Source organism: Lycium barbarum, chromosome 5, assembly GCF_019175385.1.
Source record: "Lycium barbarum isolate Lr01 chromosome 5, ASM1917538v2, whole genome shotgun sequence".
Classification (NCBI taxonomy): domain Eukaryota; kingdom Viridiplantae; phylum Streptophyta; class Magnoliopsida; order Solanales; family Solanaceae; genus Lycium; species Lycium barbarum.
Genome location: NC_083341.1, coordinates 137985084 through 138129262, shown reverse-complemented (window position 1 = coordinate 138129262; position 144179 = coordinate 137985084). Strand labels below are relative to the sequence as shown.

The 144179-nt window shown below is 34.0% G+C and overlaps 7 protein-coding genes, 3 long non-coding RNA genes and 2 other non-coding genes across 14 annotated transcripts in view; 5 read left to right on the top strand and 7 right to left on the bottom strand.

Annotated features, from left to right (window-relative positions):
• Positions 1–6974: 6974 nt before the first annotated feature.
• On the top strand, positions 6975–10674 carry LOC132641834 (uncharacterized). Its single transcript, XR_009582992.1, has 2 exons — positions 6975–7517; positions 10132–10674. It is a non-coding gene; the product is annotated as an uncharacterized LOC132641834 (long non-coding RNA).
• Positions 10138–10624, bottom strand: LOC132641835 (uncharacterized). Its single transcript, XR_009582993.1, has 3 exons — positions 10537–10624; positions 10367–10443; positions 10138–10270 (listed from the first exon to the last, which is right to left on the bottom strand). It is a non-coding gene; the product is annotated as an uncharacterized LOC132641835 (long non-coding RNA).
• A 7153-nt stretch (positions 10675–17827) lies between the features above and the next one.
• On the top strand, positions 17828–22391 carry LOC132641833 (uncharacterized). Its single transcript, XM_060358926.1, has 7 exons — positions 17828–17921; positions 19463–19525; positions 19633–19712; positions 20765–20873; positions 20995–21154; positions 21350–21513; positions 21610–22391. The coding sequence occupies exons 1-7, from the start codon at positions 17919–17921 to the stop codon at positions 21937–21939; spliced, it is 909 nt and encodes a 302-aa protein (XP_060214909.1). The 5' UTR covers positions 17828–17918; the 3' UTR covers positions 21940–22391.
• Positions 22392–26852: 4461 nt separating this feature from the next.
• Positions 26853–29991, bottom strand: LOC132642808 (uncharacterized). The gene is made up of 3 exons (XR_009583346.1): positions 29464–29991; positions 28468–28518; positions 26853–27126 (listed from the first exon to the last, which is right to left on the bottom strand). It is a non-coding gene; the product is annotated as an uncharacterized LOC132642808 (long non-coding RNA).
• An 11444-nt stretch (positions 29992–41435) lies between these two features.
• On the bottom strand, positions 41436–42959 carry LOC132642807 (transcription factor TCP24-like). Its single transcript, XM_060359838.1, has one exon. It carries the CDS (start codon positions 42711–42713, stop codon positions 41622–41624), a length of 1092 nt encoding a protein of 363 aa, XP_060215821.1. The 5' UTR covers positions 42714–42959; the 3' UTR covers positions 41436–41621.
• A 28593-nt stretch (positions 42960–71552) lies between these two features.
• LOC132641832 (aspartyl protease family protein 2) lies at positions 71553–73665 on the top strand. Its single transcript, XM_060358925.1, has 2 exons — positions 71553–71953; positions 72358–73665. Exons 1-2 carry the CDS (start codon positions 71665–71667, stop codon positions 73437–73439), a joined length of 1371 nt encoding a protein of 456 aa, XP_060214908.1. The 5' UTR covers positions 71553–71664; the 3' UTR covers positions 73440–73665.
• Positions 73666–86372: 12707 nt separating this feature from the next.
• On the bottom strand, positions 86373–86456 carry LOC132643120 (small nucleolar RNA snoR8a). The gene has a single exon (XR_009583564.1). It is a non-coding gene; the product is annotated as a small nucleolar RNA snoR8a (small nucleolar RNA).
• A 14590-nt stretch (positions 86457–101046) lies between these two features.
• On the top strand, positions 101047–105823 carry LOC132641831 (transcription factor bHLH30-like). Of its 2 annotated transcripts, XM_060358924.1 has the most exons (3): positions 101047–101448; positions 102028–102513; positions 104177–105823. In XM_060358924.1, exons 2-3 carry the CDS (start codon positions 102076–102078, stop codon positions 104663–104665), a joined length of 927 nt encoding a protein of 308 aa, XP_060214907.1. In that variant the 5' UTR covers positions 101047–101448; positions 102028–102075; the 3' UTR covers positions 104666–105823. The 2 variants fall into 2 exon arrangements, with proteins under 2 accessions (XP_060214907.1, XP_060214906.1); XM_060358923.1 differs by lacking the exon at positions 101047–101448 and having other exon boundaries at positions 101499–102513.
• Positions 105824–113833: 8010 nt separating this feature from the next.
• On the bottom strand, positions 113834–113907 carry TRNAI-AAU (transfer RNA isoleucine (anticodon AAU)). The gene has a single exon. It is a non-coding gene; the product is annotated as a tRNA-Ile (tRNA).
• A 6535-nt stretch (positions 113908–120442) lies between these two features.
• Positions 120443–131085, top strand: LOC132641830 (uncharacterized). 2 transcript variants are annotated; one of them, XM_060358921.1, is made up of 14 exons: positions 120443–120576; positions 125263–125353; positions 125471–125555; positions 125714–125783; positions 126274–126343; positions 126576–126645; positions 127606–127651; positions 127741–128005; positions 128631–128836; positions 128945–129019; positions 129685–129745; positions 129827–129907; positions 130473–130552; positions 130686–131085. In XM_060358921.1, exons 1-14 carry the CDS (start codon positions 120458–120460, stop codon positions 130762–130764), a joined length of 1398 nt encoding a protein of 465 aa, XP_060214904.1. In that variant the 5' UTR covers positions 120443–120457; the 3' UTR covers positions 130765–131085. The 2 variants fall into 2 exon arrangements, with proteins under 2 accessions (XP_060214904.1, XP_060214905.1); XM_060358922.1 differs by lacking the exons at positions 130473–130552; positions 130686–131085 and adding an exon at positions 130352–130469.
• A 479-nt stretch (positions 131086–131564) lies between these two features.
• LOC132641829 (leucoanthocyanidin reductase-like) lies at positions 131565–134903 on the bottom strand. The gene is made up of 5 exons (XM_060358920.1): positions 134590–134903; positions 134186–134326; positions 133377–133614; positions 132539–132742; positions 131565–131934 (listed from the first exon to the last, which is right to left on the bottom strand). The coding sequence occupies exons 1-5, from the start codon at positions 134803–134805 to the stop codon at positions 131732–131734; spliced, it is 1002 nt and encodes a 333-aa protein (XP_060214903.1). The 5' UTR covers positions 134806–134903; the 3' UTR covers positions 131565–131731.
• A 1223-nt stretch (positions 134904–136126) lies between these two features.
• The window catches only part of LOC132641828 (transcriptional repressor ILP1), an 11692-nt gene continuing 3639 nt past the window's right edge, over positions 136127–144179 (bottom strand). Inside the window, exons 2-6 of the mRNA XM_060358919.1 lie at positions 143570–143737; positions 141005–141684; positions 140248–140533; positions 139313–139602; positions 136127–136581 (exon numbers count right to left, since the gene is read on the bottom strand). Of these exons, the coding sequence (XP_060214902.1) occupies positions 136389–136581; positions 139313–139602; positions 140248–140533; positions 141005–141684; positions 143570–143737 (1617 nt within the window). The 3' untranslated portion in view covers positions 136127–136388. The remainder of the gene's footprint in view (positions 136582–139312; positions 139603–140247; positions 140534–141004; positions 141685–143569; positions 143738–144179) is intronic.

The window sequence follows — 144179 nt, the reverse complement described above, 5'->3', positions numbered from 1 at the left end:
TCGGGGATTGCATCGGCCACGAAATCCGCTAGTATTTGGAATTTGATTGCAGTTCGGGGTTTGTATTCAATATCGTACCCGCTGATCTCCATAGCCCACTTTGCTAGCCGGCCTGAGAGTTTGGGTTTATGCATGACGTTCCTTAGGGGGTACGACGTTACGACGCATATGGGATGACACTGAAAGTAAGGCTTTAATTTTCTAGATGCACTCAATAAAGCCAAAGCAAGTTTTTCCAAGCGTGGGTACCTGGTTTCGGCGTCACCGAGGGTTTTACTTACATAGTAAACTGGGTATTGCGTACCTTTCTCCTCTCGAACCAGGACACCGCTCACGGCTATCTCGGACACGGCCAAGTATAGATATAACTACTCGTTCGCTTTTGGCGTGTGGAGTAGAGGCGGGCTTGACAAGTATCTTTTGAGTTCTGCCAAGGCCGTCTGACACTCGGGGGTCCATGCAAAGTCAGTCTTTTTCTTGAGCAATGAGAAAAAACGGTGACTCTTGTCCGAGGATCTGGAGATGAATCGACTTAGATTAGCTATCCGTCCCGTTAATCTTTGTACCCCTTTAATGTCATTTATCACGGTGATATCTTCGATTACCTTTATCTTATCCGGGTTGATTTTAATTCCCCGATTTGATACCATGAATCAGAGAAACTTGCCCGATCCGACTCCGAAGGCACATTTTTCCGGGTTCAGCTTCATGTTGTACTTTCTTAATATGCTGAATGTTTCATGCAAAAACTTCAAATGGTCCTCTGCTCGCAGGGACTTAACGACCATGTCATCTATATAAACTTCCATGGATTTCTCTATTTGGTGTTCAAACATTCGGTTGACTAAACGCTGATAGGTGGCACCGGCATTTTTTTAAGACGAAAGGCATTACATTATAACAATATGTGCCAAACCTAGTTATAAAGGAGGTTTTTTCTCGATCATCCGGGTCCATTTGTATTTGGTTGTACCCGGAATAGGCATCGAGGAAACTCAGCGTGTCGTGACCTGCGGTAGCATCGATCATGCGATCGATGCTGGGCAAAGAAAATGAATCCTTTGGGCAGGTTTTGTTTAAATCTTTATAATCTACGCACATTCTAAACTTATTCCACCTTTTAGGCACTACTACGATGTTAGCTAACCAATCTGGGTACTTTACCTCTCGAATGGATCCTATATTAAGGAGCTAGGTTACCTCGTCCTTGACGAATGCATGTTTCACCTCGGGTTGTGGCCTTCGCTTTTGTTTGACTGAGGAAAAACTTGGATCCAAGATCAACTTGTGTGTCGTCACGTCCGGTGGAATACCTGTCATGTCTAAATGGGACCAAGGAAAGCAATCTGAGTTAATTTTAAGAAACTCAATAAATTCTTTCATGAGCTCGAGGGTTAACCCCGTGCCCAGGTATACCTTCTTTTCCGGTAGATGGACGAACAATGTGACTTGCTCGAGCTCTTCAACGGTGGACTTAGTGGCATCAGAATCATCGGGCACCACAAAGGTCCTTGGTATTCCGAATTTTAACTCTTCGTCCAGTGTGTCTCCGTTCCGATCTTCCAAAGATTCCGGGATCGGGATCTGTGATTGTTATTTGGCATTCTTCCCTTCGCTCCGATCTGGCGCCTTTATAGTCTTAACAGATTCTTCGACCGCGAACATTTCTTTTGAGGCCTGTTGTTCACCACGAACGATTTTGATACCTTCTGGAGTCGGGAATTTCAATACCTGATGCATAGTCGAGGGAACCGCTCTTACGAGGTGAATCCACGGTCTGCCCAGCAATGCATTGTATCCCATATCTCCCTCTGTCATATAAAATTTTGTCTGCTGCGTAGTTCCTGCCATACTGATCGGTATAATGATCTCACCCTTTGTCGTTTCACATGCCATGTTGAATCCATTGAGGACCCGTATGGCCGGCACGATCTGATCTAGTAGTCCCAACTGTTCGATGACTCTTCATCGGATGATATTAGCCGAGCTACCTGGATCAATTAGCACACGTTTAATTCTAAACTTATTGACAAGGACAGATATTACCAGTGCGTCATTATGCGGCTGGGCGATGCCTTCCATGTCCTCGTCATCGAACGTGATGGGGCCATCGGGGTCATCGTTTCGGATACGCTTTTCCCTCGTTATGGAAATTTTTGTGCGCTTCATAACAGGCCCAATGGGAACGTCAGTTCCTCCCATGATCATGTGTATCACCTGCTGAGGCTCTTCCGGCCTATCTTGGTTGTTGGAATCCTGGTTTTTAAAATGGGTTTTTTCTCGTTCACTTAGGAATTCTCGAAGATATCCCAGATTGAACAGACGAGCGACCTCTTCTCTCAGCTGTCGATAATCCTCGATTCGATGGCCGTGAGTATGATGATACTTACAAATAAGACTTTTATCCCGCTTCTCCGGGTCAGATTGGATTGGCCTCGGATGCCTTGTTTTTTTATATTCGGATAACCTTGGGGTTTTTCTATTTTCCGGAGCTCTATCGACAACATTTCTGTTAACCAAGCCATGACTATTTTGGCCTCAATCATTCCTTCGATCGTTTCTCCTATCATTCTTTCCCAATTCGCTGTTATGCCCGTTCCCTCTTCGATCCGGCGGGTAAGGCTGGTATCTGTCATATGACGATCTGGAATCTCGATCTATCACCCTCCTCGAGCGATCACCTCCTTTACCGGAATTCCATAATACTGAAGCGGTCCTTAGAATCTTATCATCTTCAACCCTGATCTTTGACTGATACCTATTGTGCACATCAGCCTAAGCGATTGCCGGGTATTCTATCAAGTTTTGTTTTAGTTCCATAGATGTGATCGAGCTCCTCGAGTTGAGCCCTTGGGTGAAATCCTGAACGGCCCAATCGTCAGTGACTGGAGGTAAGTCCATGCACTCCATTTGGAATCGAGCCACAAACTCACGAAGGGTCTCGTCATCTCGTTGCTTAACGTTGAATAAGTCCGATTTTCGAGTTTCGACCTTGATGGACCCGTCATGGGCCTTAACGAAAGCATCAACGAGCATGGCAAACGAATCAATCTAGTGCTCGGGCAAGTTATGATACCAAATCATAGCCCCCTTTGACAGAGTTTCTCTAAATTTCTTAAGTAGCACGGATTTCCTTTCGTTATCGGCGAGATCATTGCCCTTAATGGCGCACGTGTACGCAGTCACATGCTCATTTGGGTCCGTTGTCCCATTGTATTTCGGATATCAGGCATGAGAAATCTCTTGGGGATTTTTATCGGTGCTGCGCTCGGCGGAAATGACATTTGAACAAACTTTTTCGAATCCGGTCCCTTCAACACTGGTGGAGCCTTCGGAATCTGTTCGACCCTTGAGTTGTAGTTCTCCACCTTCTTGTCGTTCGCCTCTATCTTCTTTTCACCGGACTCGACCCGTTTGGTCAATTCTTCGAGCATTCTTATCAATTTGGTACTTTGTCCGAGGTGGTTCTCGTTACCCCGTGGGGTATGTTTTTCCTCCGTATCCTGGGTCTGTTCTGATGGGGCAATATTGGGTGGCTGACCCCGATTTTTCAATTGTTCTATGATCTCTTGCTGGGCCTGCAACTGAGCCATAGCCATGTCTAACTGGTTTTGGAGTTGTTGCAGCATGGCCCCGTTATTCTCACCAGTCGATACGTTGCCCACCGATGATCCGACTTGAACAGGATTAACGGGAGGTGCGTTGTTGTTTGGTACGTCCCCGTCGTCATGCTCATGATGACTTGGTTCCATTTGAAAGTTGACAGAATGGGAATCCGACATTTCCGGTATACCTGAAATCAAACCCTAAAGAACAAGTGTAAAATATCGAGTGTGACCAGAATGTTGTATTGAACCGCCACTACTATCTAAGGCTCCACAGTGGGCGCCAAACTGTTTATCCTTAAAATGGAGAACAATTAAATTTGTACGTGATGCTAAAGATATGTGGCTAAATTCAATTCAAGATTAAATAGCAAGATATGTTAATAAATGAATAGAGAAGCAGACCTAACCAACTGTTAAATACGTATGGCCTCGGGTATAGAAACCGAGGTCGATACCCTTTTGTTATGAACTCTCACGAGGTACAAATAAAATGAACTTAAGAACAGATGGGAACAGATTTAATAAGATTCTTATGATTGTTGATGTAAACTATTTCTCTCCTTGCTATTGCCAAACCCTCTTCATGAATGATAACCCCCTCTTTATATAGTAGAGGAGTTTCAACCCTAGTACAATTCTAAATAAAGCAAGTAAATTTGGTGACAGTTGTATTGCCGAGATCGACGCCGGAATATCCGGTTGAGGACGGATATTTCGGTCTCCCGCTGATGGCAGTCAATTGCCCTTCCTTCATCGCCTCATCCCGACCCGAACTCGAAGCCTCGTTCCCGGTGAGACGGTCGTACCGCGACCGAGCGTGACCATAATAACGGGAAATCGAGCGTGCACGTATCCTCGGTTTTACCCGTATACACACTTATAGAAAAAGATCTTGACTTTAGGTTTAAGGGAACCAAAAATACAAATTAACCACAATGGCCTTAAAAGGATTTAAGACATTGTCAATTCACCATGATTGAAAAAAAGGGACAATAAGAAAAGCCGAAGAGAATATTGTCTTTATTGAGCGACGAAGAGTAGGGGGAAGAAGAGGAGGTTCAGGGGTTTTAGATTTGGGGAAATTGCACAAATATACAATTTGCTCACTTCCATTGCAAAAAAATAGTTCAAAACTTACATTGCAAAGCTTTGGCCCAAAAACACTTTTGTATAATTTTATACACTTATATATAAAAGACAAGTACATTATGTATATATAGGTGTTTGAAGGTGTATAATGTGTAGGTATATACACTAAAAAATTTAATTATACAGTATCATACAAGAAAATACACACTTATACATATTTACACACAATGATACACTATTGTATAAGTGGGTATAAACGTATATTTGGGCTGGTTTTGAATAAGACTTATACATATTTATACACCCATATACATAAGTATATAAGACAGATACATTATGTATATAAGTGTATAAAAATGTATAATATTGTATAAGAGGGTGTATACACCCATATACACTATTATACACTCACTACCCTGCACCTATCGGTTTCTCCATTGCCGACCTCAACCACCTTCGGCGACTCCCACAGCCAGTAATTTCATCTCCACCACCTGCGCTCCATCACCACCTCGATGAGTTTTCTGATAGATCTAGATCTAGGTAATTTCTGGCCAGATCTGAGCCACCGCAGCGGAGGAGGCGACGTCAGAAGTGAGTACAACGCTTAGGCAGTGGAACAGAAATCGTTGTCGCCAGAAAACTTCCAGCAAGGAAGAGAAGTTGCAGCAGAGAGAGAGAGAGAGATAGAGAGAGAGAGAGAGAGAGAGAGAGAGAGAGAGAGAGAGAGAGAGGAGGAGGAGGGAGTAATTCCGGTGAGCTTCGCCGGCCGGGAAGACAGTGACCAACGATGGTGGAGATTGGGAAAAAGTTTGGGTCAGTTTATGTAAGATTTAAAAATATGAGTCAATTTTGGTAGCATTGATACCCTAATTGAACACAGTGTAATTATCTCTATCTAAAATTCTTATTCTCGAAAAATTTGAACGCACGCGGTGTCCACTTATTTCATGTTAGAGCTTCATTGATGGCAAATGAAAGCTCATATTGTGGATCCAACTGAATTTTGTTTATTCAAACTCATTTTGTAGATCAATACTTAATTTGAAAATGACGAAAATGGAAAGTACATAAGTGAAAGTTAATTTGAAAAAGACTCTTCAAATGTGTTTTTATTAGAAGGGAAATATTGAATGGTTAGTGATGTTTGTCTAACCTAGTTAAGAAGGCAAAAGCAAGGACCATCTTCTAGATAGGGCTGGGCATAAAACACCGAAAACCGAATTACCGAACCGAACCGAGGGTTTCGGTATTTCGGTATTCGGTATTTCGGTTTTCGGTTCGGTTTTCGGTAATAAAATTTAAAAAATTCGGTATTCGGTATTCGGTAATTATAAGTTCGGTAATTCGGTATTTCCCGAATACCGAAATATTTATTAAATAGAGGGCCATTAAATTCTATACATGTCTTGTTTGTGGAAATAAGCAAACTGAGAATTCATGAAAACACAGTTCTGCAGGTTACCATGGTGAACGAGCGCTGTTTTTTTTTTTTGCTGGTCCTTCGAATTTTGTTAGAGCTCTTACAGTGTTATTGCTTGTATCTGTATGCATGGAAACACATGTAAAACTCCTACATTAGTTAGGAGTTCTGGAAATAGGATTTTATTCTTGTGGCCAATATAATTTTTTTAGGTTAATTTGCAACAAGAATATGAGGAAGTAATTACAAACCAAAGCTAAATGACATGCATAGAATTCTTCTATAAAAAAAAAAAAAAAAAAGTGAACTCGACTTAATATGGTATTACCGAATACCGTACCGAACCGAAATTTCATTTACCGATTACCGAATTACCGAACCGAAGTTCGAAAGTTCGGTATTTGGTATCTACTTTCAATTACCGATTACCGAATTACCGAACTCGAACTTTAAAAATACCGAACCGAATACCGAACGCCCACCCCTAGCTATTACAACGCCATTTTTTATCTGAGCATTAATGATTGCATATTCCGTATTGAGCAATATTTTAACACAAGTTATTTAAACAGGTCTTTTATTTAAATTTAGAAGCCAGACTATTTCGTGCACTCAGTCCGTATTTTTGATTTATCGGATTCCAAATCAAAGTCCAATCAACTCATAAATATTTTCAAACCAGCCCATATTTTGATCTCAATTTTTAGACAAGTCCATGTTTTAATTCGCTAGTCCATTCTTTAATACCCAGTCCAAAATTGACCCAGTCCAAAAACAAGACCGGGTCCGGCCCAATCTGTTTAAGGGAAACCCTTTTAGGGTTTCCCCTCCATTTTCCCTTCGTTCCCTTTTCCTCTCTGCCGCTCACCCCCTTCATTTTCTTCATCTTCTTTTTTCTCTCCGCCTCCCCTCCTACTATTTCCTGTTCCCCACCACCGCCGCCTACCCCACTCCCATTTCCCTCTGTTCCCCACTTAATTTTGTTTCCCCCCGCTCCTCCTTCTCTCTATTCCCTCAACACAAAGTGAAAACCCTATAAAAGGGGTGGCGGGTTGAATCGTTGAGGACAGGTTGGAAAGCCCCCCAAAAAAGGCATACAGATCTTGAACCCCGAAATTTCCTGAAAAGAACAAGTTTTTCCATTGGCGAAATCCCCTGAAAATAACGAATTTTCCGGTGGTGGAAATCCCCTGAAAATATTGAGTCTGCCAACCGCCTTTGTTTCCCTCTAAAATATTAGCCCACTGTTTTCTTAATATTCAAAGTGTCGAGCCATTTTATTTTTTGCATTTTGGCCTTGTTATTGTTTTCGCATCCGAGTCTACGCAAACTCGGAGATTTGAAGTGCTCGAGTGTAGATTGGAGACCCCGTATCCATTTCGCTGCACCCGAAGAAGGTAATTACCCCTCTTTGATTATGTCCCCTTTGTATTTTGTCTTCTGCTGCGTTTAATTTTGAAGTAGATTAAGTAGTCTGTATGCTTCTTTATCATTTTTTTTCTCTCTCACTTTTCGCTTCCAAATTGGAGTCGAGTGAATGAATACTTTGAAATTTTTCAATTTCGTCTCTCATTCTTGTAGAAAATGAACAGCTGAATCTTTATCCTTTTGTTTTACTTTCCTTTCATGTTTGATAGACGTCCGATGTTTCCTTAGTTCGTCTAGACTCTACGTTTCTATTGTTTATTTCGACTTATCAGAAAAGGATGAATTCTCTGTTTTCAGACTCAAACTATGAAATATGTGTTTATAAAAAAGCATTAGTTAGTTCCTGCTCGAGCCTTTTCGCCATATGACGCTTTACGTTCATTCGTAGTATTTCAACCTATACGGGCAGCGAATAAGTTATGTGTGGTTAAGCATTTTCTAAAACAGTTTAAGAATGATTGAAAGAATTTATGTTTGTTTTTTTTTTAAAAAAAGGGGTTAATGAGAACGTGAATCCTGTATTTCTTCTTTCAACTCTAATTCAAAAAGTTGACAGATATAATCATCTGATGTTTTAGCTCATCTGGATAGTCTTAGGGTGCTTACCACTAGAATCTTTATTCATTTAAAGAGGAAGTTTGTTGTAGATTTTACTAGTTCTTAATCTCTTTATTGAATTTGGATCGAAATTTTGAGGTTGGGCAGTCTTTGTGTGATTCTTAATTAATATCTAAACTATCTCTTAAATAATAGATTTTAATAGTTTAAGCATGAATATTGCCAAGAAATCTGTTATACTTTGACCTTCTCTGTTATCTTGTGGAATTTAATCAAATTCTTTTAATACTTAAAGTTTCAACTTGTTTCCCTGCCTAGTTTGGTTTCTTTAGTGTTTAACCTGTCATAATGTATTTTGAGGCTTTATTAATATGTGGTAGTCTTTCTTTTCAAGAAGCGAAAGTTACCAGATCATGTTTAAATTCTTACAAGCATATATACTTCCTAAAAAATTAGTTTGCTGAGGACCTTGTCTGATCCTTTGCTTTGCTACCTGTTAATGAGGTTAAAAATATGTCTAAAGGGTCATACGTCATGTTTGAGTTTTTTTTTTTAATGATCTTACAAACTAATCTTTGCAATTTGGTTAAAATCGCTTGAAGGAATCCCCAACTTCTTGTCAGCGTCTTTGTTTTACCATGTCTAGTTGGTGTTAAAGATTATCTTTGTTTATAGCTTTTAATCAAAATCTGTTTGAGAATCTAAGTTGAAAGAACTAAGTTTGGTTTTCTTGAGAATGTTTTGATGTGTAGTTTATATTTGAGTTTGAACTATGTTTGAAGGGTTGAATGAGTTTCTGTTTACCTAGAAATGAATCTGAAATAGATATGAACTGATGAAGATTATAACTCGACTGATTTACTGATTAAATGCCTGTAGTTTTACTTAAGGTCTTAGATATTATAGGATTTAAAATATATCGGCTGAAGGCAGATTTTATCATGCGTGCTAATCATGAAACCTTAGTATGTACTTCCAGTATTATACCTGGAGGATTTCGTGTAACAAGGTTTGCCATCCTTGGTTATTTGTAGTTTAACATTAAAGAAGATATGTCCTGCTATGTTTTTTTTTTTGGGATAGACAACTGTTAGGTATTGTCTACTATGGCTAATCGTTGGCAAAAAATAGCTATTGTTCTTGAAGAATGGCTATTGCCATGTTCATAAGGCTGCCATGTTATACTTGATGTGTTGATGCCACCTTATGAATTGCTATACTTGAGTTAATTGGGTCACTTTACTGCTGTCATTTGGCTTGCAATTGTTGCATCTGATGGCTGCATTGTTGGTTGAATTTGAGGGTAAAAAAATGTCACTCTTGAGAACATATAGCTACAGTATGGCTGCTTTGTTTGAGGCCCACTTTATGATGAACTATCTGTTGCAAGTCAATATTATTTATGAATGCTATGTGGGAAACTGTTGCTGTTGTGTTTTCCCTGAGAAAACAAAGTTGCACTTTGAAACTCTTATGTTGCGGATATAATTTAAGGGAAGCCTATGGTTGACACCCCACTTGGAGTTTGCTGTTATAAGGTTGAATTGTCATTCCCAGAAAGCCAATGTTACATTTCTAAGGATAAATGGTTGCTGCTTTTTTTTTTTTTTTAAAAAAGACAATTCCTGCCTTTTTTTTTACTAGTGTTCTTAGTAGGGCTGGGCATAAAATACCGAAAACCGAATTACCGAACCGAACCGGCTATTTCGGTATTTCGGTATTCGGGAATTCGGTTTTCGGTTCGGTATTCGGGACTAAAATGTAAAATTTAATATTTCGGTTTCGGTATTCGGTATTTACCATTATACTGTTCGGTAATTCGGTAAATACCGAATACCGAATAATCCAAACTGAAATCCTGAGTCTTTGCACTACAAGATTCTTGTGGCTGTTGGAATGCTTACTGGGATGAAAGGGACGGGGGAGTATTGCCTTTTTCCTATCAAACTAGTGACACATCATACTTACATCACATGCCACTTCAATTTTTTTCTTGACAATGCAAATCTTATACTGACAATTCAGGTTCATTCTTCCACAAAGATGAGATATCAGCCACTGCTTCAGAAACAGTTAGATATATTCCATTTAATCCGAAGCCCTCAAGAGCACTAGATTCATGCAACTTTTCCATAACATTCCCACCTGGATTTGCCAGCATAAGCTGAAAAGTGAAAAAGGACAACAAATGTTTGTAAGAAAAATATTTGACTAATGAAGGGAAACAAAGAAGCATATTTTATGTGGCTGATGGATTTACCTTAAGAGATCGTTTATCCAGCGTCCTTCTTAGTTCACATATAGTGTCGATTCAACTTGAATCTATGGTTGATACAGCTGGTGAAGGAAGACATAATTTTGTTACTCAACATATTGGATACAAATTAAAAGATGAGAAAATGTTGTCATTTTTTTTTCTCTTCAATCGACCTGTCATGTCGATAATTACACATTTGATTGCAGTTTCTTTGTTGGCTGCTATCCTCTCTTCCTCTTCGCGGATCCATCTCAATATCCTGTAGTTACAAAATGTGAATTTCAAGTAAATAAAACTGTGAAATTGTGAAATAAAACTGTGAAATTACAAAATGTGAATTTCAAGTAAGCTTGTATATTGAAAATTTCTCTTGCACATGATGAATGAATGCAACCGCTAGCAAAAAAATGGTATTACCGAATACCGTACCGAACCGAAGTTTGATTTACCGATTATCGAATTACCGAACCGAAGTTTGAAAGTTCGGTATTTGGTATATACTTTCAATTACCGATTACCGAATTACCGAACCCGAACTTTAAAAATACCGAACCGAATACCGAACGCCCAGCCCTACTTCTAGAGACTAGAGTAGATGATTTATTGGGGTAACAACAGTTTGAAAATGATATTTCACTTTAATTTGTTCCATCAATGAAAAGGTTAAGAGTCAATTTATTAACTTTCTACCACAGCCGTCATGAGGAGGAAAGGCGGGACAGAGGACATCATCTTCCTTTTTGTTCCTTTATAGTTTATACTTTAGCTAAGAAATTAAATGACCTACAAAGATATATCTTGTATATTTTATTTACAGATATCTTATGTTATTTTAAAGTAATTTTTGTAAAAAAAGTCACATGTTAAGTAAAATTATATATGTAACGGACTAAAATCAAATCTTCTCTTTCCTTCCCATGAGTGCTATTACAACTTCAACTTATCCTCAATTCTATCCCGCAATTGGAAGTTTTTTCAATTATTTTGTCTTGGAATGGGAGAGAAAAATCAAATGGTATAAATTTATCGGTACTCGATGTTTACACCAAACATTACTATTTTACTATGATAAATTAAGAAATTAAGGATAGAATTATGTGTATTGATTATAGTTTAGCATTATGAGTAATGTGACTTAAAACATGTGTCATATATTCATTAATTTCGTGTAAATATCGAGTGGGTGGAATAAAGTTTTACGTACCTATCTATAGCGCTTCGTAAGAATTAACATCAAGCCTAAGTTTATTGAATGATATGATCTAGTTTAGGTGCAATAATGAGTCTCAGAGTGGGAGAGATATATAGTTACCATTTTGGAAAAGAAAAGTTACTGCACCCTTTATAACACCAAACTGGTTGCAGTGAATACATAACATATGTTTTTGCATTGTGTATATAAACTATTTATCACTTAATTAATCGTGATAAATGATATGTATTTTCTCTTTAATTTGTAATTTTATAAGTTAAATTATTTATTTAGTGTAAAATTGGGTGAAAATAAATATTTTTCATAGTTTAATGTTGCGAATTATGGCTGACTTTAATTTTGTGGCTACTTTTATGAGATATCCCTTTTTTGTAAATTTTCTCCCAAAGAAAACTAATTAAAATTCTATAACTTTTTCTAAAATTTCTCATTGGTCATGTAAAGTTCTAAACCATTTTTCATAGTCGATCGTGATTAAATCTCCATCTTTTTTTGCTTTAACCAAGATCTCGCACAATAAAAGTGATAATTATATTAATACGATCTCTCCGTCCAATTTAACTGTCCACTTTAACTATTTTTACGTTTATTAATTAGAAAATAATAATAATAATAATAATAATAATAATAATAATAATAATAATAATAATAATAATAATAATAATAATACTCCTATAATTTACTTAGTTACTCCTATAATAAAAATATGCAATTAAGGTTATAGTTAAAAATAATTATCAACTTAATCTTTAATTTATAAAGTGACGATTATTTTGAGATAATTTTTTGAGCTAAGTGACTGTTAATTTTGGGTCAGAAGGAGTAGTAATTAAATTTTCAAACATGTGATACAAAAACATAAAGCAACTAGTTTAATAGTACTGATTACCCACCGCTAATCATTTAATATTTTCACGCTGGAAAGTAACTTCTTCTGGACAAACACCACCATCGTGAACAAATAAAAATTAGTAGCTCAAAAGTGAATTGTCTAAACTTCAATGTCACTTTTCTAACTTTTGTAAGATTCAGCATAATTGCATATATTTTGCAATGGATTGTTTATGCATTCTCAAGCAATTAATTTTGATCATGTTAGCTTTTCCTTTTCTTTTTTATTGAGAAATTAAATGTTACTATCATGAGTTTCGTTGAGAGAAATTAAAGCACCGTTCTTATAGAAGTTCATGACATTTTGGTCCTTTTACAAGAATAGTGTTAAAAAAAAAAAATCAAGTCGAGTTGTTGATTAATTTAATTTGTTTCTCCCAAAACTCAAAAGTACCCAAACCCTTAAAAGAAGACCCTAAAAAATAATGTAAAACGTGTTTCCCTTTTCGTAATACTCTTTCCTTTCGGTTTGTTTCAAAAAGAATAATCGGAAAATATAACTTTAATTTTCTCAATTTTTTACCTTTATTGATATGTTTTCATATATATCACAAAAATGTCATGTCATGTGTAAATAAGATTACAAGTTCTAAAATCGTATCCAATCAAATAATGTCACGTAAATGGATGGAGTATCTCTTTTGGTCCTTTAATGAGAACAAAGAAATGTATTGAAAGCCTCGGTGGAACTGAATTCAAAGTTACGGCTTAAAAGGCTCTTGTCGATATCAATAAACTATAAGAGGATCGATAAATGTTTCCTTTTAAAATGTGCTATTATGTAAGTGTGATGTGTATTTGTATTTGTACATTTGTTATACATTAAAAATTAGTTGCATCACGGCACCTGGACATATTCAATATAGACGATACAGATTATTATAAATTAATTTTGCACAATAGTAAATTAAATTACATGAATAAAAAAGTTAGGACCAATTTGGAGACAAACCTTTAGATATCATGGCTATAATATTTGCTAGCTATCACCCAACTTTTCACGTGCATCGCACACTCTCTAGCCTTTAGCCTTCAACAATACTGACCAACAACATCAATTAATTTCATAACTATGATGTTAGCTAATAAGTCGTCTATATTCCCCTCCATTGCCGTGCCGTTACAGCTACTCATGTGCTCCCTTAACTTTCTTTCATTCACCAAACTTAATTTTGTACCATCAAAGGTTATCATAGGGGTAGTTACCCCTTTATTTTTAATTATAAGAGGTATCAAAGAGGAACTTGAAAAATAGAGTCACTTTGTTGAGAACATTTACCCCCTAAGTGGGACTTCCCTGCACTAAACCGACTAGTCGGATTCAGAAGCGGATATTTTTGGAAATAGATCACCTTTAGTAGGGAGGATTTACTTCTTAAAGTGGGACTTCCCGACACTAAATCAGATTATTCGGGTTTCAAAGTAGTTTCGACACATCGGATCGGATAGAAAACAAAAAAGAAAACCTAATTTTGCCTTAATTTTCAAGCAATTTATTGTTCAACCAAAAGTTTTATACATCATAGTAAAGATTAATATATATAATGGTGACATACTTATAAATGTTTTCAAGCTAACATAAATATAACTAAGGAAAACTAATGTTATAATCAAGTTTTTAGTACATGTACAAGATGCCAAAAAAAAAAAAAAAAACTTACTAAATCATACACGATGCATGTTCTTCAAGAATAAAACAATAGGAAGCTTGGTTGTGTTATTTTCTTCCAAAACCCTAATGGTGCAATGGGTTCGGACCGGTCGGGACGAGGCGTTTTTCGACACCATATCGTTGATCGATCTCACTTCCGACTGGCTCCGGTTGCTCGTGGACATCTGCCTGGGAATGTTTCCGGTGGTGGTGCGGGTGACCATTTTTGACAAAAGGGGTGAAGTCAAAATTGCTTGCTATGAGTGTTTTTCTTTGACCAAACAAATGGTGGTGATTATTAGATATGATGATTTTGTTGTTGGTTTTCAAGAATTTGAATTCTTGAAAGAGGAGGAGCAGTAGAGAGAGCCAAAGAATAAAGCATATTACGTGAGGAACCTTTAAGCCCATGTTGAAAGAAAATAGTGCTCACAATAGGAAACATGGATGATCATCAATGAAATAAAGGAGATAGAAATATTAAGGGATCAATTTTTTTTTCTCTTCTTCTTGGAGATTGAGAAACTTTGAAGGTTGACAGCTTGAATCTAATGGACAAATATGGAGCTTTGCTTGCATGTGAGACTTGTGAATAAGCAAATAAGCTAATTTAATGTGGTGTATAATAAGGAAAGCTAAGGTGGAGAGAGTTGTGTGAGGAGTTGGGTGGAATTTAAAGGAACAGGGCGGTAGACCCTTTTCCCAATAAATGTTCCTTAGATATCAAGGAATAAAAAAGGGTCATTATGTATGTGGATTGTCAAAACCCCTGAATTATACCATATAGATTTTGAAATCAAGAGGTATTATTGTTTAAGCCGTGGGATTATTTCGAGATAAACCAAGACAATTATTATATGAGGTTTACCGAATGTTAGATACCGAGACGATCAACATTATTCAACACATAATAGATCGATATGAATATCACGAGTTGTTCCGTAATAAAACGGATTATTACTGATACCTTCTTCTCTATTCCTTCTTTCGTAACCAAAGGTCGCAAGGGAAGAAATAAGAAGATTATACAGAAATGTAGTGAAAAATCATAACATGATAGAATATGATCATGAAGAAATTATTAAATTACGTGTTTAGTATGACTTCAAATATATACTACTTTTTTTTTCATTACATTAGGAGATGGAGATGGAGATCGAGGAGAAGGGAATGGAAGGATCTGGCATTAGGTGTCTAGTACTCATAGATAGATTGGAAAGTCCTTCGTTAAAGCACTTTGAGTATGACTCGAACCTGCAATATCTAATAAAAGATGAAAAATATTCATTACTTTACTACAACCTCGATTGATAAGTAAAGTAATTACCTAAAAAAATAAGATACGCAATACAAGTCAAATTGTATTGATAGTGTTAAACTTTTTCTCCTTTTTTTCGTTTTGTTTGTTTTTTTTTTTTTTGTTTTTTTGTTTTTTTTTAATAAAAGTCAACTCTCTCTTCTCTCTTCCTACTACAGGGAGAACATGCATATCGGTACCAATAAGAGAAGTTCCATTCGCTTTTCATACTGTTTCGACTAAATTGCTAAGTGTATTTGCCGTAGGGTGGGGGAACAAGTGTAATCCATATTATCATTCTACCTAGCAATCTACGCACGGCTTGGAAAAAGTGAACCTAGTTATATTGTATTGATGGTGTCAGATAGGGGTATATATATGTGGAAAAAAAATGATAAACAATAATATCAGTGCACTAATTTTCAGTGGCATTTATCTTGAAAGGATTTCACATTCTCTATTATGGACTACAGTTAAGGTTAGGGACAATCACCCAAATCTCCGGCCGTTATGATATTGAAGAAAAGAAAAGGAAAAAAGCATTTGTTATGTGATTAGGACAAAAGAAGATCAAAGAAGAGAAGTGCCTCCAAAACTTATATGATTATGAAAAAGAAGATCAAAGAAGAGAAGTGCCTCAAGTTTTTTGGACTGCGATGTCAGACTTAAAATAAAAATATCTAAGTTTTGCTTGTTTTCTAATTGCATGCATGAAGTTTGTTTTTGGCAAACCGAACTTCAGAAGTGTATGTCTAAACTTCAGATGTGTCCGAATTTTGCACAAGAAATAAGCCAAACTTTAACCAATTTTGTGATTTTGATCGCATATGTCCAAGTTGATCATAAATTGGCTAAACTTACAAAAACTTATACACTGTGCCTATGCCTTAAATAAGAGACCTAAGATCCAGAAATTTTCGATAGTTGTCCCTTTTTGCGACATTTGTTTAGTAAATGCTCTCCTTTTTATTTCTCTTGCAATTATGGACCTTTTAGATCACGGTCTAAACATCGCTTTTGAGCAAATTGAAAAATGAGAAAACATTAGAGACGATCTAAAATTTTGTAAAGTATTGCAAATGTTAGACGATAATCTAATATTGTCTGCAAAGTTGAACAATATATGAGAAAACATCAAACCCAAGTTCCGCAAGGATAAATTTTCGAACGTTATATCTGCACAATTTTTTTTAAAAAGAGACACAATCTAAATGTTAGTCTAGAAAAGAGACACATGTGTAAATCAGCCCCCTAATATCACTATCTGGGCACTTGCCTCTTTCCTAAATACTCAACTACGGCCTGATTCGCTATTCCGTTACGTTTGAAGAAATTTCACGGTGCGTCCTTCAAATGGGGTGGTCTTTAATTTTTGTCCTTCAAAATATATCTTATGCCTAATAGGGCATAAATTATTTAAGGGTCCCGACATAATTTGTGTGATATTATGATGTGAAAATATAAATTTATGTCTCAAAAAAAAAAAAATTGTCATGAGGGGCAGAAATTAGGGCAAGTTCCACGATTGCCCTTATTTGGGGGTGGTCTTTAATTTTTGCCCCTCAAATTGCTGATCTTTAATTTTTGACCTTCCCCTAAAATACCTCGACGTTCTGAGTTCGAACTGCGCTCAGTAAAAATAAATAAATCGCAAGAAAAAATTTCGTAGCAAAATTAGGATATTTTTGTAGAAATCCAGCAGAGTAAAAAAAAAAAAAGAAATCTGCCTTGCAAAAGTTTGCCTCGGGCAAACTTGTGCCGTAAGGCAAATTTTTCACAAAGCCATGCGTTGCGATTTTATTTTTTTTACTGAGCGGGGGTTCAAACTCAGAACCTCTGGTATTTTCGGCCAATTTTTTAAGCAAAGGAAAATAATTAAAGACCAGCGCATTTGAAGTACAATCCATGCAAACAAATGCAGAAATTAAAGAGCTTTTTTTTTTTTTTTGCACGGATTTCCCTTCATTTGGGGTGGTCTTTGATTTTTGTCCTTCAAATTGGCGGTCTTTAATTTTTTTTCCTTCGCCTAATACCCTGAGGTTATGGGTTCGAACCTCAACTCAATAAAATAAAAAAAACATTCGCAAGGCATTTGCCTTCAAAACTTTGCCTTGCAGAATTTTACCTTCAGGCCTAAATTCTACCTTGCAATTTTTTTTGTTAATTTTGACTAAATGGGAATTTGAACCCGAAATGAAAAGATTTTTAGCAAAGGTTAAAAATTAAAGACCACCAATTTAAGGGATAAAAATTAAAGACCACCCCAGCGAAAGACAATCCTGCAAATTGTCCATTAAAGACCAGTACCAAAGTGCAAATGACAATGCTTAGTGGACTTTATTTAGTCCAGGCCCATCAATCAATTGCAATATGGGCTTCTGCCGCCTTAGTCCATTCCCTTAACGGTATCGTTTCCTTCACATATAAAACCATCAATCGATCCCCAAATTGCAATCAAATCCAATAAAAGAAATAAAATCGAAGCTTTGTACACGAAAAAAATATGGTACGTACATGATTAAATTTTCGTTAATCGTGATTAAATTTGTATTTTTACTGTTTTTGTTTGTTCATCTAGGGTTTATATCAATGTTTAATTGTATTTGTTCATTTTGATTTTGATTGTATAATTGTGATGAGCTGTTATTTGATTAGAGTATATACATATATGATGGGTACAATACAATTGTTCTTCTTTAGAGGCTTGTAGACATGTTCGGTACGTTGATTTTATTAACGAAACAGTAAAATAAGCATGATATATAGTTAGTTATACATGTATTTAGGGTTATCATGAACTAAAGCATAATCTTGATTCTGCGGATCAAACGTGGCGTGGATAGAAACCCAACATACCTTAATCGCTCCATAACTTGGAAGAAAAGGTCTGAACTTTTGAAGAAGAATGTTGGCTATGTAAGTTTTGCATCGTGTAGCCGGTCCTAAGTTCCAGATAAAAGGGTGAGGGTATTGGTTTGTTGACAGTCAGTTTGAGGTGTTGTTAGTTACTTGATGGTCCTAAGTCCATACTATAGCTTACTGCAACTAGTTTGAGTTTGAGGTGTTGTTAGTTACTTGATGGATTTGATGATTTCTCTCTCCATTTCAATTTGTGCATCTTACTTTCCTTTTTAGTCTGTTTCAAAAAAGAATGTCTCTTTTCTTTTTTTTGGGAACTTTTAGGTCCAATTTTCCCCACGGCATGTGTATGACCACCAGATTAAAGGGCATTTTGGTACATTCTACATATCTTTAGTTTAAGACCACAAGATTCAAAAGTCTTCATTACTTTCTTACACTCCGTGCCAAGTCAAAACCTGACAAAAAAATTGAAACGGAGTGAGTATTAATTTGGGCGTTAGTATTTAGTTCTAAGAAATGGGCTTTAGAGGATCTTTCAGTATAATGTCTTCACAGATGGATATGAGTTCATATGTTGTAATAATGAAACCTATGACACTATCTGAAATTGTGATCCATTCCTTCTAATTATATGTGTGATTCATGTAAGGATACGGCAAGGGAAAAGGGAAGGGGGCTTTCTGCATTTTATCCCATGAGAACTACCTCGTTGCGTCCTCTTTTTTTGTAAGATTGTAAGAGGTGTGAGGAGGTTTTACTCTTAATTTTTTTTCCCATTTTGTTGGGAGGTTGAGAAAGCTAATATGGACAGAACGTTTGGCCTTCCAGTCATTTCTTCCTAACAGATAGGACATGTATCTCTCCTCTTTTACTTGCCCTTCTTATCATCTCAGTTGCTCTTTCTTTTTCTTACCCATCCAACATTGTCAAATGCTCTATAATTCATCAGGGAGCTCTGTATATTTTCTTGTATTCTTATCGATCTTCACAGTCGTGTGATAAATAACCGTGCAAAAGACTGATCTTTAACTAACTGTACAATAGGTGCAGTAACACAATTTATAGCACAACGCTGCCTAAGCTACTAATAAACTTTCCGCTTGCATTCTCATTTTTTTTTTTTAATTTTTAACTTTCTAAATGCTAGAACTAAATTGTTGTTTATTATTTTTATGTGTTTTGCAGTCTTCACTTGCAGCTGCTAGGGCAGACAACTTTTACTATCCTCCAGAATGGTCTCCCAAGAAGGTAAGTAGTTATAGATATTGTTGCTTATTTTATTTTATTTTATTTCTGTATGTAGTGGAATGTTGGATTCAAAAAAGGGTTCTAGTTAGTAATTCATTTTCTTTCAGGGTTCACTGAACAAGTTCAATGGTCAACATGCGCTCAGAGAGAGAGCAAGAAAGATAGACCAGGGCATTTTAATTATAAGGTACTTGTTCTTAACATTATGAACAGCATAAAAAACATTTTGAACTAGAAGCCAATAATCTGGATGGGGAGAAGAAAGATGCACATGTATTTTTGGATTGAAGAATTTAAAGCGATGTTTACCACCACATTGCATTTGTTACCTATTGCTTTGGTGTCAAATGGACTTCAAGATATCTTAATTTTATTCTTTTTATCCAAAACAAAAGTGACATTTACCATGTTGTTAAACTGCAACTCTAAGGAACATCTCATAAAACCTTCCTCATTTGTCAGGAAAGCATTTATATTCCTCGTAAAACTTTGTAATGCATGTTACTAATTTAAATAGAAAAAAGAAGAAAAAAAAAAAAAGAGAGGCGTAGTCGGACTTGCTTCCTTTGTTTTATAATTGCTAAACCTGGAGAATTTGTCAGCATGATTTTATTTTTTAACTGAGAACAGTAAGATTCATATAAACACATTGGGGTCTCAGCTGGCTTCAATTGACATCGGGAAGCATGATGGTTCAAGATGCATACTTGAACCTGAAAGTTTTGGGAAGCATCCTGCTTAACAACATCGATAGTTCACTAAGTTCACTATCTCGGAAATGATGATGGTGGAAATCAGTGCAGTTACAACAAACAACAACAACAAGAAGCCCAGTATAATCCCACCATGTGGGGTCTGGGGAGGGTAGAGTGTACGCAGACCTAACCCCCACCTTGAAAGGTAGGGCGGCTGTTTCCGAAAGACCCTCGGCTCAAGAGAGGAATACAAGAGAGGAAAACAAGACAAAAGGTCAGATAGGACCAAGCATATCGAAAACAATAGGAAAACAAGGAATAACAAAAGCGAGAAAGTCATGGTAGAACAGTCCGGAAAGAAAGGAGCATTAACTACTAGATGGAAAAATAGATGGAAAGAAATCAGTGCAGTTACAAAGATGGAAAAATAAAGTGTTTTGCTCATGCATCATTTTCTCATTAGTATTCTCATGCATTATTTTTTTTGTAGCTCTGCTGTTCTGAGCATCGTCACTCACTACCCAATGATACCCTTTTGTTGTAGGTTTGAGATGCCATACAATATCTGGTGTGGGGGATGTCAGTCGATGATTGCCAAGGGTGTGAGGTTCAATGCTGAGAAAAAGCAAGTAGGAAATTATTACTCCACAAAGGTAAGCTTTTTTCAGGATGCAGTTAATGAGACAGAAAATTCTCACTTGTACACCAAAACCTTGCCAACTCAAATGACTCTTGGTTTTCTGTTTGCTGATCGTAATTCCCTACTTGTGTTAGATATGGAGCTTTACAATGAAATCTGCATGCTGCAAGCATGAAATTGTCATTCAAACAGATCCAAAAAACTGTGCGTATGTAATTATTAGTGGAGCTCAAAAGAAGACTGAAGATTATGATGCTGAAGATGCCGAAACCTTAGTACTCCCAGTAGATGAAGGTAAGCGTTATCGTTACATTGAAGAATTGTTTGGTGCATTTCGTCATGTTGCAATTGTCACTTAGAGAAGCTACTGCATGCACAGGTGCATAGAAGTAATTTCTGCAATATTTCATACAGTATTTTTTTTATTGTACTCTTATTATTAGGAGGAATTAAGTTTGTTAATACATGATCTACTTTTCTATCCAACAGACAAAACTAAGTTGGTGGATCCCTTTTATCGCCTTGAGCACCAGGAGGAAGACTTGAAGAAGAAGAAAGAAGCTGAGCCTTTACTTGTTCGTCTTCAGCGAGTATCTGACACTAGACATTCAGATGATTATGCCATGAACAAGGCTCTGCGAGCCAAGCTTAGGGTATGCTCTTGTTATTGATTGTTTTCTTCACTTTCTTCTTTTTCCCTTTATCTCTAACACTTTGAGTCCTTATCATCCTCTGTTGCATGTGTACAGGGTCAAAAGAAAAGAGTTGCCGAAGAAGAGGCTGCTGCTAAGAAAATAGGACTTGGTATTAGGTTACTACCACCTTCTGCAGAGGATGCTGCAACTGCTGCAAGTGTTAAATTTACTCATAAGTTCGATAGGAACAGAAGGGATAAACGGGCCATCATTTACTCTGGATCAATCTTCTCTGGATCGTCTGGTTCCTCCAAGCATTCAGAACTAGAATCTAAGAAGAGAAAAATAAACGCCTCTGCTGCATCAAAGCTGCTGGTTGGAGGATTTAAGCCCTCGTCGTGGTCTGAAGCTGCCGTTTCGTCTAAGAGACAAAGGCGAATCTAACAAAATGATTCCGAGTGCTTTCCTCCTGCCAATATTTTCTTGGTTTACCTTGTTGAAACTTCTGCTTAAAAGTGTTGCCTTCTACTTATAGTTAGTTTCAACCTATTTTGATAGGCAGTTCAGTTACTTGTACAGAGTTTATGTGTGTTGGGTGGTTTTCTCTCCGCTTCCAACGGTGTTTGTATCTGTCAATCTGAATAAAAATGCATTTGTATTACTGATCCATCTGGTGGTGTAAATCTTGGTTCTTTAGCTTCAGCATACAAAAAATTCTTGGAAGTCGATTCAGTACTTGAATGATTGAATCAAATTTCATTGTGCTTCTGTAGAAGTTAGAAGTTGATTCTATTTACTGTGTACTAGACCAAATATGAGGAATTTCTTCAAGTAAAATTACTAGATGTTTTGAATGATTGAATAAATGGGAGTACTGCTCTTCCTGCTTATTTGGATTTCTTTGAGACTTTTCTTCTTATTTTTGTCCTATATAATCCCTGCCACCCCTAAAGAAAATTCTAGTTCTGCATGATTGTTATTCACCTATTATGTTCTTACTAGTATCAGTAGTATCCTATGCTAAGTACCAAAAATTTACCCACAAGTCTAAGAAACCTGACACTTCAAAATTCACCACGCAACATCAGCCTCATTTCGTGTAACCCTTTATTTTTGTCCAAGAAGACGGCTCTAGAAAAAGAAAAATGAAAAATGATCTTTGTCCAAAATGACTTGTCCAGAAAATGTCCGAAGAAACTGTAAATAAGTGCATTAGGAAAGGTTACAATGCAATTTAGGCGCCGAGCTTTCCCTCCAAAATACTTAACAATTCCCTCCAAAAAATAATTTATTGATTAACGTGTTATCACATAAAATATTGTGCAAATAAAAAGAACTTTTCAGCAATTTATCTTAGGCGTTAGAATCTTCATATACAACACAAATTTATCTTGAAAATTCATTCATTTTATCTTTCCTTTGCTCTTCCATTGCTTAGCCGTGGGTTCATAATTTTCCCTCTCAAATTTTGTAATCTTCCTTTATACTCTTCATCTACAACACAAATTAACCTTCCCTTTGAAATTTCACCTTATCTTCCAATTTTTTTTGTTTTCATTAAATTGAAAGAAAATGGATCGTGAAAGTATCGAAGAATTTTCTAGTTCTTCTAGTGAAGTATCTTGTGATCCCAACAATCTAAAGAACCCCATGGTTGAATTATTTAGGTTCAGTGACGATGATGGTGCATTTTACGGTGACGATTCATAAAATTCAACAGAAAATGTAGGCTTGGAAAATTGCATTGGGATCATATGCAAGCTGTTGAACATACGTATGCTCCTGAAAAAAGGACATGGTATGATGTTGAAAAAGGACATCGGGTATGATCCTGAAAAAGGCCTTGTGGCACGTATGCAATTCCTAACCCTAGATGATTTTTATGGTTTTATAAGGAACATGCTAGACTGAATGGGTTTGGATAATTAGGAGATCAGTGACTAATGACTTGAATAGCAATACTCCTAAGTATGTGCTATACACTTGTGATAAAGCTGGAAAATGTAGAGACTCCAAGATCAGTAAGAGAAGCGAATGTCCAGCTAGGGTTAACGCTACGTTTGATTGTGATGGATTTTGACGTATAACTAGGACTATTTTACATCACTCGCACGAATTGGATCCTTCAATGTCTAGACTTATGGCTAGACATAGGGTTATGTCTAGTCGTTTAAAGATGACACTGGAAGCTAATGATAGAGCAGGTGTTAGAGTTGCTAAGAATATTAGAGCAAACCAGGCTTAAGCAGGGGGCCTGCCAAATTGGGATGTTTGTCGGAGGATTGCAGAAATTACATTCACGGTACTAGGAGGTTGAGAATGGATGAAACTGATGCTCAGTCACTGAAAAAGTTCTTTTGTGAAATGCAAAAGAAGGAAAAAGACTTCTTTGATTTGGTCGACTTAGATGGTCTTGGGCGATTGAGGAATGTAATTTGGGTGCATCCTCAATATAAGGCAGCTAACCAAGAATTTCATGATGTGGTTAGCTTTGATACTACGTATCTATTTAACAGACGTGGGATGCCTTTGCTTCATTCGTAGGTGTCAACCACCATTGTCAATCGGTTCTTCTCGGTTGTTCAATAATATCACATGAGACTACAGAGACATATCGTTCGTTGTTTGAAACATTTAGTGAAGCCATGGGGGGGGGGGGGGTGTTAAACCTATGAACATATATTGACTGATCAAGATGAGAGTATCAGGGCAGCAACCGTTTATGCATAAGGCATATCTTTGGAAAGGTACCTAAGAAATTCAAGGGTCTTGGAGATATTTACGATGATGCAAAGGATGCGTTCACGCCTATCGTGCTGCCAAAGATGAATTTGAAGCTAGATGGCCAGATTCCGTAAGAAGGTATGGAATGGAAAGGAATGAATGACTGATAAAGATGTACCTGGAAAGGCAAAATTGGGTTCCAGTTTACTTGAGACATTACTTTTGGGCTGGAATGAAATCAATGCAGAGGAGCGGGCAATGCATGTGTAGTTTGATGACTATGTAAATGGCAGGAACACACTGAAAACTTTTGTGGAACAGTACGAGGTTGCACTTCGGGATAAGCATGAACAGGAGTTGAAAGTTGAGCACAAGTCTAAGTACACCAAGATTAAGTGTGAATCTGGCTTTTATTGGGAAGTCCAACTGCATAATGTGCTAACACGAACCATATTTAAGATGATTCAAGCACAAATCGCTAAAATGGTGCACTATAATTTGTCTCCTTTTGTTGGTGAATCGACACCTGATGCCCAGAAATTCAATATTAGAGATGATTCCATAGGGAATGACTTTTATGGGAATGAATTTGTATTCATAGTTGAATACAGGACTAAAGGCGATTACCTTAGCTGTAACTGCATGTGCTTCGAGTTCCATGACATTATTTGTTGTCACATAATGAAAGTAATGCCCCACCTAGAAATTTAAAAAGTAATTTTTAAGAAGATGGAGGAAGGATGTTTCTCACCCTCATTTGAAAAAAGTTTTTCTACGGAGTTTACCCAAAAATGACTAAGGAGTATAAGCAATACAAGGAGGCGGTGACTTGTGTTGAGCACTTAACTGATATTGGTATGGACTCGAACGACAAGATGGATTACATCAAGTTGAAGTTGGAATTGGAGAAAGACTTGTTAAATTGGGACGACAAAATGGCCGAGGCAGCACGTAATGCATTTCCTAATTTTGGTAAAGATGGTACGCTCCCATCCTTGATCCTCCTCTAGCTTGACGAAAAGCGAGGCCAAAAACGAATCGTAATAAGGCTAGAACGGAAAAAGGAACGAAGAAGGTGAGAAAGAAGGTGGGTAAAAAAAAAGATGGGTCAACCCGTATGAGGGATCGTGGACTCGTGGAGATGTTCGAATGCTTGATATTGCAGGAGGGGAAGGGATTACAGTGTAGCTGATTGAGGTCGAGGTCGTGGACGAGGTGGACATTTCCTAATAGATGAAGGAGAGGAAAACTCCAACAGCGGATGAGGTGGTGAGCATTGAGTTTAGGGATATCCATGCTTTGTATTGATTTTTATGTTACTAAATTTAATATTAATGTTCGTTAACGATTATCCTCGGTGTTTACATGAATGTTCAGCAATTTGCTATTTATAACTCATTTTAGTTCATAGGTACTTCAATATTAAAAGTGGCTTAAATCATTACGTATTATGTTAAGAAATAAGGAGTTGACACTACATTCAAAGTATAAGAATCGTCAATGTGTTATCTTAAAACAAATGAGTATGTAGTAGGACATTTCATTCTAAGTCTAAGTTTTTTTTAATCAAATAGCAAAACTAAGTGTGTTTTTGTTCAAAAAAATTAAAGTACTTTGGTACATCATTTGTTGAAGTTTTGGTGATTATCTAAGTAACAGAATAAAATTGAAAAAAAAAATGTTATGTTTTTACTTGAACGCACACACCTAGACTCGAACTCGGGAACTAAGGGTTCTAAACGGAGACTGTGACTAATTTGCTGGAATAGCATCATCTGTCCATTCTTGTCACCGTTATTGTTTTAGACTTCGTTTTTTAAGAGAGCAAAATGGTAGAAAAAATTGAGTTTTCAAAATACAGGTTTGTTGCATTCTCATAATCAAATTGGTAACAATTTATGATGTTCATGCTTTGTATTGATTTTTATGTTATAATATTCAAAACAATTCACGAGCAAACTGTCACGCCCCGAATCATGGCCTGGGCGAAACAGGGCACTCGGTGCCTTACTACATGTGACCGAGCGAACCACATGACTTGCTGAATCATCATGAGGCATAACATGAGCGGAATATAACGTGAATGCATGATGAGCCTTTATAAAACGTAATAAGTCATAATACTTAATAAAAATACTTGTTTAAACATGAGTGCGAAAATAACATGAATGAGCCAAAAATGGCTATACGACTCCGAAAGTCTGACATAACATAACTGACTTGTCTAGTCTATGAAACCTCTATCATGAGTCTGACCGGAAAACATGCTTGCTGGGATAAGACCCCCAGCATACCTTAGATGCATAACTAATTATAAAACAAAGAGTTGACTAAACCCCGAATGAGATGGGGCTCACCAATAAGCTGATACGAGTGCTGTCATACTGAGCAGATACGTCGTCCTGTAAATCAGTACCTGCATCGTGAAATGCAGACCCCCGGGCAATAGAAAGGGGACGTCAGCACTTTGAATGTACTGGTATGTAAAGCTGTCACGACCCGACTAGGGGCCGTGACGAGTACCCGATACTTGTACCGAGCACCCCTTATCTATCGTTTTACCTTTACTTCTCAGCGGGCCGTAGGAACTGTGCCATATATTTTATTTTTTTTTAACATTAACATTAGCAGCATCATTATGAACATAGACTAGTAAACTTCGTTATCACTTGTACAACAATATTAACATGCCAAAACACTATACATATATCTGTACCTGACTGACTGTACGTATCTGTCTACGAGCCTCTAGACATAGTACACTTATACATAGAAAGGGCCGGGTACTGCCGTGCCCGAATATACATACACAAAATAGTACCGCGGAAGTGAGGCTCCGGAACAACTGGAGCACTGTAGCGTACCGCTGGTAGAGCTCCTAAGGATCAAGTCCACCTATCTGCTGACCTGCGCGGCATGAAACGCAGCGTCCACAAGAAGGGACGTCAGTACGAATAGTGTACCGAGTATGTAAGGCATGGAAGACAATGCAAGCAATAACATAGAGTGCGATTAATAATATCATGGAGTCACAGGACATATAACGAGGCAAGAAAGTAACCTGTACATAGGAAGGCCCCTTTTTGGGCGGCTATCATGCATGGCTTGTCTTTCCCTTTTAAAAACGTTTCCCCTCCATGAACGTAGAAAATAGAACTTATATTATGTCGTATCTTGTCATATCGTGTCCTATCGTGCCCTATCGTATCCTATCGTGGCATATCGGGTCGTATCCTATCGTGGCATATCAGGTCGTATCCTATCGTGTCTTATCATGGCATATTATATCGTGTAATGTCATGTCTTACTACAGCATGTCGTGTCGTGTTATATCATGTCAATGTCATAGTATAGTGTGTCATAGTGTATCATGCCATAGCGTAACTTGTCATATCATAGCATAGCTTATCATATCATAGCATAGCTTGTCGTAGCGTATCATATCATGGCATAGCGTATCATATCATAGCTTAGCTTTCCGTTGAAAATCTTTTCTTGTTCATATATATATAAAAATAGAACATGTCATATTGCCGAGGCGTCGGCAGCCGATCCATTTAGCCATAAATACACATCCCGCGTCCGGGCATCCCGCGTCCGGGACGATATCATGTCATGTAATGCCAACTGATCAGGTGGATATGCGTGTATAACGCTCTGCCCTTATTCCCATCTTCCCCGTATACATATGCATACATCATGTACATATATCAGCGTCTATAGCGCTCTGAATCTTTTATCATATACATATACTGGTATCATGTACGTATATCAGCGACTATAGCGCTCTGGATCTTTTATCATATACATATACGTGTATCATGTACATATTTTATAAACATATACATATTTCCATTAGAATGGTACAGTACTTATCGTTTGATAATCGGAACGAGGATCAAAAGTTTCCTTCGGATTCTACTCCAAAATAAGTCAAACGGAGCAATAGGGAAAATCCGGGAACAATGGGCCCACCTCGGGTCAAATGAGGCGGCGTACCAAATTTACGTACATTATATTTCATGACGTCACTTGTGAGGGTTTTAAGGTAGTCGGGTCATATTTATGCCAGTTCTAGATGTTTAGGAAGTTTCTCCAATATTTTACACAATTTCTAATTCAATTCTACTGAATGAAAAAGGGGAAACTTTAAGTGCGGATTCCGGGAAATAGAGTTGTCCCCGAGGCTCGTACCCAACTTATTACGTTTAAGACATGCCATAGAAGGAAGGGTGAAGCCTTACATACCTTTTCCGCTTCATACACGTCTCCAAAATCAAGTTTCAAGTTCGCCAAAATCTACAATTTGGTCACAATTACCAAATGTTAATTGTAAGGCTTTAAGATTTCAATCTTAACCAATACTTGTCTACAAAAATTTGGGCAGCATCTCCCCTATAAATACACCATCCCCAAAATTCAACTTAGCCAATTTTTTATCAACAACAATCCGGGAATTCAACCCGGCCAAACTATCAACACAATGACAACAACCATGACTACAAAACACAATATAACACAACTAGTCTTCTTTCCAACATAATGCAATAGCTTTCATTCCAACTTTACATTTCCAAAACCAATCTCAATGTTTTTACATTCATTACTAATCAAGATCATTACAATATAATTCGGAAGCATTTCATATCATTTCTACCAAATATTCACAAGATATACAAAATATACAAACTTTCCACCAAAACCATAATCCATCCAAAACTTCTAATCTTCAATCTACATATTCCTAACATATTTCCATCTTCCAATTTCATCAACCATAATCATAATTTGCACCTTAATAATTTCATTTTCATAATTACATAAATCTACCATAAAATCACAAAACTTCTCATAACCACTTAACAACCAATCTTTCATGCCAATATGGACTATTATCCTTCCAAATTCACCAACTAACATAATAATTCACATTTAAAACTCCACTTCTATAATTACATAAAAACTTCATTAAAATCATATAATTTCCTATAACTATTCCCAATAATTTTCCATGCCAACTTGAACCATTTTCTTCCATTTCCAATATAAATTTCACCATAACCACAACTAGAATACAACATAAAATTCAACTCATATTATTTATACAACAATATACATATATGTCCACTTACATATATGCACACCCACTTTGTAAACTTCCATATTTCCATAAATTCTACTCATTTCTACATACTACAACATAAACCAACCTTCATAACATAATAAAAAGGGATTAATTCTTACCTTTTTCTACAATCTTCTCCACTTGACCAAGTTGTCAACTTGAAGAAACAAGTGTTCTTTCTTCCAAAATAATTACACCAAGTTGTAAAGGACCCTTGAATTAGTGGAAATACCACAAGAAAATAATTTTTGGAGAAAGATTTCAAAGGGTCAATTTTTTTCTCCATGGCCGTATGGCCTTTAGTTCTTTTGCTCTTGTTTCTTTTGTTCACTCTTTCTCAATTTGTCTTGAAACTTCTATATGTTTCAAGACAATTAAATGGTCCCTTTTATTTAATTATCACATGGATAATTCACTTGGGCTTGGGTCCTTTTTATGGACCATGGCCGGATGTCCCCTATTGGGCCTGATTTTTCTCTTCATTTTTTTTTGGGCCAACTCGGTTAATCCCGAGTTGGGCCTAGCCCACTGACCTTTCGACCTTAAAACGTCCATATCTCCTTGTACCGATGTCACCTGGGAACCCACGACCTATGGTTGGAAAGCTAATTCAATTATCTACAACTTCTATTTCTTGGTATTTTCCAAATTCCAAACGTATAATACCGTTTTTGCCCCTAGAAGTCAGATCACCCGAAAACGTTTTCTTAAAAATATTCGTTTGGAGGACTTCCACTTTGATTTGGCCCAAGGGTCCTTCTTGAGTTGTGTTTAACTTCACATATGTGATTCATATGACTTTTCAGATGTCCAAAAAAAATCTCGATGTGTGGGCCCCACCTCAGCTTACAAATAATCTGACGAAAAAAATAATACGGGATATAACAAAAGCAACTGAATGAAATAACATGGGACATAAAATAATAATGATAAGAACTGAAAGTGAAACTGAAACCTGGTCATGAACATGAATACATACATATATACAACATGGTAAAAATATCATATTGTTGGCACGATCTGATCTAGTAGTCCCAGCTGCTCGATGACTCTCCATCAAGTGATATTAGCCGAGCTACCTGGATCAATTAGCACACGTTTGATTCTAAATTTATTGACAATGACAGATATTACCAGTGCGTCGTTATGAGGCTGGGCGATGCCTTCCATGTCCTCATCGTTGAACGAGATGGGACCGTCGGGGTCATCATTCCGGATACATTTTTCCCTTGTTATGGAATGCGTTTTACAACGGGCCCAATGGGAACGTCAGTTCCTTCCATGATCATGTGTATCACCTGCTGAGGCTCTTTCGGCCTATCCTGCTTGTTGGAGTCCAGGTTCTTGAAATGAGATTTCGCTCATTCACTTAGGAATTCTCGAAGGCGTCCCAAATTGACCAGACGAGCAACCTCCTCTCTCAACTGCCGACAATCTTCGGTTCGATGGCTGTGAGTGTGATGATATTTACAAATGAGACTTTTATCCCGCTTTTCCGAATCAGATTGGATTGGCCTTGGATGCCTTATTTCTTTGTTACGGATAACAGCCGCTGCTATGGTTGCTACATCGACGCAAACATTATACTCGGATAACCTTGGAGTTTCTCTGTTTCCCAGGGCTCTATCGACAACATTTATCTTTATCAATCCACGACTACTTTGGCCTCGATCATTCCTTCGATCATTCCTCCTATCATTCTTGCCCGATTCGCTGTTGCGCTCATTTCCCCTTCGATCGAGCGGGTAAGGCTGGTACCTGTCATATGACGATCTGGAATCCCGATCTACCGCTTTCTTCGATCGATCACTCCCTTTACCAGAATGCCATGATACCGAAGCGGCCCTCATAATCTTATCATCTTCAACCCTGATCTTCGATTGATACCTATTGTGTACATCAGCCCAGTAATTCGCCGGGTACTCTATCAGATTTTTATTTAGCTCCATAGAAGTGATCGAGCTTCTTGAATTGAGCCCTTGAGTGAAAGCCTAAACGGCCCAATCATCAGTGACCGGAGGCAAGTCCATGCGCTCCATTTGAAATCGAGCCACAAACTCGTGGAGGGTCTCGTCATCTCGCTGCTTGACGTTGAATAAGTCCGATTTTCGTGTTTCGACCTTGATGGCCCCGGCATGGGCCTTGACAAAAGCATCAGCGAGCATGGCAAATGAATCAATTGAATGCTCGGGCAAGTTATGATACCAAATCATTTCCCTCTTTGACAGGGTTTCCCCGAATTTCTTAAGTAGCACTGATTCCCTTTCGTCATCGGCGAGATCATTGCCCCTAATAGCACATGTGTATGCAGTCACATGTTCATTTGGGTCCGTCGTCCCATTATACTTCGGGATATCGGGCATGCGAAATCTCTTAGGGATTTTCATCGGTGTCGCACTCGGCGGAAATGGCATTTGAACAAATTTTTTCGAATCCGGTCCCTTCAACACCGGTGGGGCCCCTGGAATCTGATCGACCGTCGAATTGTAGTTCTCCACCTTTTTATCGTTCGCCTCTATCTTCTTTTCGCCGGACTCGACTCGCTTCGTCAATTCTTCGAGCATTCTTATCAATTCGCTGCTCTGCCCGGAGTGGTTCTCGTTACTCCGTGGGACGTGTCTTTCCTCCGTATCCTGGGTTTGTTCTGATGGAGCAATATCGGGTGCCTGACTCCGGTTCTGCAATTGCGTTATGATCTCTTGCTGGGCCTATAATTGAGCCATAGCCATGTCTAACTGGTTTTTGAGCTGTTGCAGTATGGCTCCGTTATTTTCGCCGGCTGGTACGTTGCCCACCGATGATCCGGCTTGAACAGGATTAACGGGGGGCGCGTTGTTATTTGGTACGCCCCCATCGTTATGCTCGTGATGGCTTGGCTCAACTTGGAAGTTGACGGAATGGGAATTTGACATTTCTGGTATACCTGAAATCAAACCTTAAAGAACAAATGTAAAATATCGAGCGTAACCAGAACCGCCACTACTATCTCTGGCCCCATGGTGGGCGCCAAACTGTTTAACCTTAAAATAGAGAACAATTAAATTTATGCGTGATGCCAAAGATATGTGGCTAAATTCAATTGGAGATTAGATTATGAGACAAGCGAATAAGTAAATAAAGAAGCAGATCTAACCAAATATTAATTATGACTGGCCTCGGGTACCGGAACTGAGGTCGAACCCCTTGTCGGGTGCTTATACGATGAATAATGAAGATAAACTTAGAAACAATGTCAATGAACTCAGATGATTCTATTGCTTTTTTATATGAACTCCTTCTCTCTTTCTGTTGCCAAACCCCCCATAATGGATGGGAACCTCCTCTTTATATAATAGAGGAGTCCTAACCCTAGTACAATTCTAAGTAAGGAAAAGAAAATCTAGTGATAGCTGTTGCCGAGATCGACGCCGAAATATCCGGTTGAGGGCGGATATTTCGGTCTTCTCCTTATGGTAGTTAACCGCCCCTCCTTTAACGCCTCGTCCCAGATCGAGCTCGAAGCCTCATTCTCGATGAGCCAGTCGTATCATGCCCGAGCATAACCATGACAACGGAAAACTGAGCATGTCAGTATCCTCGATTTCACCCATATACAAAAATGTCTAATTTTTTAAATGCAAACATGAAAAAATATTTGTATTAGTGACTTCTACTTGAGATAAATTGATCATGCAATCAACAGATGTAGAATAATCAATTATGTTACTCACCAGTTGTGACATCAGGGATTAGTCGCAGCTTTCAATAAGTCAGCACTTATCATAGAAGAAAATCGAGTCCGGAGCCAAAATGGCTTATTTTTACAGCCATTAGACAAAAATAGTATGCTTTTTTTTTTAGACCAAAATGGGTATTTCGTTGGATAACCAACGAAATACCCACACAACGTACTGTTCCGTGCCGATGAATTTCCTGCATTTCGCTACATGTGTAGCGAAATGCAAGATTTTTTTTTTAATTTTCCTTTGCATTTCGTGAATCAATTCACGAAATAGGCATTTTTAATTTTTTTTTTTTTTTTTTTTGCAATTCGTGTAATTAAAACTGTTTTTTTTTTAGCATTTCGTGATGCAATTCACGAAATGGATTTTTTTTTATTTCGTCAATAAATGAACGAAGTTGATACGAAATGCAAAAAATTGCAAAAAAAAAAAAAAAAAAAACCTATTTCGTGATTTGATTCACGAAATGCAAGATTTTTTTTTTCCTTTGCATTTCGTGAATCAATTCACGAAATAGGCATTTTTTTTTATTTTTTTTTTTGCAATTTGTGTAATTAAAACTGTTTTTTTTTTAGCATTTCGTGATGCAATTCACAAAATGGATTTTTTTTTTATTTCGTCAATAAATGAACGAAGTTGATACGAAATGCAAAAAATAAAAAAAATAAATAAAAAAACCTATTTTGTGATTTGATTCACGAAATGCAAGATTTTTTTTTTTTTTAATTTTCCTTTGCATTTCGTGAATCAATTCACGAAATAGGCATTTATTTTTTTTTTTTAGCATTTCGTGATGCAATTCACGAAATGGATTTTTTTTTTTTGCAATTCGTGAAATTAAAACTGTTTTTTTTTTTCTGAAATTAAAATTAAAACTTTATTTTGAATATAAATCTAATTCAATTAGATAAAAATATAGGAGAAAGAGTAGTTGTAAATTGGTGAAACTTTAAATAGTCATAACTTTGCGCTCGGATATCCGATTTATGCAAAAAAAAAATTGATTTTGCATATTTTTCCAAGATCTAGCAGCGCAAACCGCCATTAGGCGGTTTGGCCGGGCCTATTTTCTAGAAAACCTCTTTTTTCCCTTCCAATTTTAATTTTCCCCTAAATTGGCGGGAAATTTTTAGTTTTCTTTACTTATAATATGATGATGCGCAATAGACTTCAACATAAAATTTCGGAGTAATGTAGATGTGAATTTCAATTTCACTTATGTGGTTTCAATTTTTGAAAATAAAGCTGACTAATTTTCTCAACATATAGGATAAAACTAATTTTTTTTTTTATCTTATTTCGTTTTTTAATACACGAAATGCAAAAAAATAATAATTATAATTTCCTATTTCGTTGGTATATCAACGAAATACAAAAAAAATTAATGAAAGAAACAGTTTTTTTTTTGTATTTCGTTGATATACCAACGAAATAGGAAATTATAATTATTATTTTTTTTGCATTTCGTATATTAAAAAACGAAATAAGATAAAAAAAAATTAGTTTTATCCTATATGTTGAGAAAATTAGTCAGCTTTATTTTCAAAAATTGAAACCACATAAGTGAAATTGACATTCACAGCTACATTACTCCGAAATTTTTATGTTGAAGTCTATTGCGCATCATCATATTATAAGTAAAGAAAACTAAAAATTTCCCGCCAATTTAGGGGAAAATTAAAATTGGAAGGAAAAAAAGAGGTTTTCTAGAAAATCGGCCCGGCCAAACCGCCTAAGGAGCTCCAAAAAAGACTTGACTTCAGAGCCTCTATCTACCCCAGCCTCGGTTCGGTCGGTCATGGGGCTTCCCTCTGCCAAGAAGCGGTTTGCGCTGCTAGATCTCGGAAAAATATGCAAAATCAATTTTTTTTTTTGCATAAATCGGATATCCGAGCGCAAAGTTATGACTATTTAAAGTTTCACCAATTTACAACTACTCTTTCACCAATTTACAACTACTCTTTCTCCTATATTTTTATCTAATTGAATTAGATTTATATTCAAAATAAAGTTTTAATTTTAATTTCAAAAAAAAAAAAAACAGTTTTAATTTCACGAATTGCAAAAAAAAAAAAAAAAAAAATGCCTATTTCGTGAATTGATTCACGAAATGCAAAGGAAAAAAAATTCTTGCATTTCGTGAATCAAATCACGAAATAGGCTTTTTTGTTTTTTTTTTTTTTTTTTTTTTTGCATTTCGTATCAACTTCGTTCATTTAATTGACGAAATAAAAAAAAATCCATTTCGTGAATTGCATCACGAAATGCTAAAAAAAAATGCCTATTTCGTGAATTGATTCACGAAATGCAAAGGAAAATTAAAAAAAAAAAAAAATCTTGCATTTCGCTACACATGTAGCGAAATGCAAGAAATTCATCGGCACCGGAACAGTACATTGTGTGGGTATTTCGTTGGATAACCAACGAAATACCCATTTTGGTCTAAAAAAAAAAAAAACATACTATTTTTGTCTAATGACTGTAAAAATAAGTCATTTTGGCTCCGGACTCAAAGAAAATCGATTGTCACAGAATTGATGAATTATAACGAGGAATGCGCTGCAACATAACAAATTAAAGATCACTTTATTACCATAATTGTCATATGTGAGTACTCACTACTTTGAACCCCAAGCACTCGGTTAATGTCTGTGCATTAAGAAATTGCGACAACAAAATTGATTATTATCACGGCGAATATTTCAAAAAAACAAAAAAAGCAATAGATCCCTATACTTTGGAATTTTAATAATACAACTAGATGTAAAATGCATTAGACATATGCATCCTGCACGAGAAAAAAGAGAAGAAGAAAGTAATGGATGTATGTTCATACTTTATTTTCTAAAGATCTATCTAAAACACGTAAATAAAAATATGTTAAAGGGGGTACTTTGACATGAAGTTGAAAATACCTTTGTGGACATGAAGAAGACGAAAACATACGATGAAAAAGAAATTTTAATTGTAAAGTTGTGGTCTATTTGACAGTAAAGTCCTAAAAATTAGGAAACAATGTTTTTTTTTTTTTTTTTTTTTTAACTTTTCTAAAACATATAGTATATTATTAGTGTTTATGTATGGCAAGCCTTTTGTTTTGATGACAATAGTTTTATGGCAGTTTTACGTGGACAGTTTTTCAGTTTATGGAAATTTTCCATAAGTTTAATTAATTTTACGTGGGCAGTTTTTAAGTTTTTAAAAAAATTCAGTTTATGGAAATTTTCCATAAGTTTAATTAGTTTTACGTGGGCAGTTTTTAAGTTTTTGAAAATTTCCAGTTTATGGAAATTTTCCATAAGTTTAATTATGGAATCAAACGTATACTTATATTTGCCAAAGTAAAAAAGGACCTCAAAAATAAATAATTAAATAATAATTTGAGTGAAATAATAAATGGCAATTTTGTCTATCATAGAGTCGTTTAATGAAGGACAAAAAGTTCAATCAACATTTCTAAGGCCCTTCGTGCTTTTTAATATAGTATAGGTTAACATTCTTTACCTTCAAAAGTTCTCCAAAATCTAAACTAAAGACTTTACTCTCTCTTCCCATCAATGCTTCCACAATACTTTTACTCAAGTCTGGCTGAGTGACAGAGTAAAGATAAAATTAGAAAGTTACTGTCCTTAAGGTATCGCATCAAGAACCTGGTTTTGCAGCAATTTTTCACTGCAATATGTGACACAATAATGGGAGAATCAAACATTGATTTTCTTAAATGATGAGCTTAAAATAATATATTCAAACACACACACAAACTCACAGTCTTTAGTCTCTCCAACTGAAGTGACAACCTTTAACAGAACATATTGCTGCTTCTGTATTCTTCCAAAAATCAATTTTAAGAATAGAATAGAAGTGTTCCAAGCAGAATCCAATTTGGTGAAAGGACAATAAATGCTTAATAATTCTATCAAAAGTACACTGACTGTGTAATGACTTTTTACGCATCACTGTACTTATTTTAGCTGGTTAGTTATCATCACTCAAATAATGTTTATCGAAGAATTTACCAATAATTACTTTACAAATATAGAAAATTAGTCCTGTACTAATTAGTATAAAGTAAATAATACTAACTATATAAGATTATAAGTTAAAAACTATTTATGCATAAGTTAAAATTATTTAAGTATATATATTATATATCTATTAAATTTTGAATACTCTTAGCTTTGCTAGTGATTGTGGGAGTGGAGCTGCAGAATCTACACCACTTTTTTCTTGTTATATTTTCTATGTCAGAAGGTGAAAAAATATTGGAGAAAAAGGAACAATTTTTTTATGACGTTAAAATGAAAGTGATTTAACGGTTGGTGGAATAAAAAAGATGTAATATTTCCTTTCGTGATCCAAAATGTTTTGTGACCTTGTTTCCGGTATGTAGTAGTAATAACTAGTAACAAGAAATTACAATGTGTATAGGACATAATAGGAAATAAATCACAAAGAGAAAAAAGAAAAATAATGCTGTAATATCGCATTTTGGTTTAGATCCATATATTATCTAGGAGTTGATTTCTCATATAGTCACTCAACTAATAGTTATTTTCCACTTTTTTTATTGAATGAAATTGAAATCAAGAAAAAGTGTGCCTTTTGAGATGATAACTATTAGTTGAGTGACCATGTGAGAAATCTATCTTCTTGGGACAATTTAGCAGAATTTCATCTGGTGACCCTCGAGGTCCACTCTTGTTTATGATCAAGATAGGAAAGAATGTTTAGCGGTGCTCAACAGGTACGGCCCGGGTGCCTGTCATGGCCCTCCAATTTAGATCGTGACATAATTATTTTGTTTTCAGGGGAAAGCGGCGTTCTTTCCCCCATAACTCTTACCTAAATTTAAATGGCATATTGGATTTAGATCATTGTGACTCCCATGATGGAGGATGAGTCGTTGACGAAGGTGGGTCATAAAGAAGGATTGACAGGTTTTTAGGCTGGCAAGCTTCTAAAGAAGGGGTTCATATAATACCTTAAGCAAATTCCACATCTGAATGTGAGGAAAATAATGAAAGAATTTTATAAGGCATAACACAAGTTAATATAATCAACACTGGTTGTGGTGAGATTGTTGAGATCCCTCCACCCTTAACTTAGAGGTTTTGGATTTGAGCCCCTGGAAATGGAAAAAGTTATGTTAGGAGCGCCACCCCCAGAAATGAGCCCTGCAATGCGCAATCCGAATTCAATTGGGCTCCAATGCGGTTACAATACACCAGGTGGGAAATAAAAAATTTAAAAAAAAAACACACATAAATTCATATGGTATGCTCGCTTTGTGCTCAATGATGGTATAGCTCGAGGGACAAATCTATAGAATATGTTCGGCCAAAACGGACAATACTATTCATGATCTTGGGCAGTGACAGTCATGAAGCAGCGAAAGTTATATAAGCCTCCAGAGGTAACTTAAAAGCAGTTGCAGCAAAAGAAGGAATTGAATGGAAATATTACAGTTTTGCTGCTGAAGGACTTGTGTCTTTGACTCTACCTAAATGAATTTATTGAGTTGGTCACCTCAATTTACTATATTACAGTACAGTCAACTCAATAGAGTGACCTGTAGTATGTAATTCTTTGTATTTCTATATGTAGTACTTTTTTTTTTTAAATGTTGCAATAGATATTAGGTTCCCATAATTCCCGTCCAATAGTGTTGTCCTGTTCTTTGTTGTACACTTGACAATAATTTAGTACTACAGAATGTAATATCATCAAGAAGTATATTATTGACATAAATATAAAATATAACATATTAAGTCCAATTACCTAGTTTAGACAACTTGCTAGGTTTCATCCCCATTAATTAAAAAAAATTAAACATAAATTGTTAGCGGTTTCAATTTGGAGATTCTCAGGCAAACTTTATGTAGTAACATTCAAGGATAAAATTGAAGAACCCGTGTGTATCAAGCTCAAAGGCTATGTTGCTCAGACTTTTCAAAAATATTGTCAGGTGTACGCCGGATCCTCCATAAGCCAAAGGCATATGTAGAGTACCGTTGTCACTTGTCAAGTTCATCTGAACCCAACACTTTCGACACAGAACATAAATTTATGTGTAAAAACTCACAAAAATTGCAACAAATGATAGATGTGAGCCCATAATTTTAAAAATACAATGAGTTCAACATTAGAACATAATTTAATGCCTAAAGCTAATTTCTTAATGCCTAAAGCTTAAATCCTGAATCCGTCTTTGCTAGAAACTATGCATTTTGGAGGATCTGATACGGGTCTGACAATATCTTTGGAAAATCTAATTAAGTAACCTTGCTCAGAGGTACAAGTAGAACTAGAATAGCAGAAAATCAGAGTCATTTAGTCAGAAAGGATAAAAATAAATAAGTTGGAAATTGGACTCAACAAGTTCTCCTCTAGTAGAAACAACAATATATGAGTTCTTCTGCATATTTCCTCTCTGCATATAACTGAATGAAAGTCAATATTTGTATTTGCAATTTATTTATCTTTACTGCCAAAGTTTGATGTGCAAATTGGAAATTGCACTTGTTATTGATTTTGAGCTCAAAAGAATAGAAAAAACTAGAGTTTAAATTACATGCCCTGACAATACTATATAATGTTATTACATATCAGATTATTTTACCTGTGATAATGGATAACTGTTTATAACAAATATGATCTAATAATCTGAAAAAATAAGTAAATAATATAACTTGTTAAATCAAACTGAAAGCATAATTTGAGAAACTAGCTAATAAAAACTTGCCTGCAAAGTTTCATTCAATTGTATGTGCTGATATTTATTATTTTGAACATGACTTTTCTTTTACTTTGACTGCATAACGGCTAATAACTACTAATAATAAGACACTGCACGAATTTGAGGGTACACAAAAAGTCAATGTTAAATAATGTGGGACGCCTGATACGCAATGAATTTTCCACAAGGAAACATTAATGTCTCTCCACAATTTGTAGGTACGTAGAAATTGCATTTGACTTCCTTTGTTACAAATAATAATTCACAGATTTACTTATTACAGCAGTTGAATAAGAAGTGACCATAGCTTTGACACATATGTGATATCCTGGGAAAAATTAAGCTAGCTTAGTGTCCGTTTGGGACAAGGATCAAACACAAATTGGATCTAAGTCACTATACTCAAATAGGATTAGATCATTTCTAATCAGCTTGATCACCTATTACATAATAGAGTACCCTAATTAACCAATAACCATAGAAGAAAGCAGGAACTGGCTATGAAATTTATTCTAAATAGCCCCTTGGCTAAAGGATTTTTTATAACACGTCGTTAAATAAAATACAGCGATGGACTTTACTGTTTATTGATAAAAGATGTCCGTCGCTAACTCCATTACTTCATTTCGTAGTGAATTAAAATGAACACTTAAACCGACTAGTTTCAGCTTGATAAAGCCTTTTATCTTTTTTAGTGTCGCGCGCCTACATCATAAAATATCCTTAGCTAATTCATCTGGTTTTCGCAGTACAATTGTACCCTAAACTAATTTCGACAGAATGGAAGAAAAGTAATGAAATTTTTTATGGTGGTTGAATAACTTCTTAAATTTTACTTTTTCAATAATATAGTGTTTAACCTTTGTATTCATTTGCAAAATCTTGTTCAGTTCCTCCTAAACTATGATATAGTTGATGTGTTTTGAAGTAGAAATTCTTCTCATATGTTAGCTATTTATAGCTGAAATACATTCTGTTTCAAAATATGATTCAACGTTTTATCGTCTTATTGTTGATGAGATTCAGTTTTTATCGGTATCTCTGCTTGTTCTTGTTTCCTTGCACTTAATTAGCTATATGACCTAGCAATAAGAGCTCACTCATATATACATACTAAGAACCTATCTTTTATTTTTTTTTTAAATTATGCAGACTTCATAATTCCATCTATATCATGAGCTTTGCAAAGTATAACAAGCTTTAATTGTAGATGGAGGATGAGGGTTGCTGTAAATTGTCGACCAATGTAATTATAGTCCATCTTTAATGAATCTTCTGAAAAATAGATGGACCTAAATAAATGGAATATTCATATAGTTGACCCCAACTTTTTGTAATTAGCATGTTCTAAGTTTATGAAGTTTAGAGTCTACAATAGCTATCATATCCTCTTCTGAAAAATATCAAAAATATAAAACAAAAACAACTTCAGCAGGTGAAAAGCTTGTTTTTCACCGCAAGTTTTAGAACTATTTCTTTCTTTGTAAAACTTCGTGCTCAATTCAAGGGTGTCATAGAAATGGGGACAAAAGGAGTCACTATATGTAAATTTTTGTTAGTTCTCAAGTCTCAACACACTTGTCTTTCTACAATCAAGCAGCAAAGTCAACAAAAGCAAGTAGTACAAATATGATATTAGTTCTCAACACGCTTGCGTTTCTACAATCAACCAGCAAAGTTCAAAATAGACTTTGCCATATTCCATAAATCAACCAACCCAAAACAAAAAAGGAGAAAAAGCAGGTAGTTATAACATAGGATATTCTAGTTTATTTCAGTCTTAGTATCTGCAGGAGAAATGATTCTCTTGGTCCAAAAGCTAAAATTGATGAAACCTTGAATTGTCCAAATAAACTGAGCTAGGGTTATTACCTGCAAATGGGATTTGAGCCACCTCATTTGTCATTGTACAATTTTCAAGAAACCCCATGAAGCAATTGTCAGAAATATCTATGCTTCCTTTGATTAGTCCGTTGTTGTCATAGTCAAATATAGAAGTTATTGAAGAACAACTTGCACCACCTAAGTAACTTTCCACGATCCCAACATTAGCAGATTGATGTTCAAGAGATTGTGAATTTGACCTTAAGTTATCAATATTTTTAGGGTTTGTTTCACACAATTCTTGATTGCACTTTTTGTTGTGGCCTGATTTAATCATTATTTTCTCTTTGGTTTTCTCCCTTGCCTTATCTCTTGGCTTGTCCCTTGACTCAATCTTTCTCAAATTTCTATGATCTTCATATTCACTCTTAGCTCCATTGTTGTCATGACTACTATAATTCTCTTGTGGGATGTTTCTTGAGAGCTCCTTGATGGCATTCTTGGACTTGGAAAACAACCATTCAATGGTTTCACTTGCCTTATCAAACCCTAACATGTCTTGTAGATCGAAGAACTTACGCGCTATTTGAAGGGACAATCTCATCCTCCGGTCTCTCACACCTTGTGCTGTGCAAATCTTGCTATGCCTATCCTTTTTTCCTGGTCTTCTTCGTGGTTTTGCACTTAGTTTTCTCTTCTTTGATGATGGTGATGAGGCAGGCTCAATAGGTTTTACCTTGCTGGCCGAATTTGAACTCTGGTCTCCCAAGATTTTCGAGTTGAGTCGTGCAGATCTTGAATTGCCAGCATTATGGTTATCTTTGATGGAATTGTCAGGATCAGCTTGGTCAGTGTCATGGTTATCACTAGCCTCTAGCTCTTGATGATGCTGTTGGGAAAATATTTGGCTTAATGGGAGTTCATGGTCATCAAGAAATGGCGAAGGAAAGTTCAAGAAAAAAGAAAGGTCTTCTTCTACTATTGTTGAACTAGGGCTTTGGTGATAATGATGTGTATAAGACTCTTTAAGCAATTCTTGTGATTTGTTGGAAAAAGGGTCATGGATGATGTTGCTTTTAGGAAACATATATAGGGTTTTGTAAGAATAAATGAAAAGATCTCCAAAAGTAGGCCAATCAAGCTAGGGTTTTGTTTAATCTTTCAAGTTATCAAGAAACTTAGGTGTTGCAATAAAGATGAAGTCTTGGGAGTGGGTATATTAGGGTAGAGACTAGGGCTTGACTAACATTTGAATGACTAAAAACAGTGGGGATGAAGAAGAAGAAGAAGAAATGGCTATGATGGGGGAAAATAGTGGGGGAACCCTGGAATAGTCTATAGATTGGGAAATATCAGTGGAAGTAAGAAAAAGTTACCTATTTATATCTAAAATTTTGTCAACAAATTAAATTATGGAAAAGGGCAAAAATTACCCCTGAACTTTGGGAAATAGTTTATTCATACCCTTAGTTATACTTTAGGGCCAATTATACCCTTACCGTTATATTATGAGATCAATTATACCCTTATGTTTAACAGCTGCCACGCGGCATCATCTCAACCCTTCAAAATTATTTTCCCCTCAAATAATTTTTTACCCACTAAAATAACCCAACCCGACCCGAATTTTTTTTTTCTAGCCAAACTGATACGGACCCAACCCATTACCCCTTGGCTGGAAAAAAAATCGGGTCGGGTTGGGTTATTTTTGTGGGTAAAAAATTATTTGAGGGGAAAATAATTTTGAAGGGCTGGGATGATGCCACGTGGCAGCTGTTAGATATAAGGGTATAATTGACCTAGCTAATAGTATAACGGTAAGGGTATAATTGGCCCTAAAGTATAACGAAGGGTGTGAATGAACTATTTCCCAAAGTTCAGGGGTAATTTTGGCTCTTTTCCGATTAAATTATCCTACATAGTATATGTCCGGTGGGTTGATACGGAAGGTCAGGTATGGATTCGAATGAACTCAATAGCTTTGACTCGAACATTATATGTGTGTCAGAAACTTACTAAATAAGTATAGATTGTTGATTGCAAACCCAATAAATCAAATGACTTATCATAGAAATCCGAAATAAAATTCATAAAATTTGAATCATGAATCTGCTGCTCTTATGTATATATCTTATTTTTCAGATTACTAATCTACTTTTGTCAACATTTACTTGTGATTATCAATTAGACGACTTGATAAAAGTATATAGAAGTTAACTATTTTTTCCTAAGTTATTAAAAAAAAAAAAAAAGGACTAGAATGTGAGTATGTGACACTTGCACGAGGCAGAAGGTGAGAGATAGGTTGATAGCAACTGGACCTAGTTAGAGGTCATGTGATGGGCTGGGTGAAGGGGTAGGGAGAAGAAGAAAGTTACAGTGAGATTTTTTTTCTTGTGGGCCTTTGTTGAGGTCTAAAAATTTAATATGGATTAAAAAGAGGTAGATGTTGCCGAAACCTATTGATAGCTACAAAAGCTAAAAAGGAAGACAATTATTTCAAGCAAAACATCAAACTTGTTTGCTTTAACACCTATGGAGCTTCGAAAGTCATACACCTCTGACTACCTGTCTGTATGTCACTTTCCCAAGTAGTAGTATTTTTCTTTTTCATCTCATACAAGTTTTCAATAATTAGACTAATAAGGTCTTTTATGGCCAATTGGCCGTGTGATATAACTAGGGCTCGGCAAAACTAGTCCAAACTCATAATTAGACTTTATAAAGTCTTTTATGGCTAATTGGCCGTGTGATGTAACTAGAGATGACAAAACCAGCTCAAACTCATTTGATCTGTTCAACCCGCCCAAACTTTAATGGGTTTGGCTAGAGTGATTTTGAAGATGGGTTGATTTGGGCTAAGCCTAAATTGATCCATCACAAATCGTCAGCCCAAACTGGCCCATCAACTGAGTCCAAATTGACCCATCAATTGTCCTCCATGCATATATATATATATATATATGTGCTACAAAATATGATTAACTTCTTTTTTAATTATTATAAATTTATTTTTGTAATTATTTTTATTTTTAAAAATGTTTATTTTTAATTTTTTTAGAAAAAAACAATTTTGGATATGCTCCGTGTGAATTAGTGTTGGATCGTAAGCACTTCGAAACTGACCTCTAAGAATTATTGAATGACAAGCCTTTTCTATACCCTGTGAAATTATGAACTTCACTCCATACTCTGCCCAGGCAAGACAATATTTTAGGTTCACCTCTTCTATGGTGTTAGCCTTACAAGACTAGATAGCATACAATACCCATTTAATTTCATTAATGATATACGTATGAAAAAAATGTTCATCACTGTAGCTCAGAGTTATGTTTATTAAGCTAGTTTGGAACTATCATTTTGTTTGAGTCTGATCAAATTTAAAATTACAATAGTCGCAACAGATACTTATTCTCTCCACACAGTAACTAAACTAGTACTGTAGTACTAATTAATTGCCTTGAGTTTGCAGTAATATCTCGTGACGTACATGATTCTTTATTATTAATAGTTGCTCTCTTAAATGGCAAATCTCGAATACTGTATCGAAATTTACCCAATCGAAATTTGATTTACCGAATCGAACCGAACTTTTTCGATTCGGTATTTGGTATCTACTTTCAATTACCGATTACCGAACCCGAATTTTGAAAACACCGAACCGAATACCGAACGCCCACCCCTACTTATAAGGAAATATTTACAGCGAATATCTTTATAATTTTGAGTAAAAGCATACGTTTTAGTTTTTTCTTTTTATATCCAAAAAGTATTTAAAGTTGATTTTTTCAAAACACCATTTATTTAGAAAAGCATGAGCGAGAGAATATTTGCAATAAAAGATTATCAATATTTTTTAGTTTTTCAAAATGTTGAAAAGGTGAGTTAAGTTGGGCGGGTTGGGTTATGACCCTTCATTTAGCCAATCTTGACTCAGTCTATCTTAGCCCAAACAAGCTTTGGGCAGGATTGAGCTTTGTCCCATCTTGACCTGCCCAACTTTAGCCCAAATGACCATTTACCACCCATAGATGTAACACGTTAAGTTGCATCCACAAGGCATGACAGAATTGACATGTTATATATATAAAGAGTTTAAAGACCACATATTACACTAAAAGAAAGTACATAAATGGCAACAGCTTCTTTGGCAACAAAAATAATATCATTGGCAAAATTCAATATTTGGCAATAACTTAGTTTTTTTGTTGGCATATATGATGAATCTCTGAAAAGTAAACTTTTTTGGTTGCCAAACATTTAATTTTGTTGTCATAGTGTTGACTATTATTGCAAAAAGTACTTTTGGCAACAACAAAAAAGTTGTTGCGCGTCGTTCCAATAACAGCCGTTGGGAAAAGTTTATGCAACAGCAAAAAAAAATATTATTGCCAAAAGTACTTTTTGCAACAATAGTTTATCTGTGGCAAAAAAAAAAATGTTGACAAATATCTTCTTTCTTGTAGTTTGAAAGATTTTCAAGTGAAGGTTGCCTATGGTAGGTCCAAGTGGGGAAGATGGTTCGGATCGGAGTTATAATCGAACAAGATAACGGAGTTATAATCGAACAAGATACTTACTTAATGGGTTTGATTAAGAAATAAAATGACGCCTTTAAAATTAACTATAGTTTTTGACATTATAATAAATGTTTGATCTTAACAAGTGGTTTTAGAGACAACGTCATGGATTCAATTACTAGGAATAACTTGCTACAGGTGCAGGGATGACTCGAATCGGGGTCAGCGTTGAATATGATGACTGCTTAATGGACTTGGTTAAGAAATTAAGTTGCACCCTTATTATTAGTTTTAGTTTTTCGCATGATGATAAGAGTTTGATTTTAACAAGTAGAAACGGGTCATTATTGCCAAGTTTCGAAGGTTGCCTTGATCTTAAAAATTGGTCCCAGACTAATTTTTGTATCGATCATAGAGAAAGATCATCATGCGTGGATTGCGTGCGAACTCAATATGTATATATATATATATGGACAAAAGAAAATTCAACGTGTCTATAACTCTTGCATTGCCCAAGTCATTCCCACTATAGACTTTTCAGTTCGTAAATCAAGTGCTGAATTTGGGCAAGTCGTAGTACTTGTATTCTACCTAACGTCGACCCGAAACAGAAGTAATATTTTTAGTTTATGAGTCTTTGACTATAATTGATTTTGTTACTGAATTCTAGATAAATTATTTATACATATTAAATGAATATGTTAATATAACATATAAGATTTAAGTCAAAAACTATTGCATTTTACCGAATTTATAACTATAATGGTGACCCGCCCCGACTAACACCATCTACATATCACCTCAAGACTTGTGTGCTTTTTGAACAATAACGTTCTATATCGAGTGAACGTTAACCATGATGCTCTAAAATCCCAACAAGTGCTCATCATACCATAGGAAAGGGGTCGGGATTAACCAGGGGAGACTCTATGATATTTGCAGCTTAAAGTCAAACTTCGATTAGAGGCCTTGAAAAAAAAAATCTTACATATCAAATGAACAAATAGCAACCAAAAAAAACACATAATGAATTAATCCAATATAAATAAACATGTTATAATACAGAATTTGTTTTATTTTCAGATTATTCATCCTGGTTTATCTGGATAATTTGTTATAGTTATCTTCTGAAATTATATAATATTATAAAAAATTATTTACACTAGTATAAAAAAATTCGATAGCCTTGGTAGGGAGTACATGATGAAACTTTCATAAAAGATTGTTGTTTAACTTTGGCGCTCTAATTGTAGAGTCAAAATAAGGCAAGATTTCTTAGAAATTTATTGGTCTATAAGTCTATTTGATTGAATTGACTTATTATTAGACAAAACGGAAGTTAAAGTTAAGAACAATTAGACCGAAGAATTCGTTTTCTCCTTGTCAAAGTTTCTTAATGATGGAACTTAATTATTTCTTAATGTGTAGGGTCGTAAAATATATGGAATTTAAATACTTTTTAATGTGTAGGACCTAGAGAATATACCAATTACTCTCAAGAAAGTATGATGCACGTTTGTATTCTTTTGTCGACTTCAATTTTAATATTTTTCTTTTTCTTTCTCTTTCCTTTGTTTATTGCATAATATTTCCGGAATAATGATCCGTTTGGCCATGAGAATAATTTACTTTTTTTCCTGGAATAATTTTTCACTTTATTTCAAATGTTTGATTATAAAATTTCTGAATTTAACTTGGAGAATTAGATTTAAATTTGAGAAAGTACTCCAAGTCTATTTTTCAACTCCATCTTCATAAATTTAATTTCAAATAAAGTGTTATCTTCTCTCCTTTGTAGAAAGTATAACCAAACATAACTACAACTTCATACCTTCCAAATAAAGTGAAAAATATATATTTGGAATCTGTGGCCAAATGCCTACTTATTTTGTCAAAATTGAAAGCAATTATAAAACCTAAAACAGTTAGACAAATATAACAAATTTTCTAGGACGATGTGGATATGAATCCAAGATAATTATTATGGCTTATACAATGTGATTTTTTTGGATACAGAGGCGAAGCCGGAATTTGAAATATTCGGGATTCTAATTCTTTTATGCTACTGGGTTGTAACTTAATAATTTCTACATATTCAATAGATTTCTAAAGCAATTAGATGGTTTGGATCAAAGTTACATAATGTGTGCGGCCGAATCCGTAGCGTACACTAGCTCCGCCCCTTCTATATTTGATTATGACAACAACGGAATAAGACCACGTATAATCTTGATTTTCTTCTTGCGAGATTCAATTTGATTTGACCTATCCCTCACACAAATATTATAGCATGTTTAAGATTACAAAATTTGAAAATTTTCTTAAAATGTGCTAAGTCAATTTATATCAACAAATCGGAATGTAGGGAGTTACAATTATAATTCATGTGATTTGGTCGGATGAGAAATATAAATAATTTTCCATACACTTTTATGGGACCTCAGAATATCCCTAAATTGGTAAGAATTTTCAGAGACAAAATTATGTGTTTCAAGTGTGTGTTTGATAGAGAGACACATTGATGGTTCTTAATGGAAAAATTGGATGGGACATAGCTATAGGACCACATGAAATTTTTTTTATTTTTTTTTCAAATATACGTTGTTTATAACCACATCTTGGTATATTTTTTTCTATGGTCTTTCAATGCAGCAATAATATAATACTCTTTTGCGCCGACCATAAAGTTTTTTTTTTACCAGAGTATTTCAAGTCATACCTACAGAAAAGAAATTGTCAATTACCAAAACTTTGTATAGAAACAAGAAACTGATTGGAAAAATATAGAAAACAGAAAAGCAAACAAACAACTAAGACAAATTATTATAATAGATATATGTAACATATTGTCTGTTACTATAAATAAATGTAATAGCAATTCTAACGTCGGAGGGAATTGAACAGATGCATTACAATTCGTTCAGAAGTACTAGGGACGAGGCATTATCGATGGGATGATGCTTCTGAAGTTCTCCATGTCTAATTGTCCTAAAGCTCATCAACCTATTCAAGGGATGATGATGGCGATGTCACTATCGAGGGAACCGTCCTCTTCCTCTTTCTTTTTTAAGATAAGAATGTGAAAGTTCCAGTACATGCAAACGGAGCCCACTCAAATAGACTAATAACATGTTGGTCAAATATTCAAAATCTGCTTATTTTGAAATTTGTTTTCTAGCAAAAGTGATTTTCGAAAAAATATTTTTGAAGAGTAGTAATTTATGTTTAGCTAATCGTATAAAACCCATTTATGTCAATATTAAAACAACTTGTCCTTGGTCAAGGTTCCAAAAATGCTTCTGAAAATAACTATTTTTCTTAACTTCCGAGAAACAACTTTTGTTTGTACTGAAACACTTATTTTTGTTTTAAGCCAAACACCCTCAACTTTCTAAAATAAGAAAAATAAAGCACTTTTGACTTTTTAGAAGCTTGATCAAACATGCTATAAGTAGACTAAAAGGTGTAAAAAAAAAATCTATTTTACTAAGACGATTGACATGATCATTTCTATAAGTAATAGAATGTGCGTTGTAAATAGCACAAGAAATGGACACGCTTTATAAATAATTGTAGATTTCATGAATTTGATGTATAATTTGAACTCTGACAGGAATGAGACAAAATTATTATTGTCACACTATATTGAATTTTCTCCACTTTTCACCAAATGGTAATTGCACCCTACAAATGAGATTTATGTGTTCATTTGAATGTCACTGTCTTGTGGGCCCATAATACAGAATTTGTTTTATTTTTCAGATTATTCATCCTGGTTTATCTGGATAATTTGTTATAGTTATCTTCTGAAATTATACAATATTATAAAAAAAAAATTACACTAGTATAAAAAAATTCGATAGCCTTGGTAGGGAGTACATGATGAAACTTTCATAAAAGATTGTTGTTTAACTTTGGCGCTTTAATTGTAGAGTCAAAATAAGACAAGATTTCTTAGAGCCCGTTTGGATTGGCTTATGAGCCTGTTTGGATGGGCCTATAAGCTGCAATAAGCCCATCCAAACAGCTTATAAGCTAAAAAAAAATAAGTTGGGGTAGTCTAACTTATTTTTGTTGGCTTATAAGCTATTTTCAGCTTATAAGTTGCTTTAGATAAGCTAAGTCAAATGGGCCCAATTATTTTTTTGAGCTTATTTTAAGCACAAAATGACTTTAAGCTAGTCAGCCAAACACTCAAAAAAACTGAAAACAGCTTATAAGCAACTTATAAGCCAATCCAAACGGGCTCTATAAGTTGCTTATAAGCTGTTTTCAGCTAGAAATTTATTGGTCTATAAGTCTATTGATTGAATTGACTTATTATTATACAAAACGGAAGTTAAAGTTAAAGTTAAGAACTTAATTATTTCTTAATGTGTAGGGTAGTAAAATATATGGAATTTAAATACTTTTTAATGTGTAGGACCTAAAGAGTATACCAATTACTCTCAAGAAAGTATGATGCACGTTTGTATTCTTTTGTCGACTTCAATTTTAATATTTTTCTTTTTCTTTCTCTTTCCTTTGTTTATTGCATAATATTTCCGGAATAATGCTCCATTTGGCCATGAGAATAATTTACATTTTTTCCCGGAATAATTTTTCAATTTATTTCAAATGTTTGATTATAAAATTTCTGAATTTAACTTGGAGAATTAGATTTAAATTTGAGAAAGTACTCCAAGCCTAATTTTCAACTCCATCTTCATAAATTTAATTTCAAATAAAGTGTTATCTTCTCTCCTTTGTAGAAAGTATAACCAAACATAATTACAACTTCATACATTCCAAATAAAGTGAAAAATATATATTTGGAATCTGTGGCCAAATGCCTACTTATTTTGTCAAAATTGAAAGCAATTATAAAACCTAAAACAGTTAGACAAATATAACAAATTTTCTAGGACGATGTGGATATGAATCCAAGATAATTATTATGGCTTATACAATGTGATTTTTTTGGATACAGAGGCGAAGCCGAAATTTGAAACATTCGGGATTCTAATTCTTTTACGCTATTGGGTTGTAACTTAATAATTTCTACATATTCAATAGATTTCTAAGGCAATTAGATGGTTTGGATCAAAGTTACATAATGAGTGCGACCGAATCCGTAGCGTACACTAGCTCCGCCCCTTCTATATTTGACTATGACAACAACGGAATAAGACCACGTATAATCTTGATTTTTCTTCTTGCGAGATTCAATTTGATTTGACCTATCCCTCACACAAATATTATAGCATATTTAAGATTACAAAATTTGAAAAATTTCTTAAAATGTGCTAAGTCAATTTATATCAACAAATCGGAATGTAGGGAGTTACAATTATAATTCATGTGATTTGGTCGGATGAGAAATATAAATAATTTTCCATACACTTTTATGGGACCTCAGAATATCCCTAAATTGGTAAGAATTTTCAGAGACAAAATTATGTGTTTCAAGTGTGTGTTTGATAGAGAGACACATTGATGGTTCTTAATGGAAAAATTGGATGGGACATAGCTATAGGACCACATGAAATTAAGTTTTTTTTTTTTTTTCAAATATACGTTGTTTATAACCACATCTTGGTATATTTTTTTCTATGGTCTTTCAATGCAGCAATAATATAATACTCCTTTGCGCCGACCATAAAGTTTTTTTTGTACCAGAGTATTTCAAGTCATACCTACAGAAAAGAAATTGTCAATTACCAAAACTTTGTATAGAAACAAGAAACTGATTGGAAAAATATAGAAAACAGAAAAGCAAACAAACAACTAAGACAAATTATTATAATAGATATATGTAACATATAGTTGTCTGTTACTATAAATAAATGTAATAGCAATTGTAACGTCGGAGGGAATTGAACAGATGTATTACAATTCGTTCACAAGTACTAGGGACGAGGCATTATCGATGGGATGATGCTTCTGAAGTTCGCCATGTCTAATTGTCCTAAAGCTCATCAACCTATTCAAGGGATGATGATGGCGATGTCACTATCGAGGGAACCGTCCTCTTCCTCTTTCTTTTTTAAGATAAGAATGTGAAAGTTCCAGTACATGCAAACGGAGCCCACTCAAATAGACTAATAACATGTTGGTCAAATATTCAAAATCTGCTTATTTTGAAATTTATTTTCTAGCAAAAGTGATTTTCGAAAAAATATTTTTGAAGAGTAGTAATTTATGTTTAGCTAATCGTATAAAACCCATTTATGTCAATATTAAAACAACTTGTTCTTGGTCAAGGTTCCAAAAATGCTTCTGAAAATAACTATTTTTCTTAACTTCCGAGAAACAACTTTTGTTAGTACTGAAACACTTATTTTTGTTTTAAGCCAAACACCCTCAACTTTTTAAAATAAGAAAAATAAAGCACTTTTGAGTTTCTAGAAGCTTGATCAAGCATGCTATAAGTAGACTAAAAGATATAAAAAAAAATCTATTTTACTAAGACGATTGACATGACCATTTCTATAAGTAATAGAATGTGCGTTTTGTAAATAGCACAAGAAATGGACACGCTTTATAAATAATTGTAGATTTCATGAATTTGATGTATAATTTGAACTCTGACAGGAATGAGACAAAATTATTATTGTCACACTATATTGAATTTTCTCCACTTTTCACCAAATGGTAATTGCACCCTACAAATGAGATTTATGTGTTCATTTGAATGTCACTGTCTTGTGGGCCCATAAGACTGCGTTTGGTTGACACTTGTTGGTTCCGGGAAGGTGTCTTTACACCACACATATTTCCCATACGCTCTTTAACTTTAATTAATTAATTATACAAAAAAAATATTATTCAATTATTCATTAAATAGCTTTTTTTTTCCTGGTTTTTTTACACAACCCCCCGACCCAACTCCCCACCGCACCTCGAAAAAAATGTAATTTTCTTTTTAAAAAAGGTTTTGAAAACTTTTTTTTCTCTACACCACCCACCAACCCCCTTTCCCCAACCCCCCTCTTCCCGAATTTTCTACTTCTTATATTTTATTTTACTTTTATGAAAAATAAAAAATTTGCGTGGTTAAATTTGGTGTGGGGTGGGTTGTGGTTGGGGTGGGGGTGGCTTGTGGTTTGGGGGTGGGGGCAAAGTGGGGTAGTGGGTGGTGGTGAGGGGGTAGTGGGTGGGGTTGGGTAAGAAAAAATTCTCATTATTTATAAAAAATTTATAGAAGTAAAATAAGATTAATGAAATAGGAAATTCTAGGAGGGGTGTGGGTGGGAAGTTTGGTGGAGCTGTGGTGGTGTAGGATAAGGGTGGGTGAAGATGAAGTGCGTTCGAGGATGATGGTTGGATGGGGGTGGGATTTGGTTCGGGGTAGGTGGTGGAGGGTCGGTGCATGGGTTGGGTGGTGGGTGGGGTTCGTGGGGTTTGGGTTGGTGTTTTTCGAAAAATATTTTCTACTAATTAACCAACCAAATATGAGAAAATAAGTAAGTAACTCACTTATTTTTCACTACCCAACCGAATATAAGAAAAGAAGTAATTTTCCAATGACACATTTTCCACAAAAACATTTTTAGTGGAAAACATTCTCCAAAAATACCGAACACCCCCTTATTTAATATTCTTGTTCTATATTTCATTGTGTCAAATGAAGTTACATAAGGTGCCAAATAAAGACAGAGGAACAGACTTATAATATAGTCAAGCTAGGCTTTGGAAAATACTCCACATTACTAATTTCCATTTTAATTACAGAATAAAGTATAATCAAATATCGGCGTTTCAGAAAACTTGAACTTGATTGGAGCAAATTCAATCTCCATTTTGCTAAAGTCTAAGGAATTTTACAAGAGTAAAACAACACGTCTCAGTCCCGATGATCAGCTACATAAATCATCACTCATCATGTTCTTTATTACCATTTACAATTTTGAGAAAAAAAAAAATCAAAAAACCACTAAAACCAAAACAAAAAATTCAAGAAAAGTTTAATTTCATAGACTTCCTCTAAATGCAGAATGTCTAATGTCAAACTCACAAACAAACTCCAAAGGCCTAAAAGGATCTCATTTCTGATCCTTTTAATATTAGGACTTGACAAACCTCTGTGCCTAAATCCATACAATTTAAGCACTGATTATCTGCAAAATCAAAAGCTCTTTCCATACTTTTTCAAACACTTATCAACTGGATAATCACCATAGCTTCCACAGGGCTTACAAGTTACAACCAACAAAATGTGTCACAAATGGCCACCTCTCATCACCAAAATCGGATGGTATTTTTGGATCATTTCTTCGTGTCCAAAATCAGGCTTACCCTTTAAAATTTACCATTGATGCCCAAGAATCAAGCAAATCTAAAGACCATTGACAATTCCTTAGAAGAAAACTACCAGTGTTTAAAGACACTCAAGATTTTTCATTTAACAATTCAACGTATCCATGAATGATTAAATTTTATCCATCATATTTAGATAATGGAATTTCAAATACCATATCTCTGAACATTACATCACTATCCATCCACCACATCCACTCAAATTAATTTTCTGATTAATGGCAATTTTGACCAGTATCCTGATAGTTGTAGGTCAAGATGGATCATGTTGTGCAGAATTCACAATGGTAAAGTAACAAATTTATTTTTTGTCAAGTTAGTAACTGAATAAGGTCCTTGATGAGATAAACATCAGGTCGGTCTGCAAATACTGTGTGAGTCCATGACCATCAGCACTTTAATCCAGTTCAAAGGCCCTTAAAGCAAGAGTCCATACTAAACCTTTTTTTTTTTTTTTTTGGCCTTCAAAGGCATTGGTCTTTAATTTTTGTCCTTCAAATTGCTGGTCTTTAATTTTATCTAATTAAAAAAGAGATCGAAAATACTCCAAGATTTTGGGTTCAAACCTCCAGCTCGGTAAAAAAAAAAAAAATCACAAGACAAGGTTTCGTGAAAAGTCTGCCTTATAAGGCAGAATTTGCCTTAAAATTTTGTTCTTTTCCCTTAAGGCAAAAAAAGAAAAAAAAAAAAAATTTACTCTACTGGAATTTGTACAGGCTTAACTTTTGCCCAAATACGCCTAATTTGCAACAGAACTCTATCTTGCGATTTTTTTTTTTTTTTGCTGAGCCCGGATTCGAACCCAGAACCTCGGAGTATTTTAGGCTGAAAGACAAAAATTAAAGACCAACCCCGAATAAGGCCAATCGTGCAAATCAACGTTTTGATCCATTAAAAAACTAAAACTGGGAGTCCACTAATGTCATTTTGTTATGGCCCGTAATAACAAAGATGGGTTTCAACTAGTACAAACAATATCTTAAGTAAGCCCATAATTATGAAGGTGCACCATGGGCAACAAACCCACGTAAGCTAGTCATTTATTTGAGGCCCAGAGTTAACTTTGGAAAATTAAATGACTACTATACTTCTGAATTATGCTTGAAATTCTTGGATCCTCTAAAATTATGATTTCATGAAAAAGTTAGAATTAGGAGTATCAAAATGAACTCAAATTTATTAATTTGTGTAATTGCATCGTAATCAAGATATATTATGCTTGGAACTCTTGGATAGTGTGACATTACAATCAATTTCACGAAATAGTTTGAATGAAGAGTGTCAAAATTATCTCAAATTTATAATTTTTGCAATTCGATCAAAGTTTGATGTGTTAATGTAGTACAAATAAAATTGAGAACACGTTTTATAGATTTGAATCCGAATGATGAAATGTTTATGTATTCATTGATTTGATGCGAAAAAAATTAAGTGTCGATAACGTTCCGCTTCTCCACCAACTCCTTTCCACTCCCCAATCCCCGTGTCTACCATTTCCTTTGCATCACATGTCTCTTTCTTTCCCTCCCTATTATAAGATGTACAGTAATTATTAGTTGTTTGAGAAAGAAAGATAGGATTTGTCATACTGTATTAGGTAATGACTTGCTACTCAATTCATGTAAATTTTAATAAACTTTGGGTTATCACTACTAAAAAACTGCCAAAATTCAACGGACTAAAAGTCGACAGACTGCGTCGCTTCGAAAAATCGACGGAAGAGCGACGCAGTGTGTCGATTTTGTGTATTTGTAATATTTTTTTATTAAAAAACCAATGGACAAAGTCAGTATTTTTCGCGGAATTTTGAAAAATAAATTTTGAAGTTTTTTTTTTTTTTGCACAGATTGGTCTTTAATTATTGTCCCTTAAATTGCTGGTCTTTAATTTTTTATCCTTCAATTAAAAAAGAGTCCGAAAATACCCTAAAGTTCTGGGTTCGAACCTCCCGCTCAGTAAAAAAAAAAAAATTGCAAGGCAAGGTTTCGCTTAAAATCTACCGTATAAGGTAGAATTTGCCTTAAATTCTGTTCTTTTGCCTTGAGGCAAAAAAAAAAAAAAAGTTTACTCTATTGGAATTCTACAAGCCTAACTTTTACCAGATTAGGCCTAATTTTGCAACGAAACTCTATCTTGTGATTTATTTTTTACAGAGCCGGGGTTAGACCCAAAATCTCGAAGTATTTTAGGCGAAGGATAAAAATTAAAGACCAGCAATTTGAGGGACAAACATTAAAGACCAACCCCGAATAAGGACAATCGTGCAAATCAACATTTTGATCCATTAAACTAAACTAAAACTGGGAGTCCACTAAAGTCATTTTGTTATGGCCCGTAATAGCAAAGACGGGTTTCAACTTGTACAAACGATATCTTAAGTGAGCCCATAATTATGAAGGTGCACCATGGGCCACAAACCCACGTAAGCTAGTCATTTATTTGAGGCCCAAAGTTAATTTTGGAAAATTGATCCAATGACTACTATACTTCTGAATTATGCTTGAAATTCTTGGATCCTTTAAAATTATGATTTCATGAAAAGTTAGAATTAGGCGTATCAAAATGAACTCAAATTTATTAATTTGTGTAATTGCATCGTAACCAAGATATATTATGCTTGGAACTCTTGGATAGTGTGACATTACGATCAATTTCACGAAATAGTTTGAATGAAGAGTGTCAAAATTATCTCAAATTATAATTTTCGCAATTCGATCAAAGTTTGATGTGTTAATGTAGTACAACTAAAATTGAGAACATGTTTTATAGATTTGAATTCGAATGATGGAATGATGAAACATTTATGTATTCATTGATTTGATGCAAAAAGTATTAAGTGTTTGATAATGTTCCACTTCTCTACCAACTCCTTTCCACTCCCTATGTCTACCATTTCCTTTGCATCACATGTCACTTTCTTTCCCTCCCGATTATAAGGTGTAAATGTTAGTTTTTTGAGAAAGAAAGATAGGATTTGTCATACTGTATTAGGTAATGACTTGCTACTCGATTCATGTAAATTTTAATAAACCTTGGGTTGTGACAAATACTTTTACTTAACCAGTTTGACCTGTACAAATTTATAGCGACGTCTCAACTTTGTTTTAGATCCTATTAATCAGCAACTCAAGAAAAATTAGAATTTTACCCTTATCATTTGGTAGTGTTTAGGTTCACCAATGCTATAATAACCCACCTTGATCAATGGAAAAATATTACCTATCCAAAATTAAAGTGAGAATATGTATGTGTATTATGTACTTATTGATCTGATATAAATACTGATCGATGAGTTTTTTGTTCTAGACCTCTTTAACTAATTAATCCCCTTCTACAACCAACATAGTTGAACCTTCAGTGGCAGATGTAGTGTATTAAGTACAAATTCAGATCAAACTTAGTATTTTTGACTGATAGCATCGTTATATATGTGAAAAGCTACTAAAAAATCTTCAAGCATTAAATTTTGAAATTATAATTTTTAATTAAAAGTAACAATAAGTCTGTAGAAAGAACACTGATGTTATTCCTTTCCGCTTCTCAACGTAGAAAAAGATCAAGAGAGCCCTGAAAGCCTCCAAAGAACAGAAAAGAAATTTGATTTAACTCATTAAATTTAAATTTTGGATCTACCTAGTAGCGCTATATCCATACTAATTAATTCTGACCAACTTCCCATTCCTACTATTTCCTTTGCTTCATATGTCACTTTCTTTCCCTCCCTATTGAGTTTTGTTAAGGGTTTACTAGATTGTGGAGATATTAGGTCATTTATTACTATTCTTATTCCATCTCAAATCTATTGTAAAGTCATTGTATTATTTCAGGTGCATTACATTCATTCTAGTGCATATTATGAGTTGAAAAGTTTTGAGGCTACTAACACTGACGAGAATGCAGACCATGGGTTTTTGCTAGAAAGTGGACTGCTTATTATGTGCTGATGCACCTAAAGACTTACCCCACTTATTCTTTGATTGTCATATGTCTAAGAGTTGTTTGACCGAAATACTGAGCTGGATAAGGATGCCAACAATGACTACAAACCACCCAGGACTATGGAGAAGGATATTGAAGAAACTAAGAGGAACATTATGTAGACGCTTTGGAATGGCGGTGCTAGCTGCGTTGGTGTATGAAATATGGAGGGCAAGAAATGAAGCTATGTGGAATTATACAGTCAAGAGGCCAGAAATGATATGTCAACAAATTAAACAAGAATGTCGATGCAGATTACAAAGTTAATACAAAACATAGAAGTATAAGAAAGATATAGAATGGATCAAAGCCTTATATAGGTGATTCTATGAACAATATAGAGGTAGGATAGATAGAATGCACTAGCTCGACTAAGTAAATCCACCTGGTAGGGATACTTAAATCTAGAGAGTCAATACGATCTCGATTGCGATGTAAATAATGGTTGAGTTGGTGATTAATTGTTACACCTCGTGTTTTCGTGTGTTATCGTATTGTAAGGTGGCTAACATGCTAAGAAGGTAATGTTTTGAAGTATTTAAATAGTATGATAGTCGTATGTTAAGTTTTGAAGTCAAACGAGTTGTGATACAAAAGTTGACAAAGGTCGTCGCAAGTTACGTTTGTAAATTATGTTGAAGAGCTTTCCTCTCAATATACTTGGATTTACGGGGTGATCCACCTATCAAATTGAAGTTCTACGAGTCTAGTTTCCAGCGCATTTAACTGTTTGTTGATACGACGCCGGAGTAGAGAGATATTCACATTTCCGTCCAAAGATGCAAACTGCCGCGACAACAGTGTGCTAGGTCGGTGGCTTTATTTTTCCCAAGTATAAATAGATGCCATGGGACGAATTTTTCTCCATTTATTCACCTTGAAAGACCGTAGAAACCCTAGGAAAACCTCACTAATCATCTTCCATCAATTATAAACACACCTAAGGGCAAATCAAACAACCTCAACGTGGAGAACAACATGGCAACTTCGAAATTGTGATTTCTTCACTATTTCACCTTTCGGAGGAAAACCTTGCTTTGAAGCAACTTGGGGTTTGAAGTGATTTTCATAATCTAAGGTATATTTTAACCTTCTTTTGATTTCTTTGAACTTCTACAAGTAATTAATCCTAAGAATTGGTTGAAAATTTCATAAGATAGGTTCTTGCCATTCCTTAAGAAGCTTTTGTGAAAATAGTTTGATTGTTGAGCTATTTTGTATGGTTCTGGTGTGTTGTTTGAATCTGTGGGCATATGGATAGGATCGTATCGATAAGGAGGAGTAGGAAAATTTAATTTGGTAGGGTTTTACAGGGAAATTGAGCTATAAAAGAACCTACGAACTTATGCTTGCAAGTTGCTCGCTGAAATGCCTAAATGAAGATTTTCATGAGCTATGAACTTGATTTTGATCTTAAATAGTTCATTTTGTGTAGGAAGTCATTCATAAGGTATTCAAAGACCCGGAAGACGCGTATAACTCCATCAACAAGGTATGTAGGACTTTCTCTATACCTTTCGGCATGACTAGAACTCGAATGAACGTTTATTGAATTGTTTCGTCGTATTCAAATTGCTCCAGTTGAAAATGATAAATATGATTAGATCTGCCGTTTTATCATGAATAACTCACATCGAAAAAGATTTAAGTATTCTCATCTTCCTTTGTTCGTCGCTCAAGAGAACTAGGATTCTTTTGTTCATTCTTTATCCGACGTTCATATTGATAATGGCTACTGCTAGCTTGAACATGATGTCTACTTCAAATAAATCCCTAAAACATAACTTTCATGTTTATTGTGCGGGTTGTCTCATAATTGGAAACCAAAGTACGTATCGACAATAATGATAGTCGGAGGATAACGACAACAGGTCACTTAGACTCTTTTTATGATATCTCTTTTAAGGTCAGTCTTGCATTGCACTTATATATGTATTTATTTTCATTACCGAGCCGCGCTATAGTCGGTCGGGTAGACACTTATATGTGCACCTAGACATGTTTCTTTCTTTACCGAGCTGTGTTGTAGGTGGCCGGGTAGGCACGTAGCTGTGCATCGCCACTGATCAGTTGGGCAGAAAGGATGTTATGATGAAGAGCTCACCCTACAAAGGGATTTATTATTATTATATGATATGATATATGCCTCCACAGTGAGGAATGATTTTACGAGCATGCATTTACATTTATGTTATGGTTATGGTTGCCCTCAGTAGCCTTGAACAGAGTTTCAGGGTGTTTCGAAATCCCTTCTCACATTATTTAAATTATTTGTGCTTGCGCTTATTGCCCTACATATTCAGTACATATTTCGTACTGACACTCTTTTGTGCTCTGTGTTCATGCCCACAGGTGCTGATAGATAGGCTGGCGCGCCTCCGCAGTAGGACACCGAGATCAGCGATTGAGTGTCGCACTACACTTCTTCGGAGTTGCTGGTTCTGAGTCCATAGGTACAGATGCATATATATATGTATAGTTTTGGGATATGTCGCAGCCCTTTCCCGACCTGTTGATATTGTGTTACTCTTTTAGAGGCTTGCAGACCAGTTATCAGTGTATATATGTTTTGCTTGGCCTTGACGGCCCCCTGTACAGTTGGTATGACCGTGATATAGCCTTGCTGGGCTTATATATATATAGGTTGTTGTTGGGTTCTTCTGTGTGCAGGTTGATACATTTGGTTCTTGTTTTCTTCTGTGTGCAGGTTGATACATTTGGTTCTTGTTAGAGTCATATAGCGGCCTTGTCGGCCCATTATTCATATTACATGTCACAGATGCCATGGTTGGTTCGCTCGGACCTTTCGGTGCCGAGTGCCGGCCACCCCCCCCCCCCCCCCCCCAAAAAAAAGGTTGGGGTGTGACATTAATAATATTTTTTTCTTTCACCAAAAAGAAAAAGTTTTGGGTTCTCACCATGTGCATATTGCAATGTTAATATTGAAAATGCATTAACCAATAAGGGTTGTGGTGGGATACTAATTAGAAGTCTCGGGTTCGAGTTTTGGGTACGGAAAAAAATTGTGTTAGGGAGTGCTTTCTCTTTAAATGGGCATTAAGCGGAGTGAATCCAGGTTAATCGGGACCCAAATGTGGGTATGAGACACCGGATGAAAAACTCCTTAAATAGGCCTTAGAAGGCACGAATCTGGATTAATTGGGGACCTCAAATGCATGTATTAGACACCGGATGAAAACCATCTTAAATGAGTCTTACGCAGCGCGAATTAGAACTACTCAAGACCCAATGCGAGTACGGGACAGCGGATGAAAAAAAAAAAAAACTACTGAAAACCTACCAAAGGTCGACTTTTGCTTTTTCTCTCTTTATTTTTTATTGATTTTTGTCCTTTCGGATCTTGATATTTCAATTACATTAATTAACTAAAGATTGCCTATTTCATGTTTCTTGAGAAATTAAGATATCATTGCACGAATTTAGCAAATTCAAATACTTACATAGATTAAGCAATTGAAGGTTGTTAATTCTACTTAACTTGACATTAAATAACTTTAAACTTGGAAAGAACTCTGTCCTGGGAAATAGACTTATCGGAATTTTTTTTCTATAATGAATGGGGGACATCAATTTAATTCCATAAAACTTAAACATCAAGTAATCAATGTTCCATCCATTTACCTACTTTATGCTACTTAAATTTCTCTACTTATAAAGAATATCTTTATATATTTTGCATGTGCTAAACCTAATTTGTTGGTACAATTTCCTACGTTTCGATATCTAGATTTTCTGACTAATAATAATACGTCCAATTGGGTGGGGCCAGAAGAAAAAATAAAATAGAATGATCACGCCATTGATTGTTAGATCATGTCATAAATTAGATCAATAATTTCATGAATCGATATATACCACATGACCAATGTTATGTGGCTAAGAAGATGTCATGAGATCATGAAATGTTGAGCCGACTGTAAAGTTGAAAATTTAAAAAGCAAAGAAAAATTAAAACTAACTGAAATATTAAATTTAAAAAATCAGAAATGGTCAACATTTCACCAATCATTTGCCACTACAAACAAGATTAATATCAGTTGGCCACGTGAACTTTCTCGTGCATTTTAACAACGACATCCATGGTTTTAAATTTTAGAGGTAAATTATAAAGCTAGACGTATCTTCGTGATTTATAGACGTAGAATTAGTTTTATAGATTGATAGCGTAAAAAATGTCAATATAACGATATCATTTATTCAAAGACCTTAAGTTTTATACATTTATTAGGCATAAGATGAATTTAAATGAAAAAATGTAGTAAGTGAGGATTCATATAGCTTCGCGACATGTTTAAGATTGAATTGTAATAGAATACACTGACGATATGAAAAAATATTTTATAAAATAAGTCATGTAAAACTAATTGTAGGTAAATCTTTTTAATGAGGATTGATTTGTAATGTAACATAATAGGTAGGTAAACTACTGTAACTAGGGGCGAATCTCGTATTACATATGTGAGTTCATTTGATTTTTTTTTTTTAATTCATTTGAGTACATAACTTTTTGCCTAGACCTCAATTAGTTTGTGTAAAATGCATTGAGATTACTGAAAATATTGAATTATGAACCCGAATTCAAACAAAGTGGTCATTTCAATAATCAGAACTGCAGGATGCGCCTAAAGAATTAAATTTCTTGAATATAATTCTGGCTATAAATAATTTAAATTATACTCATAATGCAAAAAAAAGTAGCCAATATACGCATAACTTAAATCCTTCTGCATGTGATAGCTGTTTGCTTGGTTATTTGTACTGTCTCCCCAATCACATGATGTCGTAAATAGTTAGCTAAAATGGACATCACGTACTATTATTGTCCTTATCCTTTTGTGTAACAATCTTATAATTAATGTCAATTAGGGTGTACTATAGTTCATATATGCTAAAAATCACTCGTCTTTGTTGAATGTGATTGCTTCCAAATAAGTGGGTCCAAAATTAACTATGCATTTTAAAGATTAGGTTTAAGTCTCTAAAGGAGAAAATAACTTGTGTAGGCAGACATATTAAATTTTATTGACAGGGTCTCTCTAGCTAGTATTTCATACATATGATATTTGATAAGTATTTGATATTTTGTACTCTCTAGAGATGGGAAAACTATTGAGGGCAGGGATATTAAGATATATAATTATGAGAGGGTGTTATATAAGGTGAGTTGAACTGAAATTAGAGGGTTAAAGGTTACTTTGGCTAAGATGGACTGGGTTAACATGAACGAATTAAACAATGGGTCATAGCCCAATCCCACCCCCCACCCCATTACCTACCAAATTTAGTTTTTTTTTTTAATTTCTTTAATTACCCCCCAAAAAAAAACTTTTCTTTATTGTAATTATATATAACGTATCAAGTAAAAAAGATTGAAACATTTTGACAAGATTTTTTATGGGTTAATTTGAGCTACATATTTAGCTAGCCAAAATCAGTCCAACTTTTAGGTGAAGTAAATTTGAGTGAATCACTAAGTGAATAAATGAGCAGGTCATTAACCCGTCAAAACTTGAGTATACACTTATCATGTTATCATCTAATTATGGTGGTGTTTGCTTCAAAATATGTGCACATGCATGACTATTCTTTCGGCTACTTGTTATCTCTTCTCAACAAAAATATCGAGTAACTTTGATGAATAATTACAATCAATTACTATCATTTTAAATGTTCAGTTTGTAATGTCCTTGTGTTACAAGTTGTGTATATATGCCTCTTTAGGCCCATTGGATTTATTATTTCAAGACTGTGTGGCAGACATTCAGGGAGCACATGTTCTTTCTCCTTCAGACAAGATTTGGCCGGGAAATAAGGGAGAACCTATGGCCCTGTTTGGACATGGTTTGAAACCATGTTTCGATATGTAATTTAGATATTTTAAGTTGTATTTTATTTATAGACATAAAAACCTCACAAATTATGAAAACTATCAAAACATTCTCAATTCTTATACAATCTTACCAAATGAGCAAGTCATAGTTCAGAACAAAATTAGTTCACTACTAGAAGGTCTTTCTAAAAAATACAACATCAATTAATCAAACTTTAGTTCAATAAAAACGAAAATTTAACATGAATAATAATGTAACTACTCTTTAATATAATCCTCCCACATAAATTAAAGGTTGGTAGACATAAATAAAGGTTGGTGGAAGTTAATGAGATTGGTAAATGATTGATGGGGGTAATTGTTAAAAATATCTACCAACTTATGGGTCTTTTTTAACAAAATATAAACTTATGGGTTAAATTTTATATTTAGAAAAGTTGAAACCATGGTTTCAAACCATGAGTGAAAACGCATGTCCAAATGCTGGTTTGAAACCGGTTTGAAAACGTATGGCCAAACGCCTACTATATTTCGAAGAAAACTTTTCTCTTTTAATCCCTCAAATGTCGATAAGTTTTAATTTTGACTCTTGTAATATTTAGCTATATACATTTAATTCTGAGGGTGAATATCTTCACAAATTTAACGAATTATATATTAACCAATACGTTTTTAATCACTCATGTTCTTGTGTTAGTACTGTTAATTATTTTATACATGAGGTGATATAGTCTTAAAAACAGTGTGAATATAAGTTGTATAATGGGACTTAAAACACGTCTTTTTTAATTGAAGATTAAATGGGCTTAATTATATAATACTACGATCAAATAGAATGTACTAATAACTGAGGGCCTAAAAATGCTATTATCCTATTTTAAAAGTATCCTCAAGACTAGCGGTTTTTTTTATTTTTCTTTTTCAAAATGGGAATAGAACTTGTACTGGTTCTTTCTTGAAAAACCAGAAATTGCAAAAAATCTATTCTTTTTGTGTTTGAAAAATGAGATAATGATGCATAACATGCATGAGATAATGATACATAACATGCACGAGGCAAAATGTAGCACTAAGTATCCACTTTAGATTATTTATTAGATTAGCTAAATACCTAAAAGAATTGACTTTTGAAATAGAGCAGTTGTGATTGAATGCATAATTAGTGCAGTGGAACATGAGAATGTCTCCTCTAGATAATGCAAATAAGGGAAGATATGGCTGAAGAATTGTCATAACAAGTGTAGAATAATTAAATCAATTAGTTTAGAAAATTCAAATACAATATACTTTTGAAACAGGGCAATTATCATTGAGTGCTTAATTAGTGGAATTGAATTTTAACAAAAGCCGAATTCATAATGTTGTCGTTTATATATTCTGGACTATAATCGTTTTGCTTGTTAGATTTGGATAAATTATTTATACATATTAAGTGAATTTGTTAGCACAAATGCAAGATGCAAAGTTGTTGAACTCTGCTAAACCCGTAACTTCAATTATAGATCCGCCCCGGATGCTAACATGATAATTTAGGCAAGAAAGTGTCTCCAGGATTTATGCAAAATAAGGGAAGATATGGCAAAGGAGTTGTTAAAACAAGTGGGCCAAAATAAATAAAGAAATATAACGTGAAGGTGAGAGAAGAAAATTTCTAATTAATCAGTGACCTCAGACTAAATTATAAAATTATAAGATGAGATGTGAATACACGATCACTCATACACACAACCCTTTTTGCTCAATCAGAGACTTTATCAGAAAAAAAAAATTATAAAATGAAATCTTGTGATCCAAGTTCATAAATTTCATCAGATGGAAGACAAAATGTGATTATAATATATGCAATTTGTATACGGTAAAAACCGGATGCGAGGCAAACCGGTGGAGCGAGGGGGCCGACTGATCTGCCTTCTTCGTCATTGGAACGACCAAGCCCGGTGACTCGAGCATTCGCTGCTGTTGGTCCGTGTGCCGTTGGTCCGAGTAGCCGTTGGTCCGGGTGGCCGTTGCACGCGGGTCAAGCGCCAATAACGTCCTGTCCTGGTCAACTACCCACCATGCGTGTGTCAGACGGCGCCGTCAGTCTAATCCCACCAAATCCGTGTAGAGTTGTCCTTATTGCTATTATTTTATTAGCTCACATCATATGAGACCCATGGAGGTCACACTATAAATAGAGCACATCCCTCTCCTTTGTAAAGGTTGGCTCCCTGGGATCAACAACATTCTTGTACTAGAAGATATATACAAATCTCTCTCTCAATATTAGATTTTGGTCCGGAATCATTGTGTTCATCTCTATTACTTGTTCAAACAAATAATACTCATATGTTAGTACATGTATAAATCCACAGTGGTCCTCTAAGCATCATCGTTTTCTTCACATCTTAACCATACGAATCTTGTATCCATCAAATATATCGAGATTCAAACACATATCCTATACCCGCGTACAAATTCAATTGATTTACCAAATTCGGGGTAAACACAATTGATATTTTTTTTATAATAAAGGACGAAAAGCTTGATCAGTTGGAAGACAAAATGTGAAGCTGAGCTTAATTAAGAAAACAAGTGAGATTATATTTGTCATAACTATAAACAGTACCCCTTGAGTATCCATTATTATAATCCGAGGGTTTGTAATATAAATATAGTAACCATATTTGAAATGAGAATTTTCATGAATTTGTAAGTTTTATGTTGGCTGCCGGTCTATTCACATGACCCTCCTTTTTTTCGATTTTGTGGCCGACAATTATGTGAGCAAACACACATGCAGAGTTTGCAGTGTATAAAATTTAAACTCTTTACATTTTGGAAGACACAAGTGAATTCAAGATTTAAAATAATTATACAAAATATAATAATTAGGTGTGTGTATATATATATAGAGAGAGAGAGAGAGTTCGACTCAATCTGTAATATTAATAAACTACATCGGACACTGTTGAAAGAGTTGATTTAGCAAATGTCACGAACCAGTCAGAAGCTACGAGCCATGTGAGTTTAGCCTCCATTCAGATGAATTTTCTTTTTCTTCATTTATATATATATATATACCGTTTTACCTGTAATTTGGTTATTCTAGATCTATTGGAATATTATGGACATTACTATTATAGTCACGTAAATACTTGAATCACTTTAAGGTTTGAAATTTTACGTTTGGTCATCTTGTTTATCAAAATTGATTCCAAGAATTTGTTTTTGTCAGTTATGATAATGAATCATTTACTGTTACCATATTAGCACTAATTAGTTTATTACTTGTATATATTCTTTGTCAAGTCTATATAACGCCAGTTGAAATGAGAACTGGATTAAAATTAATGAAAGTTACTATAGCGATGATGACACTTCTACTATTTTTCTGTACAAGCAAACTCCTAATGTTCATCAAATTGAATGTATCTAAAGAACTGTTCTTGTACACAAACTTCAAATAAGATTGACATAGATCAAATAAATGAAAGATTATTCAGTTTGCATTTGATTACTTTATTGCTTAGCTAAGTTGCTGCCGCTGAAAAATCTGATTCATACTCACATGATGATACATACAAATTAAAGAATTAGATAGTAAGTGTACTATATTTACTGTGTTGATGTATTTACTATGAGCCACATAGTTTGCTAATTAATACAAATCGTTTATATCATGTTAATGTTAAAGACTCTATAATCATTGAAACTGTTTCTCTAAATTTTTCGACTCGTAGAGGAATAATGTAGAAAAAGGATTTTAGACTTTAGCTATATATACATGTGATGGTTCCAGTCGCATATTCAACTAGCTAGCTACACGTCTCTATCGATCTTTTTATCCTGAAAATGACTGATCTTCATACACATTACACAATGTATACAGACAACTTCTCCTCAAATCTTTTCACAATAGTACCTATATTTGTTGTGAATGTTAAAGACGTACGTTAAGATGAATCTAATAGTACTATTTGATAATTCAAGATCAGACAAATGTATGATAAACAGTGTTTATATATGATTGATAATAAATGAGAATGCTGAGCAGGACTACCCAAAAGAATATGACAGGATTAATGAGATCTCTTAGCCTTTCATCAAGGTATCAGGTTTAAGTTCTTTGGATAGAGAAATTCTTTGTAGGAGCTTAGAGGGGGTTTTCCTTTTCCCTCTTAAATACACTTTATGCGAATCTGAATTATATCAGTCGAATAAATTGATTCCAAATACAAAATTATTGAAAAAATGTTGAGTAGTTTCGCTCAGGAAAATTAGTTCACGATCCTCAGATTGTTAATATATGCATAACTCTAACTATCAATCAAAGGACGCCTTATTAATTTGAAGCCCAGATTTCAAATAGTAGTAATTAATTGTTTTCGCTCTAAAAGAATTTAATTTTGAAAAATGGGAAGGATGTAATAATTTGAAACCTATCACAACAAAGGAATTACGTCGAGAAAATATAGCCATGAAATGCGGGAGTGACAGCTGGGTGAGAAGGCAGACAAATAGTAGACGCCGTTAAGGTAGGGACACGACAATCGTTTTTACATGTTGTCCTAATCACACATCATCGGATTCTAATCTCTCCCTAACACCTCTAGACATTTGGTGCTAATTTCGATGCCTTAATCAAATACTCAAGTAACTTAACTAAAAAGCATCTTTTCATTAATTCATTCCCCACCTTAGCCATTTTGTAAGCCTTCTTCTTTCAGAATCCATTGTGTATATAAAGAAAGTGTAATTTTTTAGGGTATTTTAAAAAATATACCGTTGTTGAAAATATTTACTCCACATAGCCTAATATATAATATTATATCTGGGGGAAATAATTATACATAATATATCAACCTTATATTAGTGTCTAATGTATAAAGATATTTATACACAAATATATTGAAAATCAAGTGTTTATACACAGAATACGAACTACGTTGCAAAATATCTTCAAAATTAGAACAGAGCGTAATTTTCCCTTATTTTTCTCTTCAATTTACATGCACTGATCTCAAAAAAGGGGAATAAGGTCAATTGCAGAAACTTTTCCTGCATGGGTTCTCTTTGAGTTTGTTTAACCTAATATATATATATATATATATATACACACACTTTAAATGATAGTTTAACATGATTTGGTATGATATAAATAACAAAAATTTTACCAAAAATTAATTATCAGGGCTAAAGGGAATTGCATGTTTCCATTATTATGTGCTTACTTAATTGCATTACAAGTACATGTTTCCTTTTCGGAATTTGTGTTTTATTACTCCTTCAGTTTCGTTTTATGTCATACTTTTTTGATAAAAAATGGTATATTTTTACATTTAATACGTTTTTAAAATTTTAACATTATTATTTTATTTTTTGATAATGTTCGATTACAGAAATGACATGATATGTTTAAATCACAATATTACATGATATGTCTAAATCACAATATTTAAAAGAATATTTTTGATATGTTATGCAAATATTTAATTTAACACCTCAACATTCAAAAACACTTTAGCGTAGTGTAGGCTCTTGTTTGGAATCCATCACTAATGCTTCCTACAGGGGCGGACCTAGTAAGAAGCCAGGGGGTTCATCCGAACCCCCTTCGGCGAAAAATTGCACTGTATATACAAGGTGAAAAATTATTTTTTATGTATATATAGTAGACGTTGAACCCCCTTAGCTTCTTCATTTATGGCTTCTTTATATTTTTGAACCCCCTTGGCATAAATTCTGGCTCCGCCACTGGCTTCCTACTGAACTTGACAAAGCTAAGGGCATGTTCCAATGTCGTGTTTTCTTTCCTTTGGTATTTAGCTTCATATCCCGTATTAGTATTGGGATTGATTAATTCAAAATGTACTATATAACGTTCAGTAAAGGAGAAAATATTCTTTATCAAATTTATTTCATTTTTACAGCTCGAGTCTAAAACTTTTGATTGAGAGTAAAAAAATCTTATCCGTCCCATCATAATCTTGAGTAGTGTTCCGATCTACAATTATTAGTGTATACTATTGTACGATAGTTCGGACCTTATTGTTCCCTTGGTAGCTTGGGTTTGTTTTGGCAACAGCTAGGACTACATATTTATTCATCTCTTGCTTTCAGTAATTTATTCATACCTTTTATTTATTTCTCAATTTTATTTTGATCTCTATAAATAGTGCTAAAAGATAAAGAAAACAGTTACCGGTTTTATATTCGGTATCCAACTGTTAAATTCTCACTTCATGATAATTCAATAATTCTCCATCCTGACCATCCAGCATTATTACTTTTAAAACACTAGTGTGCATTTCTAGCGAGTTAATTTAGCTAATTTGGGATATCGCTATAATTTAACTAAATACATGTTAGTATCTCTTATCAGTGTAGGAATCAGATAACTTTATCAACCAAAATTTAGACAGATGAAAAAAATCATTTAATACTTTTTGTGTCCACTAAAATTTGAATTTAACATCTTGGAGTTCTCGTATTTCATTGATCTCGCCCTATCTAATTGAGTAATGAGGAATATCTTACTTATCATAGGGCGAATCATAAGCCTCAAAGGCAGTACTACCAAAACTATTAAATTAACACTTAAAAATGAATAAAGATATGAATAACATAATAGATAGATACTAAAATTTGAGTGCAGTTCAAAAAATGTGTACGAAAATTGATTTAGCAATTAGCAAACTCACACATGGACATAAAAACCCACTCAGAAAATTGCTTTGCCCGAGGAGTTCTAAGTTAGTCTCAACTTCACCTTTTAAAATATAGAGTATAAGATAAAGAACTTATCCCTATTAATGGAATCGTATTAATTGATCACTATAGTTAAATGATAAAATTGGATAATATTTTATACTTCTTCTATTTCAATGACATTGTTTAATTACAGTCTATTTTAAGAATAACTCGTTTCTATATTTGAGAACATTAACAATAAGTTTCTTGTTTTATTGGTAATGAAAAGCTTTCTTATCACATCAATATTACTCAATCGTGTTAAAGACACAATTTTAAAAATCTCATTTTACTTAAATTTTACATAAAATCAAACTATATCGTATAAATTATAATGCATGAAATATTAATTGATACGGTTACATGAAAAATTTACGTTGTAGGGGCGAAGCAAATGCACCGAAATTCGTAATTTGATTCATACTCTGTATTTTAAATCCTAAATAAAAATAAATACACTTATTATATTGTGATGGAATCTAATCAATCTATGATAGTGATGACTAAATGGCCAAATATAAATATACTAGTACTCGTAATAATATATGAATCAATCAATAGTGAGAGTAACACTGACGTACGTATAAATCAACCAACCCCTTCACTCCATATTTCTCTTTCTTCCTAGATTTTAATTAACTCTCTCACAATTTACTTCAATGGCAACAACATCACCATTCTTGTCCCTTCTTCTCTTCTCTCTCTTTTTCTTCTTCTCCTCCGCCACCACTTTCTCCACCACCAACCGCCGCATAAAAAAAGTCGAATACTTAAAACTCCCATTACTCCATAAAGACACATTTCCCTCAAATCCTTCACAATCACTCTCTTCTGATATCCACCGTTTAAACACCCTTTACTCCTCCCTTCTCCACCGTAGCGCTAAGCTCCCGCTAACTTCCGGTGCTTCCTCCGGCAGCGGACAGTACTTTGTCGATCTCCGACTAGGTAAATATTTTAATTCATGTCGAGTTAGGATTTATAATCATATTTATGCTCCCTCTATGTTATTTGTTTTTGTTACTTTTCTTTTAGTCCGTTTAATTCGCAACTCCTTAATCTCAGCTTTTTTGTTATCTTTTTAAGGAAGCTTAAAAAGTATTTTAGTACATTTTAGTATCTTTTGTTTAATGTCACAAGATTCAATAGTTTCTTTAATTTCTTGAACTTCGTGTCAGATTGAAACTAAAGGAGTATAAGAACAGTTTCTTCCTGTTTTAAGTTAAAATAGATTTCGTACTATTATAAATAGAGATGCTCCTACCTACTAGCTATTTTTTCATAATGTGAAGATTATAGCGAGCATTGAGAGATTTATGAATTTACAAATAAACTTTTTTTTTTCTTTTCAGGTACGCCACCGCAACGCCTCCTTTTAGTGGCCGACACAGGTAGTGACCTTGTTTGGGTAACTTGTTCCGCCTGCCGTAAGTGCACGCGCGGCCGTGGCAACTCAGCATTCCTCGCACGCCACTCTTCAACTTACTTCCCTTACCATTGCTACGACAAGAAATGTAACCTCGTACCAAAACCAAAAGGTGTCGCGTGTAACCACACGCGCCAACATAGCCCGTGTAGATACGAATACTCTTATTCGGACAAGTCGGAAACTAAAGGTTTCTTCTCAACTGAAACGACGACGCTGAATGCCAGCTCAGGTAGTTCAGTTAAGTTTAAGAAATTATCATTTGGTTGTAGTTTTCAAGCATCCGGTCCAAGCATAACCGGTCCGAGTTTTAATGGTGCACAAGGAGTTATGGGTTTGGGCCGCGGTTCAATTTCATTAGCGAGTCAACTGGGCCGCCGGTTCGGTAACAAGTTTTCTTATTGCTTAATGGACTATACATTATCTCCAACTCCAACTAGTTATTTACTAATCGGACGGTCAAACACGGTCAACGCTTCGAAAATGAGTTACACCCCAATGATAAATAATCCGTTTACTTCGACGTTTTATTATATTGGAATCGAAAGTGTTTATATTGAGGATGTGAAATTACCGATACGCCCTTCGGTTTGGGCAATTGATGAGTTAGGTAACGGTGGGACCGTTATAGATTCAGGGACAACATTGACATTTCTCGCCGAGCCGGCTTATAGGCGTATAGTTCGAGCGTTTAAGCGGCTCGTCAAGCTGCCCAAAGCCGATGATAAGACTATGGGGTTTGACTTGTGTGTTAACGTGTCGGGTGTGGTGCGACCGAGTTTCCCAAAGATGAGTTTTAAACTGAGTGGTGGCTCGGTTTTGTCACCGCCACCCAGGAATTACTTTATTGATACGGCGGTGGACGTTAAATGCTTGGCATTGCAGCCGTTGACCGCGCCGTCGGGGTTCTCGGTTATTGGAAACCTAATGCAACAAGGGTTCGTGTTTGAATTCGATAGGGATCGATCGCGAATTGGTTTTTCCCGGCGTGGTTGTGGCAAGCCATGATAACTCGGTGGCTCACCGAGTCTTGGAGTTTTTTTTTTTTTTTTTTTTTCATTTTTGGTTTTGGGAGGTGGGGTACATTTTTTTTTCCTGTGGAAATTAATATAAATCGATTTGTTGTTGTGAATTGTGTTATAAAATATAATTGTACTATTCTTGTCGTTTTTATACGAAACGGCCAAAGATATGTTGGAGAGAGGAAGATATAAGGGACAAGATGTTTTTGTTGCTTTTCGCTGTATCTGATTTGTGTTTGATGCTTTCACGTGAAATTCTTTAATGAATTATGGAATCGCTTGGACTTTGGAGGGGCATGCTCCTTTTGGGTGGGGTAGGGGGTGGGGTAATATAATATATTTTTATGAACTCAAATTCAACTGTATGACTGTACCCATATGATACGAAGTTATGAACATGTCAATGTATGCCAATAATTTAGGTAATTACTCCGGTAATGTGCAACAAATCACTCACTAACGTACAAACAAAATCTCGCAATTATTGCAACTTGTTTTGAACGAACGGATTAACTACTTCATTAGTGACATCATATGTCCAAAAGAATGAGCAGCTTCAGTTACAATCCAACTTGGTAATCGACCGCCTGAATCAAAGAAGCAGAAAATTTAGTATAACCATATTAAAGTCTCGTACTTGAAAATTTTGAAACGTGATCATCATCTGCTCATCCTCTACTTGTTGAGGCTTTACGTGCTCTGGATAAGACTCATTTTGAGATGTCGACTAATTTGAATTCGGTAAGGCTCATTAAAGAAGAAAATGCTCTTTGTCAGAATTTTTTTTATTTTTAAATTTGAATTTGAAATTTCTAATTAAAAAATAAATGAGTCTTATATATCCCATCAGAATCCTCGATAGTTCCGTTAATTATTGCAAGGAATAGGTATTGAATGGACAGCTATGAGCTAAGTTGAAGAGGAAAGCTATCCAAATTCGACAACCTAAATTAAATGAAATTAAGGTAAGTGTAACTTTCATGAAGTGTAGGTTGTACTAATTCTCATTTAATTCAAGAATTCGGTGTAGTTTACCCTATAAAGTAATGGTGTAATAACTTTTCTATCACCCTCGACAAAAGTTGGTTTCATAAATTGCCTACTGAGTAATTTCAAGGACAACTATTTCCTAGCAAAAGGGCAAATAACTTTTTCATGTTTTATCCTCATACGTTTTTTTATTCGGTATTTGAAAATTTGCTTTGGGGATCTGATCCAATTCCAAATAAGATTTTACGGTAAGAAAAGTTGTTTCTTACCATAAAATTTTTTATACCTAAAGCTTGGTTTGAAAACTTAAGAGTGAGATGAATTATATCCATTCCGCGACATTTTGTTGTATCCCTATGTCCTAAACGTCACTGTAAGGTTGTTACGGTTGGGGGTCGAAAAATTGACAAAAATTGAAGGATATTCCTGTCAATTTCTTGTCTGATTGTCATATAAAAAAACATTTTTTTTCATTTGCCAGCTCAATTTACATGTCCCTAAGCTTAGTCCAAATTTACATTGTCACATTTTTATTGGACCCCAAAAAGAGGGCTTGCTTTGTACTGCAAAAGGGACTTTATTTCTCTTCGTCCCCATTATATTATAGCCATTATAGACTTGGTCCATGGATGACTAGCTTTTGGGACATTGGATTCATTTTAGACAATGAACTACTATACTATATAATGGAGTTAGTTGGTCAAGTTTATGACAGTTTGTGCCGCGTAAATAATTTTTATAGTCTTAATATAGGTCATATTCAAGTAATTATAGCCTTGTAATCAAGATATATTTATATAATTTTTTTTAAAAAAAAAATTATAACTGTGTTGTTCAGACGATGTTATGCACATCTTAAATTAATTCCACGGGAAACGTATTAAAGCACAATTATCTGGCTAATCCGCTAAGAGGTTTACCTTCTTTAGGTTTTAAACATGACGAGACCACCTCATGGGTCTCGACTTACTTCATTGATCACTAGGCTACACCTTGAATGCCACGTAAACACATTTAAGTTTCAAATTCAAGAACTTCAATACATTTTTCTTTTGTTTCAATTATAAGCCACAATAATGATTTTGTGTCTTTGTCCTTATATGGTCTTGGACAACCTCACGCCATGAGAAATTTTTCGGAGTTGAGTTGGTCGCAAGATCTCTTTTAATTTCTTAACACAGTATTAGAGGTTATGCCGCATTTGTGTTTATGCGGCATTTGTTGTTAAATTCCGACAACATTAAATTTCAAGAAAGTGTAATGTAAACAACCTATCATAATACAAATATCATTTCACGACTCGAACTGGAAAATAATTATTATTTTTTCTCAAAAACTTTCTCCAAACAACTTTCAAGAAAAGCAAGCTTAAATGCCCAACAATTGGACAATATCCAATAAAAAAGAGATTAAAAGGGGGAAAAGAAAAAGTGAGTCGTTCCAAATGATGTACAATGCTAAAATGTAAGCTTTTTCAACAGAATTAATTCTTTATACAGTTTTGTTAAAAAGATTTCTTCTATGTATATAATTCTCCTTTTTCCTTTTAGTGTCGACAAAACCCATTTAAAAATAATAGAAGTCACATGATGCATGTTTTTTTAAAATTCTTTTTTCTAATAGAAAATTGAATACTCCATTGAAGATTATTATTTAGAAGAATGATCGCCAACTTTATTTAGCAATAATTAAGTCATAATAAGTTTGAGTATATACACGTTGAAAATGACTATTAATCATGTCAATTTGACAATCATAATGCTCCTTTCTCATTTCACGCAACAAGTCCAAGTCAAATAATTGTCTAATTTATCAGTTGTTTATCGAATAAAGGCTGACTGACATTTTGAATTGGTGGACAAATGCATACAATTATTTGAATCTTAATTTTTGAAATCTACTGATCTTATTAAAATCACGTTTGATGTAAAACCAATTTATTTTAATTACCCTTCATAAATGTCTCTAAATTGGCATAACAAAACTGCAACAAAACATTTATTTGAGCCCTTGTGTGAATAACCTGGGCCGCAGGTCACAATTCGAATCATTATGGATTTCTCAGTAATTGTTGTCGAATTGATTCCTTCACATGAAATTCAATATTCCATCCTTTTCAATTTATATGACATGATTTGACTTGATACAAAATTGAGGGAAGAAAACATTTTTTTTTAAAACTATGACATAACATTAGTGTTGTTATAAATATGTTAAAATATTTGGTCATAAACATGTCATAACATTTATATGATTATAAAAGCTTCTCATTAAGGTAAACTTTGAAAAGTTCTGTTAAATTACTTTCAGATTAGAAATGTGTCATATATATTTTTATTTTTTTGGAATAAGCTACTAAGAGAATGGGCCCATTACTTGTGCCCAGGGTCGTTATATATATATATTTAATGTATAACAAGTATATTATTAGCATATAATGAATATACACTGATTATACTACGAATACACTAGCAAAAATTTATACAAAAAAATGGTTAAGGTAACAATTTATTGTGAGTTTTGTTAAGTTATTTGGTAATATGTTGCATAAATTGAAACGGAAGAAATACGTTAAATTAAAATAGTTAATTTTATTTTTTATGAGGGACCATGAAAGTGTGAGAATGGAGTCCAGTGTTTCGTAGGCCCAAACTAATTCTAATTGGAATTATTGTGGATGCTTTTGTATTGGGCTAGCTAATTGGTAGTGATTTAGTGTCAGATTTTTCAGATAAAAGAAGAGAATCTAATGATGACGATGAAAATGAAAATAAAATTGTTAAATGTGGGCTTGGTAATTAGAAGGTCCACATGAGTGAATGATTGTTTGGTGTACTCTTACATTGCCATTATAAGTTTGAACAACCAAGCAGCCACAACATTGCTTTCTTTCAGTGGGTTTCTGTCAGAGTGTGTAGTTATTGCTGAAGCAGTAGGAATGGTGTGCATTTGGCAAAGCCAGCTACAATAAAGGATCCCAATTTATTTCATACTTCACTTATTACAACTATATTTTAGGAGCAAAGGGTCAAATTTTCCCCAGTACTATGCGAAAAGGAATAGATTTGTCATCCGTCAATAGTTGAGGTCAAATGTGCCTTTGTCATTACTGGTCAGGATCAAATTTGACACTGAATTATGCAAAATGAAACAAATTTGCACTTAGTTTTAAGCGGTGAAAATCTTAGCACTCGATGATGCTACGTGTCGCGCAATTAAGTGCTTTTGAAAGAAAAAAAAAACACGGAGTAACGCATAGTTCGTGGACAAATTTGACTCTTTGCCCTATTTTTAACACGAACCATCAAGGAATGTGTCGCGATGATTGGGATCTTTATACCTTTATCAATTATAGGTCTTGTATTTGAGCATTACGAATAAAAAACTTCTTGATAGAAAACGTTTTTACCCCTCTTAATAAGCATTACTCGACGCGAAATACAAATTAACTGGATATATGACTTTGAAAGTGATGGTTAGACTAAAGCAGTAGGGATGGTGTGCACTTGACAAGCTAGCTACAACGTAGGGTCTCAATTTATTTCATACTTCACGTACTATATGTTCTTTTAACCAATTAGGGATGTGGCGTATGGTTGGGATTCTTATATCTTTAATGAGAGAAGATGGAGTCGTAGAGAGTAGTTACTATAAGAGAGAGAAAATATGATTCATAAGGGCATTCTGTGAATGGAGTAATTAGCATATATTTGACCTGAAGTTATAATTTTGAACTTTGAGAATGGAGAATCTCTTGGTAAATAGCGTTTTGCCTTCCTTAGTGGACATACCCGACGTGAGTCTATATTAATCGAGCTAATGACATTGAATACAAAATGGTTAAATTTGAAAGGAAAAAAAATTACACTATACAACAGCCCAACAAAGCTCAAAATTGGAAATAATCTCAATTTTATTTGTTACAAATTTTAGCTAGCATGCAGTGTATAATTACGGTATATTTTGTATGTATGTATTATACAATAATTATGCATTGATTATAGATTGAGTACATGCAGACAACGAGTACAAACTATTATGGCTAGGTGAATGAAAATAATTTTAGCCAACTGAATAAAAATGTTAAGATCCCAAAAAAAAAAAAAAAAAATCTTCTCGCGAGTTTAACTTCCATATGCAAAACGTTTAAAATTATTTTACACTATCAAATTATCTAAAAGACAGTATTTACGGATAACTATACATAATAAGTGAAACTCTTAAGCTAAAGACGGACAAATACCCTTCTAGACTATAATAGGTTATTTTTTGCTTATAGCACAAAAAGTTCGATTACACTATTAATGAATACTCCTCCGTTTCAAAATACTTGTCACTTACTCCTTGAGTGTCGAATCATATGAATTTTGACCAACATTTTAAAAATTATTTATTCATGATGTTGGAATTTTATTTAAATATAAATTAATTAAAGTGTTTTAAAAGAAAATGTGTCTTTTAATGAAAGGGTGTGTCCTTTCATTCACGGATTACCACCATTCTATTTAAACCCAACTATTTTTAATCCAGCGTAACTTTTTATTTTCTTCTCAGAGAAAATCTTTTTCTTTAAACAACAAAATCCTGCACTTAAAAATTAGAAAAGTTTTTGCTTTCCTAAGACGGATTTTTTCACTGTTTGCTCAGTGTAGATTTTCAAAAGCTTGTCATATCCACTAAAACTATCTGCGTACAATCCCATAGCAATCTCGCAGAGGAGAGAGTGTAAATATCGTTTTTAGGATAGCGTTTCGCACGTGTTTCAAGCCTTCAATTTTGTGTTTGTTGTTCATACCGTAAAACCTTCATCTTTGTGTTCTTCATATATTTTTTGTGTTCTCGGATAATATTTTCCAACACATCATATATATGAAAAGAATTACAACTCAATTATAGTACTTTTTGTATAGATTTTAATTATCTAACTTTTAATTCAAAATATTAATTAATGTAATCCCACTTCATTAGTTTAAAAAAATCAATTGACTTTCGACGAATGAAACATGTTAATTATTTTGAGACGGGAGAGCACATAAGTCAAATCCTCTTCTCAAAGTCTGCAATGAGATAGTTTAATGTTTGAAAGATCATAAATGAGATGCCATTATCACCAGTTATTCACTACTTCAAATTTTAGATAAATGTTATATCCTGTAAAAAAAACAAATTATCCTGTCAAATAAGGTCTTTTCTTGCTCTTCGACTGATGATGTGATAGGAAAATTTATTCTTCCCACGTGATCTGTAAAATTTTCTTTTAACTTTTTTGTCTTTTATAGCCATCTAAATTTTAATGAGCCAACCCTTGTTGACCCTTTACAACATATAGGTACATTCACAATCTCATCTATGTGTAGATGGAAGTTGGGGTCTTTCCACTACCCAACGTGCACAAATTTATTGATGGAAGACACTCGTGAAGAGACATATATTCCAGTTTATTTATTTTAGAGAAAATACATCATTTGATTCTGAATTTGGCACGAAAATTTAATTTAGCAATAAAACTTAAGTTGTATTTATTTACCTCTTAATAACTTTCAAGTTAATTAAATACCCCCTTAGCGGCCTAGACCAGTTGAGATTTAGGAATTGTTCATCACTAGCCTGGTGATTGGTCCACATCATTAAATATTATTTTTATTTATTTAATTTTTCTCTTTCTTCTTCATTTTTTCTCTTTTTTCTTCATTCTTTCCCTATTTTATTATTTTATTAAATAATAATTAAAAAAAAAAAGATGAACCCATAGCCCCTATTCCTTTCCGCCGTTCTCCTCCTCCTAAACCCCCCCACCTCCTTACGCTCCTATCCCTCTCCTTCTTCCCCAATCCCTATTGTTTCAACTTTCAAGTTCACCAAAAAAAAATTTTAAAAAAAATAGTTTGTTCTTCTTTTTCTAATTTTATTTTCCTTTCTTTTTCTAGGGTTCAAATGATTTGGGTTGCCTGAAACTTTAATTTAACAGTGTTAAATTCTTCAACCCAGTAAATGTCACCAGAATTTCACCGGAAAACATCTTGTTCGACAAATCTAAGGATTTCAAGCTTTTTAGATTATCCAACTCATTTGTTAAAGACCCAGAAAGAGCAATTACTTGAAAAAGTAACGAATTTGATTTCTCAAGCTGTCCTATTTCCGATGGAATCCTACCGGAAAGTTCATAATTCGCCGCATATAACCAGACAAGTTCCGATAATCTAGGCCACTGGATATGTTGTTATTGTGATGGGTTAAAAAAAACTGCTACATTTTGAAATATTCGAACTGGGTTTTTCATGATTTGGTAAGAAAATTTTTAGGTATTAAGAAAGATTGAATTTTTGAACTTGGTTATTGAAAAAAATGGAGTTTTTCCCACTTGGATATTGAAAAAGATTGATTTTTTATGACTGAGATGTGAAAATGACATTAAAAATGATAAAGGGGAAAAAATCAGCCATGAATGCAGCTACCATGGATGGAAAGAAAAATGAAGTAAGTAGGAACGACAGAAGAAGAAAGAGAAAAGAGAGAAAGAAGAAGAAAGAGAAAAGAAAAAAAAAAGAAAAAAAATATTAAAAAAGTATAATTAAGTATAATAAATTGTCATCCAATTAGAAGAAGACATATGTAGCGCTGAAATCATTTTTAGTGTTTTTTTTTCTTTCCACGCGCTTTTGAGAAAGTCATCACACTTTCTTACCACGTCACCCGCTAAGGGGGGTATTTAATTAACTTGAAAGTTGTTAAGGGGGGTAAATAAATACAACTTAAGTTTAGTTGCTAAATTAAGTTTTCGTGCCAATTTCAGGGGTCAAATGATGTCTTTTCTCTTTATCTTAAAGACTTTTTTTATTAATTTTATCACGACTTTTACTAGTATATACTCCCTCCGACCCGTGCTAAAAATATTGTCACGGTTTCGCTTTTAAAGAGTTAATTTGACTAATCTTCAGAGCTAAATATTAGATTAATTCAATAAATTAAAATTTAAACTTAAATTTTCGAAAAATATATGAAAAGTATTATAAGTGAAAGTTTTTCTTATATCAATATGGTGAAAAAATATACTTTAAAATATTCGTCAAAGTTCATGTAGTTTGTATCTCAAGAAATAACAATTAACAAATATTTTGGCCAGATGGAATATCAATATTGTTAAAGCTTTTTGGATGATGAAGTATCTTGTAGAGGGCACGATTGTAAATAAAAAAAACAGTGTTCATATTTCTTTTTCTAATTTTCTTAATTACATAAAAATCAGATAAGGGGAGAGAGAGGAAACGAGAAATAAAACATTAAAAAGAAATAAGAATTAGCTACGAAAGTCGTAGTTTATTTGTCGCTAAATAGCCTGAAAGTAACAAAGTTTTTTTATTTTATATATAATTCATATTTAAGCCGTCGCTAAATAAGTTATCGACGAATTTTTATTCTTTAGAGACTAAAGTTCTCTGTGGCTAACTCTGTCTCTCTTTCTTTTTTTCTTTTGTGGTAAGTGAGACATGGAGAATTATATTCCACCAATTCTATGAAATCGACTCTAATCGTTATCACTAGACAATATATAAGTCTTGGGTAATGAGTTATACCAAATGTGGAATATTTGAACAAATGCCTCAATGAGTTAAGAATCACATAAATATTGTTTTGTACCATGTACTCCCTCCGTTTTAATTTATATGAACGCATTTGACTGGGCACGATATTTAAGAAAGAGGGAAGACTTTTGAAACTTGTGGTTCAAAATAAGCCTTGAAAATTTGCGTGGTTTAAATCATTCATAAAGTGAATTTGTTTCTAAATTAAGAAAGAGATCATTCATTTTGATACGGACTAAAAAGAAAATAGATTCAAACAAATTGAAACAGAAAAAGTATATTTTTTGAGATAAAAAACTTGTCCATCTTCTAGTACTATCAACTCTTTTAAGGCCAACATGTTTGTTGTGTGTAAGCTGTGACATTTACATCTCATGCATAAATGCATACACAGAGTAGATCTGATCATGAGGGGAAGAAGAACAAGTACTATCTATAGTGAGAGGTCATAAGGCTAGCTAGCTAGGGTAGTCAGAATAGACAGTAAGTTTATTCTATACAACAACAACATACCCAGTGTATTTATTTCTACACTAAGTTTATTCTATACAGTACACTTTCTTTAATTATAAGAAAACATTTGAATATGCTTACGACTGTAACTTCATTTTTTAGACCTCAATCTCTTTTATCTTCCATTTATACAAAGTAATAGGCTATTCTTGAGGTAGGGATGGGGATCCTAGGGAAGCTTTATTTGTAAAAATTGCGCTCACTGGGCAGTACTTTTGGATTATATCTTTGAAATATTTATTGTCATGAATTTTCACCTTCTAGGAGTAAAATTTCAGAATAATTTCATGAAGTTTCACCTGTGATTTGAATGCCATGATAGCGATTATTTTTCAATTACATAAACTGAATAGTAACAATTTTTTTAAAAAAAATTTACTAGCTTATTTGAAGCTAGACAAGAGTTAGAAAAGAGCTAAAACACAAAACATTATTTGATGGGCTTGGATATTCATTTACTGGGCTTTACAATTTTTTAGTTCCCTTATAAAGAAAATTACACCATAAGTCACGGTATTATAATTAAGCATGCAAATAGCACAGCTTTCAAATTCATCAATAACACTATTTATTACGTTTATACATAATGGAGAAAAATTATAAGGAAAAAAAATCCCCCTAAATCAGGGAGTATCATTTATTCCTCTCCTTTAACGGATAAACCCTTTGTTTTATTATTATCTCTCTTCTTTAACCGAACATCTATATTTCTCACTTCTATCTCTTCTTCAACCTATACATTCTCCATTTGCAATTGCTTATCTCTCCATTCATTTCCATTTTTCCTTCTTGATTGCTTCGAGTTACAGAGGATTTATGCTAGACTAAATATATTTAATGTGGTAATCATCCATATTTACAAGATAATACTTTTAATATATAGAATATAATTTATTATACAATGTACAATAAAATTATACGAGGCTATAAAATTATATGTAGTATTTAATCAAACTATGTAAGTTATATCTAATTTATTATAAAAGGTGTAATAAATTATACGAATATTATTCCATGTATAACATTTTTATTATACTACATATAATAAAAATTAACATTAAAATTATGTGATTTATTTTAAATGAAAATAAGAAGATGAAAGAATATGAAAATATGTGATTTATTTTTCATGGAACAATGAAAGAAGATGAGAATATGAAGTAAAAAAGGTAAGGGAAAACATGCTGGGAAACAAATATTTCAAAATATAGAGGAAGTTAGGTATGAAACCGTAAAAAAGTAGTTATACTATAAACAAAAAAATAGGAATTGATATTATTCACGACTAAGTTTCCTTATATATAGCAATTTGATTTACTATAAAACACTTAACTTACCATGTAATGTTTAATAGCATTTACCTGCTCACATTATATAAATATTATTATAGTATTGTCTACTTATGTTTTTTTCCAACACTTATACATGTGAGGCCCAAGGAAATAGGAAGATGGAATTAGAAGTTGGATAAGAAAGAAAAGGCTTAGGGGACTCATTTCTAATCTTGATCTATTGGGCTATGGGTATACCTGAAAGTTCCAAGGTATTGGGCTGCTGGGCTGATTCACGAATACTTACATTTTTTTGCGCGGATTGCCCTTCTTTTGGGCTGGTCTTTAAATTTTACTCCTCATATTTGTGGTCTTTAAATTATGCCCCTCATATTGGTGGTCTTTAATTTTTGCCCTTCGCATTGCAACTCTGAGCGTTCACGCAGAAATCATGAGGTTCCGAGTTCGAACCCCGCTCAAGCATAAATTAAAAAAAAAAATTGCAAGGCAAGGTTTGGGTCGCGTGTATGCCGGACCTGGCATATACTTGTTAAGGAATTATCAAATTTATGCCGAACCCGGCATACTCATGAGTCATGCCTTATGGGCAGACTTGGCATAAGTATGTCGGGTCCAACATAACTTTGGTAATTCCTTAACAAGTTTATGCCGGTGGGGACATACTTTTAATGGGCAAACTTTTATGCCGGACCCGGCATAAACTTGTGAAGGAATTACCAAAGTTATGCCGGACCCGGCATACTTATGCCAAGTCTGCCCATAAGGCATAAGTATGCCGGGTCCGGCATAAGTTTGATAATTCCTTAACAAGTTTATGCCCGTGGGGGCATACTTTTAATGGACAAACTTTTATGCTGGACCCGGCATAAACTTGTGAAGGAATTACCAAAGTTATGCCGGACCCGGCATACTTATGCCAAGTCTTCCCATAAGGCATAAGTATGCCGGGTCCGGCATAACTTTGGTAATTCCTTCACAAGTGTATGCCGGTGGGGGCATAGCGAAATTTAAACTCTGCCTTACGATTTTTTTTTAAAATTTTGACTGTGTGGGGGATCGAACCTGGAACCAATGGGGTTTAGCCGAAGGGCAAAATTTAAAGATTTCAAATATGTGGGGCAAAATTTAAAAACCACCCCAAAAGAACATGTTGATAAAAAGCTAAAAGGGAAAATTACATAAGATACCTACTCGAGACTTTTTATTATAAAGACCCGAAGGGCCCGGCGCGCACAATCCTATCCTATCCGAGTCCGAGTTTACCCCTTGCACTTGGGACAGTCGTCCGTAGCATCATAAGGAGGACCCCCCCCCCCCCCCCTTTCGAGGTACAAAAAGAGTAAATAGGGAAAATACATATAAAAAAAAACCCCCAACGTATACTCGGATTAATTATGACGCATCCAACCTTTGCGGGCGACCTATTACCCCCCTGGCCTTATTTTTTCTGTATTTTTGTGACCTTTTAGTCTGACATGGCACCAAAAAAAATTGATGCCCAGTTGCACAGCGGAGAGTGTGCAACACTCTCCGCCACATTGGTGCCACATCACTGCCACTTTTCCTTTCTTTTTTTCGTTTCATTTTTCTTTTATTAATTATATTTACACTAATTAACCATTAAACCATTAATTTTGTCTTGTTCATCACTAAACCCTTCTTCTTCTTCATTTCAAGAAATCCATCAACTTATTTTCTTCCTCCATTAACACACACACATTTAACCCATTTTCTTCCGCATTAACACATACACATTCAACCCATTTTCTTCCTCCATTAACACATTCAACCCATTTTCTTCCTGCATTAACAACACACATTCAATCCATTTTCTTCCTCCATTAACATACACATTCAACCCATTTTTTTCCTCCATTAACACACACATTCAATTTAATCATCAATCATAAGAGCTTATTTTCAAGAAACATTCAACCCATTTTCTTCCTCCATTAACACACACATTCAATTTAATCATCAATCATAAGAGCTTATTTTCAACAAACATTCAACCCATTTTCTTCCTCCGTTAACACACACATTCAATTTCATCAAAAACCCGCCTTCTTCTTCTTCTTCTTCTTGTCATGCTGCCCCCCCCCCCCTCCGCTCCCCGCTCCCCCCCAAACTCGAGATTGTACAATTTCTTCATTTTCCTGCTGTTGCTGCCCCCCCCCCCCCCAACCCGCTCCTCTTGCCCCACCCATTTGAAGAAATTGCCATTGACACCCATTCAAATAAATTGCCATTTGAAGGGTCAACAGATAATCCAAAAGTATTAAGGAGATAGAGTCACATTAAAGTCTTCTAATGAGATGTAATTTCTAAACTAAAACGCAACCTAAGCTCTGATAAATTAGTGCCAAAGATTGACATACAAAATAAAGCATTTACGAACAAGATGAACACTGGTCTTACACCCAAAATTAAACTCCAAAAATTACACACAAGAACCTAATTGCAGATGAATTTCAACCAATAAAGCAAATGGGTATTCATAAATAGAAAAAATAAAGACAAAAACTAGAAAATGTAGTTATGGGTGCCCATATTCTATGGGTGTAAAAGGGTATGTCATGCCGTTAGCATTCAGTACGAGGAATTGTTTATAATCATAGCAACCCCAACGTTATTTTCTCACAATTTAGCAATGAAAATACAATCTGGGCTATGTTCAATCATGGCGGCATCGGTGGCAACGGTGTGGCGGCGGCCGTGGGGTGGTTAAAGAGAAAGAAGAAGAAATAGAAAAAGGAGAAAGAAGAAGAAAGCAGCTTTCACTCGCTATTAAAATTTTTTGGTGCCATGTTAGCCTAAAACACTACAAAAATACTGAAAAAATAAGGCCAGGGGCATAATAGGCGCTCGCAAAGGTTGGGTGCGTCATAATTAATCCGGGTATACATTTGGGGGGTATTTATGTATTTTCCCATTATAAATATATAGATAGTTTTCCTTTTTAACAAAACATAACGAATTTTTATATATTTTTAATTTTTTCATTTTTTTTTCTTCAGAAAATAAATAATTTTTATTTTTTTTATATATTTTCTTTAAAAAAATAATTTTTTTATTTTTTATTTTTTTTAAAAAATATTAATTTTTTTTTGCTCAAAGGCTTAAAAAATTACCTCAAATTTTTGTGTATGAAATGTGTATGTGTGAACGAAATTTTTAATATAATTTTCATACACAAAATTATGAGGGAAAACTTTAAGCCTTGAATATTGTATGAAAGTTGTTACAATGTTGTTGTAGTTGTATTAATTTTCCAGAAACCTAATATGAACTTTATATACGAAAAATGTGAATGAAATTCTAAGTCTTGAGCGAGATATACACATTTCATACAATTCTTATACATAAAATTTTGAGTGTAATGTTTAAGCCTTGACCGAGATATACACACTTCATATGTTCTTCATACAAAAAAATTTGAGCGAATTTTTTAAGCCTTGAGCAAGATATACACATTTCATACACAAAAATTTGAGTGATTATTTTTAGCCTTGAATGTTGTATCAAAGTTGCATACAATGTTGTTGTAGTTGAATTAATTTTACAGAAATCTAACATGAACTTTATACACGAAAATGTGAGCGAAATTTTAAGACTTGAGCGAGATACAAATTTCATACTGTTTTCATACACACAATTTTGAGTAGATTTTTTAAGCCTTGAACGAGATATACACATTTCATAAACTAAATTTTGAGCGAACTTTTAAGCCTTGAGCGAGATATACACATTTCATACATAAATTTTTGAGCGAAAAAAATATTTTAAAAAATAAAAAAATATTTTAAAAATAATTTTTTAATTTTTTTTAAAGCATATTTTGTATAGGATTTGTAATGTTATGTTTTGTAAATATAAAACTATCGTCACGTTTCGTAAATATTTCTCCTTAAGATGTATATATACGTAGTTGTCCCAAGCTAAAAAGTAAGGGAACTCATGTAAATATACCCTTTGGCCAACTAATTTACCAAACATGATCGAAGACTCAAAGTATACACGATCTATATACTTCGTTGTATATGTCGTGTACACGTATACATATTATGGTATGTATAGGTATATATATATATATATATATATTTAGTACGGACTATACGCCACCTATACACTATGTACGTTTTTTATAAGCTAGATAATCGAATGGTTTTTAGCTACTATAATTTTCTCAAAAAGTAAATTCAAACAGACTACACTTCGTCACGAAAAATCATGGATTCAGCTGAAAGAGTTATTAACAAAATTCCTTATGCTTATAATTTATGCATCCACGAATATCTGTATTTTTTCTCTGTGAGCCGTAAACCAACTTCTATGTAGACAGTTGAATACAAACTATTTCTTAATTATATTCTCTGTTTCTCGCTTACACGTTAGTCAAAGCAGCTTATAAATATTTTTTGATTTATTTACGCGTTTAGTAAACATTAGAAGTACTTGTAAACTAACGAATGGTTATTTCATTCCAAATACATGTTTGCACTCCACAAAATGTTTTTCCCAAAACAAGACTTTTAAATCCATCTTCATTTCCGTTTCATCCCAAAATAAAATGTTCAACTCCCTCTTCACTCCATTTCCGTTGCATATAAGCACTTTTTACTAGAAATATCAACTATTTAATTATTAGTTTCAATACTTTTACTTAAACACACAGAACTACTTATTTTATAAACTAGGTTAACCACTTAAAAATAGTTTAATCAGCTATAACTAAGTACGGGATCTTGATCTAATTCTCATTTCTTGCCTAAAATTAAAGGGAAAACGAAATGTAACGCATGCAAATACTTAAAGAATTCTTGCCCTATACGCAAGAGATCTTTGCAAGTGTTGATGATGACTAGAAAAATATAAAAGAATTAATCTTGATCAATAATCATGATAACTGCCGGTGGAACTTTATGATGAACTAAAAATAGAAACAAGAACAACATTAAAAAAATCATGACCAAATACAGTAGACGAACCCTATGGCTTAGACATGGAAAATGTGCCAAAGACCTATGTTTTCATATGTTTTATTTAATGAAATAAAGTCACTTTAAGCCATTGAAATATATTCCAAAAGTGCCCTTTTTAATTTTCCACACAGGGTGTTGAGGTATGATTAACCAAGACTCCACTTTCGGCTACAATATGAAATGAACAATTTGAAAGCATGTTCTGAAAATGACTGAAAATAAAGGATATTGGGTTTTTTTTCACATTGGCAAACACAAACCCCACTTTCCTTGTAAGGTGTAGCTTCATCATATTTGACTCAAGTAACATCAGTTGAATGTGCTCTAACTTAAAATCAAGATTAATTAAAGAGGAAATAATGCGATACAAGAACTATGCCTCAATCCCAAATAAATTAATTGATGGTTATATAAATTCTCATTTACTATGTTTTTCCATTTAATATCATTTCAATTGTATTCTGAGAATTCATAATCATTTGATTAATTTTATGCAAGGCAGGCCCTAGAGTTTTGGTTACGGGTTCACGTGAACCCAATAGCTATTGCTCAAAATCCTATATGTATATATATTTATAAAATTCACTAACTACTAATTATAAATTTTAATTTGACCATTATGAACCTAGTTATTAATGTACTAGTATTAGCTTGAGGTTGTAGAAACCTGTAAATCTTATATAGTGGACCCGCCTTTGATTTTATGTTGATTGCTTGCCTACACCGCGCCCTCCTTTATCACGACTTAGGACAATAATATGAGCAAATTTGGATAGGCAATGGGAGGAAATCGTGCTTTGATGTTTTAGCCTTCGCTTATGATAGGCCTAGTGCAAAATCCTACTTATATATTGCTAAAAGTCAAACTTGAGGCAGACTGATTTATTCGTAGGAACAAAAAATTACTGTGTTAAATATGCAAGAATGTTCAGAAAAGCTAATCGATAATGTTCAAAAAAGCTAATCGATCCCTCCACATTAATCATGCAGGATCATAATCAAAACTTTTAACTCTAATGGGAAGTCCTTTAGTCAGATGATTAACTTTAACTCTAGGAAGTTAATTATATTCTGGTTATCATCAATTCATTTTCACTTTGTCGACAAGTCTCAATCATTTGCTTTATTTTCTACTAAACTTTTCTTATTGAATTTGAGTTGGTTTTCTTTTTCAGTTTATTTCATTATGATGTACTATTTAATTTTCAAGGTGTTTGAATGTAATCACTTGCAGGTCCTTCTGATCGCGATGTGGACAAAACTCAAAACACCACTATGTGGTCCATTAATTTATTTCCTACATTAGAAGAAAACAATTCAATCAAATGGAGTAATAATTAAAGAGCTTTCTTTAAAGATCAATATTATGAAGAAACGGGTCCAAATATAACGGGATCGATATATAAGATTTGTTTCATGTAATCACTAATTCCACATCTATAAAAGTGTTAGACGATCTTAGTGACGTAATATTTGATAATCATGTGAGCTTACATCTAAAGCAAATTTGAGTAACTGTATTTAAGGCATGCAAAACCTTATAATTAGACACTTTGAATATCTACCAACTTGAATATATAGAAACATGTGGATGTAGATAATGCATGCCTCTATGCTGCAAACCAAACATGTATGTAATTCATTTATTATTTTTTAAATATCAAACTAATTTTATTGTTACACTTGTATATATTCCAGCAAATGAAATGTTATATATAATCTTACGTAAGTTGAGGGGATGAGCAATGCTTAATCACCCTGATTTACCTTGATAGATTGCCAAAACTATTTATATACATGAGATGAGGTAAATCGTAAATGCACATTGATAAACTAACTATCTAAAGCCTAACCAATTCATGGTGGCTCAAAAAAGATGCTAACTCTATTAAGGTTCACAAAACAAGTGGAGGGAAAACCCCCATCTATCTACTGTCAAAAGACCTTTAACTTGAAGAGGAGGGTCAATTGTAGCTCAAGTATTCTATAGTAGCAGTGAGGCTGTGACTTAGAGACGGGTGAATCCATGTGCAAAAAATGGGTCACGTGAACCCATGGTCGCTCGACTAAACTCGGTATATTATGTATATAATTCTTAAAATATATCTAATACTAACTGAAGGAACACATGGTCAAACTAGACTGAGTGGAGCACTGGTTAAGTGTTGGGTTTAATCCCTTAAGGTTGTGGGATGGAATCCTACTAAATGCACTATTGCATCTTTTTTAAAAAAAAAAAATTCTAAGGTGAACTCATCCTCTGGAGGCCAATGTTGAATAGAGGTTTGTATCGGCTCCAATTCTCTGATCTTGTTCACTTCTTTAAGCATCCTCAAGGTGTTTGGTTGAGTCTTTTGACACAATCCACCCAAAGTTTGGAATCAGTTTCTGCAATTAAACTTGTATATAGGACCATTGTTTTTGCACCATTTGATTCCATACAACAACGCAGCAGCTTCTGCCCAGTTACGTGAGCCAGGTCCAATAAGAACCAGTGAGTAAGCACATATCAGAGGTCCATTCCTATCCCTATGATGCCACCACCTCCACAAATGTTATATATATTGGTTGACAAAGTTAGCTCATGAAAGTGTGATTCGTCCAACTCACTCATTTAGTAACTCAATCCATCTTAGTCTGCTCAAATTCAGTTCATTTATTTGATTTGGGCCAAGTATGTAGTCCAAATTGATCAATGAAAAACCTTATTAAACTATTTAAACAAACAACTTTTATTAGTTTTGTTTGGTCGTTACACAAAAAAACTAAAATTTGGTAGAGTTGAACCGGTTGGACTAACACACATCGTTTTGCATTGAGGGGCAAAAAGACCAGCACAAAATAGGGCCAAAAGTGCAAATGACCCAAGAACTCTGGGAAGGATTGGCAATGATCCATCCTATTGATTCAAGTCAATTTGACCCGTCCAAATTCAGCTCAATTCGTTCTTTTGCCACCTCTAATAGTATATATATTCCTTTGTGACTAGTATATTTTATGCTATACTACATATGATTACAGTGCTTCTTAATCATAGAATTGGTGCTAATTAAGTGCCATTACAAAATCTTACTTTATTAGTTAGGTACTCTGGTTTAGTGGCAAATCTTAAGTTAACAAAATTCTCTCTTTATTCTTCCTTTGGCTGGTTTGGGATTTGTACTTTTCCTAAAAGGCATTTGAACATATAATAAACTATGTAAATGAACATATAAAAATGGTTTGGACACGACTGATTCATCTTAAAGGATGGGTACTCTAGCAGCCCTTTTCAAATTTAATGGTTATCTAAGTTGAAACTGAAAGTGCCTTTTAGAAAATTTGTTCTGTAGCAAATAACTTTTGCTTAAAATAATAATAGGGGACAATAAGTAAGTTCATAATATAAAAGGGAATAAATAAATTATCCTTTTTTTACTTTATGATCTGTCTAATTAATTTTTCTTAATATAGATCTCATGGGCAGTGGGGTACTTCTTAATATAGATCTCATGGGCAGTGGGGTACTTGGAAACTATTTTGTAGCGCTCTAATTAATTAACTAATGCAATTAAAGTACAACTCTTTGCCATTAGAAGTTTGATTAATCTGAGAATGGATCACTTCTCCAGTTCATAATTTTCATAGCTGCCTTGCAAAGAACTTGAATTGATCTCAATGTCCACAAATAACACATACAGCTTGCTACTGATCAGTTGATTTATCTTTCAGTTTCTATTCTAATATTTAAGTATACATCTGGCAAGATCTATTCAATAATTAGACAGAATTTGACTTAATTAGCTAATCTTGAGATCCACAATAATTAGAGGACGAGTTTTGGCGCAATGGTTAAGTTGCTCTTTTGATCATATTCAACATGACATGACGTTTGAGTCGTGAAACTTCTTCTTTGAATGAAGAAATGTAAGAGGAGGGTTGCATAAATATATGTCCACAATTGAGAGATAGAGCATCCATTCTTTTTTTGTTGAGTTTGTCCCACAAATTTGGTCTTCTAATATAGCCGGGGCAATCTTTACCTCATTATGAGCTAGCTTTTGTGATTAAGTTAGATTCACGAGTTCTTATCATGGTATCAGAACCAAACTCATTCAATTCTTTTGATTTATTCCATGTTGGATCCTCATATTATGTTGTTCATGCTCTAGTTGGCAAGTCTGGGTGTACGAGGGGTGTTGAGTTTGTCCCACAACCATGGAATGGGAACTTGATCTCCTTGTACGATATTGGATAATCCTCAATTCATGAGCAAAATTTTGGGGTTAAACTAGGCACAATGTCTATTTTTGAATTAGGTCCAAGATTCATTTGAAATAAGTCATTTCTTATCACTATCATGTCAAAGTGTGGGTTTATTTTGTTTAAAGGTTTAAATTGTTAGAGATAACATGTAAAGTTCGAGGGTAGAATACATCGTGAACATACTCATTTATACTCATCCAAGGGTTCATGTATCACATTAATTGACTATATTTATTTCTTCTTGAAGAAGATTTTAGAGTTTATCATATGGCAAGTACTTTGATTAAATGGAAAGACATATTGCTCAAAAATAAAAATAAAAAGTAAAACAAGGCAAGATAATTAACTAACAAATTATACTTTCGTTCTATCTCAGCATGTGCAAACCACCTGAAATGTGAAAAAACAATAATGTTTATAATGTGAATTAGGCATGCGGCTAACTTTTTTTTTCGTCAATGTCATAGGGGCAATAAATTCTGTTTGGACAAAATTAATCACTCGAAAAAGTTCCGTACTTTAAGGCAAATATAACCAATTATTTTTAGCCACGGCTTTGTCGACCTTTTTGTTCACTCTACTTAAAGTTAAAAGAAAACCATTGTAATTAGCCAGTGAAAAGGTGATCAAACAAAGCACTACTAATTATAATTAGCCAAGACATGAGGAGTTGGTTTCTCAAGACTTAATATATTAATTAGCACCATGGTTAAATAGTTAATTAAGCACTTGTTGCTTAAGGGGAATAAACGTCATGACAGCATGAGACTGATGTCATAATAATCCCCACAAATAAAGGAAAGGGAGCTTCTATTCCAATATAAGTTTTAAATTTTTTGCTAGTGGTACTAGCTATCATCAAATCTTTGAATTAGGAAAGACTTAAATTAAAAACACAGAAAGTACAGGAAAAAAGGAACCTAGCTAAAAAGGTTAAACAATGGGGACCAAAGTTGCCATGCGTGTGACCACCATATATATGGTTCCTAACTTCCTATAAACCCGTACTCAACACCGCATTACAAAAGAAAAGACTTCCATTTGCTGGCTTCTACATGAGTTTGAAAGAATTTGTTGGTAAATTATACTAGTGTATAAATATGATGAAACAGATATCATATCGGAAGTTTTTTTTGCGCAAATAAGACAAACACATAATATTAGAAAAGTCAGAATTTCTGATTAGTTTTTCCCTCTGGAAAAATTGTGACAAGAAATTCGCTTGATATAAGTAAAACTTCTAGTGTAGTGTCAAAGGTGATTCCAAAACTGCTATAGGTGTCAAGTTCGGATCGAGATTGGGTAAATATTTCCATGGAAGGACTCTGATTCAATTCCCCCTCCCCTTCCCTCACAAAACTGAAAAGGAAATTGGGTTGTTATGGAAAATATTTTCTAACAATATATTTTCCTCTAATTTCTAGAAAATCATTTTCCTGCCAAGAGGAGGGAAGACAAATTCTGAAACTCTCCCATGTAGGGGCGGATGTTCTTCGAATTACATGTTCGGTAAAATTCAATCACTTTGGCTCAAATCATGTATATGTGTGAAAGTAAATAGGTGCAAAAATTAAATTTAAAACCGAGTAATTAACTAGCACTTGAGGTTACTGTCCTATAATTCAAAACTTATTAAGTTCAAATCTAGGATTTGCCTCTGCGTACCAGCCTCTCACACCCCCACATCTTGCTCACCTCGCACCCCAACCCATCCAACCCCCATCTCCACCCAAAATAGTTTAATTAAAATACAGTGGTCATTGTCCTACAATTTGCAACCTAATATAAAGGTTAAATCATAAATCTGCCTATGCCTACCATCTTCCTACCAAGTACTGACCCCACCCCATCACCCATCTCCCTCACAACCCCAACCCCCCATCCCCACCCTGAAAAGTTAAAATTTATTTGTCACGTTATAAGTTCTACTTACTTATCACTTAATATCGAAAAGTAGCGAAAATATTATCCTTTCATGCCAAACACACCCTAAAAGGAAAAAGAACAGTAGCAGCTCATGAGGGCAGTGACAAATCTGTGCATGAGTGACCTGACAATGGTGAAAAGAAGAAGGGCAATGAATATCCGTACTAAAAATAGAGTAGGAAAGAGCACTAACAAGAAACATCGGAAATGAACATGTTTTTTCTTCTTCTTCATGTGCATAGTGTTTTTATTCCTACTCTAAATGTTGGTTCATAGGGTCTTATTCCTACGTAAAGTGTTTGTTCAAATTTGACACACACTACACTAACCTAACTTACCTTTATATTATGGAAATTTTGGTAACCCACGATAACGTGAAGGTTCTCTCAACTACTCAATTTAATTTTGGAATAGAAGATTCTCTCAATTACTCGATTTAATTTTGGAACAAAGTTTTAAGTTTGTCCAATATTTTTCAGAATTGTTTAATTTTACCTTATTTTCTTTTCATGGTGTTCAGGCCAACTTGAACGTACCTCGATTAAGTTAACAGGTACCTGCTATGTTGCTACACCTTCCACCAACACAGGTATCATTGCTTGTAACCTTATTGTTGGCAAATTATATCGTATTTAGTCAAACATGAAATTAATGTACTCATCCACGTGTCCAAAATCTTCAACAAAAGATCACATTTCCCTCCTCAGCTTCTGATTATGGTTTTTAGAACTATAACATGATTAATATTAGACTACAAACTAACCGATGACAAAGTTTCTCAATTTTGGATATTCACTACTAAAAGAGAATGAAATTAATTTCTTGGAAACGTTTCCGACAGATCTAGACTTTTCAATGGAAATCCCATATTTTCGAAGGCGTTCTAACGAGAACGTACGTCCATAAAAAAAAAATCGATTTTAGTAGTGATTACATGGAAAACTTGATCCTTTTCATTAATTTAACTATAAGTAATGCAAATTCTTGCTCCCAAGTGTTAACAACAGTTACCAGTCAAATGAAAGCAGCTAGCAATAATGGTCAATTTTAAGTATAACTTTTTTATCTGTGTAAGTTAATTAGTTCTTCCGTCCCATAATAAGTGTCACCTTAGCCAAAGACACGCATATTAAGAAACTAATAATACAATGTGAAGCTTACCAAATTACCCTATATAATAAAAATAAATTATTTTTACCTTTTGATTAGAGCATGCAAAGGAAGTAAACCTTTTGACATTGGGAATCCAACAATACCAAGTTACTATGTGGTTTTTTCAATCATCATTTAGATGTTACTTTATTGTCTAAGGGTAGAATTGGAAAAAGCTAGTCAATTTATGTCTTAGTTTCCTAAGATGACACTTATTATGAAACAAAAAAATTTGGCTAAGGTGATACTTATTATGGGACGGAGGGAGTATATAAAGCTCTTTAGTATTCCAAGATATAGGGGAAATATAAAGGGGAGAGAGTTCAGAGTAGGGGTTGATGCTATTTGTATTAACTTTACTCAGCCAAATTTCTTATGAACTGTGTAATTAGTCAGATCCTGTTGGTCAAGACATCTCAGGATAAAAGCAGTTTTTTTTCTCCTCATTTTACTCTTAGTCAGTCATTTTCTTTTTTGTGTATTAGTATGATAATAATCATTTCTGAAAAACAGCTTTGGAGCTTTATGCATATTTGACTAAAATAAAGAGACTTTCACAGAAGAAGAAAAAAGGAAAAATAGGCATATTTTGTATCAACCACCAAACATGGCAGGACAAACTAGAAAGCCATCTTTTGAGCACTAGATACATATATTATGCCATATTGTCAGATTTGAAAACATCCATCATTTTAGAAATATTTTGGTCTTTTGGGGAACTAATGTAATCTACAAGCAAGAATGTTTTTTTCTTGCCTTAGCTAATAGCACTACTTTTCACATACTCTTAAGTAAAAGAATCAAGAAAAATCTACTAACTTCGCCACTGAATAATTCATCGCTCACAAAAGTTTTTAATAATTTATAGCTAATCCTTCATTAAATAAGATTAGCTATGAATTTTGTAGTTTAACTATAGAACTTGTCCATCGTTAGTTCCTATTGTTTTAATAATAATTTCTTAGTAATGTGATGGAGATCAATTTTAGAGGCAGGAAGCTAGGGTAGTCGAAAAATTTAGCATTTCTCATGTAATTTTTCATTAATATTTAAGATTTATACGTATGTCATGTGATAATATGTTAGTTATCATTTTTATCAAATATATTTTGATTTCAGTCTGTCTCGAGGGTCAATCTTTGCATTTTTTGAGAAATTAAAACACAAATTAAATTTTTGATTAATACTCTGGGCAAAACTGCTGTTGGTTGGACACATGTTGCAATTAGATGATGTAACAATTGATTTAAAATAATTAATCTTTGAATATTAGAAAACTAAACAGCATAATGCAACATGATGTCAGTGTAGAATCACACCAAACCTCACAAACTTAGTAGAGACAACATTTTAGAACTTGTAACTTATGTCAGCAACAACTTGAGAATTTAATTTAAAATTCTATAAGCTTGTGGTAGCCTAAGTATTGCTTTAATTTGTGGGAAATCTGTTGCCAATTCCCAACCAATGGATTAGACAAAAAAGTACCCTTGAGTTCAAAATTACAGCTCCAGTTTAAACTTTAAAAATATTGGAGTTTAACGTTTAAACACTATCTGTTTAAACCACGTTAAAACAACTATGAGTAACTAATCATAATAAGTCGAACTAGCTGCCTCAAAAATAACCCGTTGTAATGGATTAAAATTAGAAAGTGTTTAGCTAAGTTTATACACATTTTTTAGTTTATTTACACGTTTAGTAAATAGCAAAAATACTTATAAGCTAAAACTAATCAAAATTCATAAAATGATCACCTCCAACTTATGATTTATAGTTTATAATAAGTATTTTTAATTTGACCAAGCCTTATATGATCTTATCCCTAATTAATATCTTTTGTTATTTTCGAGAACTCTTCTTTGTGTAACAATACTGTTAAACTTTTCTTTTTGAATAAATAATTTTAAGAACATCAGTCATTATAACATAAACAGTGTTTATTAACATCTTTATATCAAACACACTAACGACTTATTATCAGTTTCAACACTTCTATTCAAACACATTATTATTTACTTATAAAATTAATTTCAACACCTAAAAAGTGTATTCCAACATTTGATGCTTATACTTATTACTATATATGATTGATAGATATAACTTAAATTCAAAATTTTCAACTAAACACGTCTATAAGCGGTTCTCAAGAACTGTTAGGGGTCGTTTGATAGCTGGTTTTGAAGGTGAGTTATGCAAGTAGTAAATCCAGCATAAGTAATACCACGTTTGATAGCTAGTTAGAAGTAAGTTATTTATGTATAATAATTAATACGGTGTTTGGTTTGCAATTTAGAAGTCCGTATAAGTAATATACATGTATAAGTTATGGAAATTTATGTAAAATATTATTTTATGTAAGATAGAAGGTGGACTAATTAATATATCAATAACTAGACACTGCGTAATTAATTCCTATATAAAATAATACATCGATTCTTTTTATAATTAATCTCTTTATTACTAATATCTACGTGACTCTGACTAGATAGCAAACGACCCCTGTTATTCAATTTAAGAAGAAAGATCTTCATGAATTATGGAAGGACTAATTAATCCTGCTAGTACAATTAGATGTAATGAATAGAAGCAACTGAAACCGAGGAATAGAAGAATGCATCATGTGAAGACAAACTCAATATGTAGTTGTAACAATGGCCAATTATATTACACACCTACCTACCCCACTGGTCACTAGGGGTGTGGGGGGAGGAGTGTGTTCCAAGACACAATGATTACAAAGGTCTTGGGGAAGCAGAAAGGGTTGGCGTGGAAAATAGATATCTATCGGTCTATGAAGATAAAAGAGAGAATAATAATATGGAAGAACGTGGGGGCTTGACCAAACAAACCCTAAAATACCTTAAATTTTCAAAACTATTCTACATATCTCTTTCATGATCCATTACACATAGTCACACACTTGAACCAAAAGGCGAAAATAAATAAATAAAATACTAGCGTAGTCAAAATTATCGGAGGTGAAATAGACCGATAACTAGCTTAAAACTTATCAATTGATCATAATGAATTCAGTGTATGCACATAAATAGAAAATATAAAAGAGAATCAATTTCTTTCTCCATAAATCGATGATTCTATTTTTTTAATGACGGTGATTTACTTGTGCGTACTTTGACTAGCTCATAAGGTATCTGCTATTTTCTATCAGTATAAGTATCGGATAACTTAATTTGCCGCAAAAACTTAAGTAGAAGAAAAGTAATCACTTGATGCCTTTTATCTTTGTTGAGATGTGAAATGATTCTGATCCTTTTATTTGGAAGTAATATCGTGAAGAACTTTCATATTGTCGATTTGGATGCAGATAGGCTTGGTTTTATTAGGTATACAATTGAATCAGAACTAAAATGTAAGTATAGGCGAAAATTTTAGTAAAATTTCAACAAATATTAAATTTTGAATTCATAATTTTAAATTTTTTAAATATTCAAATTATGAGTGTAATTCAAAAATGAAGTTATAAGTTTAAAATTTTAGATTCACCTCTAACTATTGTATTAAGTAGATGTACAACAAGTAACCCTTTGTATCCACAGGGGCGATTCTATGTATTGAAAATAGGTCACGTGAACCTATGGTCATTCGACTAAACTCGATATATTATGTATATAAATTCTTAAAATATATCTAATATTAACTGAAGGAACACATGGTCAAACTAGATTGAGTGGAGCACTGATTAAGTGTTGGGTTTAATCCCTTAGGGCTCGTTTGGTATGATAGATAAGCAAAAATAGTCCTGGGATAAAAATTTAGTGCCGCCTTATCCCTCGTTTGGTTGGAATAAAAACCCGGGATAACTAATCCCGGGATTATAGTTTTTTTTTATCTCACATTGAGGGTGGAATAACAATCGCGGGATAACTAATCCCGGGATACCTTGTTTTCTAACCAAACGAGTCCTTAAGGTTGTGGGATCAAACCCTACTAAATGCACTTTTGCGTCTTTTTTACAAAAAAAAAAAAAAAAAAAAAATCTAAGGTGAACTCATCCTCTTGAAATCCTGGATTCGCCTTAGTATCCATATGTTAAATAGAAAATCAGATTAATAATCTATTATAACTTACTTATTTAATTACTTGGATACTGCAAAAACTCATTTACTTTTGTCATGAATAAGCTAAACTCTAATTATTATAATTGTCTTTGGTCTGTCGACAATCCGTGTGTTTTGTGTTCACTGTGTTTCTATCTCTGCTCCCCCTAATCCTCTCTCCCTTTCTGCTGCAGCAACACACACTGTAATTATAATACTTTGATCCAATCACAAAGTAGCAACACGCTTCTCAAATTATCATAACTATTAATTTTAGTACTACGATAGTAATATAAATAATACTATTGTTCATGTGTTCCTATAGGGAAAACAAATACTACTCAAATCCTATAGTAATATTTTAGTGCTACTTAAGTATTACTAAGATATAATGTTAGACTAAGGAATTTTCATACTATCAAATCGTTGAAAAGATCTAAGACTTCTACTAGTAATTCTTTTTAAAATGTGATTTGTAAGCGTCAAAATAAGATAGATTACTTGATATAACATGTAAAAGTGATTTGATGGTGTAAAAATGCTTATATTAATGATGCATATTATTATAATTTATGTGAAGGAATTCGAAGTACAAGATCAAAACACTTAACTTTGACTGTAAATTTTATCATAGTTGATGATTCAAAATATTTTTAAAACATTATAGTCAAACAAAAAATTATTTTTGACTCATCAAACATTAGTACCTTCACATATATGAGTGCGGGGAGCATGTATATATTGTTTATGTATTTCTATTCGGAAAATAAATGAAACAAAATACAAACTAAATAAACATGAGAGGGAGAATTAACAAGTTGTGTGATAGCTACAGAAATAAATAGTTGAGAGAGAAAAAAAGAATGCCGTAAAGAGAAAGGAAAGAAGACTGGCAGTACTTTGCATACTCTTCTCGGTATATATTTGTCAAAGTGGGATAAAAATAAAAGTGGGGTGTACACATGAAAGAGAAAAGACTATAGTGAAAAAGTTGGGCCCATAAAAATAAAAATAAAAATGAAAACAAAAACAAAGGGAAACAAAAAGATACCAACAAAGCCACAAAAGAGATTTGGAAAGTTGGTTGATGCTAAGGATAAAAAGGGTCACTTCCATTGCCATTCAAAACAACTAACGAGAAGTTAGAAAGAAGAACAAGTTGAAGTTCACCAAAAAATATCCTTTTTCTCTCTCTCTCTCTCCATCAAAACAAAAAACCTTAGTTCATCACTACATCAAAGCAAAGCAAAGGTCTGTCTTTTACTTCCCTTTTTGTGTGTGTGTTTATTCCTTGAAAAATTCCTTTTGCAAAATCCAACCCCCCCCCCCCCCCCCCCTCCTCTTGTCACAAAATCCAAGTTTGTAATATATTACCCCTTCGTTCTCTTTGTTCATTCTTTGTGTAAACGAGAAAAGAATCTTATACTATATGGTTATATAACAAGCTAAAGTTCTTCAACATCAAACTTATTTTGTACTTAATGTAGTTTTTTTCTTTTGGGATAGAAATAAGCTCAAAGTTTCACTCTTATCAACATATATATACTGTATAGTCAGTTTATGATCTAGTATATCAGCCAGAAAGAGTAAACAGTGAATCATACCAACTATTTGTATAAAGATCCCTATAAAATAAGCCTAAAGTTCTTCAACATCAAATTTATTTTGTTATTTATTGAATTTTTTTGTTGGAGATAAAAAGATCAAAGTACTCTCATAAATATACATATATATACATAGAATATACTAGGATATCTTATGTCTTATACGAAAGATCATCAAGAAGATCAAGAAAATTGTTCTGAAGCTACTATACATAATCTTCAACAGTGTATTCAAGAACAGCTACTACTTCATCATCAAGAAGAACAAGAAAATATGGAGCCACAAAGTTACATGAACCAGGTTCACTTCCAAAGCAACTCGGAAATGTCACAAATTCTACCATGGACACTACCTCCGGTTCAACCTTTCAACTCCGTTCACCACCATGACCCTTTCCTCCTTCCACCTTCACCATCACCTTACGGTTTATTCAACCGTAGGCCACAATTCGGTTACGAGGGTGCCACGTCATCGGACCACGGTCACCTCAGGTTCATATCGGATACTTTAGTAGGTCAAGTGGTCCATCATCAACCCGGTTCAGCACCTTTTGGTTTACAAGCTGAGTTACAAAAGATGACAGCTCAAGAAATTATGGATGCTAAGGCATTGGCTGCTTCAAAAAGTCATAGTGAAGCTGAAAGGAGACGTAGAGAAAGAATCAATAATCATCTTGCTAAATTGAGAAGCCTTCTTCCTAATACTACAAAAGTAAGCTCAAAATTATTTCACTTCCAATCATTAATCATATCATTCTTTCATGCCTGAACGAATCTTATATTATTTGCTTATTTAATGTAACAGTATGTGCGCTAACGGTGTAAAAAATATTTCAACCGCTAACTCTTTGTATCAAGATTGATATGACGATAACCTATTGTAAGCCTAAAAATATTCTTTTAAACTCTTAATGCAATGTGTTGCTTTGTTTTATTTGTAATGTATTTAGGTACAATATTTCGAGTAGTATCTCTTTTCGGTTTGAGTTTAAGTTTTATATATATCCTGAGTATAAGGAAACTTTTCACATATCAAGTTATTCAAATGAAATTTATAAGTCAGTTTTTTAAAAAGTGAAATTTATTATCTTTAGAATAAGACAGATTATTTGTTACAACTTATATTGCTTAGACTCTCCAAAATGTTGCAGCACCCTTTTTGGATCCTCTAAAAATGCATTACTGTTAGAGAATCCTACATGACTCAATCGACATTTTTGAAGAGTTCGAACAACATAGGTTACAACAAGTGCAGTTGAACCGGTGAATAAAAATTAAATAGGCAGATGATCTATATAAGTTAAAACTCTTTTGGTTTTAGATCTTCTAAGATTTTATTTTAGATTCTTTTCATAGAGAGAGAGAATACAAAACCTAGCAGCACCAAATGAGTAAAGTGTGTACTTAGCTACAAAAAAAGTGTTGGCCCTTTTCCATTTTTCTTCTATTTCTTTGATCTATTTAATAATTTTTTCAGTTGGTTTGGACATAAAGAATGAATATTTTGGACGAAGGTGATAAATATTCTGATTGTAGTGCTAGTTCCGAGAAAAGTTGGAGAAATGGAAAAAGGGAACAAAGCGTTAATGTCGCTAATTTGACATGAAAAAGAGAAACCACCAAGCAGTTGAAAAGCTTCTATAGAAAATTCTTGCCGGTTATTTAATTTACATTACCCAAAATAAAGTTGTTGTAGGAAAAGGGGGAAAAAATAATAATCCACAAGAAAAGAAAAAAATTAAAGATTAACAAGAGACAAACAAGCATTTTTGTCAGTCATGCATACTCTAAAAAAACACTCTACTTCATGCCTAGCCCAAAAAACCCCACCCTAAAACGAACCAAAACTTCTCAGTTTGATGATCTATCATATCAAGTTCACAAACCCCATTTTCTAAAACTTTCAAAGGGTTTAACTTATATATATATTTATATAGTATTAATATATGGTAACGTTTTATAATAAGATAACTTGCCCTTTTTTTTTCCAGATTAGTGATCTCATTTTTTATGAACGAATATTTATAGTTATAACTTAGGTGACCTGATATCAAGTTAACAAATCCCATTTTCTTATTTTTCAAAAAGGGTTTAGCTTATATATCAACATACATCCATATGTTGTAGCAAGTAATATGTGTTATGTTTCAAATTCCCTACCTTTTTTTATGAACGATTATTTGTATTCATTTTTTAGGTGAACTGATAGTAACTAAGAAAATTTTATATTGTTATTGCATAGAATTACGTTAAACTTTCCAAAAGATGTTCATAAATTGCATTAGTCAACGTATGTTCCCAAACTGGCTTGTTGAACGAAGTTCATACTTATGGTTTTCATTATTTTTTTTTTATTTTTTTTGGTTATGATGTAGACGGACAAAGCTTCATTGCTAGCAGAGGTGATACAACATGTGAAGGAGCTAAAAAGGCAAACATCCTTAATAGCAGAGACAAGTCCTGTCCCAACTGAAATTGATGAATTAACAGTTGACAATGCAACATCCGATGAAGATGGTAAGTTTGTGATTAAGGCCTCGTTGTGCTGTGAGGACAGGTCAGATCTTTTGCCTGATTTAATCAAGACATTGAAAGCACTAAGGTTAAAAACACTTAAAGCTGAAATTACAACACTTGGTGGACGAGTGAGGAATGTCTTGTTCATAACTGGGGATGATTGTAATTATAATAATAATCAAGATTTGGATCCGAATACCAGTGATGATGATCAACAACAGCCACAATATTGTATAAGTTCAATACAAGAAGCACTTAAAGCAGTGATGGAGAAATCAAGTGGTGATGATTCTTCTTCAGCAAGTGTTAAGAGACAAAGAACTAACAACATCAACATCCTTACTTAAATTACTAGTAGTACTTTTCTTCCTTTTTGTGTGTTTCTTTTTTTTTTTTTTTTTTTTTTTTGGGGTGTGGTTTTATTTTTTTCTCCTTAACTTCTAAGAACAATATATGTAGAGGGTCGGTGTTGTTTAGGTCTTGGTCTAGTGCGTGGTAAGAGTACATCGTGTTTTGTCGCAGACAAAAACATCCAGTATAGAGGGGCGGATCTAGTATGCGCTGATTTTGGAACCGTGCATCCCCGACTCTCAAGGGTTTCGGGATTATAAAAAAATATATAGAGGGTTGGTGGTGATTTTTTTTTCGGTGTCCAGAAATGTCCCTATCAATTGCCTCATGTCATGCCCTCATCAAAAGTGTGATATTTAAATGGAGGAGTGTTGAGGGGCAGATCTAGTATCCGCTGATTTTCGAATCATGTGTCCCCGGTTCTTGGGAATTTCTGAATTATAAAAGAAATATAGAGGGTTGGGGGTGGGTTTTTTTTTTTTTTTTTGGTTGTCCAAAAGTGTCCCTTTCATCAGTTGGCTCATATCATGTTCATCAACAGTTCGAGTCATGCAAGAAAACCTAAAGAACAAATGTGGGGAAGGATCTTTTTCGTGAAGAGAGAAGCATTATAAGAAAACCTAAGAGAGAAAGGTTTGATTACGTTGGTGATCCAATTCTAGGGTGCAAATATCAAACATGCTGTCTGTCTTTTTTGTTCCTTGGTGAAATTTCCTTGTCACCTTCTTTCTCTCTCTCTCTTCGTCAGCATTATTGCATGGTGACGATATGTGGTTATTTTATGGAGAATTTTTACACTAAGATGTTTCTTCAAATGCTGTTTTGAGGAATTTGGTATTTTCTTCAGTTCTTTGGAATCACGAGTGTGAGCTTGGAATGGGCTGTTTTTTTGGGGGGGGGGGGGGGGGGGGGAAGGGAAGAACTGTAAATATTTATTATTAAGTTGTTGTGTTCCTACGAATATGCCTTGTACTTTTCTTCTCAAGGAATGGACTATCTTCCCTTTACTCTTTTCTCCTTCTTTTGTCCTTTTTTTTTAATTTTGTGGTTGAGTCTAGGCATCGGTGATGTTATTTTCGTTGTAATTCTGGGGTTGTTTATCTGAATTCCATGTAACAAGGTGATGTGAAAATTATCAAATGAAGTTATATCTTTACCTATTTAATTCAAGCTTTTTAAATGGATATGGATTCTAAGATGAAGCCTTTGCAAATTGTAAGAGTACTACACTTTTACTGTATTAATTTAACTTCTTGTAACGTGTTATTATTTACTAATAATACTTTCAAGGTTATCATACAATATTAATGATATTTAATTACTATGATCAACACCTGTTTAATATACATAAATTGTACTGGTTGGGTTAAATACATTATACTATTTACTCCATGTTTACGAATTTTTTACCTCAATATGCACATACAAATGCATGAATGAATGTGTACATTGAATGTTACCACAAATTTGTAGTAAATGATTGTGAATATTGATTCATATGGTGATGCGCAATGTCAAACCATGGCAACTGTTCAGATAGACCATTTAAGATTTGCTAAGGAAGATTATGTGCAATTGTAATATCTCAATTGTAAATACTAGCTTAGGCATACTTATGATTTCTTATTGCGGAAGCGAGTCTGGAACAATTACTACTTGAGTTATCGATGGTTGAAATCCTCACAAAAATGGACGAAGTGTCAACCGCCTCGATATCCTATATATTGTGATGCAAGGACGTAGCTTAGCCGTTGTTTATTTAATTCCCACAAGAAGCACCAGGAAAAAAAATCATTCTGTATACCCTTTATGGATAAACCTGACCCAATGTATTTATTGTTCGCAGACTAGGGTTTATTAAGAGGAGAATTAACTAATCGGTTTATGAGCTAATTAGTACTCTTTACGGATAAACCCGACCCAATAATATTATCAACAATAATAGTTTTAGATACAAGTCATAATCACCCCAAGACCCCCTTTTCCCCATCTTTGTGTTCATTTTGTTGAACATACTCTTGATGAACGGTCACGGACTCAAAATTTTAGATTATGGTGCTCAATTATTTTAAACATTAAAATTGCTATATATTTGTATATGAAAAATATTAATTTCTCAATGTAAATAGTAATGTCTGGCTCCAAAAGTACTGGATGCTTGAACACCCAACCCATAATGTAGGTCCTTCATAGAGTAAAATGTCAATCTTTTGATATCCTAAGAGTCGTAGTAAAGTGACGCAACTAACAGACATGGAAGACTACTGAGATCTCACAGGATATTTCAATGTTTATGCCTTCTGGGCCACCCAGTTTGATGCAATCCTAGTTGCCCCAAAGTCATCCACGTGGAGTCAAGTCAAGGAGCTCCATACATTACATGGATTGTACATGAAGATAAGCGCTTGTGAGCATCCATTAGTGTCATACCGAGGATCACAAGTGTGGAAGATTTCTTGGGAGGATGGATTAGAGAAGAGCAATGAAGATGGCTATGCTTGCAATGAGACTATTACTTAAAGGCTAGCATTTTCAAGTTTCAATTCCAACGAAAACATCCAAACAGGGCTCTTACTTCATTAAGGATAGAATTATAATAGCATAGTTGTCTTCCTTAGCTTTCTAGTATAAATAGTATGTTTAAACTTTTCCTAGGTAGACTTTTATGAATATTGAATGTACTTATATATAACACTTTGAGTGTTGAGAGCTTGTGTAAGCTATTGATTGTGAACATTGTTGAGAGTATTGGTTGCTTGGGAGTCAAATCCCTTGAGGTCATCCTAAAAGTTTGGTGCTTAATAGAGTGTGATTAGGAGGTCTTAGTTATTATAGAACTTTGGTTGCCTAATTATGCCTATTCTTGTGTCAATCTATCTGTCTTTTCTTTTCCTTGTCATTTTATTGTTGTTTTCGTTTCCGTTCTTATATCACAGTTTATATTCATGTCCCAAGTAATTCTCTACTTCTATTGATAATCAATCAAAAGTTATCCTAGCTAAAAAGTTGATAATGAAATCTTATATTAGGAATGAAGGAAACGTGTACAAGCTTAACTTCAAACAATTAGCAAGCAACTTGAGAGATTTTTGTATGAATAAGTTTAGGTGATATGTTCAGTCATTTTAATTACATGAGATTCAGGTATATGATTGAACTTCTATCATTTTTGCATGAAGTTCAGACAATATATATGTTTAACCTTAAAACGGAGAACAATTAAATTTACGCATGACGCCAAATATATATGGCTAAATTCAATTCAAGATTAAATTGCAAGATAAGTCAATAAATGAACAGAGAAACAGATCTGACCAACTATTAAGAACGTCTTGCCTCGGGTATGAAAACCGAGGTCGATACCTTCTGTTAAGTACTTACACGAAGTATAATAAAAATGAACTTAAGAATAGATGAGAATGGTTTTAAAAAGATTCTTATGATTGTTGATGTGAACTCTTTATGTCCTTGTTATTGCCTACCCCTTTCATGAATGATAACATCCTCTTTATATAGTAGAGGAGTTTCAACCCTAGTACAATTCTAAATAAAGAAAATAAATCTGGTGACAACTGTTTTGCTGAGATCGACCTTGAACTATCCGGTTGAGGATGGATATTTCGGTCTTCTGCTTATGGCAATCAATTGCCCTTCCTTTATCGCCTCATCCCGGTCCGAACTCGAAGCCTCGTTCCCGATGAGACGGTCGTATCGTGACCGAGCATAACCATGACAACGGGAAACCGTGTGTGCCTGTATCCTCGGTTTTACCCGTATACAATATGACTGAACTTCAGCAATTTTGGTATTTGGTTCAGGCCATTACTAAACTTCGGGCATTTTTGCATGAAGTCCAGGCCATATATGATTGAACTCACTTGACATTAAACTTCTAAGTGATGTAAAATTCTCTCTCTCCTCAGTATGAAATTATGTGTGGGCAATGCAGTAACTCAAAAGAAACACGCCTTGGCACCTTACAACAAAAAGATTTAACCCCCCAAAAAAAATGGAGAAAGGGAGAGTAACCCTTAACTAGTTATGTATGCAAATCTTTAACAAAGATGACACCTTAATTAAATTGCGCTATGCAAATAGGCTACCTCACCAAATTACTTCTTTTCCTTTCTTGTCTTCATTTTCAAGACAAGACCAGTTGTGTATTCCAAAGTAGAGATATTCGGTTGGGCTAATGAAAATACAAATATTTCTTGCCAAACTATAGAAATACTACAAAGATAATGTGAAACTAATCCCATATAGCTTATGCATCAATTGGGAGATTTGAAGGCATGTAGAAATCTCTCTTCAGTTTTTCTTCTTGAAGCAATTGCAAGCAAATTCTGAAATGGCGGTCCCTTTGATTTTAAATTTTCATTCAAATTGGGATATCTAATTTAGGATGTCAACTTTAAATGCTACACTAGCACATCATTGGAACATTAAAGGTTCTAAATTTCTAATAAGTACGTATAAGATGGAAATGAGAGTCTTCATAATATAAGCCCCCGTTTGGCCATAAGAATTATTCACTTTATTCTGAATTTTTTTTTCATTTTTTTCCGGAATTAGCGTTTGGCCATGAGAATTCCGAATACAACTTGAAGTTCTATTCCGGAATACCAAAAACTCAAAAAACTTGTTTTTAAAAAAAAAAACACTTTTTTACAACTACATTTCACCAAAAACTACATTTTCAAAAACTATGGCCAAACACAACTCCAACTCCAACTCCAAAATTCCAAAAAAAAATGAATTTTTTTTGGTATCTATGGACAAACGGGCCTAAGAAAGTTGATTTAAGTAGTGAGTTGTCATTTGCCCATTTGCATGAGCATATTATAGTCAAAATGAAATTTGAAATGTGGAAGCTTTAGGATTTTGAATGACGTGTTTGTCCTTCTACTAAAAAGAATACGGAAAAGGCTCAAATATGTTATCTAATTATCGGAAATGGCTCATTTATGCCACTCGACAATAGTTTGGCTCATTTATGTCATCGAACTATAGAAAATGACTCATTTATGTCACTCATCAATAGTTTGACTCATTTATGCCATCGCATGTTACCAAAATGACTCATCCATGCCATATTTCATTAAAATTGATTTTACAATACCATATATGACACGTGACCTCCAACTAGATTATGGTTGTGGGTGAGTAAGGTATATGGGTCGGATTTTTTATTAATTTGGTATTTAAAATTGGGTTAGTTTGATCAAACGACGTAGACCTCTAATTGGAGGCCACGTGTCATATATGGTATTATAAAACTGGCGTTAATGAAAAATGGCATAGATGAGTCATTTTGGTAACGGACGATGGCATAAATGAGTCAAACTATTGATGAGTGGCATAAATGAGTCATTTCCTATAGTTCAATGGCATAAATGAGTCATTTCCTATAGTTCGATGGCATAAATGAGCCAAAATATTGATTAATGACATAAATGAGTCATTTCCGATAGTTGGATGACATATTTGAGCCTTTTCCGAAAAGAATAATACAAGTGCCGCCTGTCAGACTTGAACCCCTGTCACCTTTTCCTATAAAGGACCAAGCAAACCCATCAAACTACAACCGATTTCACTTAAGCTTCAGGCAGTAAATCAATTTAAACTTAGAACTGTATTAGTCAAGCACACTTGAAGTCTCAACATTAAAAAAATAGTCATTCTTTCCAGTTCGTGCATCTATTCTATTCTTTAATAATCGATCTCTTACGAAAAATCATGTGTACGTCACTGGTGTCAGCAACATGAGTGGGTAGAAGATTAGTTTAAGTCTTACTGACAAATTGGCTCTTTTTTCATTGGAGTTCATTCTTCACTATATGGAAAACATGTTTGAACTTGTAAATGCAAATTTAACACCCACATCGCAACTTAGGAGCCGTTTGGACATGGTTTGAAATTATGGTTTGAAATCATGTTTGGACATGCAATTTGGATATCTTAAGTTGAATTTTCTCTTATAGACATAAAAATCCACAAGTTGTGAAAACTATCAAAACATTCTCAATTCTTATACAATCTTACCAAATGAGCAAGTCATAGTTCATAACAAAATTAAATGTTACTAGAAGGCCTTTCTAAAAAATACAACATCAATTGATCAAACTTTAGTTCAATAAAAACGAAAATTTAACATGAATAGTAATGAGGTTGGTAGACATAAATAAAGGTTGGTGGAAGTTAATGAGGTTGGTAAATGATTGGTGAGAGTAATTGTTAAATATATCTACTAACTTATGAGTCTTGTTTTACAAAATATAAACTTATGGGTCAAATTTTTTATTTAAAATTTTTGAAACCATGGTTTGAAACCCCAAATCATGCCTTTTTGGATGATTTAGGATTTGAAACAATGAGATGAAATGCATATCCAAACGCTGGACATAGAAGAGAAAAGGGGGGAATGGAAAAATAGACCTATTTGGGTCTAATTCTAATAAAAAAACTGACAGACAAACCAACGCAGTCCGTCAGTTTTTTTAATATTGTTGACCCGACTTTGACCAAAAAAAAAAAAAAACCGACATCGACCGTTGGTTTATTCAAGAAAATATTCGTTTATTAATAGTTTAACAAAAAAAATGAATTATAAATTATTTAACATGTTTTTAAAATTAAAACCGACGTCTTCCGTCTGTTTTTAATTATTTAATTTTTTTCTAATAAAACCGATGCCCCACGTCGGTTTTTGTAAAAAAAAAAAAAAAAAATTGACGGAATTATAAGTTCAAAATTCCGCAAAAAAAAACCGACATTGTCCGTTGGTTTTTTAATAAAAAAAATATTAGAAATACACAAAACCGACGGACTACGATAATTTTTTGAAGCGACGTAGTCCGTCGATTTTTTGTCCGTCGAATTTTGGCAGTTCTTTTGGTAGTGAAAACTTATTTTTCCTATAATTATATTTATAGGTCACATACTAGGGTTTTAGTATGATGATTAAACTAATCGATTTATGGGCTAATAAACAACGTTTATGAATGAACTCAAACCAATTATATTTTTCAACAGGTATAAACACACAAAAAATAAAAGTCGCTTTAGATAGAAGTCATAATTCCTCCAAAACCCTTTTCCCTCATCTTTGTGTTCATTTTGCCAAACATACTCCTAGATGACAGTCAGTAGTGGACTGAGAATTTTAAATTATGGGCGTTCAACTATTTTAAATTTGAAAATTGTTACGAGCCTGGTGCTTGATTAATATATTTGTATGATCAATGTAAGCAATAATATTTGGCTCCAAAAGTAATGGATGCTTGAACAGTCATAACCCATGTAGGTCCTTCAGAGATGATGGCGACAAGCAGATGGAATTAATCCGACAAGAACAATTTCATATATTTTTAAAAGCTTTCTGAGTTGCAGTTAAGTTGTTAGGACAGTTTTGTACAGTAAAATGTCAATCTTTTGATATCTTAAGAGTCATATTCAAGTGACACAACTAACAGACATGGAAGACAACTGAGATCTCATAAAATATTCCAATGTTTATGCCCTCTGGGCCACCCAGCTTATTAGGAAGTTTAGCATATATATCCATGTCCTTGCAAGTAGCTTCTCTTGTTCATCTATACTTCTATTTATAAATACTTAATTGTTGTCCTAGCTAATTAAGAAGTTGATTATTAAGAGTGAAATCTTAAAGCACTGATTATTGTTAATTAGGACTTGAGACATTTTTGCATGATTAATTTCAAGTACATGCATGACTGAATTTGAACCATTTTTTGCATAAATTTCAAGCTATGTATGATGTAACTCACTTGCTATTGGACTTTTAAGTGAATGTATGATTCTCTTTCTTACAGTACATTAACTCAAAAGAAACATGCGTTGACACCTTAAAACAAAAAAGATTTAACAAATGATGTGTGTTAAATTGCGCTATGCAAATAGGCTACATCGTGAATACTTCTTTTCCTTTTTTCTTATCTTAATTTTCAGGCCCATATGCTTGAAAGACAAGACCAAATGTGTATTTCAGAGTAGAGATATTGGGCTGGGCTTAAATGAAATTACAAAAAGTGTTTGCCAAACTGTAGAACTGTCATTAAGAGAAGGTTAACAAAATCTAATGTAACTTATGCATCGATTGGGAGATTGAGGTGCCTGTGGAAATCTCTCTTCTTCTTTTTTCCCTCTTCTTTCATTTTTTTGATGAGGCTGCTGAAGTTTATACTTCGAGCATTTGCAAACGGATTATGAAATAATATTCAATTTTTCACTCAACTTGAGATGTCAAGTTCATATGTTACACTAGCACATCACTAGAACATTAATACTAACAAGTACGTACAAAATGAAAATGAAAGTAAACTCATAATATATATGAAAGTTGGTTGGTTAAATTGTGAGTTGTCATTTGCCTGTGCATATCGTCATAGTCATAATTATTTGGAAGACGAAAGCAAAAAAAAAAAAAAAAGTAAAGAAAATGGTCATTAATTACAACAAGGAAATAAAAAAAATTCTTAAAAATTCTATGGCCCATGCAGATCTCGAACTACTTTTAAGAGAAGGTTAACAAAATCTAATGTAATTTAGGCATCGATTGGGTGATTTGAGGTGCCTGTGGAAATCTATCTTCTTTTTTCCCCTCTTGTTTCATTTTTTTGACGAGGCTGCTTCAGTTTATACTTCCAGCATTTGCAAACCGATTATGAAATGGTATTCAATTTTTCATTCAAGTTGAGATGTAACTTCATATGTTACGCTAGCACGTCACTGGAACATTAATACTGACAAGTACGTACAAAATGGAAATGAAAGTAAACTCATAATATATGAAAGTTGGTTTAATAGTGAGTTGCCATTTGCTTATGCATATCATCATAGTAATAATTATTTGGAAAACGAAAGCCAAAAAAGAAAAAAAAAAAAAAGCAACGGAAAAAGGTCATTACAACAAGGAATAAAAAATTTACTGGAACATTAATACTGACAAGTACGTACAAAATGGAAATGAAAGTAAACTCATAATATATGAAAGTTGGTTTAATAGTGAGTTGCCATTTGCTTATGCATATCATCATAGTAATAATTATTTGGAAAACGAAAGCCAAAAAAGAAAAAAAGAAAAAAAAAAAAAAAAAGCAACGGAAAAAGGTCATTACAACAAGGAATAAAAAATTTACTGAAGATGGCCCATGCAGGTCTCGAACCTGCGACCTTCGCGTTATTAGCACGACGCTCTAACCAACTGAGCTAATGGGCCATCTGTTCTATTGTGTCCGTGTTATCATAAAGACTTTGTTTTCATTCTTGGACAAGAGAATAAATGCATTTTAGTAGTTGTTCATTCATTGTTCTTCTTTTGCTATCCACTGTATTAATTTTCATGTAGCATAATTCACGACATTTTGGAAGTTGAAGTGTACTTGGGATATATTACTATTTCAAAACTCATTTATGTTATTATTGTTTTTGTGTTAGGAGTTTAATTGTTACTTCTGCCCGACTGAACTATTCCAACAAAACTTATTGCACATTCAAAGGAAAATAGAGTAAAACTACATATAGTAATAAAGCGACATGAAACACTTTCTTTCTCAAAGTAAACTTTTGTAGTAATAATTGAGCACTCATTAATGTTCGGATCTTGATCAAATCCGAGCTTCCCAAGCTCTGTTTTATTGGGAAACTCAGCAAGGATCTTACCGCCTTGATTGACTATATTCGAGTCTTTGGAGTACATTAGGATTATATTCTGCGTTGAGAGTGTGTGCTTGTGGGTTGAAATGAATACTAGAGTCTATAGACCGACGAATCTGGTAACTGGCAATGCATGAATTTTTATGATCCAGGGGTGTGTCTTATTTTACTATGAATTATTTTCCTTAGTCAATAAATTTAAATAGAGACACATGAGAATGTAAAGGTGCTCACCGATCTTTGCTAAACTTATATGCTAGAACTTTAAAAATTGGGCATTTCTTCGTGTTAAACCTTTACCAAACTCAGTTTCATAAATTTTACTTTCTTGAATAACAAACACATTGTGGTTAAATAACTAGTTTTGTGTCGTTTTGGCGTGTATTCTCATGTTGTATATTAAGGGTCCTGATGAAACCATTATTTTAAATTGACTATATTCTCATTGGTGCTTTGACTATTGTTAATTTCCTAGAAGAGACGTAACGAGGAGGGAATTGTTCATTCTTTTCCATTAAACAAAAGTAAAACAAATTAAGAGAAGTGTTTCCTCAACGGTTTCTACAGACTAAAACTAGGATAAAATACAATCTTTTGCCATCGAATTATTGAAACAGATAGGATTATAGTATCTAACAATTATCGTATTCCCTTGAAAAGAAAAAGGAAATAATTTCACTTTCTTTAACAATTTTCATAGAAAAAAAGAATAATTATTTTCTTTAACTTTCTCCTCCATCTTTTCTCCCTTATCGATGTCGTCTAACATCGTGGGGACTAGGATTGGACTAGCAATACATGCTCGTGCGATGCACGGGCCGAATATATCTATTCACTTTAATTAGTCAGTCTTTAAGGTTTCTATTTTGAAAATAACTTTCAAAAACATTCTAATTGTTATTATATATACAAAATGTATTTTATGTACCATTACTTTAGTTGTAATTAAAAGTCTTTGAGATGAAAAGAGTCGGACTTTTATTATCATTATCATGACAATGAAAGTTGTTCATTGATGTAAAAGAAAATTAGTAAGAATATGAGGGAAAATTAATATTTTAATTCTAAAAAAATTCTTTTAAATTCTTTAATATATTATATGTATACCGACAGGTTGATATCCATTTCAATTAAGTAACTATTCAAATCCAAACATAAAAACCATTTTGTTGTATATATTGGATTAAAATATTTTTATTAAATTAATTAAAAAATATATTATAATTTTTTATATTAATTGTTACAAAGAAATCAAAATTAGAAAGATATATGTTATATCATTAATCACCAAATTTTAATTCTGAAATGAAAATATAAAGTAATACATTTTATAAATGTAAAGAAACAATAATCAAAGACTACAAAGGAGAGTAAATAAGTAAAGTATTGACAATGAAGGAAAACGAGGATAAATGTCACCCTCTCCCTTTACTTTTACTTGTCTTTGTTAACATATCAAGGGAAAAAAATCTTCTTCTTATTTTACCCTTTATATTAATTATTCATTTTCAAATCATTTTCTGAGGTTATTGAGACTATATACCAATAAATATGGATATTATGATAAAATATATACTTGATTTATTAATTTTTAAAGAACATGAAAAGTCAAAAGTGAACAAGTTATGTGTAGGAGCATTAAAATAACTTTTGGTGCAAATTTGCATTGTTATTGTTCGTCCTCTCTTCACATTTAAAGTATTGACAAAGAAGAAAAACGGGAATAATAGAAATAGAAAAGAAGATAAATATAGAATAGAAAAATAGACATATATTTTTAGTAACGTGGCCAAGTAATATGGACGAAAGGAGTTCTTCATTTTTATTAATTCTTAAAGAACGTAAAAAGTCAAGTATAGTAATGTGGCCAAGTAATATGGGACAGAAGGAGTACTTCATTTATTAATTCTTAAATAACGTGAAAAGTAAAAAATGAACAAGTAAAAGTGCACGGAGGAAATAAATATGTGTCGGAGAATTAAAATAGAAGTGCCCACGTGTATACATGAGAAGAGAATAAATATTCAGTACTATGGGATATATCCACGTGAGATTTATTAATTGTCAAAGAATGTGAAAAGGCAAAAATGAACAAATTAAAGTGCACGGAGGAAATAAATTTGTGTAGGAGAATTAAAATTGAATTGCATATGTCTATACATGAGAAGAGAATAAATATTTAGCTAGAACACGAAAATCAAAAGTGAACAAGTAAAAGTGCACGGAAGAAATAAATGTGTCGTAGAATTAAATTTAAAGTGCATACGTCTACACATGAGAAGGGAATTAAATATTAAGTACTATAACACATGTCTACATGGGATATAAAAATAGTTGGATAAAGTGTACAAATTATATAGCTCGTGGTACAAGAATTTAATGCGAGCAAATTTCGTGAAGCAGTGGGTACAAGGAGGGACTGCTGTGTTCGTCCTTCCATGACACTTATTATTTTTTAGTACTATGGCATATATCTGTCACACCCTAAAAATGGTAGGGCATGACGGGCACCCGACTCTCATCAGAGTCGAGCGAACCCTTAGACATTCGCTCTATTAAAACCTGTCATTTCAAAAAAAACTTTTAAGAACGTAAAATTTTTCCAAATAGAAATCCATGGCTTTTGTTTTCTCTCTCTGTCTAGCTTATTGTGGAAGATGAAAATGAGGGTTTGGGCACAGATTTTTCACTATATTTTCAGCCCCTAGGAGTGACAAGTGTCCCACTCAAGGCTTGAGCCAATTAAATTTGGCCACATGTCTTGGTGGGGCCCACTTTGTGCACTAATGACTTGTTTAGTGAAAAATTAAATTTTAACCCCCACTTAATAATCTAATCATGGTAAATTAATTCCAACTTTCCATTAATATTTTTTACACTAAGTAAAATTCATAAACAATTCATTTTCTAATAGAGACCAGAAATTAAAGATTTCTATTTCGTGCCCGAAAATGATCTCGTCTTTAACTTGAGTCGATTCTCTTGCGAATAACTCGACGTATAAAATTACGGGATATAACAATATCTACGTGAGATATATTAATGATCTCAAAGAATGTGAAAAGTCAAAAGTGAACAAATTAAAGTGCATGGAGGAAATAAATTTGTGTAGGAGAATTAAAATTGAACTGCATATGTCTATACATAAAAAGAGAATAAATATTCAGCTAGAACGTGAAAAGTCAAAAGTGAACAAATAAAAGTGCACGGATGAAATAAATGTGTCGGAGAATTAAATTTAAAGTGCATACTTCTATACATGAGAATGAAATAAATATTAAATACTATGACACATGTCTACATGAGATATAAAAATAGTTAGATAAAGTGTACAAATTATATAACTCATGGTACAAGAATTTAATGCAGATACAATTCGTGAAACAGTGGGTACAAGAAGGGACTGTTGTGTTCGTCACCCTTGACACTTATTATATATAGAAATGTGATAATCTTAAAATATAGAAAATTATGTAACCAACACAAGTCAAATTATTTTATTTAAGAAATTGTTGATTCTTTAAAAAAAGTTGCTTCGACTATGATAGAAGGGTATCACTCAATTCTAAAAAATTGATCAGGATAGGACACAAGGTTTTGGGAGAATTATCTTTAATACTTTACTATGCTAGTCAGTATTGTAACGTAAGATTCTTAACAAAAGTACTTATAAGCCAAAAGATTACCGAGTCAATAATTATCCAAATTTATATCTAAGAAAGAGAGCGAAAATAAAAAACTAAAAAGTAATTAAAATAGTGGGGTCATTACGTACACCAATTCTTTTGTATTTTTCTTAGGAAGCTGCGTGTATATATCATCAAACTAATAATAGTGTCACGCAAGAACAAAAGGATATTCTCCATTTATCCTTTTCCTATACTTTAAAAAGGGACCAAAATCAACCATGAATTTGCCTATGTATCCTACCTTAAGTAAATTCCTCAACAACGTACGCACATCACTATCCTGAAAAAGTCAATGACAGTGTGTGCAGCCAACAGATTTGCGCCCATAGAAAGGAGTCGTCAAATTGATTTAAAACAAATTGTGATATAAGATATTTCAACGTAATAAATTTTATATAGGATTATTATAATTTTCTTAGGAAAATGATCTTCTATAACCAATACAATTTGGATAAGAAAAATTATTCTACAAAAATGTTATGTTCTTATTACCGTTTTCATGTGAAAAGAGTCATATAACTAAAAAAAACATTACTAATGAATACTCATAATTAGATTATCAGAGCCGAACTAAAATAACCGTTAGTGGACACCGGCTAACTTTTGCCGGTTAGAGAAGCATTCTTTAATGCATTAAGAAAGATGTTTATATGGACCAGAACACTTGATCAAAGGAATATAGGACACTTATATGTTCGATTAAAAATCACTTGTGTGGGTCGAGTTTGAGAATTTGGGGCCGCAATTTTTGTAAACCGAATCTCCTTTTTTTTTTTTTTTTTTTTTTTATCCTTACAACTCTCTTGTCATTTACCTTTAAATTACTCGTTCCAACTAAAAGTTAGACATTGTTATTATTCTTTAATTTGCTATTAATCTTTAATATACATTTTTTCATTAAAGAAATTCACTCACCCAATCAAACACTAAAAAAAAAAAATCATAAAAATATACTTCCTTCATCTCAATTTTTTTGACGTGCATTCTAAAAATAGTTGTATCAAATTGTTTATCGTTTAGAAGTTCAAGATAAAATTAATTTTTTTTTTCCTTCTTACCTTTAGTAGTAATTGTTCTTGAAAATTACAAACACTTTAATTATAAAATGGTGTTATGATTGTACTTCAGATACCAATGAAAGGTAAAATAGTTAAAGACGCTTTCTAATTAATAAAATGAGCTTGATTGTTTGAATATGACGTATACCTTATTGGAAAAATGTTATGGAAAAAATGTAAAGGTACTCATGTATGTAATTGAAGGTATTGGATATGTCAAATTAAAGGCAAATAATACATAATAAGTATACATTAATATTAACCGTTATAGTTATGCTATAAAAAGATTTGCTATTCAATTAAGGATATTACCTAAGTATATATAGTTTACTTTAGTAATTTTATTAAAGAGCATGTAAAAGAAAATCACGATAATTTGATATGAAGGTAGTATTAAATTAATACTCCCTACCGTTAAAAAAAAGTGTTTACTTAGCCATTTGTAACCTCCCAAAATACTAACTGCTAGTCAAAACTAAGTAATTGACTAAAATGCCACCTAATTAAATAAATATTGGAATTTGGACACTTACTACTTAATAAGGATAAATCTAAATAAATAAGGTTAATAAGTGAACATTTTTTTAACCAAAAAAATAACGGCTAAGTGGACACTCTCTTTTATCGATCTCGGAGGGGGGAATATTTTCTAAAAAGATATCTCCCATCGTATCAAATACACACATCTTTCTAATCTTAGTTGTCCAAGTTATGCTCCAATGATTCCACTACTAGAAATACCATCCATCAAATAACATCATTTGAGCTCTCCAAAATTGTTACCAAATCCCGTGGGTGTGACAATACTCAGTGGTCGTTTGGTTTAAGGTATAACATGGGTTATACCGGTACTAATTTTTATACCACGTTTGGTATAAGGTATAGATTTATCCCGGGATTATTTTATACCTTGTACCAAACGTGGTATAAAAATTAGTGCTGGAATAACTCAACTTATACCTTCATAACCCACTTATACTGGTACTATTTTATACCATCTTTCAGATGGTATAAAATAATACCAACAGATGGTATAAATTAGTCCCGGGATTGTAATCCCGGGACTATTTTGACCTCAAACCAAACGACCACTAAAGACAACAAGAGCACCAATTTTTCGTTAAATCCAATTCTTTAAAAGTTGTCACAATTAACGTTGGTTCTTTTCTTGTTCAAACTTCCATAACACACCACTGTTCTGTCTTTTTCTTTAACACCCTTTATTTTTTTTCCTATGTCTTTTCTTGAAAATCTAATTTCTTTCCCTTTTATTTTACTGTTAAATCTTTGATAAATACATCAATTTTGAGGTGGGGTTCTTTTTATTTGTGAAAAAAGAGTGGGAATTTGGGTTTTCTTGAAATTTATGATGAGTGGAAGAAGAGTGTTGAAGTCTGTACAAGCAGTGTTAGCTCATGGATTGCTCTTTTGTTTCACTTTGCTTCTTGTTCTCAAGCTTGATCGACCCCTTCATTATTCTTGGTGGTTCGTTTTTTCTTCTTCTTTTTATTTGCTTCTTTATTGTTCATCTTTGGAATTGTTGGAATTTGGCAGTTTCTGGTTGAAGATTTTGGGATTTTAGAGAACAAGTTGTGAAAAAGATTTAATCTTTTTGGGAAATCTTGTTCTTGGATTTTTATCTGATTGAATATGTTTTAACAGTTAATGAGATTAACTTTATGCAGGTACTGTAAGGATATGTGGATAAAGTGAATGTTGTCTTTTTAGTCTGAATTTCTCAAAATGACTTGTTATTTTAGTACTTTGTATCTATGATATACTAGTTTGTAACACTTTTAACTTTGAAGCATGATATTCTATTGTTGGAAGTTATAATTGGAATGCATTCTTGATGAATGTTGAGCTCGAGAAAGGTGGAAATTTTGGATGATGTGCTTACCTTAAAATTATTAATAGGATTATTCTTGAGCTTGAAAAAGGTGGAAATTTTAGGATTTTGGATGATGTGCTTACACTAAAATTGTTAATCACTCATATATGAAGAGGTGTTTCACAACTAGACATTTCCAGTAAAATTTATTAGGCTTTTGCGGAATTCCGAGTGATTTTTTAGACGCTGTGATGACGACATGAGTGGGAGGAAGATTGGTCCAAGTCTTACTGAAAAATTGGCTCTTTTCTCAGGATTAATGATGATAAAACAAACTAAGTAGATTTGCAATATGTCAAACTTAATGTTGGTTTATCTAAGAACAGAAAATAATGTGAGCTGATGACAGTTGACAGCTAGTAGGAATTAAGACTTAATGGTTCCGTTGTTGTTGTTACACTTACATTAGGCTCGGTATTTGTTGGGAGTCTTTTTATTCTAATTAGAAAACTTGTATACTTGTTATGATAAGTGATATTTAGAAATTCTATAACTTTAGTACCCCTAAATTTTCTTGATATTCGGATAAATTGGACTTGATTAGAGCTAAAAAACTAGCTATTCTAAGATTGAGACATAGTTGGTTGATTGAATGATAGAGTGTATCAATCTTCAAAATTGTAATTTTTTATGCCAGCACTCCGTGTCCAGTGAATGAGAAGTAATATGCAAGGGCGTCTACGACCTTTGGTTAATCATTCAAAAAAGCATAGTGGACCCAAAAAAAGGGTGAATTTGACCTCAAAATTCCCCTGATAGTAAGAGTTTTTGCATTCTTCGATTGGAACTGAAAACCCATGCAAGGTTAGATATCTTGATTTGTTGGAATAAGTGCTATTTAATTAAGATTATTACCTAGGCTATATATAGTTTTGCTTAAGTAATTTTCTTAAAGAGCGTGCAAAAGAAAATCACGATAATTTGAGACGAAGGGAGTATTATGTATTTTCTGAAAAGATATCTCCATCATATCAAATACACATATCTTTCTAATTAATCCTTTTTCCTCTCAACAATTTACAATTCTAATCTTAGTTGTCCAAGTTATGCTCCAATGATTCCACTACTAGACCATCCCTCAAAGAACATCATTTGAGCTCTCCGAATTTGATACTACAAACCTTTCTTACCAAATCGGTAGGTGTGTCAATAATAAAGACAACAAGAGCAACGATTTTGCGTAAAATCCAATTCTCTTAAGTTCTCGCTATTAACGTTGCTCTGTCTCCTCCTTTGTTCTTTTCTTGTTCAAACTTCCAAGCAGTCCATTTTAAACCATGTCTCTTCTTGAAAATCTAATTTCTTTCCCTTTTATTTACTGTTAATCTTTGACACTCACATCGCAATTTTGAGGTGGGGTTCTTTTTATTGGTGACAAGCAGTGGTAGCTCATGGATTGCTCTTTAGTTTCACTTTGCTTCTTGTTCTCAAACTTGATCAAGCCCTTCATTATTCTTGGTGGTTCGTCTTTCTTCTTTTCATTTGTTTTTTGTATTTTTCAGCTTTTAAATTTTCTCAGTTCTTGGAATTCAAGGAATTTGGCAAGTTGAGGATTTTGGGAATTTTAGAGAACAATTTGTGTAAAGGATTCTTTTTTGGAAAAAATCATGTATACCCTTCTTGGGTTTTTATCTGATTGAGGAAGTTTTAACAATTTGTGCGGATAATAATGACATGTGGATAAAGGGAAAGTCTTTTGTTTGAATTTCTTAAATGACATGTTTTCTGAAATTAGCCTAGTTATTTAGTAGTAGTACTTTGAATCTATGATGTACTACTAGTTTTGTAACACTGATTTGTTTTCTGTATTGTTCAGCTTTTGGAAACTTTTCAGTTCTTGCAATTGTTGGAATTAATTTGGCAGTTTTTGTTTAAGGATTTTGGGAATTCTATTCCACAAATTTGTGAAAAAGATTTTTTGCTTTAATTGGGAAATCCTGTATGCCCTTTTTTGGATTTTTATTTGATTAGGGAAGTTTTTAACTGTTAATGAGATTAACCTTATGCCGAGATATTGTAACATATGTGGATAAAGTGAAGGTCTTTATTGTCTGAAATTCTCAAATACCTTCTTATTTAGTACTTGAATCTATGATATACTAGTTTGTAACATTTATTAACTTAGAAGCATGATATTACATTATTGGAAATTAAAATTGGAATGCCTTTTGGATCATTGTTGAGCTTGAAAAAGGTGGAAGCTTTAGGATTTTGGATGATGTTCTTACCCCTGAAATTGTTAATGATTATTGTTGAGCTTGAAAAATGCACCTGTAGGATTTTGGATGATGTGTTTACCATAAAATTGTTAATAGTATTATTGTTGGGTTTGAAAAAGGTGGAAACTTTAGGATTTTGGATGATGTGCTTATCCTAAAATTGTTAATAGGATGATTGTTGAGCTTTTCAGCTTGAAATAGGCGAAAACTTTAGGATTTGGGATGATGTGCTTACCCTAAAATTGTTAATAGTATTATCGAAAAAGGCAGAAACTTTAGGATTTTGGATGACGTGCTTACCCCAAAAATTGTTAATCACAAGGTGTACTCACGACTAGACATTTTCTGATAAAATTGATTCAGTTTTGGGGGAATTCTGAATGTTTTGTTAGACGTTGTGACAACAGCGTGAGTGCCAGGAAGATTGGTCCAAGTCTTACTGAAAAGTTGACTCCTTTCTCATTGGAGTTCATTCTTGCCTATATGAGAGCATGTTCGAATTTGTAAAGGTAGATTTAACACAACGGCAATATTCTTGCTAAGGAAATTGATGAAAAATATTAGGGACAAAAAGAAGGATTTACATGATATACGTAGACTTGGAAAAGTAATATGGAAAGTACCAAGAAAATTTTGTTGGTGGGTACTTAGAGAAGAAAGGAATTCATATGAATTGTTTAAGTTTCATAAAAGATGTGTACAAAGGCACATTCATAAAGTGTGAGAATAAACGGATGAGACGTAAAGGAGTTTCTTACATACACTAGGTATATGCCTTGAATTCAACTTGTTTACTCTGATTATAGATGAGTTAACCAATAGTATATAGACAAAAGGTTCTTTGATTTATGCATTTACCAGATGATAGATTTTTTTAATCGACAAAGTCAACCAAAAAATGAAATTCTGAACTAAGTTATATCCATAAGAATATAAGTCATAAGATGAATGTAACAGAAAACAAGATGTTAAGATTGATTCTGTTTATGCTTCGCACGATCTGGCTAATTCTATATACAACTATCTAATTCTTCTTTATATGTAAAGCCGTGATGTACAATCAACAAAATGATAAGAATATTAATCACATCCAGTAAAAAGTACAAATAGTACACACAGCAGATAAAATGAGAAAAAGATCGATTGAGATGATTTTCACAATTTCTTGTCTTAGACCTCCACGTGCACCGATTTGTAAATGTGATAATATCAGGATTAATGGTGATAAAACAAACCAAGTATATGTGGAATTTTATTTTGGAATTTTTCTTCAGAAGACTTGCAATTTCTCAAACTTAATTATGGTTTAGCTAAGAATAGAAATTTATGTGAGCAAAAGATTCCAAACAGTTGATGACAATTGACATCTAGTTGGAACTTGGAATTAAGGCTTAAGGGTGTAGTTGTTGTTTACACTTACATTAGGCTTGGTATTTGCCCCTTCTGATATAAGTATTCTAATTGTTGGAAAGGGCAATGTGTGGGCATGCACACATGTGCATTGCGTGTGAGTGTGCACATGTGTGTGTATTGAGAGACAGAGGTATCCGGGAAATATAAGCAGTGGTTACTAAGGTCCTTTGCTGCATTTATCTTAGTTCTTTTTGATCAATCGTGTTTTTTTTTGTCCTCTGTTTTCTGCATTATAATTATACCATTTTCAGTATACAGGCAATTGAGTTTCTACGTGTTGCTTTATACTCCCTCCGTCCCAATTTATGTGGCACCTTTCGGATTTCGAGAGTTAAATAAATTTTTCTTTGGCTGCAACTTTTTCATATGCCTTACAAATAATTTGAATTGTCAACTTTTGTCACTTATGGTACTTTTTACACAGTTCCAAATATGCAAATTTATTTCAAAAAATTGAAGATTCCATGTCTGAATTCACGGTCAATATTGAAAAGGTTGACTCTCGAAATCCGAACTGTGCGACATTAATTGGGACGAAGGGAGTACTTGTTTTTACCTTTAGTTTATAAGATAATTGAGAACTTTGAAACCCCTACTCTCTTAAACAGTATAATTACAGTTGGTTTTCACATTTGGTTCATTTTGCAGGGTTGTTTTCGTTCCACTTTGGTTGTTTCATGTGGTTGTAGCAAGGGGTAGATTCTCATTACCTGCTCCATCAGTGCCTCATGATCGACATGTATGACATACTAACTTTTCGGATTTTACATTCAACGTTTCATGTCCCAGTCAATGCTGTTTGTATATTCCCAAAAAGCTTTATAGTGACAGATGCACACATTCCTTTTTTGAACAGTGGTCCCCATTTCATGCTATCGTGGCCACACCGCTGCTTGTTGCTTTTGAACTGCTTCTTTGTATTCATCTCGACGGCACCTATGGTAAACAAGAAAAGAAATGATACAATATATTTTTTTTTCCTTATAAAAAAAAAAAAAAAACATGTATCATTTCTTTTTTCTCTTTAAATTTGATATGCAATGCTAGTTCATATAAGCGGAGGCGGAGCCACTTATTTGTGAGCTGTTGTTAATTGCAGCTGTAAATTTGAAGATTGTGTTCTTTCCCCTGCTAGCACTTGAAATTGCTATCTTGGTTGATAATGTTAGGTAAGATACTTTTCCTGCCAAGAAAATGCTGACTTAAAAGCCATCTGCTGGGAGTTGAATTATTTTTGGAATAAGGAGATACTCCCTCCGTCTCAAATTATTTGTCATGTTTCTCTTTTACACGCTCCTTAAAAGCATTAACTAGAAGGGGTTTTGACTATTTTACCCTTATTCATGTCTTAAGATATGATCTCTCATTGAATATTTACTCTATTTATGTTTCATCTCCCCATAATTGAGGCGTTTCTAGTCTTGAAGAACAATTACTACCGTGGTAAAATGGGAAAAAATAATTAATTTAATCTTGAACTAATGACAAATAATTTGAGATAGCTATTTTTAGAAATCACGACAAATAATTTGAGACGGAGGGAGTATGAAATAAGATGTCCAAAAATTTGCTTTTCTCAGCATACTTTGAGAGCATAAAGTTAATGGTCTTGGTTTTGGACGTGTATCTAATTCCTTATAAACGTTTCCCCATGTTCAGAATGTGCAGGGCTCTGATGCCCGGAGATGAAGACAGCATGAGTGATGAGGCTATATGGGAGACCCTTCCTGTAAGTATAGAGCTCCTATTCAATTGTAAGAAACCACAGTTAGCATTCATGTCATTTCTGTAGCTTATCTACGGGGAGGAATCTGATATTAACAGCCTATGATTACCTTTTAGATTGACTAGCTTAGAAAGCTTATTTCTTCACTTGCACAAATGTGTAAATAAGAGAGCTTATACTACTAATATATGCACATTGTTAGTTTCTGAAAGTCATCTTATCATCTATGTCTCAGCACTTCTGGGTTGCAATCGCTATGGTCTTCTTCATAGCAGCAACAACATTTACTCTTTTGAAGATCTGTGGTAATTATTTGACTCTCTTTCTGTACCTCTAAGTGAATTTGTGTGGCTAAATTGCAACATTTGCTTCTTCTCATTTTATTTTGTATCTTTACGTTCTTATCAATTTATATCTGAGCAACTTCAAAATAGTAAACTTTTTTTTTTTTGGAAATGGCAATCAAAAGAAAGACTATGCTCTTACTAAGAGATTAAGAATTTGGCCACAAATTGCACTTAGTATCTTGTTGATGACGATCTACTTCGTGCTGTAGCTTAATGCTGATAGTTTGAAGTGACAAATTAACTCAATTTGTTCTACAAATAAGGATCAATAGCTGTTTAGCGCTGTTTTTAATTGCTCGATCGGTTGCCGTAACATGTGAATTCTACAACCGTATCATGATTTAGCTATAGCGTTTTGACAGTGACTTCATGCAACCTAGGAGTTAACCATTATTTCCCTACTTCTACTTTGCTCCACTACTACTCTATTTAAAGAACAAAAGATGGACTAATATTGTCTTCGTGGTAATACTGTTAAAAACACGGTGATCCATCTTTTAACCTGGACTATAGATTAGTTTGGTAGAGTAGTTACGTTTATGGAAAAATTGCGTGATATAATGACTTAAGCCCACTAGTTACCCGATTTAGCAGTACTTTTATATTATTACAAAAAGTAGCCAGTTTTTTCATTTATAGCAGATTTTTATTATTTGTTTGCATGTATGTATGTATGTATACATAACGGCCAGTGTATGTATGCACGACGGCTAGTGTATGTATGTATGTATGACTGTATGTGTGATATGCTTTGACAAAAAACTGTTGCTATGTTTGAAAACTCAATAATATCGCCATAATTTGTTATTAGGGGAATAAATAGTGCTGTTTATGAAAATTCCCTATGTTTATTGGCTTTTCCACCTTATCTGTCGTTCATCAAATTACGGCTTCATGTTCCTTGGATGTGAATTGCAGGAGATGTTGCTGCTCTTGGGTGGTGGGATTTATTCATTAACTACGGGTACAGAAATTTTTTCCCACTTATCCTGCGTGATTGGCACTTGTGCCTAATTGCTTGCTAAACCTGTATATATCATACTTGGCGTTCAGTGTCGCAGAATGCTTTGCCTTTATTATCTGCACAAAATGGTACAACCCTGCAATCCACGGACACTCAAATAGACACTCAAGTAGTCTACGCGCACCGAGCTCTTCTACAACAAGCATGCAATATCTTAACTGGAACAGTGGATTTCTGGCATCTTTGGATGAAGATGATCGACAGAGGGGAATATGCAGTTTGCAGGACATTGGTGGTCATGTGATGAAAATTCCTCTTGTTTGTTTCCAGCTATTGCTTTTTATGCGCTTAGCGGTACGAACTCTCTTAAGAAAATTTTCTTCAATTTTCCAATTGTTAATCACATTTGGAGAAAATGACAAAAAGGGTCCCTTATGTTTGTGGGTAGATTCAAAAGAGTCCCTTAAGTATGCGTTTAATAGTTTTAGTCTTTTAAGTCTGCTAAAATTTAACACTTTTAGTCTCTGTAAAATATTTACCGAACTTTGTATGGTAGATTTGACGGGAAAAAAAAAAGGAAATTAGCAGGAACTCACATTTAGAGGTACAATTTTTGTAGTTTTTTCTATTTTAAATTTTTTCCCTAGAGTCTAGTGCAGCATTTTGAGGTGTAATTTCTGCTATTTTTATATCCTTTTAGTATCTAGTGTAGGTTTTTTTGTTGCATAATTTAGGATTTGATGAGACTTTCTTAGTGTTTTTAGTTTAGTCTTTTTTTCCCCACTGTTTCCACGAAATCTAACGTACAGAGTTCGGTAAATATTTTGCGGAATCTAAAAGTGTTGAACTTTTGGCAAACTTAAAGGACCAAAACTGTTAAGTGCATAGTTAAGGGACTATTTTGAACCAACCTTCGAACATAAGAGACCATTTTTGTCATTTTGTCATCACATTTGCAACTAACACACTTTGATTACAGGGGACGCCACCAAGTGCTAGGCTCATCCCGATTCCCGTTCTGTTCATTCCTCTTTTCCTACTTCAAGGAGCTGGTATTTTGTTCTCTATTTATAGACTTGTGGAGACGATTAATCTTCCGGTAGATGGTGAAGCTGGTGTAAGAAACTATTTTAGGATGTCTGCTGTTATTCGTGATTTTTTCAGTTTCATGCGTCACGGGTCAAGGTAATGATGGCAAGGTGAAACTGTACAATTTCTAATCCTTCTGAGCATTGTTTAGGTCCACTTATTCTACGTGCTTGTCTTTTTGTGTTTATCTTATTGGTACAACAGGTTGTTAGGTTGGTGGTCAATTGATGAAGGAAGCCGAGAGGAACAAGCTCGTCTATATTATGCTGGGACATCTGGGTCAGTATTCCTGTCTGTCAATACTTGCATTTTTTGTATTTCTGTACAGCACCTTGAGGGTCATCTGGTTCGAGCTTTTTAGATGGCCTTTCTTTTTTCCTTTTTTTTTTTCTTTTTTTGGGTGGGGGGAGGGGGTTCCATCTTTCAAGAAGTTCACTGCAAATTTGCTGCTACTAAATAATTAATATCGCGAATACCATAACAACACTGTTGCAGCCTGTTACTGGACTGGAGAGATTCACTTCATTACTAAGGACTAACCCCACATTTTTGGAACAAGGAAAGTTTTTTCTTGGCGAAACAAGAGCCACTTATCAAACAAGAACTTGAAAATTACTGATGAAAAAAGAATCTTAGATTACAAAAGCAATAAAATATCTCTCTTGAAAGAGATTTAAATGTATGGGTAAGTATAAATACTGTAAAAGCGGGACTAGTAGTCGATTAAAAAATTCTAGAAATTATCTTTTGCTTAACTTTTTTGTCTAATTTTCTTACTGGGTACCATTGCAAGCTTGTAAGCCCCCTAGGAGGCCTTGAATATAATATCACAGTTGTTTTTCTCCGTGCACAACTCCTTATACTTGGTCCACTCTAGTATGCCTCAGTGCTTAATTAAACCTCCACTTATTTATCTTCTGGGCGTCTTCTGATTGTTATTTTAGGTACAATACTTTCGCACCTGATACCGTAAAGCAAATGCCTAAAGCGAAGCTTGCTGAAGAGGTCGCTTCTTTTTCTTGTTGCCTCTTTCTTGGTTTCTTTTACTGCTCTCTGAGATGGTTAGCTTGACTGTTGCTATCTCAGATATGGAGACTACAAGCAGCACTTTGTGAGCAATCAGAGATCACACAGACAAAACAGGATGAGTTCGAAAGACTTCAAAATGTAAGATTACATCAAACTACTGCTAATATCTAATTGATGCATTATGTTTTCGTGAAACTCAGCCACAAGAAAAATACTGTCTACTTTATATTTCTTTTATCATCATACATTACTTTAAAAGAAATCTAGTGTGTGTTTAACAAATATGTGATGTTTTAGAAACTGCAGACTTAACTAAAGATTGGGCACAATGTAAGAAAAAGATCCATATTGGTGATATCTACTGGTTGGGAATTGGTTTTAGTCTTGTTAGAGGACTTCTAGTATTTGTACTATATATTTATAGGTACTATAATGGTTAATGCATATATATTTAACATATTTTCACTCTTATTTTTTATTTGGTACGGCGATAACATGAGTTGAACTTAAATGGAGAAATGAGGACTCATATAGTCAACCCAACCTGTTTGGGACTGAGGCTTAATTGTTGTTGTGATACAGTTAGAAACCAGGAATGGCTTGTGTTACCTCAGTATTTGTGGATATTGTTACTATTCAACTGCTAATTCTCGAATCGGTGCTGGCATCTACTGAGCCACTTACATGTGGATCCTTTTGTCAGGAAAAAATCTTATGTCGAATTTGCTTCGAGGAACAGATCAACATTCTTCTCCTTCCTTGTCGGCATCACATCCTCTGCAGGTATTACCTAAAACCTCGTGCCACTTCTTTTCTGCAGTCCGATTTACATTCTTTCTGTGGTTTGCAATATATTATATATACTGTTTCTTTAAAATGTTGTAATCTAATTATTATAATGATCATTCTTTCACAGCACGTGTTGTGACAAGTGCAAGAGGTGCCCCATCTGCCGTGTGTTCATAGAAGAGCGTTTGCCTGTAAATGATGTGTAGTTACTTCTATCAGCTTAGTTTCCTCCGAGCTTGTCCTTTCGATCAGACGAACAAAGTAGATGGTGAATGCGGTTTTATTGAGTCATGTCACCACAAGTACATTGTTTTATTTGATTTTGTATGTGTATTCGTCTGAATCGGGTTGTGTCTCTATCTTGTGAACTGTGTATATCATCCACAAGATTATTGTAGTTCTTGCAATAGATTCTGTAAAGCAATAGTTATACCAGCTCTGTGCATATTTTCTCTGATCTATCAATGTATGATGGCATTTGACATCTGTTGCTATTGTGCTCTGAAATGAAACTCAGATTTCTTGAAGGTGAAATTCACTATTATTGTCCATCTATAATTTTGGGTGACATTGAAAGGAAAAGCACAAACATATAGAGAATTGTCATTTTTTTCTCTTCCCTATGCTTGTTTAGATTGGACTCCTTTCTTATTTATTTCATCTCGTCTTTCCCCTTTTACTATGATTACATAATGTTCTTGTGAATTATGACTAATACTGGGGTATATAAGCTGTGATTTCAAATCCAGAAATCATTGTACTCTTGTAACCTTACGTGAGCCAAAGCAAGTCAAAGTCACTCTTACTGCTACTCTACAGAATCGTAACCTCATATACTCTACAGAATCGTAACCTCATACACTCTGTTCAACTCTTTCGAGTTTCAATTTATCACTACCCATCTTTATTGTTCTTTATTGAAAATTAAAAAATCATCAGTTAGAGAGTTGTTTTGACAAAATAGGCAATGGTTAAGGCTGAATTAAGAAAATAGAAAACAACTAAATAAATGCATCAAGAATAAGGAAAAGGGCAAATATTACATCAAAATAAGGAAAAAGGAATACAAAAGTTTACTCATGAAGAATGGAGAGAAAAAAAATTCTCTTTCACCATGTGTTTAGGATAAAAGGGCAGATAGTTGGATTAAATAGCACAAATTGCAAACTAGTTCTAGTTAATAGACATTTTGAGCATGTCATCCATCTTTAAAAGGAAATCATTAAAGCACTCATCCATGGTGCAAAAGGACTCATTGGGGTACAAATCACAGACTTCAAGGTCCTTAATACCATCAATTGAAAATTCAATTTGACAGCCCCTTATGAAAATTTCATGTGTCAAAGCTGCAACCACACTTTTGGGGATGATTTTCTCTGCAAATGACAACACATAAAAAATGAATATGATATGTTAATAAATATAAAATATATTACTTGTTATACAATTTGCAAATATTCTTTCCAGCCTAAAATTTTATTTTTGTATATAGATAAAGTTATGTTTCAAAAATAGACCACTTTATTCTCCAAGTCGCATGAGTAGCGACCTGCACAAGGGTAAACATTGTACGGGCTTCGCCACTTTTTGGATCGTCTTTTGAAGAATAACCAATATGTGAAAATTTATTGAAAAGTAACCACTTTTGATGCAGAAACACCATAACAGTTTCGTAGTTTTTGAACTTAACCGGGTGAAAACTTCAGGATATTGTTCCATGACGGAGTGAAGATTTCAAAATTTTGTTATTTTTCAACGACTTATGAATTTGTGGATATTTTCTAAATTACAGGTCAGAAAATGGTTATTTTTGAATTTTATGCCACGAAAGGTGCAAACATTGAGCCGTTATCTCCTACATGGACCCGGTGAAATTAAACTTTAATAGTTAAACGATAAGACCCTCTGCCAGTTAATTATGACTTTGCAGTGATAGTGTCATATAAAATCGAACGGAAAGTAGAGTGAATATATTTATACCTGCAGCTACAGCTAATAGGACATCCTCAGTGATGGTGACTCTTGGTAGTGTTCGACCAATTTTAGTTTCCCAAAGAGTAGCAATTTCGTTCATGTTAAGGAAGTTGCATAGTGGTCGAAAATGTACACATTTATCCACTGTCCTATAGTCTTCGGCTGCTTTGATTGTGAATTTCCCAATATCAGCACCAGCCACAAAATAAGCTGCACTTTCAAAAAATAATGAAATTTTGAAGATAGAATTAGTACTTAGTAAATTGAAAAACGGGAGAAAAAGGGGTGAAACAATTGATTGAGATATTTCTCAAATATAAGTATCAGCGTAACCTCCCTATACCCTAATATCTAGTAACTAGTACAGTTAGATTATATGGTTTTATACATTTGTCATTTGCATGACAATAATAACAGAACACTAGCTAAATCATGAATGTTCTAAAAGATACAATATTTCCATTAGTCAAAAAAGAGAGAAAACACACAATCCCCACAAAAAGTGATATAATAAGATGTACATTACAACACTAAAACAAAAGTTTCAAATGAACATAACAACATATATCAACATACAAACACTACAAAAAGAAATAGCGATGGACTTCTATTACTAAATAATAAAAATTCGTCGCTAATTCTATTTAACAGCATATTATTAAATAATCATGTTACCAAGAAAAAATGATAAACGGTTGAACTACCAAAAAAAAAAAAAGGTACACGAAACATTTAGTGTTTTATGTAGGGTCCAGGAAAGGGTCATATCCCAAAAGAATGTAGGCAGCATATACTAACACAAGCATCGAAGAATTTTTAGAGTGATGGGAATAGATTAATGTACCTTTGACGGTGCCATCACCATAAATTTGGAAATGATCAAGAGGAGGAAGAACTTCAGAAGGATGTTTATTATCATAATAAGGCCAAGAAGCCACTGAATTGCAGCAAATATAAGTATAAGGAATACTCATTTTCTCTATCAACCTTCTCACTGTCCTCTTCTCTTTATACATATTTAGCCCTGGCTCCACTGGATCTGACCTGTCTACTTCATGTCCAAACTCTGATGGCAAAAATCTCTATATATATTTCAAACAAAACATTAACATAATGTCACCTGCTATAACATGTTACAATTCACTAATAATGAGGAAAAACAAAGTTTCCACAATCAATATTTATGAATAATTTAATGGCAAATACTGAAACAAGTTTCTCTTATCACTAACACACATGCTCTAGTTCCTGGATCCGCGCGCCTCTAGTCTTGCATGTTTCTTGTTAAAACAATTCATTTTATAAGCTTGACATTTTTACATATATAAAATCTTATGGAACAATCACGCTTTTTCTCTGATTCTTTTACACTATCTGTACATGTATAAGTTGTTCAACGACAAAATAGTTGAAACAGCTTTGTCATGTCTTTCACGTAGACGAATTAAGGTTTGATTCTGCCGTTCCGATTAAATCCATTACTTTCGACTCGAAATATAGTATAAGCAAAAAAAAGGAGGAGGATGAGTACATATAAATTATAATATATAAGATCATAACTCATTCTACACTCGGAGACTTTAGATTTTGGATTTGCTTTTGGGTTAGCTTGTATATTTTTGAAACAATTGATTTTTATAAGAAAGAAATTACCTTAATAGTTCCAACAGCTTTCATGGCTTGTACAAGGACAAGTTGATCAAGTATACTTTCACCACCCACAGCTGATATTACTATATCAATCTCATGCTTCCTTAGTGTGTCCTCCATGAATTTTTGGTTATTTATAGCACCCTATTACAAAAAAAAAAAAAAAAAAAAAAATTACAAATACAAGCATTATAAAACAAGATTTTCGGGAGTCCCTAGAAATTTTTTTGCTAATTGACACAAAATGAAAAGCTAAAATATTCTGGTACATATAGACGTTCCTTAGTAATATTATCATGCGCAGTAACAATACCAAACCAAAATGCTTCTTATTATTTACTTTCATTTCTCCATCCACTCAAAAAGTGAAATTAAATAACAAAGAATATGAGTGTAACATATTTTACGTGCAATATTATGGCCCCTTTATCTTCAAATCCTTTGATAATTTTTATCTTAGGATGAAAATTATCTGGGAATGATCGAACAAGAATATAAGTTCTTCGATTAGCATCAAGACTTGCTTGTGCTATAAATTGCCCGATGAATCCCGTCGCTCCGACGATGAGAATCCGGCCACATTTTCCGGCTGGTCCATTAGAAACTAATCTAGGTGAAGTCATATTTTTTTTAAAACTTTCTCAAAACTATGTTATTGCAAGAAACTAAAGAAGAAAAAGAGATTTTAAAAGGCTCTTCAATTGGTTTGGAGGTGATGGTATTACTATATACTAGTAACATCGTGTGAAAAAAATGGTAAAAAATAAAATGGTTTAGTCTTTAACTTTTCAACTACTCTTCTAGGTTTATTTTTTTACTTTTTTATATCTACTTGTTAGAAAATGTTGACCTCTAGGTAGATATTATAGTTTTATCACAAAAATAAAAAAAATAAAAAAATAAAAAAGAGAGAGAGAGAGAGACGACTGATAGGTCAAAGTAAAGAACAAAGTGGATCTAGCTACAAGAAATAACATAGGCAACCTACTGTGACGCAAACATCATCCATGATTGATTCTATAGCTTAAACCCGAAAAAAGAGTAGCCCAAAGCACAAAACATTTTGTTTGCACGCAATGTCGGGGAAGCACCCCTAGGAAATGTGCTGTAGGGAGTTTACTTTGATTCAGGCGTTGGCTGATTCCTTTGCTCAAATCCGTACAAAAAAGCAGTCGATGCACAAAGTATCTCGCGCAGGATCACGGGAATGACTATACTCCAAGAGAGCATCAGTAGCTAATTCCATTGCTTGGACCCATCACCTATAGATCACACGCCATCACCTATAGATCACACGAAAACAATTTTATTATTGCTTCAAGACTCCCCTTCTGATATTGTGTATATTGATTATTCGAAGAAAAAAATATTAACTCGGTAATTATGTCGTTACGACTTACGACTTTGTCAAGTACGCAACAAGCAATTGTCAATTGAATCCGTATTTGCCGACTAGATATGCCAACTATGCATACTTTTTTGCTTAATAAGGGACAATAAGTTGCATTATTATAGCAAAAAGAATCAACAGAATTGCACTTCATAAATAGAATTTTATGATTTTTATTACATGACTTTTTGAGGATCAGAGAATAAATATCAAGTTGTCCTGTAGTGCACGCTTTGATCATGATACTGACTCAGACATTCCGAATGTCATGCTACTTAATTGGGTTTTCAGCTTAGTTTCCGGTCTCTGTTTTAGGGCCCGACAAAAGTAGATTGTCGGAAAATCCTACTTTGAAGGTAAAACGCTCCCTACTCAAGACAACTCCAGTTAAATAGCTTGAACCCGAAGCTTGTTTTTTCATTCACAGGACTCAAACCCAAAAACTAGAGGTAAGAATGAAGGAGTAATTTCCAAATTTCTTCAAAATTACTTGGAGAGCTTGTAGATAAAAGAAAATACAATTCCCTGAGTTGATATTAAAACTTAGAATCGACTAAGAGATCCAAAAGTCATTTCATTAGCTCGTGAAGCGCTATAATCAGATAAAATCATACATTTCTACTAAACCTGCAAGATTTAGTAAAGTAACATTTTTAGCTTCATATTTTCATTGCCCTTGTAGGTGTTGAAGTAGGAAATTTGTTACAACAGTGAAAAACCTAAAAAAAAAAAATGGCACTGATATCAATCTCAAAATCGTAGAAGACTTCTAAACTAGAGAACCCCCTGTGTTTGTGAAGACAATGGGACCAAGAATCACAAGGCCTCCTTGATGTTGAAGGTTCTTGATATGTCCCTGGCATAGTCATATTGATTTAGTTCTACGAGCATCTTCTTCAATCGACGAGCATATTTAGATGTCTCTATCTCTCCGCTGCTTGATGAGTGCTTCTTCTCGAGCACTCTGGCAAGTGTTAGCAAGTAATCCACCAATGGTCGTAATTTTGGACTACACAGGTTAAAGAAAACATCATCAGCAAGCAAAATTGAAAATTTTGACTTAAGGGGGAGAAGAGGGAAAACAGGATGAAATAGATTGAATATTTAAAAAGGCTGTCTGAGAATAAACATTTTCTTCACGAATAAGGAACCACGTAAACCATATATATAACAAATGTGATCATGGGAGAATAGACAACTGTTGCACATATTGCTATGTATAACCTTTGAAAGAAAGAGACAATCGAACGAGCTGAAGAGTTTTTGCCAGTTCCTAGATTTCCTCTCTTCTAATTGGCCACAGCCTTAGTTGTAAAAACATAATACCCCTTTTATTTAATTAACAATTTAAAGAAAAAATCACCTCATTTACAAAAGATAAAGCGTTAAACCTAGAGACAACCAAGCCAATGGACGAGCAAAGATAAACATTATTTCATCAACCAGCTGAAAAATCATTACAATGACTACATTCTACCCCAGCCAACACCAACTAGATGAAGGGAGAAAACAGCCAAAGGGACTTTTATCTATCCCCTCTCTTTTCCTCCCAAAAACCTACATTGAGCCACCTTTCCCTGTTTAACCATTCATTTACGACCTTTTGGATCAAAATATCGGCAAATGACACGGCAATGGCGTTATAGACAATGACAGTCAGAAGATTTATTTTGGAGTCAGGCACCAGCCAACAAGCCTCTAATTAAGTACACATGAATGACCGAATACAGTTTACCCGTTGATATAGCTTACCGCTAATTTAGCTCAAAAACTTGATTGTTTTTTCTCACTTGCATAAGTTCTCTGCCCTTTGAACCTCACCACAGAGCATATGCCATAATGATCGCTGCCAAACTACTCTGATACCAAGTCCAAATACTACTTCATGTTCAAGTTCCTAGAGCCTTAGTGCCAACTCTGACAGTGAACTACTCTCCCTTTCTTCTTTATAAGCGCCACTGGACTACTCTTCTTTTTTCTCTTTACTAACAGAATATGAAGGCACCTACATGTTTATTTTTCACCACCTCTATTTCTGCCATTTGGAAGGCATTCTAAAAATCTTAATACCAGTTTCAAAAAAAAAAAAAGGCATTCTAAAAATCTTGCATGTTTACTATTTGCCTACTGAAGTAGAATTATGGAATTACATCTTGCGTTGGCAGGTCAAAGCACCAAAAGAATGTCTCCTTCTGGAGTATTATATAATCAACGGAAAAGGGTCAAAAATGCCCTTAACGTATTAGAAATGGTTCAAAAATGCCCTCCTCCTACCTATTTGATCAATTTTACCGGCCCTTCCACCTATTTGGATAAAAAATGCCCTTAACGTATTAGAAATAGTTCAAAACTGCCCTCCTCCCACCTATTTGATCAAATTTGCCCCTAACGTTATCTTCAGGCTTAAAATTGCCCTTCCATTAATGGCATGGCACAATTACATGATATTTAAATTTTAATAAAACCTGTAAGCTTTATTTATTGGTTCACATTAAACTCTAACCCAACCCAAAAAGATCTCGACCCATCCATGACACAACCCAACACAAAACCAGTTTTAAATTGATGCAGCTAAGCGATAAATTATTTTTTCACCTCCAGCTTTCAATTATTTTCTGGACCAACTACTTTAAAAAATGAATTGTATTAGTAATTGTTATTACTTTCCTTTGCCAAAGTTTTTTTTTTTATGCTAACTGGACAGTAGTACTCGCGAGGCCACTGAGATTCACACTTGTACATTGCAATGCGAGATCTTGAGCATCAGTCATTTAGTCAGACTAAAATGACATTAACAGTAGACAAATATATCGAAAGACGTAAATATAGTAGATGGTTAAAAAAAGTGGTTTCCTACTATAAAATGCAGAACTTGATCTAAAGAATTGCCAAGATTTTTATGGAATCTGTAATGAATAATCGATGCTTCAAAAATAAATATATTGTTGTCTGAAATTGATTGAAAATGGGAGGGGAAAACATAAATTTATCGATTCGCTGCATTAATTTAAAACAGGTTTTGTGTTGGGCTGGGTCATAGATGGGTCGGAACCTTTTGGTCGGGTCGGGTCCTAATTTTATGTGGACCGATAAATAAAGACGTGTTCAATTGAAATTTAATTAAATGTCATATAACTGTGCTGTTAATGAAAGGGCAATTTTAAGCCTGAAAATAACGTTAGGGGCAAATTTGATCCTATAGGTGGAAGGAGGGCATTTTTGATCCAAATAGGTGGAAGGAAGGGCAAATTAGATCCAAGCGGTGGAAGGAGGGCATATTTGATCCATTTCTAATACGTTAAGGGCATTTTTGACCCTTTTCCGTATAATCAATTGGTGATGCCTTAACCGTCAAACAAAGAATTATTCTGTAGTTTATAATCACATGTCAAGACTAGAGCAATGACTGATGTAGGATACTGTACCTACTTGGCCGTGTGCCTTACAACCTATCTATCGCTGCAAATGTAAACTTCCAGACCAAGAAAGTTAAGAGTAGTTCACACAATTTGTTGTTTCCTTTTCTTTTTTAATTTGACAAGGTAAGGTATCACAATTTTCTATTTCCTTTAAACCTTTCTTCTACTTATATCACACCCCAAGAAATGTATGGCAAGTTAGCATGTTAAGTAAAGAATATTACTCTCAAGGCAAGTAGAGATCTAAAGATGGAATTTTCTCAAAGTAACTAGAGAGAACATGGAATGCCAACTACAATAGCGTACTCAAATTAACAGTACCTGCAATCTCCTGTGACTTTGGGGCCAGCCCAGACACCGTATAGTGAAGTGACAACTCTTTCAGTTCTTGTTACAGCATCATGAATGTTTGACTGAATGCTTCGAAGATGAGGAAGAACCTTTCCACTTAAGAGTTGATCAAGAACCAGCTCTTCCAGGACAGGCATGGCAAAAATCTCATGGAACAAGCATATGTTCCTGATCAAACGAATAGACATGCCAAACCTATAAGCAGCAACTCGTGCTGCATCAGGTACAGCCCTTATTACAAGGGTGTCCCAGGTTGGGACCTGCAAAAGCAATTCAGAAGATATAAATGAGCAATCCTGTTTGAACTAAACTAGCACACAAAGATGGGTACGAGCATTTGCTTATGGTACTAATTAAAGCACATTAAAGAAGTATTGAATCTAAACACCCAAGGGTGTGGCCTAGTAGTCAATGAAGTGGGTTGAGAACCATGAGGTCTCAGGTTCAAATCCCAGCAGACACAAAAACACTGGGTGATTTGTTCCCATCTGTCCTAGCCTTGATGGACAGAGTTACTTGGTACCTGTTGCTGGTGGCGGCTCCGAGGTGGCAGGTATCCCATGGAATTAGTCGAGGTGCGCTCAAGTTAGCCTGGACACCATGGTTATAAAAAATAAAAAAGTATTGAATCTATTTTTTTTTTATTGGTATTGAATCTATTGGATCTTCTCATCCTTTTTCACATCATGAACCTCGACTTCACTACCAACCAAATAAAGATGAAGCCCCAATCCTACTCAATTCCTCCCCACTTTACTATTCCTAATCTAGTCGCACTTTGCTAGGAAAACTTATTCCTAGTAGTTGTTTCGCTTGGATGATTAGAAACCTAAACGTAAAAACAACATAACATTCTGTCTTAAAAATTATGCACACAATTTGGGCATCCAGAGATAAGAACACACCTTCAAATTAGCCACAGCATCAGCTAGACGATCACGAAGCACAGCAACCAGATTGCTGAGGGCTGATCCAGAAAAGGGGCCATATCTCAACACCAATCGCATGGCAGAGACAGCACGCTCTGTTTCACTGGTGCTAAGCATATCCCAGCAATTAGCTAACTGGTTATGTAGAATGGGTATTGCAAGTTTCTCCACCAACTGAGGAATAAGATTGGCATCAGTATCATCAGCACTTATTTCGTTTTCACCTTCTGGAGGAAGTCCATAATTGAATAGAGAATTGTGCCTGGAATAACACAAAATTAGTTGGCATGAGTATTGAATCTTAAGGAATAAGTAAATATGAACACATGAAAGATGAAATGAAACATTTATGTTTGTTTTCTGAATTGGTTAGCCTGGTAGACGTTCCTGCCAAATACTTCGTCAATTCAAACAAAATTATATCGCAAAAAGCATCTAGAATATCCACATTTCACGTGGCGTTATCATTATCGACAAGTACACAAATCTTGGCCCGCTGCGGCTACAGCATAAATACTTCGTCAATTCAAACAAAATTATACTACAAAAAACATCCAGAATTTCCACATTCAGTTGGCGTTATCATTATTGGCAAGTACACAAATCTTTGTCCCTCTGTGACTACAGTATAAAGTCACAAAGCTACGATCCTCAAAAGGAAGGACCAATCTTAGAAAGGAAAAGGTTAAGGTCATAATCCTTGAGAACGATTGATTAAATTTAGTGCACATACCAGCTCATATCCATGAAATCTGTGTTTTCATGCAGTGGATCCCACTTCAGAAGCTCTAGTCTCACATAGGGTGAAAAAATAACAGGTATACTAAGTGACATATATGCATCACGGTAGCTTGAAGCATAATCTTTCTTCCATCTGTCAAACTTTTCAATAACCACAGACAGTTGAGAGTACTCCTCGTGTGCATCACCAAAAATTTGCTCGGAAACCTGTAGCAATTGATCACGGTTTGACTGATATGCCGTACTCTCAGAGTCACTCTCGTCGGTGCTAGATTCTCCTTCTATTTTCTGATAGGAGCTATCACATTTTATAGCTGACATTCTTTTAACATCACTTTTCGCTCTCCTTCGTTTCCGAGCCTCTGCCCTTCTAGTTGTATCCATCCGTTTCTGCAGATTCTTGTCTCTACCAAATTCATCTAGTTCTACAGGTAAGTCTCCTCCTTTCCTCATGGCTGCCGTTGCAGCCTGAGCAGCACTTGTGGCAGCTTCTATTGTTGCTGCATTGCTCCCACCTCTACTTAGAACTTGTCTTGCAGCATTTACAGCAGCTTCAAGTTCCTTCATTTCATCATCATTATCATTAGCTCTCCTTTCTAAGATAGCAGCTGCTCGTTCTTCATGAAGTTTCTGCATTTGGTCTTCAAGTTCCTCAATGTAAGGACCTTTATCCTGTAAGGATTTAAAATACCTTAATAGTTAGCATGCAGGATCTAGTTCTCCTGGACAACTCAAACAAAAGCTCAAAAAATGAGCTTGCAAACTCAGATTTCAAAAATGTCAAATAAATCGGCCTAGGTTTTTTTAATTTTCAAAATGTCAAACGGTTCCCTAGGTTTTTGGACCCTATAAACCTACCAAATAGTCTAAACCTACCAAATAGTCTAACTTCAGACAGTTCAGAAGTCCACTACTTTTTCACCTAAACATAGTACGATACTGTATTAGTGGCCGCAAAAGAGAAACAGTAATCAAAAACTTACTTCATCACGAAAAGAATAGAAGTCCTTATCAAAAATGAATTAATGTTTCGAAGGCGAAAAACAAAACAAAATGTTGGCATTTTAGCGAAAACATGGAGCAAATCAAGAAAAACAAAGAAATAAGTGTCAAGCAAGATAAACTATAAAAACTTCATCCAAAAAAAAAAAAAAAAAAAAAGCAAGATAAACTATAAAAACAAGTACTTAATAACTACATAGCCAGATAAATTTTCAGACAAAAATTTGCAATTGAGTAAAAGAGTAAAAACCATGTCAATTACAAAAACAAATTTATTTTCAGACAGAGATGCATAGATGCAGCTTTAAGTTCTAAATTCAAATTTAGTGACTTTCTTATGGAAAATTTCTAATTTTCTATCTGTAATTACTAGCATAATCATCCATGACATTTCCTTTTCGCCAGCTACGAGTGTTATTTAGTATCACCCTAAATTTCATTGATTCCTCCTAAATTTCATTGATTCCTCCTAAAATGCCTTGATTTCTCCTAAAGATTTCATTTCAATTGGAATTTGATTATTCACCATGTACGAGGATCCCCGCTAAGCAACCATGGCTGAATGGTTAAAGCGCCCTTCAGGAGGAAATTCATTGACCCAAGACACATGCTTTATGCCTTAGCATACTTCATAGAAGAGCTGCTTAAGCAAGGCAAAGCACCCAAACTGCACTACACCTAGCTTAAGGGCTTAAGCATGCGTGATAAAGTCTGTCTCCCACCAAGGTAAAATGTTTCACATGATTGGTGATAAAGAGAGCTTGTCTCAAACATGAAGTGCTTCAGAAGAAAGGAATGCAACTAGTGTCAAGGTGTTTTCTCTGTAACAGAACAAAGGAAACAAACAATCATTTGTTTCTCCATTGTAGCTTCACTGCTCAATTCTGGGCTCACATCTTCAACCTCATTAACACTACATGGATCATGCCTGAACACACAGCAGACCTGCTAAGTTGCTGGATTAGAAGGGGAGGAAGCAAAAGCCAAAAGAGATTGTGGAGGATTATACCATCTTGCATATGATGGACGGTGTGGAGGGAGAGAAATGATAGATGCTTTGAAGATAAATCCAATTCCATCCAGAAAGTTAAGGGAATTGTATTGTATCGTTATTTTCTTAGTGTAAACAACAATGTATAGAGGATGTAGATCAAATTGTGGATTTATTAGGATCTCTGTCACATTTTGGAGATAGCCAGCATATCCTTAATGCTGAAGAATACAATTTTACCAGTTTCAAAAAAAAGGGCTCAAGCATGCGTGAAGTGAGCTATAATACTGAATACTAAAATGGATCCTAAAAGTGCAGCAGACTCTGCAGGAACCACCTAATAGACCATCACAACTCTTATTCAAAAAACAAAACAAAAAAAAACATCACAACTACAGGTGCAACTGTGCTTTTGTCACCCTTCGAGGTCATCTTTTCTCAATTTAATTGCCTAAAACTAAATTAATGAAAGACTGTCGTGCTCGTATCACGAGTACTGCAACAGCAGCGCCAGAATATATATTGAAATACATAATATGCCGCTCATAAATCAGAAAACCATACCTGCAAAAGCGCACATATAACAGAAACAAAGTCGCGAAGCTTTTGCATAAACATGTACTTCTCACCAGCAGCAGACAAAGAATTTTCCAGTGTAGTGACTTTTGACAATGAGGCAGATAAATTTTCTTCAGTCTTGTTCAATGATGCCACAGTTCGGCCATGAGATTCCTAACAAGATAAAAAAATAATTTGGTTAGTCTATGTATCCATTATAATCTCTAGAATGCAAAACATGCTATTAAGTTACTACATATATATGGAGGAACTTATACGATGTGTATGTGCACACACTATATTTCGGTGAGCAATATTTAATAGTTCGCTCTATTGCATCCTTGATTCTTTTTACAAGGATAGCTTCCAAATAAATACTGAATCATCTGTATAATTTTCATTACACCAAAAGCGTAAAGATAAAATACAATTCAACTTGCTCTTCGGGATAGAATTATATCTATATTCAAAACATCTAGTGGTTCTGTCCTTCCAGATGGTCCGCCATATGCATGTAGGACTTATTCTCCATCTACTGCTGTGGCTGGTACATTTGCCCAAACTGTTCTAACATGGCAACAGTTCACTAGTTGACCTTGGCATTATCCATTTAATG

Coding starts and splice junctions, on each gene's coding strand:
- LOC132641830 (XM_060358921.1), top strand. CDS start 120,458: ATGATGAGTGGAAGAAGAGTGTTGAAGTCTGTACAAGCAGTGTTAGCT. Junction 125,556..125,713: donor TCATCTCGACGGCACCTATG/GTAAACAAGAAA, acceptor TGTTAATTGCAG/CTGTAAATTTGAAGATTGTG. Junction 128,837..128,944: donor TTCATGCGTCACGGGTCAAG/GTAATGATGGCA, acceptor TTGGTACAACAG/GTTGTTAGGTTGGTGGTCAA.
- LOC132641832 (XM_060358925.1), top strand. CDS start 71,665: ATGGCAACAACATCACCATTCTTGTCCCTTCTTCTCTTCTCTCTCTTT. Junction 71,954..72,357: donor CTTTGTCGATCTCCGACTAG/GTAAATATTTTA, acceptor TTTTCTTTTCAG/GTACGCCACCGCAACGCCTC.
- LOC132641829 (XM_060358920.1), bottom strand. CDS start 134,805: ATGACTTCACCTAGATTAGTTTCTAATGGACCAGCCGGAAAATGTGGC. Junction 134,327..134,589: donor AAGGGGCCATAATATTGCAC/GTAAAATATGTT, acceptor TTTTTGTAATAG/GGTGCTATAAATAACCAAAA. Junction 131,935..132,538: donor CCTATTAGCTGTAGCTGCAG/GTATAAATATAT, acceptor TGTCATTTGCAG/AGAAAATCATCCCCAAAAGT.
- LOC132641833 (XM_060358926.1), top strand. Junction 19,526..19,632: donor CAGAATGGTCTCCCAAGAAG/GTAAGTAGTTAT, acceptor ATTTTCTTTCAG/GGTTCACTGAACAAGTTCAA. Junction 19,713..20,764: donor CAGGGCATTTTAATTATAAG/GTACTTGTTCTT, acceptor CTTTTGTTGTAG/GTTTGAGATGCCATACAATA.
- LOC132641831 (XM_060358923.1), top strand. CDS start 101,956: ATGTCTTATACGAAAGATCATCAAGAAGATCAAGAAAATTGTTCTGAA. Junction 102,514..104,176: donor TTCTTCCTAATACTACAAAA/GTAAGCTCAAAA, acceptor GTTATGATGTAG/ACGGACAAAGCTTCATTGCT.
- LOC132642807 (XM_060359838.1), bottom strand. CDS start 42,713: ATGTTTCCTAAAAGCAACATCATCCATGACCCTTTTTCCAACAAATCA.